The sequence below is a fragment of the Pinus tabuliformis genome, chromosome 1_2 (genome assembly GCF_031772625.1).
Source record: "Pinus tabuliformis cultivar Carrire ecotype Pingquan chromosome 1_2, CPIR1, whole genome shotgun sequence".
Lineage (NCBI taxonomy): Eukaryota > Viridiplantae > Streptophyta > Pinopsida > Pinales > Pinaceae > Pinus > Pinus tabuliformis.
This window is the reverse complement of record NC_142298.1, coordinates 707,969,738-708,113,916: the sequence shown is the minus strand read 5'-3', so window position 1 is coordinate 708,113,916 and position 144,179 is coordinate 707,969,738. Positions and strand designations below refer to the sequence as shown.

General features: G+C 38.2%; 1 protein-coding gene across 5 annotated transcripts; it reads left to right on the top strand.

Annotated features, from left to right (window-relative positions):
* Nucleotides 1–23,309: 23,309 nt before the first annotated feature.
* On the top strand, nt 23,310–120,442 carry LOC149207699 (chromatin remodeling protein EBS-like). Of its 5 annotated transcripts, none has more exons than XR_016252700.1 (6): nt 23,310–23,959; nt 28,852–29,194; nt 29,316–29,384; nt 63,498–63,636; nt 63,959–64,160; nt 120,015–120,442. XR_016252700.1 is itself a non-coding variant. In XM_089395839.1 (5 exons), the coding sequence occupies exons 1-5, from the start codon at nt 23,887–23,889 to the stop codon at nt 120,039–120,041; spliced, it is 651 nt and encodes a 216-aa protein (XP_089251965.1). In that variant the 5' UTR covers nt 23,312–23,886; the 3' UTR covers nt 120,042–120,442. The 5 variants fall into 5 exon arrangements, 2 of the variants coding, with proteins under 2 accessions (XP_089251966.1, XP_089251965.1); XR_016252701.1 differs by having other exon boundaries at nt 63,955–64,160; XR_016252702.1 differs by having other exon boundaries at nt 63,498–63,748; nt 63,955–64,160.
* The last annotated feature ends 23,737 nt before the right edge of the window (nt 120,443–144,179 follow it).

The following is a 144,179-nucleotide window of genomic DNA, read 5'->3' as shown; positions in this document are numbered from 1 at the left end:
ATTGTTCCACTAATGAGCAGATTGCAGACATCTTCACCAAAGTGCTTGGAAGAGAAAAGCTTGAAAGATTCAGAACGATGCTTGGACTCACCAACATCCCTTCAGATTAAGTGGGGGAATGTTGACACCTAATCATGGGGATTGGGTGAACACTTGTAAATAATGTAAATAATAAATAATGGAAAAGGAAGAGTCATCGAAAGGTGAAACCCAATAGTCATTCCCTCATGTATATAACCATGAATAATCTTAATGAACAAACACAATTCATTTGGGGAGTCACCTCCTAGCCTGACAGAATGAGGCCTCTACTTTCTTCATTTTCCATTCTTTTCCTTCAATTTCCTCCTCACATGCAACATGTGACCTTTCACCTCCCTTTTCTCCTAATTTCCATTATTTTTATAAATAAATGTGCCAAAAATGCCATTTTGCCTTTCCAAAGCCTTAGCCAATTTCCTTAGCCATATTAAACCGAATCAACACCCACTAGGATGTTTCCCCCATCATTCATCTTGGAATATGTGTCCCATCATCCGTGGTATTTATATATTTTACATGTGTTTTTAACCAAGGTTGTTATAGAACCCTCCCCCTTAGGGGAACACTGTCCTCAGTGTTCAATGACACCTATAACCAACAAAACTGTTGAAAACAAAACATACTTCCCATGGAGCTTTATAACACAGCTCGATGCAGTATTTACAATGAATTACCTGCTCAAAAGAAAAACATCATGACAATATGACCAAATAATAACCATACTGCATACTGGAGCTTTATAACACAACTCATTACGGTATTTACATCACATATACACATACACATTTTCTTAACCAATGAATAAAAGGATATGATGCCCGTATCAATCAATAAGGGAATCTAGAGGATCACACCTCCACACTCAGAAGTAGTACCAGGATTCACCTCCTTCCCAAGAAGTCCAGAATCCACTACCACAGTCAAATTGCATCCAATGTCTGACACTATAATCCTGCGCCACTTGTCCTCTCAGTGAACAGTTATCATCTCATTGTTCTTGGGCGCACTCCAAATGTGCATCTGATTCCATCTGGCAATGCTAATGGCCAAAACAAACATATCTGCAACCTTCCCTTCTCTGCTACACAGTCCCTCGAGAAATTTGATCACCTCCTTCCATGTAGTCATTCACCTTCCACGTTCCCCGACATTCCCTATCCCGGGAGATCCATCCTTTGGCAAGGCTTCCTCGCATTGGAAGATCAAACAACAAATGCATATACCTGCCTCAACCATTGTATTGGTCATAGCATGCCCATGGAAATAAATAGACATTATTGGGTACCAGTGTCCCACAATGGCCCTGCTCCTGAAGTGCTTTACCAGCATACTGTTGCTTGTTCCAATTTCTTTCACTGTTGCTACTAATTCTTGCAGTCGATTTCAACCACTCAACCAGGCATGTTCATACATTCTTGTTCCAAGCACGAATTTTCCATTAGATTTAAAATAACTTCAAATCATACCTTGTTGGTAGCTCGTCAATAAGGAACACTTGCAATCATGTTCACTTCTTGTCACAACAAGTCAAACTAATTGTTTGATCAAAACATCATGTATAAACATATCACATATGGTTAGCTCCAAACATAACCATCATAAATCACATGTAACCATCATAAACCAAAATCATAGATCACATATAGTCATCATATGCCATAGTCATAAATCACATGCATAAATAAAACTGAATTAAAATGTTGATACTTATCCTTTCATCAATCCTTAGCTTCTACCTTTGTCTTTATTCCATACGCACTCTGGATCGGTTGCCACACCAGATAAACACCCAGTGCCTTCTCCTCAACCATGTCCACGTACACATAGTGTGCATCATAGACATACAATCACACACTACATACAACACCATGCAATACATGCACCTACACCTGACATACAACACATACACCTACGTCTGGTGTACCACACAATACAAATATGTATATAGAGTGCAACACAATGAATGCATATGTCACAATACCATGACTACATAATGCACATACCTAGTACCGCATGCCTGCAACACAGTATGTACGACATGCACTCAATCCCACATGTACACCAATACCACATGTACAAAGCACCACCTGCACAATGTGTGCACAACATCACATGTACACGGCACCACCTGCACAATGTGTACACAGTGCCACATGTACACTGCACCACTTTACATTGTGTACACAATACCACATGTACACAGTACCACACGTACGACATGTACACGACACCATATGTACACATCGCCACATGCACGACATGTACACAACACCACCTACACACAACGCCACTTGTACAACATGTACACATCACCATATGCACACAACACCACTTGTATAATCATGAAAACAACACAATATGTACATAGTGCCACATGTACAACATGTATGCAACACCATCTGTACATAGCACTGCATATCCAACATGTACATAGCATCATTTGTACACAACACTGCATATCCAATCATGTGCATAACACCATATGCACATAACATCGCATATGCAACATGTGCATAACAATAGTACCACACGTCCAAAATCATGTTGTCTTTACCAAACAACCTTGCTTCCAGTGTCTTACCCATGCTTGTCCTAGCATGTCGCAGACCACACTGTTTTCATTATGTTGTTGTATCCCTCGGTATAACCTATCCATAATATAAGCATAGGCATAATACAAGCATACAATATAAATTCATATTCACATGATACTGACCTCATATATTTGTCATGACTACTCTTCCCACTTGATTCCTCATAGCCAGGAACCTCTTCCTGCCATTCACCTGCGTAAGCAATCATTCCTCCACAAGGACGATTCCTGATGACCCTGTCAAACAATGACATAGATACATGGATACATGCATATATATACATAAACATTAGCATAAAACAATCATGGTCCTGTCAGACAACGATATACATACATACATACATGTATACATATAAACATCAGCATAATCATGATCACAACAAAATTGCTAGATATTATAAGGTCTAGGTTAGAAAACTTCCTTATTTGTGCACAACATGCACAACATTGAGAACAATCGTATTGGTACCACATAGCTCTCCCCGAGCTCCATTAACTTTCATCTTTCCAAAACAATTCCCAAGGCTCAAAACATAAAAGGAAATACCAAGAAACAACCAAGAAGAAAACCATGAAAACCAATAACAACACAATGCTACAATAAAGTGGCATAACTATGCACCAGACACACGCAAAATCACAAATCAAGTGCAACAATCGAAAAAGACCAAAAGCACAAGACTAACCACAGACACCATGACTCAATCCCCATGGTTCCCAAGGAAAGCTCAACCAGAGCCTTCTTCAAAATTTCATGGCAATTTCTTTGCCATGCAATCCCCTGCATCATACTGCCATAAACACATAATTTTCAGTGCATAAATAAATATAACAATACACCAGATACCTTATCTTGTTGTGCCAAGCATGTTGCCTTGTAGTTGAACACGTCCATGCCATCTCTCAAGGGACTCCAATTCCCTTGACAAATCCACCTGTAACTAGAGACTAGCTAATACACCTGTCAAGTACATGTTCATGAATCTAGCACACATCCACACAATTTCAAACAAAACCAAGGTTAAGAAGACTTTCCGTATGCAAATCACTCATTCATTGGAATTAGGGTTTCAAACAATAGCCAAAATAATTATTGCATGCTTCCTTTCTTTTACCCTTTTACCTTGTTGCAATCGAGGCTTACTATGTATTGTCGCATCACCCAACTGTTAGTTATATAAACACATCAACTAACTTGTCACGCTAATACCGAGCATGTTTCCCCGCAACTGCTCGCACATGTCAACCACATGTTCCAAATATCATGACAATCATATCTATCAATTTGAAATCAACTCTTACAAACAACCATGTCATAATCATAGTCAACTCATAGTCATTAGACATAATGCTACAATTGTCACCTACTATACTCAAGTACATATCAATTATCTCAACACATATGTATTAGTACAATCATCTCAAAACAAGATCATTTGAAGACATACTCATATTATGAAATTCATCAAACATTCAACCAACTTGCAAACATACCTTGTTAAATAAATAAATTAAACACTAAACACTCAAACACCAAATAGATTTCATAATCAAATAGTCAAGCACAAGGTAGATGACATAAACAAGTTCATACCTTAATGTATCTTAGGGGAGGCAATCTTGTCTGCACAATCAATCTAGTTAGCATGATATAACTTCATGAGATATTAACTCAAACATAAATAAGATCATGATATCCATAATAGTCACTATCTAACATGTTCACATCATAAGCTCATAAACATTTTTCATTCATGCATAACAATCACATATGTATGATCAGTCTAGATTAGTACAACACAATGTCACAATAAGTTGACTCATACATGAATGTCGTAACCCTAACCATATGCATAGGCTAATCCAATTTAACATGATACATATAACATCAATATCTTAATGTAATAACCCTAATCATCAAGTTACTATCATATAACAACAACAAGATACCTATCATGCTCATCAACAACATATAACCTAATCAATAAGTGATCTAACATAAAACAACAATAGCAATGCATACAAACACATGTTACTATAATTCTTGACTATCTGACGCATGTGCATATGACTACACTAATCAACTATCATTTATCACATACGTAACCATAACATAAAAAGACATGTACATAAACCTAATGTATATAAACCTAATGCATATAACAATCCTTAACTTACTTACCTGCATTCCAAACATACATTCTTGTAAGATGATCTGCTCTTATCCCAAAATCTAATGCTGTAACCTCATTATGATCATCTGCATCTCCTACTCAATCTCGGCCAACACATTAGAATCATAACATACCAATATCACCATGATGACCTAAATTGCATACCATGACTTCACAAGGTATGTTTGACCTACTATTCATGCATAACTATAACCAAGACCATACATGCATAACAACTGCATATAGATATATAACATATGAGTACCAAACGATATTCACATCATTCTAGCTAGAGTCCAGTCATCAATGCATTACCATATCAACTTCACAAACCATGACCTCATGCATGACAACGACCATTACTCCATTGTACACATTTCACATGCAACCATCAACATGTATAAGCAATGCCTAACAAACTACACATACGCATGAACGTATGTAGTCGAGCATAAACGATCAATTCTTGTAATAAACCTACAAGACTGATACATGTAATCAAACCATTTAAGAATGCACTTGATATACAAGGATGTAATTAAGCAACACATAATCAACATGTAAGTGGCATATAACCATATGCAACCAGTCATATACTCATGACAATGCATTCCACAAAATCAATCATAAAGTTCTTCATGACAACCTTACTACCATCATGATCAACATCAAGAAAATGTAACAAGCACATGCAATGAAAGTGTAAGAGACAGACATGCAACTGACATGCATGCATGACCAACACACACTGCCCATCTAGTCCGAGGGTTGAACCATGCTCTGATACCACTCTGTAACACCATCCTCACACATCTACCTAAGTAACCAGCCAACCGGGGTAAACATGCGACAAGAGGCTACTATGATTGGATTCAACCTCCTATGTGACCTTAAGGAAGTGGAATCGATGGAACACATTAACCAACCTATCCACATCAGCAACAGAACCCTCAAGATACATGTCAGCCACTCAGACATCCTATCCCTAGGTCCCACTGATGTTTTGTACATCTTAAGCCTCATTCACTCTCATGCTATAGGCATCAGAGCGTCTAGAAACCCAAAGTCGCTCTCACAGGCTTGCCTTCTAGCATCCATAGACCCAATTTACCAGTGTTATGCCAGTGTCCCCGGATTTGAGCCACCTTTTCAGGTCCAAAGCCTAGGTCACTGCCCATAACGGAATGATAAGTTAGGAGACTTAGGAGAAGTAAAAGAATAGGGAAACAATGATGCAAAATTAATAAGTTAAATAAGACCTTAATCAGACCCCCACTAGCCATGACAGGCATTTCATCAAACATGTCGCAAGCATGTAATATACAGGTGTAACCAACAAAATTAAACATAGGGATCTTGTACTTATATGAGAATCGCTAAGAACAATTATTCTCTCATGTCATTTGTTGCATTACCATCTATTAGGCCATAGATACATTATCCATTCATTTACAAGTAAAAACATGTTGAGAGCCATACATAATTGTTGTCATAAAACACACATATAACCAGCATAATAACAACATAAATACTCATGAAAGTACAGCCATATAGACCACATATAATCCATCAAAATGCTCATAGAAATACAAGGAGAAATAACCTTTCATTAATGATGCAAAAACCAAACCCGGGATGGGACTTCCACGTTCCACCCGACCATAGAATGGCTGAGCCAAATCTCTCTTCAACCATTCACCCCCGTGCCATATTCCAAGCATGAATGTGGGACTCAAACCAAAAGAACCAACCAGGGCATATCGAGGCTAAACCACTTCACCCTCATTAATAAAACCAAGCTTTACTGTAATCCATCCTTGATCACTAGGCCAACACAATGAACACATCATAAAGGGATTTACCATGATCTCCACCCGATCAGTAGGCCAAACAAGCATAGATGCCATCAGATTTCTCCACCTACACCGTGAGGAGTTTTTCTACCTCCTAGACTCTCAGGCTTTATCGTAATCTAAACCCAGATCAATAGGCCCCAAACCGAGACCCAGTCTCCAGGCTTTATCGCATATCCCAAAATCGGGATTACTAGGCCCAACGAAGAGCGAACCATCTCTTGGCTTTATCGTATAACCTGCCATTCACCGACAAGGATTCCTAGGCCATTTGAGGCAACACAAAATTAAACTTTACGGCAACCCACAGTTAGGTTCAGGGGTTACTAGGCCATGTGTTCTATCATTTCGGAGATCGACCTCACTTAACTTTGAATCCATCCAGGCATCCATCTCAACTAAAACATGAGAACCCCATCACACCATGGCTATCCAAAAATGGCAAGGCAAGGTTGAAAACACGGTTACACCTAGCAAAACCCATGCTACAACAACAAAAGAACCACATGCAATACCATGCATGCCAAATCTAGCAAGGAAAATACACATGCAAATTGATACCTGCAAAGAATCATGATGTAGTTGCTTGATCCTTCTCTTCCTTGCTTGATCTTTTGCTTCCTCTTGCCTTCTTTTCCTTTCTTGATCCCATGCATAACCATAGCAAAAACTTGAGCCAAGAGCTTACACTGACTAAGAGCTTACTCTGACTAAGAGCTTAACACTGACTAAGAAACTTGCCAATTGATCCTCATAAGCCTTTTTATGAATGAGGCCTCTATTTTCTTCATTTTCCATTATTTTCCTTCAATTTCCTCCTCACATGCAACATCTGACCTTTCAACTCCCTTTTCTCCTAATTTCCATTATTTTCATAAATAAATGTGTCAAAATTGCCATTTTGCCTTTCCAAAGCCTTAGCCATTGTCTTTGCCAATTTCCTTGGCCATAATAAACTGAATCAATACCCACTAGGATGTTTTCCCCACCATTTAGCTTGGAATACGTGTCCCATCATCTGTGGTATTTACATATTTTACATGAGTTTTTAATCAGGGTTGTTACACATTATATCATTTTCGTTGGTTCTTATGTTTCCCTGAAGGTTTTTGTGTTTTACCATATGGCAACTTGGATCTATGGTACATTTTAGATTTGTGTTCATATCAAACAATCAATATCTTGGATCTTTTTTAAAATCTTATGGTGTTGCGAGCAATAGCACTAACATTGGCGAGTGCCTAAATAGTTACTCTAACATTGACAATATGCTCGATGAATTGTATGATGACCTAAGTGGTTACTCTGACTTTGATCATTTGCTCGAAGATTTGGGACACGAAAGGCCTATAGCTCCTGAATTGATTTCCCAACAGTTCGTGAACAAGGACGATGTCGACGACCTGTTGCACAACAACTTCATTGCCAACATGTTCGACACCTACACTCACCTTGGGGAGTAATTATTGCAGATTGGTTGGCACAAAGAAACACAACAAAATGCCTTCGAGTAATTAAATTATGATGGATTTGTAGATTGGATGAAGCATGCTCTCTTGAATGGCCCATATTAGGGGCCCTATCTATTTTATGCTAGATTTATAAAATGTTGAGGATCTATTTTGTTTTCAGTCTCCAATTTTTCTAAACTTTGTAGTTGTACTATTAATATAATTGATATTATAAAGGAATGAGCCAGTTCATTTGAGAAAAACTTTGTGTGGGCTAATTTACCTTTCATCTACCATTGTTTTGAAATTTAACACCTTAGTATTTATTTATTTTTTTCGTTCTCAACTTTCCTCTTTCATTTCTTTTGTCCTTACTTGGTAATTGTAGATTAAGCAAGTGGAACTAGTTTCATGGTTTAGCATCTTTGTTTTGTCACCTGTGATTTACTAGATCACTTTTCAATCTGATTGGAACACATATAATAACTCTTTCATGTTTTTACGAGTCAGATAGACGAGTAGGTTATATAAATTTTGGGGCCATTATTTTAAAACCAAGGTGAGGTGTGGTCTTTTGATGTAAAAAAGAAGTAATATTTTCATTATGGTGCTTATGGATCTCACTTGCTTGATTTTCACGATAAAATAGTTTAAATGTTGTTGAGTTATCTCTACATTATTTTCAACTACATGACATGGGTTAGATTTTCTTGAACATAATTTATTGGATTAAAACAAGAACATGGCAGACACCAAGGAGATTAGTGGTAAAGAGAAATGTGATCATTTGAATAGTTTTAAGGATCATGAAGGAAATAATACAGAGGTAAGTCAATAGTCAGAAGAGAAACACATGCAATTTTCTCAAGAAGAGGTGTAGTTGATGTTATTCTTGGGTTCAATTTCCAAATAGGAGATATGTGCAGTTTTATAAGGGTGGATCTTAATTCACATGGAAATTCATAATTTATTTACAAAATCGTTATAGTCCTTTGTAGACACATGTTTCAAACTATAAAAAAAATTGTTTTGTACTGTAACAACCCTAAGTGAAAAGTTCATGTAATAAAAGTTAATAAAGACAAAATAAGACCACGATTAAGGGACACTTATTCTAAGCTGAATGTTGGGAAAATATATCCTAGTGGGCATCATTGGATGTGTGTTTTGGCTAAGGAAAATTGGCAAAGGCTAAGGCAAAGGCATTTTTGGCACATTTATTTATGAAAATTAATGAAATTAGGAGAAAAGTAAGGTGAAAGGTCACAGGTTGCATGTGAGGAGGAAATTGAAGGAAAATAATCGAAAATGAAGAAATTAGAGGCCTCATGCATAAAACGGCTTCTGAGGATCAGTTCATGGCTTTTGTCAAGTTCAAGTTTTGAGCTCTCTCATTATTCTCTCTTTCACTCACTCTATTGGTCACTTAGAGTTTTCTTGGAGCACTCTAGTTTGGAGCAAAGGAAAAGGAAGGAAAAGAAAGCAAGGAACAAGGAAAGGAAAGCAGGCTCAAGTAACTTCAGCAGGAATACTTGCAGGTAACCTTTTACATGTGTGATTTCCTAGCTGGTTTGGATATGCATGGCTTTGCATGTTGGTGTATGGTTCTCTTGTTGTCAGTGGCATGGTCTTGTTGGGTTATGACAATGGTTTTCAGCCTAGCCTAGCCTTTTTCCGGATGCCATGGTATGTTGGGATGTTTATTTCAGTTTTGGAACTTTGGAATTGCCAGATGGATTTCGGAATCCAGGGCGGAGGTGGTCTCAAGGTTCATTCCCAAAGGCCTAGGAATCCCTTGACTAGTTTTGGCGGGATACACAATAAAACCTGAGGGAGCAATCTCAATTTAGGGCCTAGTGATCCGGGTTTGTATTGCGGTAAAGCCTGAGAGACAAGAGACAAAAAATTCCTCAAGGATAGTTATGGATTTCAGATGGCATTCCAAGTTCTATTCAGTTGTGATCAGAGCCCCGGTTTTGGTGTGATCACGATTGGATGAGGGTGGAGGTGGTTTAACCTCTGGATTCCCTTAATCGTTCTAAGATTGTTTGTTCTATGAGATCTCACATTCATGCTTGGAATATGGCACGGGGGTAACTGGCTGAAACAGAGATTTGGTTCAGCCATGTTTATGGTCGGGTGGTACGTGGAAGTCCTGAACCTAGTCGGATTTGCCTGTGATTAATAAAAGCTAAGTTCCCTTACTTTTGCAATGATTTATATGTGGATTTAATGATTGTCATATCTCTGATATTTATATGGTTTTATGTTGTTTATAAGCATGGTTGAATGATTGGTTCGTGTCATGGCTATTTAATATATTTACTTATAATTGTTAAATGGATGGATGCAAGACCTAATTGATGATGTAGTAGTTCAATGGAGAAGAAGGTGATCCTTCTAGTTATGTTTCATAAGTTGTTTTAGTCATTTATGCTATGTCTTGTATCCTAGACCTGTACGTTGCATTGATGCCAATTGTTTGACAAAATGTTAGTCCCGATTGGGGATGCTTAGGCCTAGTCCTGAGGGTGATTTTTGATTGATCAACATGGTTATCATGTTTTTAATGATTTCTGGAAGTTACAACAAGTTCTGGGCAGAGGCCAGGATTTTGGGCTAGAAAAGTGGCTTGAATCCCAAGGTCGATGGCACAAAATTGGCAATTCTGGACCACAGTCGCTGGCAGGCAGGCCAGTGAGAACGACTAAGGCCTAAGAGCTGCAAAATAACAGTGGGACCCAAGGACAGACTATCTGAGTGGTTGACTTGTCTCCTGAGGGGTTTGTTGATGATGTTGGATGAATGTATGTGATGTTCCATCGATTCCACTTCATTAAGGTGACATAGGAGGTCGAATTTGATTGTTGTAGCATCTCTCCTCTTGTTTACCCTGGTTGGCATGGTTACTTTGGGTAGACCTAGGAGGGGGTGTTACAGATTGGTATCAAAGTGTGGTTATGTTCTCTTTGGATCATATCTGGTGCTACAGATATGGGTGAATTTGTTGGTCATGCATGCATGTCAGTTGCGTGTGTGGTTCTTACACTTGCATTCCATGTGCTTGTTGCACTGCATCATATTGATCATGGTAGTAGTAAGGTTATCATGAGGAACTTGATGTCGATTTTATGGAATGCATCGTCATGAGTATATGACTGGTTATACAATTATATGCAACTTGATTACATTCTTGTACGTTGGGTTGCATTCTTGGTTATTTGATTGCATGCATCAGTCTTGTAGGTTGATTACAAGAATTGATCGCTTATGCTCGACTACATGCAGTTATGCATATGTGTAGTTGATTAGGCATTGCTTATGCAGGTGGATAGTTGCATGAGGCAATGTGTCTACTAGAGTATTGGTTGTTGTCATGCATGAGGTCATAGCATGCATTGTTGATATGGCCTTGCATTGACGACTAGACCCTAGTTAGTATGATGGTTATGTGTTGATGCACTTATTGATATATGTATATATGTTATTATGGTTATGTTGTACATGCATCACACTGATTTGATGATCTTGCAGACAAGGTATCCTCCCCGAGTATGCTAAGGTACGTTGATTTATGGTGATTTGGTTTAGCTGACATAGTATGCCTTGTAGGAAAGAGATCAGATGGCTAGTAAGGTGGTAGACTACATAGAATCTCCCTATGAATTAGATGGGTAGCATGGTGTGGGGCACTCTTCTGACTTAGAAGACACCTTGAGAATCCTGAAGGAAGAAATAAGGAGTTGCAAAGAAGACAATGACAAAATCATGCAGGCACAAGAGAAACAAGCCGAGTGAATGTGATATTACTCTAGAGTTTGTCAGATTTGTACAGACAGGGACCTCTTCGGATCGGCCATGGACATGAGGATAAAACTAATGGGGCATATGGCAATAGGTCTCATAGTAGACACAAGTCAGATAGATCTGACACTTTCAGAGATGGCAAGTTGTTGGACACTCCAAATAAGAGAGGTACTCGACACATGTATTACTCTAATTCTGGTTTTGATGGACACCATGATCGTCATCATTATCAACCGCACAGGAGGAATGATAGGGGATATTTATTGGATGAGTTCAAGAAGGCAAAGCCACCTACCTTTGATGGAGAGATAAATAAATCGTAGGATGTGGAGGCTTGGTTGCTTGGCATGTGGAAATTCTTTAGATTGCATGATTACTTAGAAAAACATGAAAGCAAGGATATCCCTTTTTAGTCTCAAAGGAAAAGCAAATATTTGGTGGGAAGACGTGAAGAATTTCAAGGAAATACATGAGGATGAGTTGACTTGGCATGCGTTTGAAAGGCTCCTCAAGAAGAAGTACTTGTCTGAGAGGTATTATGATCACAGAGCTAAGGATTTTTCTAAGTTGCGGATGGGTTCTATGATAGATGAGGAGTATACTAGCATATTTTTAGAGTGTTGAGATATGTGCTTTACCTTAGAGAGGAGAAGGCCAAGGTTCAGAGATTCATCAGTGGATTGACAATTGCATATAGGGACCGGATTGAGTTAGATGAGCCTAGATCATTAGAGGAGGCCATCTGAAAGTTGAAGCATTGTTATGAGCAGTCGAAGCGCAAAGTTGAGCCTAAACATGACTTGAAAAGAAAAGAAAAAGCTAAGGGAAAATGGACACCAAAGAGAGGAAGAGCTCAAGATGCAAGTGAGAAAGATAATGTGGTTCCTTACAAGAAATTCAATACAATTGAGAAGGGACATTGAGAGCAACAGGCTAAAGGCGGTGGTACGGAACCATTGGAATGTTGGATATGTGGTAAGGATCATCATAAGAGGGATTGTCCGCAATATCAGAGTGGTGGTAGAACCCAGATCTATAATGCTCAGGAGGTGCATACAGTTGGGGATGTTGGTCATAACATTCCTCATATTTATGCAGCTATGGACAATAGGTAGGTGGATAATCAGGCATCGATCATTGATATGGACGTAAGATTTGTGATCAAGTTTTTTCTATTTTGATTGATCATGGATCTAACTATAGTTATATTAATCCCGGCCTTGTGGATAAGTGTGGTTTGAGAAAAGAAGTGCATGCAAAATCTTGATTGGTACAGTTGGCTACTGGTACAAAGAAGCGAGTTCACCATTGGGTAAGAGCTTGTGCATTTGAGTTAAATAGTATGCCTACAACAACACATTTGAATGTATTTCCATTAGGATCGTATAGTATGCTTTTGTGTATGGATTGGCTATACCTTCACAAAACCAAAGTGGATTGCTTCGACAAGGCCATTGAGTGTGTGGATGATAGTGGGGAAAATATGACCTTGCAGGGAAAGAAGAAGCCTACATCAGTAAGGATGGTTACCGCTATGCAGGCTAAGTGTAGTTGCAGAAAAGGTTGTGTGATGTTTGCAATACACATTTCTAGTGACAAGAGTAAGGAGGTTGAAGATGCTCATGTGTTGAGCAGGTACCCAATATTGTAGAAATTTTGGGATGTATTTCCTGAGGAAATTTCAGAATTGCCACCTCACAGGGAGGTAGATTTTTCTATTGAGTTAGTGCCAGGGGCAGCTCTAGCATGGAAAGCACCTTATAGGATGAGAACACTCGAGTTGGTAGAGTTGAAGTTGCAGCTAAAGGAAATGTTGGACTAAGGATACATCAGACCCAGTGTATCGCCTTGAGGTGCACGAGTGTTGTTCGTAAAGAAGAAATATGGTATTCTCAGATTGTGCATTAACTAGAGGCATCTAAACAAGGTAACGACCAAGAACAGGTACCCTTTGTCGAGGATTGGTGATTTGTTTAATTAGCTAAAGGGAGCAGCAGTGTTCTCTAAGATCGACTTGAGATTAGGATACCATCAAGTTTGCATCAAGGAAGAGGATATCTTCAAGACTGCGTTCAGGACCAGGTATGGGCATCATGAGTTTGTTGTTGTTCCACTTGTCTTAACTAATCCTCCAGCTACATTCATGTGTTTGATGAATAGCGTGTTGCATCATTATTTGGACAAGTTGTTATTGTATTCATTGATGAAGTACTAGTATATTCTAAGAATGAGTAGGAACATGCTGAACATTTAGAAACAGTGTTGAGATTGCTAAGAGAGCATCAGTTGTATGCTAAATTTAGCAAGTGCAACTTCTTTCAGACTAAGGTACACTACTTGGGACATGTTGTCCCCAAGGAAGGCCTAGTAGTAGATACGGAAAAGAGAAGGGCCATCATGGAATGGGCAACTCCTAGGAATGTAGATGAGGTGAGATCATTTATGGGATTGGCAAGATACTATAGGGGGTTCATCAAGAACTTCTCACACATTGCATATCCTATCACATTATTGCAACGAAAAGGTAAGAAGTTTGAATGGACAGTGGAATGTCAAGATATTTTTGAGTAGATTAAGCAGTTGTTGACACATGCACCCATGCTAAAGATTGCAGATCTGGACCAGGAGTTTGTTGTGTGTATAGATGCTGGCAAAATGGTACTTGGTGGAGTTCTCATGCAAGAAGGACAGGTAGTGTGTTATGAGTCACGGAAACTGAATGAGCATGAGCAGAACTATTTGACGCGTGATCTTGAGCTAACAATGATTATACATGCATTGAAGATGTTGAGACATTATCTTATGGGCAGGAGGTTCACACCGATGAGCGATCATTGTGTGTTGAGGTATTTGTTTGACCAACCGAATCTAAATGCCATACAAGCTAGATGGTTGGCCACCCTTAGTGAGTTTGACTTCGAGATTAGATACATCAAAGGGAAGGAGAATCGGGTTGCAGATGCTCTTAGCAGGAAGGTACAAGTAAATCAAATAGCAACTATAAGATCGTATGGGGCAGAGTTACATGATAGGATTTTGCAGGCAGGTCAGTGGGATGACAAATACATGGAGATCATGCATAGGTGCAGGGGATCAAGATGCAGACTATCATCTCACGACAGATGGCTTGGTGAGGTTTCGAGACAGGATCTATGTGCTGAATTGCAGTGAGCTCAAGAAGCTTATCTTGAGGGAGTTTCATGTGAAACCATATTCGGGTCATCCAGGATATATGGAGACATTGGCGACTGTGAAGAAGTTTTACTGTTGCCCTAATATGAAGAAGGAAGTGGCTGAGTTTATGGCTAGATGTTTAGACTATCAGCAGGAAGCATCCAAGTGGCCTACTACAACCTATAGTGATTTCAGAATGGAAATGGGAGGTCATTTCCATGGATTTCATCACAAGTCTTCCGAGGACAGTGAAGCAGCATGATTCTATTATGGTCGTGGTTGACAGGTTGAGCAAGGTAGCTCACTTCATTCCAGTAAAGACTACATATTCAACTAGTGAGGTAGCACAGGTGTTCATCAGAGAGATAGTGAGGCTACATGGTGTTCCAAAGAAGATTGTGTCAGACAGGGATGCAAAGTTCACTTCCAAGTTTTGGAAGGAGCTATTTGCAGGCTTGGGTACAGAGTTGGCCTTCAGCACAACTTATCATTTGCAGACAGATGGTCAGATAGAGAGGGTCAACAGGATCTTGGAAGATATGTTGAGGATGTATGTGATGCACTAGCAGAGGAAATGGGAAGAGTATCTACCATTGGTTGAGTTTGCATACAACAATGGTTATCAGGAGTCATTGAGGATGAGTCCTTTCGAGGCATTGTATGGGCGGAGTTGTAACACTCCCATCAGTTGGAGTGATCCAGTGAACAAGGTACTTATTGGACCAAACATGTTGGCGAACATGGAGCAGGAAATGTAGGTTATAAAGAAGAATCTAAAGGCAACGCATGATAGACAGAAGAGTTATGCAAATCAACAAAGGGTGTTCAAAGAGTTTCAGGTTGGGGGGCATGTGTATTTGCGCATCAAGTCCAAGAAAAGCTCTTTAAGGATTGGTTCATGTTCCAAGCTGGAAGCACGATATTACGAGCCTTTCAAGATCCTTGAGAGGATTGGATCAGTGCCATATCGACTTGCACTGCCTCCAACAGTGAAATTCCATGATGTTTTCCATATTTCATTGCTTAAGAAGTATATACAAGATGTTGATCATGTTATTGATTGATCTGTATTGCAGGTGGAGCAAGAAGGACAGTTCCAGCCAGAGCCCCAGTGCATATAGCAATAGAAACATCTCATGATAAGGAATAGAGCCATAGAGCAATTTAAAGTGCAGTGGAAGCACTTTGGGCCTGAAGAAGCTACGTGGGAGATGACAGATCAAATGCGACCCTATACCCTTCATTGTTTGCCGATTGAGGCAAAGCATTTTTGGTTTCATGTTGGTTTATGTTTGGCATATGTTTTGATATCTTTATATGTATATGTATATGTATGTATATATATATATATATATATATATATATATATATATATATATATATATATATGGATGTAAATATCGCCATGAACTAAGTTATAAAGCTCCAATAAGCGGTATGGGTGTCATATTATTATGGCTATTGCATTGTCATGTTGTCATGATGTTTTACTTTTGAGCAGGTCATTCATTATAAATACTGTAACAAGTTGTGTTATAAAGCTCCATAGGTAGTATGTTTGCTTTTGACGCTTTTGTTGAGGGTCTTGGTGTGGTTTAACACCGAGGACGGTGTTCCCCAAGGGGAGGGTTCTGTAATAGCCCTGGTGAAAAGTTCATGTAATAAAAGTTGATAAGGCAAAATAAGACCACGATTAAGGGACACGTATTCCAAGCTGAATGTTGGAAAAATATATCCCAGTGGGCATCACTGGATGTGTGTTTTGACTAAGGAAAATTGGCAAAGGCTAAGGCAAAGGCATTAAAAGGCAAAAAGACATTTTTGGCACATTTATTGATGCAAATTAAGGAAATTAGGAGAAAAGTAAGGTGAAAGGTCACAAGTTGCATGTGAGGAGGAAATTGAAGGAAAATAATGGACAATGAAGAAATTAGAGGCCTCATGCATAAAACGGCTTCTGAGGATCAGTTCATGGCTTTTGTCAAGTTCAAGTTTCGAGCTCTCTCATTATTCTCTCTCTCTCTCTCACTCTCTTGGTCACTTAGAGTTTTCTTGGAGAACTCTAGTTTGGAGCAAAGGAAAAGGAAGGCAAGGCAAGGAAAGGAAAAGCAAGCAAGGAACAAGGAAAGGAAAGCAGACACAAGCAACTTCAGCAGGAATACTTGCATGTAACCTTTTGCATGTGTGATTTCCTAGCTGGTTTGGACATGCATGGCTTTGCATGTTGGTGTATGGTTCTCTTGCTGTCGGTGGCATGGTCTTGCCGGGTTATGACAATGGTTTTCAACCTAGCCTATCCTTTTTCTGGATGCCATGGTATGTTGGGATGTTTATTTCGGTTTTGGGAATTTGGAATTGCCAGATGGATTTTAGAATTCGAGGCGGAGGTGGTCTCAAGGTTCATTCCCAAAGGCCTAGGAATTCCTTGACCAGTTTTGGCAGGATACATGGTAAAGCCTGAGGGAGCAATATCGGTTTAGGGCTTAATGATATGGGTTTGGATTGTGGTAAAGCCGTACAGACAAGGAGACAAAAAATTCCTCAAGGATAGTGATGGATTCCAGATGGCATTCCAAGTTCTATTCGGTTGTGATCAGAGCACCAATTTTGGTGTGATCACGGTTGAATGAGGGTGGAGGTGGTTTAACCTCTAGATTCCCTTGATTGTTCTTGGATTGTTTTTTCCACAAGATCCCACATTCATGCTTGGAATATGGCACGGGGGTGACTGGTTGAAAGAGAGATTTGGTTCAACCATGTCTATGGTCGGGTGGTACGTGGAAGTCCCGAACCTGGTCAGATTTGCCTATTTTTAATAAAAGCTAAGTTCTTTTACTTTTGCACTGATTTTTATGTGGATTTAATGGCTGTCATATCTCTAATATTTATATGATTTTATGATGGTTATAAGCATGGTTGAATGACTGGTTCATGTCATGGTTTGTTTCATATATTTACCTATAACTGTTAAATGGATGGATGCAAGACCTAATTGATGATGTAGTAGTTCAACGGAGAAAGAGGTGATCCTTTTGGTTATGTTTCATAGGTTGTTTTAGTCATTTATGCTCTGTCTTGTATCCTAGACCTGTAGGTTCTATTGATGCCAAGTGTTTGACAGAATGTCAGTCCCGGTTGGGGATGCTCAGGCTTAGTCTTGAGGGGTGATTTTTGATTGATCAGCATGGTTATTACGTTTTTAATGATTTCTGAAAGTTACAACAAGTTATGGGAAAAGGCCAGGATTATGGGCTAAAAAAATAGCTTAAATCCCGGGGTTGCGGGCAAAAAACTAGCAATTCTGGACCACAGTTGCTGACAGGAAGGCTTGTGAGAGCGACTTTAGGTCGCTGGTCGCTCCCTTGCCCATAGCATGAGAGTGACTGAAGCCTAAGAGCTGCAGAAAAGTAGTGGGACCCAGGGACAGGCTATCTTAGTGGCTGGTTTGTCTCCTGAGGGGTCTGTTGATGATGTTGGATGACTGTATGTGATGTTACGTCGATTCCACTTCCTTAAGGTGACATAGGAGGTCGAATCTGATTGTAGTAGCATCTCTCCTCTTTTTTACCCCGGTTGGCATGGTTACTTTGCGTAAACCTGGGAGGGGGTGTTACATGTACTGATTAAGGTTCTCTATAGCAGAATGAAGTGATCAAGAAGAAATATAGAGAAATTGTATGAACAAATGATTTATTTCTTTATTTATGAGGCATTCATGTTGGCATAACCAAACAAGGTATTTAACTTGAACATAGGCCTCGTGATTTGTAAGGCTCAATGAAGTAGTATTGTAGTAATATTTCATTGTAGCGTGGTCCTTGTCTTTCGTTTTCAACAATTGTCAAAGAAGTATCAATTAGTGCTATATGTTATTGCCTTACGACGTTTCTTTTGCAACATTTGGTGCAATTGCTAATTTAAGAAAAAATGTTTTTCATTGTCAACTCTCTTAGTGTCACAAAACTGACAAACTCTTTCATCCTATGGTGTTTTGGGAATTGGTCGCCTTCACCATGAAGCTCATGAGAATTTATTCTCATTTTAACAATATTTATTTTCTTTTTTTACACCACTCAAAATCCATATATTTTTTATTTTTTTAAATTTGGATTTAACACTTCTTTTTAATATCTTTGTTCTTTTTTCCCTCCAATTCTTTGTGAGCGATCACTTTCTCTTTAAATTTTGATGAAATAATATTTTTAATTTTATCTTTATTTATCTCTCAATAAGTCAGTTAAAAATAGACATGATGATTTTATTATTATGTAATTGAAACAATTTTTTTTGTAACTTTGAAATATGTGGCATTCAAAAAAAATTGGGTAAGTTACAAAAAGTCTTTAGAGACTTGAACTCACGGTGAGAAAATGAATTGTTTACCCTTAAAATTAAGATCTTTTAACATAATTAATTTTATTATTTTAAAATAATTTTTGTTATAAATTAAAGTTTATTATTTTAAAATAATTTTTGTTATATATTAAATTTTAAATTTATAAAATGAAAGTTTTCCTTACATTTTGTATAGAATTATAAATTTCATGATAAAAAATATATTAATGGATTGAGATAGAGATATCTTTTAAAAGAAGTTATAATGGTTACCAAGTTAAATTTTTGATATACAAATAAGTGGATCAAAATTTACTAAGATATTCTCAATAAAATATAGTGTGTTATAGTTTATGACTTTCACTAGTTAATATAAGATTTAAGTATAGTTTTTTTTTAAATATTGTTATGCATATTTATATCTTAAACACTAATTTTTTTGGGTTGTTTTTATGATTATGTTGAGGTTTTTTCCAGTGAACTTTCGACTCATTTGTTTTTATGATTTTTTTGGGTTGTTTTTATGATTATGTTGAGGTCTTTTCAAGTGAACTTTCGACTCATTTGATGTCAAATAAAACCTAAGAGTGTTACACATGCTTCAAATGTTGAACTACTATGTTGGATGCTCCAAATGACATTTGTAAGATAAAATACTTTATTTGATAAATTTGGAAGAAAACAAAAAAGGTGTGAATGGGAACCGCCTTAAGATGTCAAATGAAGAATGAGTAATGTAATATATTCCACCATTACTTTTAGTATTTTTATAGCTATTTTATCATCAAAAAAATATCTTCTTCTTCTTCTTCTTTCTTCCTTTCTTTTTTTTTCTTCTTCTTCTTTTTTTTTTTTTTTTGTGTGCAAAGAATTTTCATTAATCGAAAGAGTTTACAATATTTGTTTAAATGCGGGGTTTCTAATGAGAGATCAAAGCCAAATTGTAACAAAAAAAAGTATTATCCAGTTTGGGGCAGGTTTTTGGGTCTACTTTTTTTTTTTGACTACTTTCACTCATCCATTTGGCGAAGGAGTAACCAAAGATTGCCGAAGAATTTCCTGACACGCTGATATTACGTCATTTTCAGACTCTGAGGAACTTGATTCGTGGGCTCGCTTTATCGCTCCCAAAGAAACAATTTTACTGTCTATTCATGTTTGAACTACTAAAATTTTATTCTCCTTACTCTCCTCGCGAGGAATTTGAAAATCTGAAGTCTCATCCTTGTCTGAGGAGAGCATGTCATCATTTGGTTCATTGTCCTCTTGGTCTGAATAAGAGGAATCCTCTTCCTCTAGAGGGGGCATGCTGCATGGCTTCCAAGCCTTAGATTTAGTCTTCAGTTTTATTAGCTTTTAAGTGCAGGAATTCTGTAGGTGTCTTATTTGATGGCAGAGGCGATAATGAAAAGCTATGTTCTCATAGTCCAAGAGTTGGGTCCATTGGAAATCACCTACTTTCAGGTTGATTTTGTTAGGCAAGCCTTTATTGATGTCGAGTTCTACACAAATCCTACTGTAGGTATAAACTCCACTTTGGTCCTGCGTAGGATCTGTGGCTAGGAAGCGACACAGGGTGTTTCTGATGCTCGTAAACACATAATCATGCCAAAGTTGATTACTGTCATAGATGGATTGAAATCTAGGAACCAAGGGGTCATGAACAACCTCGCTTTTCCCTAGAACCAGGGTCCCTTGGCCAGAGCACTCTGATAATCTTCCTGGTGGGTGAACACAACTATGAAGAAGCCCTTAGAACAAAAGAGAACCCTGCAATATTTGGTCCTATTAGAGTGGATCCATTGATAAAGATCCGTTGTGCGATACCATAGCCCATTGAACCAACATATTATGTTGTTATCCGCCATTAGCTCGTGAAGATTTTCCAGATATGGATGAGAAATTTCAACAGAGGGAATATCCTCAAATTTGTCCACTGTAAATTGACTAGGAACAACTTGGAAAGGGGTCCTTTTGTGTGAAGGCTAAGGGTGAGTCGAAGGAGGAACAACACCCTGGGGAGCCTGAGTACGAACTGTGTCTTTGTATGAGAAACCCTGGGAGGAGGAGGGTTTCCCAAAGGCACCCCCTCGTAGGTGAAGAGTCAAAAACACAGTGGCATCCTTGCAAATATTATAATTAGAAATTGGAAGAAGTTATTTTATTTGTTTACCTTAAAAAAGGAGGTGTTGAACCCCTTGGGGAAACCTTGATTTGAGTTCAAATGAGAGTTTGAGCTCCCTTACTAGATCTGTAGATCACACCCAAAAAGCAGAGAGTATCTAGACAACATGTTGACTGAGATCTAAAAAGGTTTTAGGTATATGGGTTGTTCCTCTATAAGAATATCCTCCATATCTCTTCCATTATCTTATGTTGTAGAAAACCCAAAGGCTTCCCCCGAGGAACCCCTTGAACCCTATGAGTCCATAACAAGGGGTTTCAACAACCAGTCTCCAACAAGGAATTTTTGTTTCTTAGTGAAATAATCCGAACCCCTAACGTGAAGCATGTTTAACTATTATCTTTAATAGCTTGCATAAAACATAAAATAGATATCTTATTTGACACAAGAAAACTCGAAAATAATATGTGTGCCTCATACATTTAGCCATTAACTCAAAGTACCTCTACAATCAGATGAAGCTATTCTAATAATTAATTATTGGCATGGACCCTAAGTTTTCTATGTGATTTCTCTAAAAATTCTTTACTTAAATCATGAATCACAAGAACATCCAATCTAAAATATTGGTTTCTTTATTATTACATCCAATCCTCTAAACTCAAAATTTTGATAGTAAAATAAGTTTTGGCCGTTTCATCATCTATCCAACTCTTTTAAATTCAAAGTTTTGATAATAAAAACTCCTAAGAAAATTAAGTCAAATTAATCAATGTAAAACTGTTCTTTCAACTTAAACAAATAAAGAGCAAATTTTTGAAGTGCGTTCTACTACCTAGGTTAGAAAAGATACGTTATTTACCTTCACAACACTCTGAAATCAAAACGAAAGAGCACTGTAAAGGGAAAATATAAAGGAGAAAAAATTGAAAATATAGAAGAAAAATAAAATAAAATTATTTGAAATAAATAAAAAATTTATTAAATATTTAATAAAGAAAAATTTAAAAATCAAAATTAATATGGAATATTTAATAAATAAAAATGAATACAGATAATAATATTGAAAAAAACAAGAGTTACATAGTAGTTAGTATTTATCACTTAGCTTAAATATTTTTTAGCAAAAATAAAACAATTAATTAAATATTTTATTTTTAAATGCCATCACCAAAAATTAAGAAATGCTACTAACTAATATTGTTTATATTAACTTATATACAAGTTAATGTGTGTTTATTTTTATATATATTTATTTATGTGTTTTATTAATGTATATAATTTTTTATAATTAAATTGATTGAAATATATTTTTAATTAAATTAAAATATGGAAAAAATATTAAAACTCACTAAAATAATATAATAGAAAAAGGAAAAAATCAAAATAAAAAAAATTAAAAAAAGAAATAAAATAAAAACAAAAAATAAAAAAAATGAGTAACTAATAAAAATGGAAAACACAAACGCCTAAAATTTAAAAATATACTAAAATGGAAAAAAATTAAAAATTACAATGTTAAAATTGAGAAAAAATTAACATTAAATTATTTTAAATAATTACTTTTATTAAATATTTAATAAATAAAAAAAAAAAAATCAAAATAAGATGGATAAGATTGGGAAACATAACTGCATTGGTGGCATGGAACATTGAAAAACGCAAACACGTGAAATTTAAAGCTAAATTAAAATTGAAGGAAAAAGTGCAAAGATGACATGGATAAAATTGGGAAAAAAAATGCAAAGATGACATGGAACGTTGAAATGAAAGATGCACATGAGTCGGGACCATGTGACATGGATGGTTCAAGAACAACGGCCCAGTGTGCTGCAGTCTAGGGTTGCCGAGCATGCTACAATTTAGGGTTTAAATAATTGCTAGGGTTTAAAGAAAATCCAAAGCACACATTTACAGCAACGAGTCAATACCAATATCAAGGCACCTGACGGCTGTGTTGCTGCCTTATCCATTTCGCTTTGGCATTTTAAAGCTTCCGCATCACTGTTGGTACAGAACAGTATCTTGTACTGAGGGTTTTGCAGACCACCATTGCGGGATTTGCATGGTTCTTAATAAATTTAAATACCAGTTGCAGCGAAAATGCTTCGACTCCCAAAACTAGTCGGCAAGTGTATTATCCCGAGGAATCACGTTCCGTCGTTGGTGTTTCTCTTGCATTTATCGAGGTGCATTTGAACGGAGTGGGGACTAGTACTGCTCGTCTTAACCGTGGTTAGCGAAGTCTAGTTATTGTTTTTGGAGGGAAGGACGCCATAATCTGTGCGCACAGGGAAACTGTGTAGTCTACCTCTGTTGTTAACGGAGGAGCATGGCGAAAACGAGACCAGGGAAGAAGGATTTGGAATCTTACACAATCAAAGGGACTAACAAGATCGTGAAAGGTATACCCATTTATGTCTGTTTCTTATTGCTTCTGTAATTTAGCTGAATTTTACGATTTAAGGGTGGATTTCTGTAGCTGGTTATGTTAATCAATCCTTTGTCTGCAAACCTTGGTCTAGTCCGTTTAATCTTTTTATAGTAAATTTGACGTTTAGGGTTTAGATTATGTTTCTATAGCTAGCTGTTCTGGTGTCAATATCTTGTAATAGAGAACACTAATGATCAATTTATATATTCTATGGTAAATTTCAACTGGTTTTTTTTGTTTTGGATTATCGTAGCTGCTCATTAAAATATGTACATCAATAATCAATCAGCAGGAAGCCATAGTAATTCATTGAGCTGTTTTCTTCTGCTTATGCTGAATCAGACTTCCGAAATGCTTAGCGGGTTGTATCAATTGAAGCTTCCTCATTAGCCAAATAAGTAGAGGAAGCAGATTGATTTGTTTGATCATGGTAGGCTAAGTAGATGACAATAATAAAATCTTTTTACACGATATAAGTTAATAATTCATCCGCTCAGCTAAGTTCATCTCTTATCTGCCTAAGCTCTGAGCGTGTAAGGCACCATGGGGATTCATCTTCTACCTCAGGGCATAAAAGATGACTCGGTAATTCTATTAAGTATTGGTGCACATGACCTTGATATACAGTGCTACTAGAATTCTGGTTTAGGCAATGAAGTGGCTTTGGTTGCTAGCAATGTGATATCTATGGCAATTAGTGGCAACGCATTGTAATCATTTTTATTGCTCTGAAATCAGACTTGAATGCTAATGTAACATTATTTTGGGGCCCTTGAATTGGTTAGAAAGACATCTCAGTAGTCTTACAGTTTATCGTTTTCCTGAGCATCAATCGTTTTTGGAGTTCTGAATACATTAGTTGTCTTTGAATATGCCACCGTTGCAGAATTATTCCAGGCTACTTGAGCTTGAATGTACTTCGGATCTCTTAAAATATCGTACCAGTTATAGGCAACTGGATAGTTTGGTTTCCAATCGTTTCCTTTTTAATTAGATGCCATACTGCATGATTACATCAACATGTAATGTGTACCGCACGCTGTGCCCAATTATCGATGATCATCAAATCGCTTTGTACCATACGTACATACTACATCTAATGTCGTCTTAAAATTCATCGTCAAGCTAAACCTATGTGGGAAAACTAGACCACTATCGGCTTCCAGTATTCTCTTTGCGCTGAGCGGTGCTTCTACAGCCCGGAATTAGTGTTAAGTTAAAAAAACTAAAAAAACACTATGGCTTTATAAAAAAAATATTCAAAACAACACCCCAAGCATCAAGCATATTATTGTATCATCATCCTACCTTGTTGGGCGAAGAAATGCAAATGGGATTTGTGCAACCAACAGGCTTGTAAGTACCGAGAGACCTAGTGGGTAATTGGGAGATTGAGATGATTTCATTATCAGGTTAATTTTAAGAAAAAGAAAAAAAGAACTCTATCTTTGCAGAAACCCTTTTGATCTCTGTCAGTTCTTAGCAATGTTGCGAACATCAGGATAAAATTGGCAAGGGTCCGGAAAACCAAAAAATCGTAAAAATTGGGAAAATATCGGTAAAAATTGGCAAACATAGGCAAAATTAAGATAACATAAAAATATCTTTAAAAATCGGCAAACATCGGCTAGGCCAAAAAATCGTCATTTACAAATAAAATCAAGATATTATTGAAATTTTCGCTAACACTAGTTCTTAGTACATCTGAGGTTGACATGGATCTACTCTAATTTGAACAAATAATGCAAATACATCCCCTTCAAAAAGGCAGAATACCAAGGAGATTGGAATCCAATCATAGACACAACGCTGGTAATCAAGGGTCTATATATGGTCAAATATTGAGGAAAGCCCTTTCACAAATCTCTTGTTTGTTGAAATTTTTCCTGTGTTGGAAACACTACGCTGCAGCTCGAGGGAGCTTTACCTCGTTTTTACGCACCTAGGTTCTAAAATAGATTAACTAAAACAACAATATTTAGAATCTAAACATACATATATATTATTACCCATTTGCCTAGAAGTAGATTTCTAATAATATGTATTTTTTCTAAAATTAGAACTTCAATTATAGGTTATAACTAATAAGTACACCTATTTTATGCTATCCACAACAATAAAAGATATATTCTTGCGTGAAATATACTTTGTTCAAGGTTTTTCAACTAATAAGTACACTTATTTTATGCTATCCACTACAATAAAAGATATATTCTGGTCTGAAATATACTTTGTTAAAGGTTTTGTATAACTTATTTAAAAGAAAAATGGTTGGATTTTTAGGTGTTTTTTTTGTTGGTTTGATTAATAGGGGATTTGAATTTTGAATTTCTTGCTTTACATAACACTTTATAACACAGCTATATCACCAATTGAGCTGCCTCTCGTGGGTTGATCTGCCTCTCGTGGGTTGATTAGACTTTTAGATAACACGAGTATTGCGAATTGAGCTGCCCCTCATAGGCTAATTAGACTTTTAGATTGAAGAGCTAAGCTTGTATGTTTTTCCTTTGGGTCCACAAGTTTTAATCGTTGGTTTTAACATAACAGGCTGTTCTCTTGAGATAGTAATGTTATCTCTATTGTTTCCAATGGGTTTAATCTGCAGCGTCTCCCGACCAACGAATGCTTCAGTAAACCCACAAATTTCAAATTTAAATCGAAACATGTCAAAGCTAATGAGTTTTGGTATCTGATCTATTTTTAATACAATAAAATCAATAAAACAGCATTAGCCACTATGCATTTTGACAGAATGGAAGTATTGGCTAAAACCCAACACTTTACTTCGAGATTGGTGAAAGAGCTTTAGGGATTGAAAGAGACCTAGCAACATTAATAGGAAGATGACTTTAGGGTAAGCTCGTTTTGGAAATCTGTTACTATTATACTTGAGATTGAAAGTCGCCTAATTGACAAAGACTTTAATAATTTTAACAATAACGAAAATGATAACGATTAACGTCTCTTGGTTAATTAGAATTATTAAATAATAAAACCTGACGTTAATTAGAATTATTAAATAATAAAACCTTATTTTAAACATTTGAAACATTTTTAATACAACAAATTTAAAAGAAACAAGATTTTTTTTTTAATTTTTTCTTCTCTAAAAAAAATCCGTATTTTTTTCAATAATAAACAAAAATTACATTTTATATATACACACTTAAAAAAATTACATTTTATATATACACACTAAAAAGTTTATAGTCTCCATAGATCAACCCATCCATGAGTGGTGAAACAGAGGTTAAAAGTAAATGCCAAAGGCATAACAGAAAAGACCAAATGCTCCAAAAGATACATACAAAATAGCAATACAACAACAAACAATAAATAAATATTGGGGAAAATCACGAAGCACTAATCTTCGCCTTCTTCGCTTCCTTTTTTGGACTTTCTTCCCTTCTTTTTTTGGACTTGCTGCCAGACCCCAAGAGGCAAGACAACTTTTACTATCATTTTCCATTTCTTTATTATTTTAAATCCTTTGTATTTTTTACATTAAACTTGACATCATTACTTCGACGGTTAACATTTGAATCTCTCTTAAAAGTTAATTAATTAATGCTGTTAAATCGATTTAATTGGATAACGTATGTAACCTTTTTATCAAAAACAAATAATTGAAACGCAGGCCTTTAAAATTAGTTTCCTCTATAAACCTGTTATTTCTTTATTCGGAGGAGTTAGTTGAAATGCTACTTGAATTTTTTCGTTCCACATAGTTATGCTTATACACGAAGACTTTAATGGCCTTTCTGAGATATTTGATGATGGGCGAAGCGGTTCACTCGAAACATAAGAAAAAAACCATATACCCAGCGCTTGGTGAAACTTTACTACTATACTTAATTATTGTCGTGTTTAGCACATGTCTCAGCCTTTGAATTTAAGAGGTCAACATTTCTGCTCCACTACTTTGTGAAAATTTCTCAATGTAGTGTTTGAGTAATTCTTGTTCATTTTCTTGAAGTTAATCCTGTGTTTATAATTAATATGATATCTAGGCACCTCTTTCGAAGCTTTAAGATCCCTCCAAAGACTCCCTAATATGTCCCTTGCCAAGTTTATACTAGTTGAAAAACCTCTGGTGATTAATCTGCTTGAACTACTATGATTTGGTAAAAGAGCTGCCATTATACCATGCAATCTACCAAAAGTACAGTGCATGGAATCAATCCTAGTCTACAAAGGCATTGACTTCTTGTGTAGAATTCTCGGTTTTTATTTATAACGTCCTGTTGTACTTCTTACAAATCCTGGAAAAACTCCGAATTCTTGCTCTCTTTAACTGTCTAAGAAATTCATAACATGCTAAACATGACATTGATAATCACAGCCAATGAACTCAATAACTGATAGAATGCTCTTCTACAAATAAGTTATTCATCATATGATTTTCACTAGAGTTGAAATTTTTCATTATGAATGAAAGTGTAGATTCAACCCCTTAAATAGGGAACTTTGCCTATCCTCGAAATATAGCTCAGCTAAACGTTTAACCTAAATATAATTGATTCCGGGTATCTATTAGTCAAAATGTATATTTCCGATAATATCTACTTATCAAAAAGCACATTTAAAATAAGATTTACTTTTCATGCATATGCTAATAGCTTGAAGTATACTAGTTTATTTCTCTCTTAAGAGTAAAAGATCTGCTCCTATATTACTTAATATCACAAATACAATATAAGTTGCAATTTGGATGGTTGGGTACACTAATGTGTTAGGTATTCGATGTATATCGTATCGAACGCTTGTTATATTAAGGTTCTATTGGATGTAAAATAGTTGTGATTATCTATTATTGATTATTGTATGGTTTCATCAACTTTGCTCGTATTGATGATGCAGTAGGAGATTGTGTGTTCATGCGAAACTCTGATGCTGATAGGCCTCCTTATGTTGCGAGAGTGGAAAAAATAGAGGCTGATAATCGAAACAATGTCAAAGTCCATGTTCGTTGGTATTATCGCCCAGAGGAATCAATTGGCGGAAGAAGACAATTTCATGGAGCAAAGGAGTTGTTCCTTTCTGACCACTATGATATTCAAAGTGCCCATACTATAGAAGGCAAATGTACAGTTCACACATTTAAAAGTTATACTAAGCTTGACAATGTTGGTTCCGAGGATTACTTCTGTCGCTTTGAATATAAGGCAGTTTCAGGTGGTTTCACTCCTGACAGGGTGGCAGTGTGAGTTTCCTCTTCTCATGAATGTCATCAAAACTTATATGCTATAGTTTTCTTTAAATTGTATTGAAACCTTACACATGTTTTTCATATACACCGACTTAAATATGCATTTTTCTTGTAGGTATTGCAAATGTGAGATGCCATATAATCCAGATGATCTTATGGTGCAATGCGAAGGGTGCAAAGATTGGTATGATTAATTTTTTGAACGGAAGAAAAGTAGTTTTATTCTCATTGTTTCAATTATATTAAATAAGGTTACATTTGACCATCCTTTCTCAAATAATTTGCATGCAATTATTATATGAAATATGTGTATCGTTGGTTGTGATATACTTCATATAGGTATGTTTTGTCTAATGTATGATGTAAATATGAGAATATTGTACTCATATCTGTCCTGCTTCATGTTTCATTTGCTTTGATCTTTCATATTTTATCTTCATATTATAAAAGCAACTCTGTAGTTTAGGTTTTAACAAAGCCAATAAGGAAAGTTATTAAGTATTAGTTTAAAATATAATTATATATTTCATTTTCTTGTGTGTTTTTGGCATGGCTGTCCAAGGTAGCTTTATGATTAAGGTCATGTTTTCTTTTCCATGTGTGAAATATTTGTATTTTCGCTTTATGTGTTAGGGTTGTAACTTTTTGTTTCAGCACGAGGTATACAAGTAAGTGATTGTGTGGAAACAATGTGCTTTATGTTTCGTATTCAACCATCTAAGGTACCTCTACATTTTATTACTCATAAGGCCAAGTTACTTTTTTTTTTATTGCCTTTTCATGAACGATAATAGAAACATGCAATATTTTTGTAAAAATACATTTATTTACCCATACAATATTATCTAACCAAGATTGTCTCTATATGAGTAGCATACGTAAAAGATTATTATTTTCTGCATTATGCATTTTGTTTGTTTGTATGTTTTATTTCGTTCCTTGTCAAATTATCCAAGGGAGCTTCATAGTTTATGGTCTACTTCACCAATTTGCAACTTCTTATTTGAGTGCATATTTCAAGCGTACCTTTTGATATTGTCTTGCCATGTTTTATATTGAGGCTCTAGTTGCTAGGGTTAGTTTTATATTTAATGAATTAAATTAACTAAAAACATTGAAAATCGCCATCCTATCAACAAACTTGAAATGTTCTTCTCAACGTTTAACAATGACATATTTTCAAAACAAAAATAAATTGTACCACTAAAAAAGGACACGAAATTTGAGTAGGATGAATTCAAAGTACAATCAAGGCTATGTTGAAGAACTTATGTTTCCCCATTCTCAATGATTTGTTTGTTTACAAGTTTTAAATTAAATTTTAAACATGCTTAAGATTATTATAGAGATTGGATTGGATATATTGGAAGAACTGTATGCACTTGGTGAAGTTCCATTTCCCCATGGATTTATATCATCGAGACAAATTCAACATAAGTCAACATCTCAAGATGTACCCAACCATACATTAAATTCTTTAAAAGACAGTCAAATAGAAAAAGAACAACGAAAAAAAACCCAAAAAGCATTCTAAATTTGTAAAGGATCTTTAAAGAAAGCCAATTTAATATAAACATTTTCACACCGTACTATTCATTTTGTTATTTACGTAAAGTGATTTGAGTTCTTGATGTAGGGTAGATTCTTTTAGGGGATTGTCAAATTTTCTTTTTCTATCCAGTTTTATCACCTGGTTCTTTTGAAGTGATCTAGGTGGCTCCAGACACAGGCAAAAGTCCAAGAGGACTCAGAAATGGTAAAAAATCAAAGTGATCAGAATGCTGTCGAAACAGGACAAGAGCGTATATTTCGTCGTCTTGATCGCGATGGTGCAAACGACACTCAAATCGGAGCTCGTATGAGGGAGAACGAGCCAATCAAAGTTTTGGTCAAAGTTGGGTTGTGTGGGTCAGGTTTAAGTGTTCTACAAATTCACTGTCGACTAGCGTGGGAACCTAGCTCCTGAAAACAGGCAAAATTGTGGCCTCTTTAAATTGCCCAATATCCCTTATTTTTGAAAAAATTGAAAATGGCTATTATTCTATAAAAAAATAAAAAATATATTTAATGGGGTGGCGGTTGCCACCCCACCTGTCCCCAATGAGCAAAATATATTACAAAAAAATAAAACAAATTTTATTTAAAAATCGCTGACGAGCCATGACCTTTGTCGGCCCTCCCCAATCACCATACATTACAAATAACAATAACTGGGCAGTGGGCGCACCACCTCCAGTGGACCCGGCCAACGCCCCACCCATTTGGCCATTTGTCACTTGAACCGGATGCGGCAGGGCTTGAACCTGCTTGGCCCACCTCCTAGGCGTCTCCACACATCATTTAATACAAAGTAACTGCCACCATAAACGTGCCATTATTTAATGCGCACAGTTACCAAAACAAACAAAACGCGCCCATTTTTATATTAATAAAAAACAACATGCGTAATTTTGGCAGAGGCGGGGTTGGAACCCCCGACGTCTCGCCTAGTCGCCTCTGCCTTTTTGCCTTCTCCGCTGCCAATGAGCCACGGGCTCCATTGTTGTTTTATCCACCCACAAACAAATAAATAAACCCGACTTTCATTTGCACGGGGACAGAGGAGCGGAACCGTGACAGTGTGAAACCCTGAGCCAGGAGCGGAACCATGACAGCGCACAGAGGTGGAACCATGATTTGCACGTATTTCGAGGTAGAATATTCTTTGATGCCCAAAGATTCTCTTAGGAGGTAAAAATTCATTTTATCAGCATGTAACCAAGTTTATAGTGAATTTTCTCAAATTTTCACAAGCAACGCTATGGCGAGGTCGGATTCGCTTTTTGAGCAACGGATTTGCAGATTCCCAGCGGAGGAGAATCTTCGAGAATCTTCAGGGAATCATCCAGATTCCTTGGAGGCCAAAATTTACTAGTGTCCAATTGGACAAACTTTATGTCGATCCTACACCTCTTAGTGACATGAACCTGATGGCGCAAACAGAATTTCGACCTGAGCAACAGATCTTCAGATGACCCAGAGGAGGGAATCTTTGAGGAATCTAGGGGGAATTTAAAAGATTCCTTAAGCCCCAGATTTTCACTTTGTCAGAATTTAGAAATTTGACAGGCGATTTTACACTATTCGACGCCATGAATCTAATGGTGTAATCAGATTTTCCATTTGATCATTCCATTTTGCAGCCACTATTCAAAGTGGAGTGCAGGTGTCAGCAATCAATGTGTGAGCAGTCATTTCCATGAGATTCGACGCCACGAGATTGATGGTGGAGCCATATCCAATAGTTTATCATCCTCTTCTTCAGATGACTCTTTGTGCGAGGTATATGCAGTGTGATCATCTACTTCTTTCTCTTTGCTTGAGATGCATTGTGCTGTATAGATCCTTGTTTGATGTTTGATGTGGGATCTTTTTTTGTTCTTGATGTGCGATGTACTTATTGTCATGTTTTTATTGAGATCCTTTTGTTGTCATGTTGACGGGATACTCATGTGTCGCCATGTATGTTTGAGTTGAGATTCCTTTGATGCCATGTTGGCGGGATGCTCATTATTACCATACGTGAAATTATGTCATGCTGATTGGAGTCCTTTTTGAATGAGAGTTCCTGCAGTGGAACATCTCTTGGAGCCACTCCTGCGTGAGGGCATATTCCTTGTATGATAGAGAAAACACTTGCATGTACATCATCACTCTTTCTAGCATTTAATGCAGCGGCCTACACCATCTTGACACCGGGGTCCGGAGACGTAGTCCCTCCTGAACAAACTATGTTATCAACGTCTTGTGTTTTATGTTGCTGATTCTTGTCACGTTCCTTCTTCTTTACAACATGCATATATGTTAATTTATACCCTTTTAAATGCAATTCTAATCACATCACGAAAGCAAAAGATCTTGGTTAAATTCGGGAGTTGAGTCAACTCGGATCATGAAGTGTTGTGTGTGGAGCATGATTGTTTAGAGGTCTTTGTTTCAGCCGGTTGTATACCCCAAGAAGTTTGTACACGCCTCCACGCGGGGGCGACTTGTCCCCCCCGCGAGGGTCCTGGAGGCCGATCCCCCTCGGCTGGGGATCCGGGGGCCAGCGGGGGCTTGGGGGCAGCGCCCCCGAAGCCAAAAATAAATGTAAAATTGCCTTGTAAAAGTTTAGTAATTTCTAGTCAATCTGGGCCGTTCATTAAGCAGATGATCTGACGGTAGAACTTATGTTTAGTTTAGGGTTTTTTGCCCTAGAAGGTAACCCCTCTCTTTGTATGAGGGCATTGTATTTGAGGCTGTGATATAGATGTGTATTCTCTGAGTGAGAAACAGAGAGGTGAGACTGTGAGAGAAAACAGAGGATATTACAGCAGATCTGCTGTAGGTTGTGTCTCTTCATTTTGCTGGATAATAGAAAGGAAGGACTGGCTGTTCGAGGTGGACGTAGCCCAAATTGGGTGAACCACGTATATCTGTGTCTCTCTTGTTTTATGCATTTTCTGTGTTTATATTTTTGCAATATTTTATGTGTTCCATTGCTCCGTAATATATAATTTACTAACAACTGGTATCAGAGTCGAAGGTCTATTTGGCTGACAAACTCGCATGAAATAAGGGTTCCTCGTTCGAGTGGGAGCAATGGCAGAAGATGGTAAGTTTAGGGTCGAGAAATTTAACGGCCAAAACTTCTCGTTGTGGAAGATGCAGATGGAAGATTATCTGTATCAGAAAGATCTGTACCTACCATTGAGCGGAAAAACAAAGAAGCCAACGACTATGACAAATGAAGAATGGAATCTTCTTGATAGAAAGGCACTCGGAACAATACGGTTGTGCCTCGCTGCGTCAGTCGCCTTCAACATTTCAAAGGAAACAACGACAAAGGGTTTGATTCAGGTGTTGTCGAAACTATATGAAAAACCCTTGGCCTCAAACAAGGTAATTCTTATGAAACGGTTATTTAACATGAAGATGTCGGAAGGTGGATCTGTTGCAGATCATTTAAATGATTTTAATACAGTTACAAGTCAGTTAAACTCTGTAGAGGTAAACTTTGATGATGAAGTTAGAGCTCTGTTATTCTTGTGCTCATTACCAGAAAGTTGGAATGGTTTAGTAATGGCCATTAGTAACTCTGTCTCTGGATCTAGTACTTTAAAGTTTGATAATGTTGTCGGTGCTATCCTTAGCGAGTAAATGCGACGGAAAAGCTTCGGTGAGACATCGGGTAATGCTTTGAGTGCAGAGTCTAGGGGAAGAAAAATGGAAAGAGGAAAGAGCTCAGGGTATCGCAGTAAATCAAGGAAAGGTAGATCCAAGTCCAGATTGGGGATAGTGTGCTGGAAATGCGGAAAGAAAGGACACCTAAAGAAACACTGTAGATCTCGGAAGGGAAAAGAAGGAGATGCACAGCAAGAAAACAATCATGAAGCAAATGTGACAGGTGAGGTGTTACAAGATGCTTTGATTCTTTCTTTCGAAAATATTATTGATTCCTGGGTGGTAGATTCAGGGGCCTCATTCCATGCCACACCTGATAAGAAATACTTTCATGACTATGTTCAAGGAGATTTTGGACAAGTTCTTTTGGGTGATGATAAACCCTGTAAAATTGTTGGAATGGGTAAGGTTCTTGTAAAACAGCAGAATGGAAACCAATGGCTACTAAAGGAGGTAAGGCATGTTCCAGATCTAAAGAAAAAATTGATTTCAACAGGGCAGTTAGGTGGTGAAGGTTGTGTGACAACTTTCACAGATAAAGCTTGGAAGGTCACCAAAGGAGCCCTGATAATAGCAAAAGGCGAAAAGGTTGGTACATTGTATTTATGCAATGGTATTTCTAACTCTGTTAATGCTTTAACTTCCAAAGGAGCAAATGCAGCATTATGGCATCATAGGCTCGGACACATGAGTGAAAAGGGGATGAAGATTCTTCACTCAAGGAATTTGTTGCGAGTTTGAAGAATGTTGATTTGGACTTCTATGAGAATTGCATTTATGGAAAGCAGAGGAGAGTCAGATTTCTGAGAGTTGGGAAAGAAAAGAAGAACGAAAAATTAGAGCTTGTGCATACAGATGTATGGGGACCTGTTCAGGTATCATCTCTCGGTGGCTCTCATTATTATGTTACTTTTATTGATGATGCAACTAGAAAAACTTGGATTTACTGTATTAAGAATAAATCTGATGTATTTGATACTTTCAAGAAATGGAAAGCTTTGGTTGAGATTGAAACAGGAAAGAAATTGAAGTGTCTCAGATTAGATAATGGAGGTGAATATTGCAACAAAGAGTTTGATAGGTACTGTTCAGAGCATGGAATTCGTAGAGAGAAGACAGTTCCAAGAACACCACAAGAAAATGGTGTGTCAGAAAGGATGAACAGAACAATCATGGAGCGTGCAAGGTGCATGAGATTGCATGCAGGATTGCCTTTACAGTTTTGGGCAGATGCTGTAGATACTGCTGTTTATCTAATAAACAGAGGGGCCTTCAAGTTCCTTGGATGATGGTGTTCCAGAGGAAGCATGGACAGGTAAAAAGGTAAACTACTCTTTTTTAAAGCCTTTTGGTTATGAGGCCTTTGTCCATATTGATAAAGAAAATAGAACAAAGCTTGAGGCAAAGTCAAAGAAATGTACCTTTATTGGATATGGTGCTAATGATTTTGGTTATCGCTTATATGATTATGAAAATCACAAAATCATTAGGAGCAGAGATGTAATATTCAATGAAAAGGTCTTGTATAAGAATCAGTTGCAGGAAAAGAAGCAAGAAAAAGAAAACAAGGAATATGTAGTTCTTGATGAAATCACTGAAAAAGTAAAGGTGCCTGAAAATAATAATAATCAACAACCACAACAAAAGCAACCACCACAACAGCAACAGGCACCCCAAACACCTGAAAGTGGTGTTAGAAGATCTACCAGGATAAGTAGACCCCCTGAACGATACTCTCCTTCATTATATTATTTATTGTTGACTGATTCTGGTGAACCCGAATGTTATGAAGAAGCAGTGCAAGTAGAAACCAGGAAGAAGTGGGAGCAAGCCATGAAAGAAGAGATGGACTCCTTAGCACATAACCAGACTTGGGACTTAGTTAGGTTGCCTGTAGGTAAAACAACATTGCATAATAAATGGGTTTATAGGCTGAAGGAAGAAGATGGAGGAAAACAGAGGTACAAAGCTAGACTTATGGTGAAGGGGTTTGCACAAAAGAATGATATTGATTTTGATGAAATATTTTCTTCTGTTGTTAAAATGACTTCAATCAGAACTATTTTAAGTCTAGTAGCAGCTGAAGATTTGCATCTTGAGCAGTTAGATGTAAAGACAACCTTTCTCCATGGGGATTTGGAGGAAGAGATATATATGTCGCAGCCACAAGGATATGAGTTGAAAGGGAAGGAGAAACTAGTGTGTAGGTTGAAGAAGAGCTTGTATGGCTTAAAACAGGCTCCAAGGCAGTGGTATCTAAATTTTGACAAGTTTATGTCTGAACAAGGTTATACTATATGTCACTCTGATCATTGTGTTTATCTGAAAAAGCAAAATGATGGCAGCTATATTATATTGTTATTGTATGTAGATGACATGCTTGTTGCAGGGTCTAACATGCATGAAATAAATGTGCTCAAAAGAAAATTGGCAAATTCATTTGCAATGAAGGATTTGGGAGCTGCAAAACAAATCCTTGGTATGAGAATCACTAGAGACAGGAAAAATCACAAATTAACATTGTCTCAGAATGAGTACATACAAAAGGTGTTGAAAAGATTTAACATGCACAATGCAAAACCAGTTAGTACACCTTTTGCTAGCCATTTCAAAATTAGTAAGGAAATGTGCCCAAAGACCCAAGAAGACATGGATTATATGTCTAAAGTTCCATATGCATCAGCAGTTGGAAGCTTAATGTATGCAATGGTCTGCACAAGGCCTGATATTGCACATGCAGTGGGAGTTGTAAGCAGGTACATGAACAATCCAGAAAGGAACCATTGGATGGCAGTGAAATGGATTCTCAGATTGTTGAAAGGTACCACAAATCAAGCATTATGCTTTGGTGGTTCAAACATTTCTCTATAAGGATATGTTGATGCAGATATGGCAGGTGACAGAGATAACAGGAGGAGCACTACAGGATATGTATTTACTGTTGGTGGAACAGCTGTCAGTTGGGTTTCAAAAATCCAAAGTGTTGTTGCACTTTCAACAACAGAAGCAGAGTATGTTGCTGCTACAAAGGCTAGTAAAGAAATGATTTGGTTACAAAGGTTTATGGGTGAATTGGGTAAGGAGCATGATATGGGCACGTTATACAGTGATAGCCAAAGTGCCATTCATCTTGCAAAGAACTCAACATTTCATTCCAGGACTAAACACATACAGCTCAAGTACCATTTCATATGATCAGTGTTGGAAGATGGAGAGTTGAAGCTGGAAAAGATACACACTAGCTAGAATCCTGCAGATATGCTAACAAAAGTTGTAACCAAGGAGAAACTGAGAACATGCTCAGTTTCAATTGGTCTTCAAGGATGACGATGAAGATGAGAAACAACCAGGTCCAAAGAGGAGTCATTGTCCAGCAAATGAAGCAGCGATGGAGTTGCTATAATCATTCTCCAAGTGGGAGATTGTTGTGTGTGGAGCATGATTGTTCAGAGGTCTTTGTTTTAGCTGGTTGTATACCCCAGGAAGTTTGTACACCCCTCCACGCGGGGGGGTGTGGGGGCCAGCGGTCCCCCGGCGGGGGCTGTCCCCGAAGCCAAAAATAAATGTAAAATTGCCTTGTAAAAGTATAGTAATTTCTAGTCAATCTGGGCCGTTCATTAGGCAGATGATCTGACGGTAGAACTTATGTTTAGTTTAGGGTTTTTTGCCCTAGAAGGCAACCCCTCTTTGTATGAGGGCATTGTATTTGAGGCTGTGATATAGATGTGTATTCTTTGAGTGAGAAACAGAGAGGTGAGACTGTGAGAGAAAACAGAGGATATTACAGCAGATCTGCTGTAGGTTGTGTCTCTTCATTTTGCTGGATAATAGAAAGGAAGGACTGGCTGTTCGAGGTGGACGTAGCCCAAACTGGGTGAACCACGTATATCTGTGTCTCTCTTGTTTTATGCATTTTCTGTGTTTATATTTTTGCAATATTTTATGTGTTCCATTGCTCCATAATATATAATTTACTAACATGAAGAATGCACTATGTTGTAATAATGTGAACACAAAAAAAGTATTAGGGCAAATCTAGTATTGGACTTCTGATGGTATATGCAAGGGATAAAAAATAAGAATAATTTTATTATTGAATAAACCATTGCATACAATGAGGGAGATCCCTTTTTACATTTATTCAAGAGGTGGTTTGTAAAACCTACATTATCAACTATTCTTAACTAATGTCACTTTATGATTGGTACTTTTATATGAAAGTCACTATTCTTAATTAATGACACTTTTTAAAATTCTTTATCTATTTCTTATTTTTTTTTAATTTGCACTCTTTCTTATTTTTTATTTCTTTAGACACGCACACACACATTCTCTCTTATTATAATACCTTATATTTTTCTTTTTCCTAATTTTTTTAATCTCTAGATCTATATTTTTCATATATATGTAAACATGCACACACACATTCTCTCTTATTATAATACCTTATATTTTTCTTTTTCCTGATTTTTTAATCTCTAGATTTATATTTTTCATATATATGTAAAATGAACAAGGTTCGTATGCTCAGAGGAATGCTCTGATACCAATGTAATGAACAAAGTTCGTATACGCAACAAACTAGTTTAGAATGAGGGAGATCCCTTTTTACATTTATTCAAAAGGTGGTTTGTAATACCTACATAATCTAACTATTCTTAACTAATGTCACTTTATGATTGATACTTTTATATGAAAGTCACTATTCTTAATTAACGACACTTCTTCAATTTTTTTATATTATTTATTTCTTATTTTTTTTAATTTGCACTCTTTCATATATATATATATACACACACACACATTCTTTCTTATTATAATACCTTATATTTTTCTCTTTCCTGATTTTCCTTAATCCCTATATCTATATTTTTCATATATATGTAATGAACAAGGTTTGTATGCTTAGAGGAATGCTCTGATACCAATGTAACGAACAAAATTTGTATACACAATAGAGTTGTAGCTTGAAGCTTCTAGCTTCTCCCATTTGAAGTGGCAAATTCTTTGATGACAAGATATGTCCTCTTTTGGTGACTCCTATATCTTTTGACCATGGATGTACCTACCAAACCTTATTGACACATCATCGAAGAAATGAAGGGTCTCATATTACTCCTTTCTTAGACTGGGTGAGCTTGAGGAGTATTCCTCCATAGATGCAATATGTCCTTTACCCACTAAACTTTGAAAACATCCTGGGAGCCCCTCACCCTCTTCCCCCCGAATATGACGAGATACCTTGCTTCTATGGTAGAAAGGATGAAGATCCTAAAGGGCATATTTGTCTATTTGAACTTGCTTGCTCTTGTAGACATATTGAAGAGGATGTTGTCATGACCTTGTTTGCCCTTTTGCTAAGAGATCGATTGGTTCATGACCCTCCTTGAGGAATCCACAAGCTCTTGGAATGATTTTGTCATTGCTTTCTCATCTAGATGGGTTGAGGAAAGAAGCATCGTTATATATAAATACTTCCTCCTGATAAAAAGGAATAAGAATGAGCCCGTTAGGGAGTTTAACCAGAGGTTTAACACCCTTGTGAATATGATCCCTGAGAAGTTGAAACCACCTAATGAATTGACCCTTGCAACTTACTTGCAAGCCTTTGTTGGGGATATATCATACTTAACTATAGACAAACACCTTGCAACCATCCTTTATGCGCAAGATGTGGCCCTCAAAGTTAGCAAAACCCTGAAATGTGAATCAACAAAATAAATAATGGATGATCATATTGACTTTATTCAGGAATGCCAAGGACAAATTGAGCAGGTATTTCTTGTTGTAGCACACAACTACAACACCCTCATCTCCCAAGCAGATAGGAATCAAAGAAGGGCAAAGTCACACCTCCTAAATGAACCAAAGAATGGTTGACCTTGATCCCCCCAATTGTCCTATACACTAGGCAATTTGATTCAGGGCATCCTTTGTTTTATATTAACCTTAGATTTGATAAATACCTCCTTTGTGATTACACATTGGACTCATGATCGACATCAAATGTTGGAAATAATACTGAGGGGGGGGGGTGAATCATTGTTTACAAATCAATAACTTTTTCATTTCCATAATCAGATTTATATACGCTACTTCAGTGAAGGGAACTCACGTGTGCACGCTACTGTTCTTAAGGCAACCAACATATATCCAGTGAACTTATGATTCAGTTAATTCATCATATGTTGATGTTTAATCAATGTATCAGTACTTTATTAAACATTAAACAGTAACCATGTGCAGTAATAATAGAATAAACCATCACACATAAGCAACATACATGAACACCAAGATTTAAGTTGGAAACCCAATGTGGGTGAAAAGCACTTGCTGCTGTCGTCTCTGTCTTCTTTTAATAATAAGAAAATTTGTTTACAATCTTGTATTGGTGCAGACTCATACCAGTACGCAGGCACCCACCTGCAGAAGGCTACAACCTTCTCTCGTTCTCCAGCTTCTATTGGAAGGGAGCTACAACCCCCTAGTTCTTGTACTAGCCGATATGTTTACTAGTACGTAGGCTTTGACTTACAGAAGGCTACAACCTTCACTCGTTCTCTAGCTGCTACTGGAAGGGAGCTCCAACCCCCTGATCAAATCAGCAGTCACTATTGGCAGGAAGCTTCGACTTCCTCACTGAAAGCTCCAACCCTCATTATCCTCCAGGGACCATGTTTCATAAATTTTCATACTGGATACTCTTGGTACACAATACTACAAAATATGAAGGCCACGTTTCATCAAATTTTCACCTTGGACCCATTAGTAACATTGAAGCTCAAAATCAATAACCACCGCAATACAACTATTAAATACATCTGCATCAACCAATCACTAAAACCCAATCAATCTCTGATATAATTGAAGCCCAATCATCAGTCTTTGATATAACTGAAACAATCAATCACTGAAACCCTATGAAACCGGATTCGTTGGAAATTGCCTGCATGTTTGAATCCCATGAATCAGACATGATTCGTTGGGGATTCGAATCCCAGAATGGGACACGTATGAATCCTGTACATGTCTCGTTAGGACACAACGTGTCCCGATTTATCTTACTATCTTGTAAATTGTCTTTCATTTATGAATCATGATTTATCATTTTATGTGACATATATTTGAATTTTGTATTTTTTATGCATGCTAATTGCTATAATGTTACTATTACTAACTTACTTTGTAAACAATAAAACTAACATCTAGATGATCTATGTTTGAAATCAATGAATTTGTATCATTAATGAGAATTTGTGTAAGAAATATCTAATTTATAATATATATATATATATATATTTTTAAATATATATATATATATATATATATATTTTTAATAAAATAATATATAACGAATCCTACGTGTCCTATTCCGGGGGCTCAACATGTCCGAATCCGACTCTTGAATGTATCCTACGAATTCCAAATCCTCGTGTCAGGTGACTTAGCTGAAACCTATGAACCATAGTTTTAAAAACCAGTCTTGCTAACCATTTATCGGTCTAACCGGCCAGTTAGCAAGCCCACCAGTCGAAATCGGCCAAAAAACCCGGTCAGGTAGCCCATTTCTCCTTTTTTTGCCCTAAACCGGTACTAACTGGCCAGTTTAGGACGGAACTGACCGGTTTGTATCAAACCGGCCGGTTCCGTCCTAAACCGGCCGGTTAGGAGGCAAGCCCTCTGTGAGCCCAAAATGTCACTAAATTTTTTGAGTTTACTATGTTTTTTGTGCGTTATTTCGTCAAGCACTTCAATGGAATGCCGCTGTAGGTGTAAATTTTTGCTTGTTCAATTTATACATCAGCATATTGGGATAAGAAGGTATAATCAGATTGTAACCAGCAACTAGAATGACACCTTATGCTAAGAAATAACACAAATTGCTGATATAAATCCCACCTTGGAAATCTCCTTGATATACCCTGTAAATTTCTGATTTTTTGTAGTTTACTTCTGTGAATACTTTCGTTAAACCATTGGTCTACTAACTGCTCTAGATGCCTTCCTAGGTTATTATTAAATAAAGCCACTGGAAACCGAAATAGATGCTAATGAAGTCACTTCAGAATATCAGATTCACATTTATATTGAACTCAACTAATATCAATGACACTAATGTTCACACTGACAATCAGTAACTACTCTCTCTGATCTCATTGAAATATAACTTCAGGAATTACACAAAAATCTTTATACACCCATATTCATTTTAGGTACTTAGTAATTTGTGCAAACTAAAACACAGTGGAGAGGAGAATTTGAGTAGCATTGTTTTTGGACTTTATAGGCCATTTAGAGCCTCATTGCTTATGTATTTTGCTATTTTGTCGATGATATGTATTGCACTCAGTGCCATTTTGATATATTCACCTTTACATGGTATATAAATGAGCAATCTTTGCATATTTTGTCTCTATTGGCTTGGAATCATGGTTTTAAATCTTAAAAATAGTTTTGTTTCATTAAAAAATAATTATTTAATGTATTTTTTTTAAAACCGGTTCGTTTAGACCAAACCTGTTTTGGTTAGACCGGTTCCGGTCGGTAAACCGGTTCATTATGTGGACCAGTTTGGTCACCGGTTTCGGTTTTAAAAACACTGTTATGACCCTCTAACACAACTGAATCAAACAATCATTGAACCTCTGACACAATTGAATCAACCATTTATTCAAACTTAATCAAATTCAACCAATCATTTGGAACGGAGAAATCACTGTAACCAGTACATAGATCTGAACCCAAAACACTGCATCAACATCCAGAACTAACTGTAACCTCAAAAGGCATGTGTCAGAATGTATACGCTCCTTTAATGAAGCAAACCTGCTTGTATAGCTACTTCCTTTTGCCCAACTTGCGTATACCTTTGAAGATACTGAATCATAAAACCTCTGAACCACAAACTGTACCAATTAGTGACATTTTGAAGATCTATTGTCATATTACAGAGTTCTAAAAAGATAGCAACAAGGATCACCCTTCTTTCTCAAACAATTAATCAATGACACACAAACTTCTTTATGCATTCAGTTTTACTTTCATATCTAAGAAGACTTCATTGACAGACAACGGTAAAACAACAACACTGATATGATAGATCAATCATCTTTGAACATCAAGCTTTTCTTTTGCATACGCTACTTGTAAGAGCCAAACTAGCGTGTATACGCACCTTCACCAAAGCGAACCAACGTATAGATCTGCAAATACTTACTTATAACTTCGCTGCAATTCCTGACTTTGGACATACCCAAATCATCACATATAAAGGATAAAACATGTGTCAGTAATCGGATCTAGCCCATCCATTATCAGATCACATAATGATAAGTCATTATGATCCTGACCCATCATCAAATGCTCAGGTGCATGTTTAGTCTAGATCAAGCAAAGCATCAGAAACCCATAACATGCATATTTGTTATTTTGATTTAGCACTTTATAGGATATTCATTACTTGTGCTCTTATCCCTTTGATCTTCTCCTCCTCATATAGTTTTAGGCCTTTCTCAATACCTTGGACCAAATACCTCGGACCAATACCTTGGACCAAATACCTTGGACTTAATACCTTGGACCAATACCTTGGCCCAAAACCTCGGACCAAAACCTTGATTTTCCATCCCATGTGCGCTTTTCCTTCTGTGAAAGTGTGTGCATACGTATACGCTTTTTCTGTTCCATGAGCCCGCGTGTATACGCTACTTGAACAAGGTGAACCAACGTATACTTCTTAAACCATTCTCTTTCTTCAATTTCTTGATTTTGATCTGTAGTCCTTTGTTCCTTCATCCTATTCTTTTGTACCATTACTTTGTTCCCTCTAAATAGACTTGCTATAATGTGATTTGCCATATTACTTTTGAAATGATTCCTTTGAACTATCCTGCATTTAGGAACATCTATGGAATTGATTCCAAGGAAGTTGATGTGTGTGGCATTGTTGAAAGAAAAAAGGCTGCTGTGAAAGGATATCCAAAAAAGGAGATCACCATGGACATTGTAGTGATTGATATCCTTGACAATTGGGGGATGCTCCTCTCTAGGAAATTTTCATTTGAATTTGTGAGGCACTATCCAAATGGATATGTTCTACATAAAGGTGCCTATGGGGGAAATTCTTATGCCATCATATATAGACAACCATCCACTTGACCTTTGATCGTGCTCTCTTACCTCTTTGAGGAAGATATATTGGAATAAGAATATGAATTTGGGGAATGGAAGATACATCAAAGATATCCTGATCGTGAGACTGAGCCCAAGGGAATGTGGACTATGTGTTTCGATGGAGCATGCTCAAAGTCTGGATCAGGGGTAGGCATAGTGTTGATATCTCCTTCAAAGTCTTAGTCACTATTTTCATATATTTTCTTGGGAATTTGTCCCCTCCCCCTTGTCTAGTGGATCATTAAAGAAGAGCCCTTAGGTTGGATCATTAAAGAAGATCCCTTAGGTTGAAAGCCGCTAAGTATTGTTTGACCCAGGATGGTCTAGCTTGGATGAGCTAAGATGGAGTTATTATCCGTTGTGCGGAGAAGGACAAGGTTGAGAAATTGATCAGAGGGTTTCGCACAGTCTTTTGCAGAGGACATTATGTTGCTAGAACTACTGCGCACATGATTGTCACTGCAGGTTATTATTGGCCTACTATCTTTGTTGATACATTGAATTTTGTAAAGACATGTCAACCTTGCCAATTGTTCACTGAAAAGTAGCAACCCCCAACTTTTCCACTTAAGAGTGTTGATATTGAGGTACCTTTCCCGCAATGGGAAATTGAATTTGTTGGGGAATTCAAAGACAACTTGAGTAATGGTCATAAGTGGATTCTCATCGCCACTGATTACCTTACTAAATGGGTGGAAGCCTCCCCACTAAGAAGGAAAATGACCAGGTGGTAATGGATTTCCTTGAAGAACGTATCATCACGCGATTTGTGGTCCCCTACAAAACAATCACTAATATTGCCAAAGCAGTGGATTCCATGGCTCTCGTCTCGATGTGTTGCAATTATGGGATAGTCCCTACCTACTTTTAAAATTACTATCCTCAGGGAAATGGCCAAGCCGAGTCAAGCAACAAGAATGTAATGAAGATTATCAAGAAAATCGTAGGTGAGAATAAGTGAAGTTGGGATAGTAAGATTAAATATGCCTCATGGGTGGGCTGCACAACTGTGAAGGCATCAACTGGTTATAGTCCCTTCGAATTGGTATATGGGTTTGAGGCTAAATTACCTATATTGTTGAAACTACTTGTGCTTGATTGCCTCAAAGCATTCCTAGACCAACAAGATGTCATACAGTCAAGAATCAGCCAAGTCATTGAGATGGGTGAATCCCGACAAACTGCCCTTGACCAAATTGGTAGGAACCATGGCAAGGTTAAGAACACATTTTGACAAATAGGAAAGACCCTGGGAATTTTAGCCTCTAGAACTATGGTTCTCCTATGAAATAAAAGGAGAGAAAAGCCCAACAGAGATAAGAAGTTTGACAATTTATGGATATGCCCTTATAAGATACTTGATATCATCAACATCAATGCATATTGCCTTGAGACTCTAGAAGGAGAACCACTCCCACTACTGGTGAATTGCCAACTCCTGAAAGAGTATTATCCCCGTGTGACTTGACATTCACATGCTATGCATGGTAGTGTAGGTGCATTGCATATTCTTTTCACATGCTAATAACATTCATCTCATGTTCTCATGTAGAATAGAATGCATCTAGATTAGTCTTTACTTTGTGTATGGATTTATTATTTTCATATAAAACATGGGAGATATCCTACACCTAGTGCACATGCTCCCAAATAAGTTGCAATGTGCAGGTTATAGATTTGTGGTCCCAGGAGATTGCTAGAGTTCTCATGAACTCTCTGTTTGAGTACATGGATCATGCGCTCTACAGTGAGCTCATGTCCTAATTGGAGCCAAATGTATCCCACCAAAAGTGGGTGACCCCACAGGAGAAATTTTTCTCCCACCATCACATCCAGGGGGTCAACAAGCAACCCCTTGATAGCCACTACTAGTTGATGACAATGCACCATTCATATCTTCGCTATGTGCATCAATTATATGATTCCTCGCCCATTTGGCAAGAGCACATGTTGGAAGGTTGGCTTTTGATCAAAAGGTACTTCATTCATTTTGCAATCGGGTGCTTATGCTTGTTAGTATTTTGGCATTTGGCATGGATTATGGGGTAACTTGGAAGGAAAAGGGGTTTTGATTGTGATCTTATTCCCTCACCTCAAATGGGGGGTTAATCTTTGTTTCTAGTCCAGTGGGACCTCCCCTAAAGGTCTGATGGGTAGAGGAGTGGTACTACTTGGGAGACCCCGACTGGCATAGCATAGTCCCATCTCTCCCTATTCCATACTTATCACTTTCTATCATACATTACAAGCCCTTATCTCACCTCCATTCTTTAGGTTCAACTGACCATTGGTTCTCTAGGATTTGGCAACATACATCCTTTTACCTGGGTAGGGCCCAAAACTTGGCCCTGAGAGGTTGATGCAACTAAAAGAGCACAGAAAAGCATATGATGGCCATAAGCAAAAACCAAAGAAGATCAAAATGCAAAAGACGATTGAGACATACACATTAACAAGTGGGCTAAAGCCTAGCATGAGCTCAACCTCACTCATTATAGACATCACTCGGTTCCTGAGCACATGTTGTTCTCTCACATTATGAGAAGGAACCCTTGCATTTCCCAATCCCTGATGGGCAATAAGTAGCCTCATCATTAAGGGGGTAATGATTGCTATACAACAAGCTCTAACCCTTTGAGCTATGGGTAGTAACACAAATAAAACATCAAGAAAAAGTAAAAGGCGCACAAGAGGGGTGGAAAAACAAAGGCCGACTTGGTAACTCATGCATCCACGATTGCTTCCTCACATCCATACATGCAGGTTGAGGATTCCTCATTATGTTGGTCCCTTTGACACCTATCAATTGAATGGTGGACTAAGGACATGTCACTTCCCCTTGGGGTCTGGGAACACCTAATTGGGTGGTCTATTAACTACTCCTACCTAGGGAGGTAACACCGTTGTGAGTTCAAAGCCTTAATTTTGGAAGAGAAGCCTTATTTGAAATGTTAAATTGCCCATTACTTCCAAGCTTGGTCCACTTAGATGCAAAAATGATTAAATGTTCCTAATGACATAGTTGCTTGAACTAGATATTATGTGTAATTTTCAAGTGGTTCCACAACCATGGCTTGGGCAACTTAATTGGGGCCCAGGTTTTTCAGAAGAGCATATTGACACCCATAGGTGAGGTGTTGAGAGCCATGGGACTCCAAGCAACAACAAAGCATCATACATACCCGTGGGCACCTCCAACACCCACAATGTTCCAGCACTTTGCCCTACATTGATGACTTTTATGGGATGATGCACTTGGACCCAGTGTGCCTCCCTGTCGGCTTACTATTAGAGGGATGGTGGTTGATCCAGGGCCCAGAGGAGGATGGTCTGACACTTTGAGACATGGGAGGGCTAGCACCACCTTGAAAGCCCACAACTTTGGAGAAAAGATAGAGATTTTGACCCCCAAGATGCAATTGGGGCCCATAGAGAGATTGACGGAAATATTAGGGCCAACCTTCACATCTCGATTTTAGAGGGCTTCTACACTTCACTTGGCACCATTAGCCCTCAACGCATCCCCGAAAGTAGCTTACACATGGATGACGTTGGCTAGATCAACGCTACGGCTCATACATGTGGGTGGATTTATGAGTTTTCTCTTGGCTAGTAGGTCGGCTTGTGACCTAACTTCACCATTGTAACATAATTTAATTTTTAGGGGGATTTTAGGCTAAAATATGAAGTCAAATTCCTCATATAAATAGAGGAAGGTTCATTTGTAGCAAATCATCATGACAACTTGTGAAATTCAACCTCTTTAGCAATTCGACCTTCTTATCTTGTGGAGAATTTAGATCTATGAATGCATTTTGACATTTGGAGCTGATTTGTTTTCTTTGGAGATATTCTTTGGATTAAAGGATGGATTCTCTTTTGCATGTTATCTTGTAAGTGTACCTATTGTTGAATATTTATTTTCTATATGTCTAATGTATGGAATATGTTGAATCTAGGGTTTGATATTGTGCCCTAATTTGTTGAAATTTTATTGAATGTTATCTAGATGTCACTATTGCATGCATTACTCATGAATAACATGTGAATGAATATCCTAGTGGTGAACTTTTATTAGATCTCCCATAAAAACTCCTTGATCCTTTGTATAGATAATTTCTAGGGTTTTTGGTGCTAGGGCATAAAGAATTTGGCCTCCTTACCAACTTCTTGGATATCCCCTATGAAATCATAAACTTCATATTCCCAAGGAAGAAGGGACTGGCCTCCTTTGTTGGTTATCAAACTCACTTTTTATTCATATCCCCTTCTCTCCTTAATTCCACCCCTTTAAGGCCATGCTCACAAACTAGGGCTTGCTATGAATTCCTAAGAAAGGAGTATTTTTGGCATTGAAGAGCCTAAACAACAAGAGTATTGTATTTGTCACAACATCTCTTCTTTTGGTGGGCATCCACTTCAATCTTCTCCATAAATTTCTCTTCCCTAGTTGTTTGCCCTTGGGAAAACCGTAGTTTAGTGTTGCTTCAACTTAGGGGCTTACATGATGGTTTCATGTGCTTAGATCTTATTTCTGTCTAGTGTAGGAAACCCCTTCTTGGCATCTTTACCTTTGGGCCATCCCCACACTCAACCTATTTATCAAATCCTAGGTCATATCTTACCCTTCCTAGGTCTCTACAAGGAAAGCGAATTAGCTCCATAGGAGGCAGGTGCTTGAAATTTTGTCTTTAACTTGGAGATCTTATTATGTCACCTTATACCTCAAGTTGAGAAGACCTATTAGGTGACCTTCTCATATACCAAGGCCCCTCCCATCAGTGAAAATATTAAAGAGACGAGGGTTTTGGCTATGGTGATAGTGGGCCACTACCCCATTGTTGTCACTTGGCCTAGTTTTAGCCTTGTAGGATACCCCTCTCTAAGGTCTAATAGTTTTTTTGCGAATTTTTTTGGCAATGTTGCTGGGGAGAGAGCGGGTCTACCTTCATGTACCTTGAAGCATCTAGCTTCTCCCATTTGAAGAGGTGAATTCTTTGATGACAATATAGATCCTCTTTTGGTGACTCCTATATATTTTTGACCACGGAGGTAGCTACCCAAACCTTATTGACATATCATCGAAGAAATGAAGGGTCTCCTTGTACTCCTTTCTTAGACAAGGGTAGCCTGAGGAGGAGGATTACTCCTTGGATGCAATATGTCCTTTACCCACTAAACTTTGAAAACATCTTGGGAGCCCCTCATCCTCTTTCCCTTGAATATGACGAGATGCATTGCTTCTATGGTAGAAATGATGAAGGTCCTAAAGGGCATATTCGTTTATTTGAACTTGTTGGTTTTGGTAAACATATTGAAGAGGGGGTTGTCATGACCTTGTTTGCCCTTTCGCTAAGAGATTATGCTGAAGACTAGTTCATGACCCTCCTTGAGGAATTCGTAAGCTATTGTAATGATTTCGTCATTGCTTTCTCATCTAGGTGGGTTGAGGAAAGAAGTGTCCTTGACATATATAAAGACTTCCTCCTCATCAAAAGGAATAAGAGTGGACCTGTTAGAGAGTTTAACCAGAGGTTTAACACCCTTGTGAACATGATCCCTGAGAAGTTGAAACCAATCGATGAATTGACCCTTGCAACTTACCTGCAAGCATTTGTTGGGGAGATATCATATTTAATTAGAGACAAACACCTTGCAACCATCCTTCATGCACAAGATGTGGCTATCAAAGTTAGCAAAACCCTGGAATGTCAATTAGCAAAAGAAATAATGGATCATATTGACTCTCTTCAGGAACTCCAAGGACAAATTGAGTAGGCAGTGTTGTTGTAGCACACAACTACAACATTCTCATCTCCCGAGCTGATAGGATTGAAGAAACGCAGAGTCACAGCTCCCAAATGATCCAAAGAGAGGTTGACCTTGATCCCCCCAATCGTCTTATACACTAGGCAGTTAGAATCTGACGTCCTTCTTTTTATATTACCCTTAGATTTGATAATTGCCTCCTCCATGATTGCATATTGGCCTAGATCGACAACAAATCTAATGCCTTTTAAGATAATGGGAAGGCTAGGGTTACACACCTCTAGGAAATATAGGAACATTTGTGGAATTGATTCTAAGGAAGTTGAGGTGTGTGGCATTCTTGAAAGACATAAGGTTACCTTGGAAGAATATAATGAAACAAAAATCACCATGGACATTGTAGTGTGATTGATATCCGTGGCAAGTGGGGGATGCTCCTCTCTAGGAAATTTGCATTCGAACTTGGAGGCATTATAGATATGGATATGTCCTATAAAGGTGCCTATTGGGGAAAATTCTCATGCCATCATATATAGACAACCATTGACTTGACCTTTGATTGTGCTCTCCTACCTCACCAGGGAAGATATATTGGAACAAGATTATGAATTTGGGGAATGGAAGATACATCAAAGAGATCATGATCATGAGCCTGAGCCCAAGGGAATGTGGACTATGTATTTCAATGGAGCATGCTCAAAGTATGCCTCAAGGGTAGGGATAGTGTTGATATCTCCTTCAAAGTCTTACTCTTTGTTTTTTCTTAGGTTTGAGTTCGATTGTACTAATAACATCACTAAATACAAGTTTTTAATATTGGGATTAAGTTCGACACTGTGCAAACAAGTCTGACATCTAAGAGCGATAGGGGATATTGACTTGATTGTTTCTCAAATCAATGGGTCTTTCAACCATAAAAATGAAAGGATTAAACAATTCAAAGAGCGTGGATGACTTCAAGCTTGTTGTGCATTCATATTCAAACTTTGATGGGGATAAGAAGAATTAAGTGTCTACTTCAAGATATTTCATGAGTCTTGTATCAACAACTATCTCTTGGAGATCACAAAATCAATATGTTTCGACATATTCCAATTGGAGGCAGAGTATGTGGCTAATGTACAGGTTACAAAGGAGATTGTGTGGCTCAAGAAGATATTAGAGGATTTGTAGGAGAGACATGTGAATGGTACTTTACTTCTAATTGATAACACTTTTGCATTCAAGTTGTCCAAGAATCCTAGATTCCATGATCGAACCAACCACATCAACATTGAGTACAATTTGATTCAACATCATGTAGAGGCCAAGACCATTTAGTTGAGAGCTTGATACATTGTTCCACAAGTGAGTAAATTGCAGATATCTTCACCAAAGCATTTGGAAGAGAAAAGTTTGAAAGGTTCAGAAAGATTCTTGGACTTACATACACCCCTTCAGATTATGTGGGGGGGAGGGGGTGGAGGGGTGGCTGTTTGGTTGGGCGGGGGTTATGGTAAATTTTAAATATTATTGTAAATATGAATCTAGGAGGAATATGAAGAGTCATGGGTGGATAGGAAGAGTCATTTGTACCTCGTGGAAGATCAAATGAAAGGTCACTTCTACTTGTATTCGTGAATGGTTCACTTAAATGAAAATTCACTCAAGCATGGAGTGCCATTCAATGCTCAACTTGACATGAGTACTTTATTGCAGATCCGCAAGTTATATTGCGGATTTGAGGTGCTATTTTCCCCCAAGCATTCAAACTTGAAAGCTCAAATCATCTAGGGAGAGCCACTTGGAATTGGCATGCACCAATTTGGATTTGAGAGGAAGTTTGAATAGTGATAGGGACTTATTTTGTAACAATTATCTGGACACCTTTAGGTTCTTTGGTTTAGAGCTAAGTCACTTGACATGAGGACATGGGACACGCAGGACACGCAAATTTGAGTGTCCGACATGGGGCATGTAGACCCCCCAGAACAGGACACATAGGACACGTTATATATATATATGAAAAAATAATACTAAATAGATATTTCAATGATTTCATATTACACAAATTCTCATTCATGATGCGAATTTAGACATAGATATAGATTCTACGTTGTAAATTTAAAATTTGTAAGTAGTACAATGTAACATTATGCATAGAAATACGATTATGAGTTGTGACATATTCATCAATGATCTAATAGGAGAAAGATAATAAATTGTTGTTTTCTCATTAAGTCATCAAAATCAAAATGTTTTACATAGGCAGTAGCAATGCCAATGGCAAATAGAAAAACCAATACAAAACAACTACAAGGAAGTAGCTAGCTCGTCAATCATCATCATCAAAATCAACATCATTTTCATGGTCACCAGTGCTCTCCTCTGCTGCATCCTCCTCTGAATCCAATGTAATCTCTGCATCTGCTGGTGTGGAGGATGACCCATCAAGAGTATCACCATCATCAAAAGTGACAAGCTCTAGCACTGGCTCATTAATATCCAAGTTGGCCTCTGCTAACTCAAGATTGTTGTCCAAACTCATATCATTAGGAAAGACATCCCACATCTTTCTCTTTCCCTTCAACCACTCATCCCTCTGTCTGTAAATAAGACGAAGGTTGGTGTGCACATAAATCATTGTCTCTGCCCTGGACTACTCAAGCCTGCTCTTCTTGTCACTATACGAATTCCCTTATGTGCTCCAATTCCTCTCGTAACAAGAGGATGAAGTCACCTGAAAGAGGAGCCTCATGGATAATTGTCGTAGAGGAGGGCTTATTGCCTCATGAGTTGCCCACCAAGAATAGGGCTTCTTAGCCCCCCGTCTATAATCACATCATAGCTTGCAAATCGCCCAGTGCTAGTGGAAACCTCTGCAAAGGCATCCTCCACCTCATCCAGGGATGCTTTATCTTGAAATATCCGCCTCAATGCATCCTTCCTCCCCTGTGAAATTTCACCATCCATGTGAGGAGGGAATCTGTGAGAAGGTCCACAATTCAGCCAATCATGGTTGTAGTATTTTGGGTTCAGTGAGTGAGCCAAACAATGCAAAGGTGTGCAATTCTTGTCCCATTTGCTGACAAGAATATCCTGTATGGTGGTGAAGAAGGCCTCTGATGATGTCTCATACTCAGAGCACTCTCTCTGTAAAACAATGATCCTCACATACTCAATCATGGAATCCCATCCCCCTCAAACCTCTCCTAGGATGGGTTGGTCTGTATTTGCAAATCGTAGCGAAGCATAGGGTCCATGATCTTAATAGTGAGATCTACCCTCTCCCACTAAGCATCATCTAACACTATGTCCTTGACTCTTTCTTTCTCCAAAAAGACCAAAACTCTGAAATAACCATGCTCTGCCATAGCAACACCAACGTTAGCTAAGTCCCGAATCACCAAGAGGGGAACTGAAGGAATGCTACTAGCAAACCGTTATTAGAATAGTAGGGTTGTGCTAGCACCGGAGAACCAATGACTGGCACAGGATGGATTCTCTTTGGTACTAAAGAGCTGAGTCCGCTTCTCCTCAACCCCAGCATTCCCATATATCTTGCCGAAGAATATTACCAATCAGTGAACGCATGTTGGAGAAGGGCAGAAATGCCAGGCTGGGGTAAACTTAAATGGGTCATGGGTCAACGGATGAAACTACTACCTCTTCCTCCGCTCTTGCTTCTTGCTCTCCCCATACAGCTGGGCGGGTACATCGATCAGCAGCGAGGAGGAAGGTTGTTTCACCCGTTGCACACCTACTAGATTTCTTTCTTGCCGCCTTCCCAGCAGCGGATGTGATTCGGCTTGACCTCCCTCAACCTCTTCAACATGATGAATGAAGAGGCAAACCGTGTATCTGCAACCTTCAATAATGATAGATGGGTGTACTACTTGTAGATTGTGGAGGCATTTGTATGATTTTTGTACAAAGTTGCGGATATGCCATGCATCCTCAATAACTCTTCGAATCCAAGGCACATCATAAGCAATACTTTTAAGTGCTAAATTCAAGGAATGGACAATGCAAAGTGTCCAAAATACTTGTGGATATTTAGCTTCCACAATCATGCCAATAACCTTGCAAACTAGTGCATTGTCTGTAATGATTTGCACACAAGAATCAACACCTATATCTTCAATAACTTTAATGAGCAACTCACCCATATATTATGAATCCTTGTATTGTCCAAGTGCATCCATTGATTTCAAGAAAAGTGGTCCATTCAAGGAAGACACCATGAAGTTGACGAGTGGGTGGTGTGCTGGATTTGTCCATCCATCAGAAACAATACTAACCACAGACGTTGGCCATGCTGATTTAATAGGCTCAAGCATTTTGTCCACCTCTTTCTTTGCCTTAGTCAACAATGTGGTTCTAAGCTTCTCTGACCCAGGAGACACAGACCCTGATGGAGCTCCTTGAGTTAGAGCTCGAAACATCTCAAGAAATAAAGGTGAGTGTGCAACTTAAATGATATGAAGTTCAGATAGAGAAAAAAGGCAATGGTGATATCAAGCTCTTCTCGTCTCTCTTTCTGAAAAATCTTGTCCATTGGACCAAGTGCCATTGCCTTTCTTTTTGCTACTTGACCAACGACCTCATCAAAACTCTCAAATAGAAATTTGCTGCTGCTTTTCCTCAAGAATGGAAGGGGATCCTCATTCTTGTTCTTTTTAGATGATGATGATCCTCATTGGCCTCTTTTTCCATTTCTTTCCTCTTAGCTACATACACATTTGCACATGCTCCAATTCCATCTGGTAAGCCCAACAAATGAGATTTCACATGGAAATAAGTGATCTTGAAATGATTGTTGCAATAGTTGCATGTCCATGAAACATTGCCTCCTCCCTTCAACTTGCTGCCTGGCCCTTGATCTCTCGTGACAATACTTCCACAAGGGATATTTGCTTTCTTGAGCTTGCTGTCTTTCTAAATTTATTTTGCCCTCAACATTTAAAGCTGATGTTGCAGCCCCACTTCCAACAGATGGAACACTTGCAGACCCTGATGAAATTGGAACAAGAGGGGTATCACCAATGGGGACATTCTTCCCCTTCCTTTTCCCCTTCCCTGCTGCCTTTGATTGAGCCATGAATGCTGGAAAAAAAAAAGAAAAAATGCACAAACAATTTAAAAAAAAAGGACAGGTAAACTGCTGTAGCAAAAACGGAAAAAAATTAGAAGCAAAATGCACTTACCTGTTGCTTGAATCACCTCCAAAAACTCTTTGTTGGACACCTAATCCTCAATGGGTTAGTGTGGAAGCCGAATAGACAAAAGCAGTCCAAGAGACCTTGGGATGTGAAACCCAACGGTCACAACATGTACTATAAATGTAAATCATTTGTTAATAAAAATGTACTCTCATGTTTTATCCTTCAGATTCTCTCACTGCCCATGTGTGTTTAACATGGTATCAGAGCAAGTACGTTCATAATCTGCTCAATCTTTTGTGAGCCACTTGTTTTTGTGTGGCCTGTGTAAACCTACGCATCGATTATATGCTGGTTGTATATGTGAGATGGTGATGGCACATATATTTTGAAGACCGATTATATGCTGGTGTATATGTGCGTTGGACTGATAACCTATGGTGCAGTGACAACATGTGCGTTGATCCTCTCCGACGAGTTCCATGCTGTATGCATTTTTTGTGTTGAATGAGTTTTAAAGACCGTAAACTATGCTTTGTTAGTGTTGTGTTGAAGACTTTGTATGGTGAGATTGAACTGTTTAAATATGTAAGGTTTGGTATGGTGCGTTGAATTATTTTGAAGGCCGTAAATGCATTGTGAATTCCATAAAAAAAATGCGCATCCCTGTGTCTCCAGCTATTTGTATTCATTCGAATTAGGATTGGACGGTGGATACCTGTTTTCCGATTTTGAGATGGACAGTTTGGAAGGGTATTTTAATTGTAACGTTGTAGAATCTGGTTGCTTTCTGCATTTGGGCAGCGACTAAGGCATTGTGGTTAATGTTTTGTCCAACGTTCAATAAACACTCTTTCTTTAGTGTCAGTCTTTCAATCTTCTGTTGGCCTTTGGCCTAGTGTTTTCCTTAAAAAAAGGCTAAAAAATTACTCAAACTCTTCTGGCATGTCTCGCATCTACCATTATGTGACCTGAAGTAACGCCAGATTCTCTGACATGTTGTCATTCCCTGCCAAGCTTGTCTGAGATTCCTTAAATAACGCGTTGTTGTCAGGCTTCATTTGTATAATTTGAACGGCTCTGCGACATAGTGGGTTCGTATCTTGCAGGACCAACGGAGGCAGATTCCAGGTGGGATCTTTCTATAGAAAAGGGACAAAAGGAACCGCAAATCCACATACAAGAATGAGTTGGAGACTGGAAATCTAGAAAGAAAAGAAGAGCGATTTCTTGCACCGTTGCACCGCCACGCTCTTCGCTGACAGAAGCATAGAAAAGGACAGTTAAGATAGACGACTTTGCAGACACCATGGAAGGACGGTGTCAAAGTAATAATGTTTAAAAAATGACAAGCAATAATGCCACAAACGGCTTGGTAATCTACAGTTTCACATCCGGTAAATCAGATTTGGTGTCGATTGAGGAAACATTGTTTGTAATCACCACCAACTCGCGCATTGGATTTGTCAGGGTTCGCTGCAACATCAATTAACCTCAAGAGAAGAAATTCAGCGGTGTGGCCATAAGTCTCATTAGCAAGATAATGTTGTAACGGATGGCGCCAGAGGGACAAAGAAACGTTTGGGCCGATGTCAGGTTGCACAAGGATGGCAGATTGTAATGAAAAGTTGCTCTACTCCTACGGATTCCAAAACTGTCATTTCCAGCTGGTGTGGCTGACGGATGAGATCTCATGTTCAAATTGTTGGAAACCTGGGTTCAGCCTCCCCAAGAACATGCACCTATGTTAATTCTACCAATTATTGTGCTCTCTTGTAATGTCTCAACGGAAAGCATCTGAGAGACACTGAGGACGACGCCATAGACGGCTTGCTGGGAAAAGCCGGTCTCAAGCCTTCGTAGGACTTCATAATAAGGCCCCTACTCATCAAAAGAGGTCGCCATTTCGAAACCCAGGAAAGATTGACTAAAAGAAATGGGAAAACCTTACTGAGCTGTTGAATGATTGGAAGAATGTGTGTTGATTGTTCTTTGAATGTTCATTGAAGACTCTGACGACATTAGAAGTCCCTAAACCACGTGCTGTGGCCAAGAAAGAGACTACCGAGGAGGGAGAAGCTACAGCCGAGGAGGAGAAGAAAAAAAGCAAACATCTTTTGAGGAAGATTGAGAAGCGACAAGAAGGTCACAAACTTGACACACATCTGGAAGAGCAATTTGCTAGTGGTCGGCTTTTGGCTGCAATTGCTTCATGTCCAGGCCAGTGTGGACGTGCTGATGGGTATATTCTTGAGGGTCGTGAGCTTGACTTTTACATGAAAAAGATATAGAGAAAGAAGGGAAAGGGAGCTGGTGCTGCTTAAAAGCAAGCAAATTTTGGTTCTTGAGACACTTAGCAAGATTAATTAATAATCTTGCTATGTTCACAATGTTCAGTGCTAAAACAGTGCTCAGTTTCTTCGCAGAAAGAGCAACCGAATTAGATGGTTGCACCAAATTCTCTTGAAGCCCGTCTGCATCTTTAACTACATCCTTTGACACACAATTACCTCTTCCATGTTTCCCACGTTCATTCTTTTGTGCTGTGTCTACCTGTGTTTCAGGTGAAGGATATCTAAGCCTAAAACTGACTGTTGTTGATCCAAAAATGTCATTTTCTGATACATAATTGAAAGCTGATTCTGCCGCAGAAGACCTTTTGAATGCAACCTGAGCACAACCTGAACGTCTAAAAACCTTTGTTTCAGATATATCTAGAGGACCAAAGCGAGCAAACTTTGCGTTCAATTCAATTTCTGAAGGCAAAGCAAATCCCCTAGGAAATCTCATGAAAAGAGATGCAGGCTTCTGGTTCACAGTTTTATCAGCAGCAGAACCTGCCAAATAATTAACAGGCATTGTAAAGTAGAGGTGAGGAGGCCGTGTTTATCAGTCTTTCCCAAGTGTATGCGCTGCGTATGATGCATTCAAGGAGGTTGCTTATGGTAAGACAATGTATGGTGTGAAAACGGTGATTCGATCCATTTCTTTGGCGTTAACTATATTTCGTGATTGCAAATAATGTGACAACAACTTTTCATTCCATGTGGGCCACGAAAAATGGTTTCAAATGCATCCCTTCCCGATGAAGAAATGGAAGCGTGAGAGGTTTTAAATCCAGAGTTCAAAGCATTGTCCCTTCTCTATTCTTGTCAGGTTTTATATATTAAGAAATTTGCCTCTTAAAATCCCGTGGTTGCTCTTCAATCTGGCATATGCGTTGGTCATTTTTCTTGTCGATTCATGCTCCTTATGTGGTGCAGTTTTCCCACTATTGCACTTATTGGCAACTACTACATTTGATATATGAGAAGAGGTGGCATTTGGTTTGGGCAATCTTTGCGATACTACAATAGGAAAAATAGGTGAAACAAGGTTTGTTTTGGAACACTTGACATTGTTTGTTGATAGAGGATGCCTTCCACGATTCATTAAGATCCTTTTGCTTTTAGAGGTGATATCCACCATGTATGCATGAAATCAATTCCATTTGGGATTAGTTTGATTACGAAACCAAAGTTTGCAGAGATATTTGGTCAAGTTGGTGTCTATCATTTTATCATTCTTTTTTCGCTGACTTGAGTTGTTGAGAAGATGACCAGACTTGATAATATATTAGAATTATTGAATACTTTAATACATGTCAATGTTGGAGGGATGATAAACATTAGCAAGAACTCTCTTTGTGATATTAAAACTTGTTTGCAGTATGCACAAGAGAAGATAGAATTTTTGCAACTCGAAACTCAGCTACAACAAGAAGAACTAAAACAGAGGAGTCATTCTGAACATGTTTCTGTTCAGAACATTGAGACTGCAACCCATCAGAAGCAAGTCAATAATGTTACAGTTGGTTCAAATTTAGTATCCAATAAAGCAGCAGTTGTACATGCAGATGCAGAAACTCGGTCTGCACTTCCCAAGCCCATCATCAGACCTTGGGAACAACTTGTCCACAACAAGCACAGAACCGGTCTTGGATATGAGAAGGACTTGTCCTTTCATATTCCATACTACTCAAAGCCCATTCAGTTTCAGAGTGCTGGATTCATTCATGACAGTTCACCTGCTCCTCATGATAGTTCATCTCCAGCTGTTCCAGACTATGCCCCTCTTCCACAGCAACAACAACAACAACAACAACAGATCGTGAAATGCCAACACTGTGACCGAGTTGGCCATTTGAAAGATCACTGTTTTGATCTTCATCCATGTAAGCACTGTCATAAAACTAGTCATTCTTCACACAGATGCTTCAGAAATAAACGTCCTGCAAGAACAAAGATTCATCTTGGATGGATCACTTCTTGGCAATGGGCATCAACAGCCAAGAAGATATTCCAAACACATGTCAGAACTTGTTCCAGAGTATTGAACAGTCTTGCAGTTGAGTTTTCTCCATCATCTCACCTTGTATCTGATAGGGGGGGAAATGATGGTCATCTACAAGCTTCAAAGTCACATCAAGCGAGCCTGAGCCACAACTTGCCATACCAGTTTCAGAGTTGTAGCCAGAGACAAAGATGCCCCTGAGCATGCCTTCAATTGGTAATATGGGACACTTCCTCTAGCAGAAGACTTCAACTTCTTGCTAGTTTCGGAAGAATTCCAGGAACGAAATTGAGAACACTTCCTCTAGCAGAAGACTTCAGTTTCTTGCCAGTTTTGGAAGAGTTCTAGGAATTGCATTAAGCATTCCAGAATTGTTGGTCATCCTTAAACCATCACAGGTTGAGACTTCCCTTTTTAGGTTGAAGTTCTCCCTTTTATTCGGGGTGAGACCTCCCTTTATTGGTTGAAGGTTTCCCTTTTCAAAACAATAGGAGCACTTCCTCTAGCAAAAGACTTTAGCCTCTTGCCAGTTTTGGAAGAGTTCCGGGAACTGCACTAAGCGTTCCAGTGTTGGTGGTCATCCTTAAACCACCGCCCTTTATACCAACATTTCAGAGAGCACATTCAGCCTAGTGCTGCCATGCATTTTTGCACATTTTGTATTACAGCTCTCTTCTTGGACTCATACATAACCCTTCGGATTAAGGGGGGGAATGTTGGACACCTAATCCTCAATGGGTTAGTGTGGAAGCCGAATAGACAAAAGCAGTCCAAGAGACCTTGGGATGTCAAACCCAACGGTCACAACATGTACTATAAATGTAAATCATTTGTTAATAAAAATGTACTCTCATGTTTTATCCTTCAGATTCTCTCGCTGCCCATGTGTGTTTAACACTCTCTCAAACCCTTTGCTAGTCACTTCCACACACCCACAACAAGAGAGACACTCAAGAATGAGTGAGAAATGGTCCCAAATTGGGCTTTTAAGGCTGCACGACATGCTTTTCAGAGGGACATGTGTCCCGAAATCGGGACATGCTGGCTGGACGAGTCTGATTCACGTGCCCAGCGAATCCCATGTGCCAGGACACACTTGAGCCACGAATCGGACACGTGTCGCTCGAGAACCATGTCCGACACGTGGGATTCAGGACATGAGGGGGGAGTATGAATCTGGTTTCTTAGGTTCAGAGTTATTCCTTGGTCACTTGGACTCAAAGTGTACAGTCTTGGGATTGTCAAATGACTAATTGAGTCTAAATACAAAGAGTATGATTCAAACACAGAAAAAACCTTAACATATACAAAATGTAAAAAAAAATCAATAAGTGTCTTCAAAAATTTAAAATATTTTATAGAGATTTTGCTGAGCGAAACTTTCTGGGGTTTAAAATTGCTGAATTCGCTCATGAGACTGATTTGGCAGAGACATTTGACTTGCTGTTGGAAAATTTGGCAAGGCATGTTGGCTCAGCAATGTTTTAGCAACAATTCAGGTATGACTAGCATGTTAAGTCATTCTCAGTGCGACTTACTATGCATGGGTTAGCTCAAAACGAGTCTATAGACATGCATCACACTTCTTGGTGCTCCATTATAGACATTGGTAGCTTATTCTTCTTGTTCCATCTTTTGGGTCAAATGGGATTTTTTTGTACACAGATTAGTGAGGGAAGGTTCCATCACATAATTTGGTTAAACATGTATCAGGAAGTGGTATCTTAGATTCTTATACCATGTAGTGACTTTACTTGGTGCCTGGCAAAATTACTTTTGGATTCCATGGATTGTCTATATAATCTTCTTTTGACCATTAAAATGCTGCTCTAACTAAAATATTTCTGTGGAAATATGCTTTAATTTTGATATTTCTAGTGAAAATGTCATTGTGTGCTTTGTAAGCCATATGTTTAGGTTGTGCTTGATTGTTTTATAAACTGGTCCATCCACTTTGAATTCATAGAGCTATGAAAACTAACACGTTCTTGAGGGCTTGGCATAGATAGATAAAACTGCCTTGTTATCAGTGATATCAGTGTGATGATAGTATCATACTATGATTGATTGAATAACCTTTCAAGGTTTGTTTTGGTGTTCATATTCTGTATTCTCATAATGTGAGGTGGTCATGCATCTGGTCTTGTTTGTGACAATGGTCACGATGCTAGTTATGTGTGCAATAGTGTAGCATTTAGTAGTAGTAATGGCATGCTTAGGGCACAGAGTACGTTGATTTTGTGTATATCCTTTTGGAGCAATTTATTTGCGATTTGCATCCCTTATTTTAGAATATCGTTTGTTGATTTATTTGAATAGTGGCCAACATATTATTTATATCTTTTCATTCTTTCATTGCATACTTTTGCAAAATGGGTATATTAATGTTTACATTAAAAAATGCTGTTACTCTATAATCACTACAGATTCTGATGGTTTTATTTGTTAATATTTATGTTTTCTGACCATATTTGTAAATATTAACTGAATATTATGATGCTATTCTGATCTTGGTCTATATGGGTAAAGAGTTGAGGCTGTGGTGGAGTCGCACAACATCTCTAGTTCTGATTGAAGATTGCATGTATTTTCTCAGACTCAAAAGGACCTCGATCTCCATGAACTAGGCTAAATGCAAATGGGATCTTTATAATCTGGGACGAAAGAGTGGTATTTTAAGGAAGAACTTCCATAGGTGCATTTTGGTAGTTGCAATTTAGCTCTGAATTTTTTATGCCAACCATCAAGTCAAAGATATCCATATGCCATTAGCCTTGCTGGTATCCACCCACCCACAATATTGGCAAATGGCTCTCCAGAATTTGTCTTTGTTGCATATTCATCTTTCTGAGGTTTGGTGACATGTTTTAAACGATTATAGATGCATAAGAAGGGGATGGATAAAGACACCGATGATGATGAAAGTAAGTGGTTTCAAATTTATTTTAAACGAGATTCAAACTTGGTCAATCATATTAATCTTCCTAATTCTGAATTCGGACAGACACAGTTTATTACCGTAATAATGTTCTCTACAGTAATGTTCATAAACCTTTTTTTAGTTTTAATTCTCAATTCCGGCTGATACCTAAGAATCCTTGCTATAACATGCAAGTGTTATGAACTGTGAACTTGGCCTCTCTCTAAGTCGTTTCTGAAGTAGTGGGTGACTTTTTTGAAGTTATCTTAGCTTTCCTTGTGCTTATATATTGGTCGCTGTGCATATGCATATGTTTGTGTCATTTGTACTGGTATGAAGGGCATAAAACATGCATAAGAAAGGCATATATCTATACATAGCACCGGTAAAAATGCATTCCTGACACAGAGTTTGAGATTATGTACATGCTTATATAAAATGTGTAGATACTACTATCTCACAACAAATCATATCCACATCTGCATGTGAGAGGAGACCTTTAATACTGCTTATGTTTGCTACTTTTAGTTGAAGATATTTGTTTTTTAACAAGGGAATGCTTCATGTTTGAAGATTTGTGTCATCATTTGGGTTCAGTCTTTATGCAGGTTGTGCCTTGTGATATCATGTTACTTTCCTTTCTCACATGTTTTGACCATTTGTGTGTGTTTGAGAGAGAAGGTAAGGGAGTCTGTGGACTCAAGGAATGTATTGGGACTAATTTGTGAGTTTTTGTTTGCTTTTTTTCATGCACATACAGGTTTCACCCTTCTTGTGTGGACATGACCGTAGAACAAGCAAAAAAAGTAGAACGTTTTTTTTGTTCAGATTGTTCATCTGAAGATGATGATAAAAAGTCACGCAACTTCCATCCAGTTACACTACCTGTTGAGAACAAGGTGCGATGAATTTTATTTTCGCAGAAATAATAGTGGAAATGTTTTGCTTTCAGGGATTTTATTAGTCAAAGTTTGGATCAGTTAGAAGCTAAAGTTCACAAAAAGGTTTAAGGTATTATGGTTGGTGATTTTCTATATTATTGGCTTGTATGCTATCCTTGGTCCATGTGGTTATATGGATGAGTTCAAAATTTAAAACATCTTGTATTGAATGGGCTTTCAAAGTGGATATTGTATATGTAAGAAGAATTTCAAATTATGCTCACACATTGGCAATTAGGATTTTGATACTAATACTTTGTCCTTTTGTACTTTTAGCTAGGTTGATAAGATCTAGTGTTTACAGCCTTATATCATCAAATATGGTCTACAAATCTTGAAATTATTGTGGCCTTGGAGGTATAGCACAAATAAACAGTGGGATAGTTCAAGAACTTGTCTAAGAAACAATATCAAAGAGCTAACAATGGTGGTTGGAAAGATATTTGCAAGACTGTAACAAGTCATGCCACATATATAAAGAGGTATCTTCTAGTGATCTGTGATGTACTTGTAAGGAAAATAATTTTTCTTTCGCCAAAAATAGAATGAAAGAACAGAATTGGGTGAAAAATGATGGTTTGGGAGTATGTTATAATAACAAAAACTAAGATCATGAAAGTAACAATTGAATTATCTTGATTAGGGTTGACTCAAATATAATACTTGAGGTTAGGGTCATGAATGAAATAACTTATTTATGGTTATTAAAAGGAAGAAGGCCAAAAGGAATAGGAACTAAAGAAGTTGGATTCATGTTCAAGATGACATGTTTAATTGCCCACTCCATCATAATACAAAGCATACTTTCACGTGCGACCTAGTGAGAGTTATGATGTTGATCTCAAGCATTAGGTTGACTACTTTGATAAAGGGAAAGGAGTTCAATGAGTATTCTCATTAACCAAGAATGGTACTCTTGAAGTGACTTCTTAGAAACAAATTCTTTGAAATATACCTTTTTATGCAAAAAGTCACCTTTTGTGCTTTTACAATTAACTTTGAAAAAGATAAAGGATTGGAGTAAGGTGAAAAGAGTTAAGACAAAAGCACAAGGAAATATGTTAGGGACATTATGAGAAAGCATTATATCAAATCCCTTATAGGTTGTTTGTTGTTGATAGAGATTATGTTTTATAATGGTTACATGATAGTGGAATATACTTAGCATTGGTAATTTTATGTTTCCTTTTTTTTGGTCACAATGATAGTGGTTTTGAATTATTTAGTCTCAAAATGTTGGCTATAACTTAACCCATTTAATGGCTTGTCAATCCAAATCCTCTTATCAAAATCATCTCCCCTCCCAAGACAAGATGGGGTAGATTCAAAGGTTATGGTTATGCTTTCCTTTCCTTTCTTCAGTGATATTGGTAGATCCTAATGGACTGATTACATTATATGTTTCAAAAAAAAAACATTCTAAGACTCTTAGTATTCTCTTGATCTACATGTCTTTTCTTATTGAACACTTTATCCATTGGGCACATTACTTTTTGACATTGGGTGATTTGTTTAATTGCTTTGGCCTTTCTTTTTTTGGGGGTCAATTTCCATATGAATTTCCAGACATGTTAGGTTCTCAACCAGTAGATTAGAGACTTCAATATTCAACGTGTGAGTTGCGTGAGCTTAGTCTTTTCCCAGGGTGGTTGTCCTCCCCATCTTGGCCTTCTTTGTTTTCATCCAAATACTTAGAAACCATTAAGACGTGCTTGGAATACCTTCTATTTGGGTTTGCATCATTTTGCTTGTTGGGGAATAATCGAACCTCCTTTTATCCTTAGGCAAGTTGCAATTAAATAGTTAGCTTCTTGACATATTCGACAAGTTGATAAAAATGTCAAGGGAATTTTTGATTTGAATAAAAGGATCTGTTCTTCCCAAATGTGCATAGGAAGGTTTGGGAGCCTCACACAAATAGGAGCCGAGGATAATCATAATTTTTGATTTCAATACAAGGATATCCTTTTCTCAAAAGTGCATAGGTAGGTTTGGGAACCTCACTTAAAGATGAGTCAAGGATAATTTTTTTGTTCTTAGATTAAAATTTGGGGTTGAGAGGACAAATTCCCCCCTTTTAAGATCATGTGTTGCTCATTGATATTCATAAACATGAGAATAAACAATCTTCTTCATAAAACCTAGCCAGAAAATCACGTCCCCATTCAACACTCAAGCAATCCGTAAAGACATTGATGGATGACCATAGGTTGCTAAATCTAGATAATAATGTCAATGTCAACTAGCATTCAATACTCTCTCTTATCTCATTTGCTTTAAGGAGCACAATAGATTTAAAGGTCCTTCTTAACAATGAATTCGTCACTAGTTGGAGCTCCTCTTGGCCTTGTTGATTTGGTGTTGACTCTTGAGTGCTTCTTTGTAAGATATTCGTGAATCCATTGCTCAGTTGTTGTGTTCTATCCAACAAAATTGTAACTTGTAGTCACGAAGGTTTTGTATGTTGGCCCTGTTACCCACCATTTTGTGGGTGATATCCCTAGCATATATTTTTTTTCCCAAAATGGTCTTCAGCTGGCAACCAGCAGCCCCTTGCAGCCACCAACTAGCTCGTTGTGCCATTTCTTCGCCACTTGAGCCAGCCATGTGGTCCCTCACCCATTAGCCATGATCGTATGTTCGAAGGTGGGCCTCTTGAAGCTAAAGGTATGCCTTGTTATTTGGTAATTGAGTATTGTAGTTTGCTTATCATGGACACTTATGGGCATGGATTAATGGGGGGATTCAACGGAAAGAATGAGTTAGGTCCGTGCTCTTATTCCATAGACCCTTTTTGGATATTAACCTTGGATTCTAGTCCTGTGGGATCTCTTTTATTGACCATTTGGCTTTAGGGATGATATTTCATGGGAAACTCTGATTTTGGTTGCGTGGTCTTGCTCCCTCATCCGCATATATTATCCCCTTCCACTCATTATTACCTCATTCATCATTTCTCCCACCTAGGTCCACATTCCTCCACTGGGTCCATGTAGGGCTAGTTCTCCCCTTGCCCTTGCCCACACCTTAGGTCGGTCCTGGAATGATGCCCCGGAGGTTGATGCAGCGAAAAAGACAAACAAAAGCATATTTGGCCATATTCAACAGGAAAATGTACCACAAAATGCAAAGGATGGTCAGGACAAACACATTTAGCACGTGGGCAAAAACCAATACATGAGCTCCTCCCCATCATTATGGCCATCACCTTGGTTCCTATAGGTTCTATGAGTCTCCATCATCATATAGGAACCCATGATTGTCCCAACCCCTGGTGGGCAATGAATCGCCTTACCTTTAAATGGGGGTATTCACTGCTATATCTTATGCATCATGCTCTTACACCTTGAGCCCCGAGCAGTTAATCAAAGAAAATCATAAAAAGGCAAAAGGCATATAAAGAAGGGTGGAAAAATCAAGGTTGGGGCACCTCATGTACCACGATTGCTCCCTCCTATACATTACGAATCCAAGTGTGGGCTTCCCTCTTATTAGCTACCCTTGTACCCCAGCATATGACCTAGGGTTGCCCCTTCTCATCCCCTACTTCATTTACCTATCTGCAACAAGCCATCACCTTTTGAAGGATGTACCTTGAACATATTATCCCTTTTAGAAGTAGAAACCACCTAACAAGATACTTGGTTAACCCCATTTGGATTTTAGGAGACATTGGCACATCTTGAAGCCCATTATGGAAGGGCAAACCATTATGAAGTTCCCACCTGTGGTCCATGGTTGGTAAGCTCATTTACTCAATTTCCCTAATGACTTGTTGTACTAGAAGGCTAGGGGACGCATTGGATTTTATGCAGGATTGCAGATGGTCTCCATTTGGGTTTGGTCTCTCTATATAGGGTCCTAATCCTCCAGAGGGCTACATTGGCACATGTAGGGGTGTGCGTTGAGAGCCATGGGCCTCCACAGCAACAAACATCACTCCATGGATCTCTGCAACCATTTAGAGATTGCTTGTGGTTCACTTATTGGACGAGGAAGATGCACCTAACCCATCATGCCTCGTTGATCCCAAATTTGCACCATACACATGGCAGATGATCTAGGACTTGCATGATGATGTGGCATCACCTACACCATCATCCTCGCCCATGTAGGCGATCTCCAAGTATCTTCAATTTGTTTGGAGATCCATGAGGACACTTGTGTGCCCCCACATGTCATTTGGAGCACCACGGTTATTACAAGGGGCCAACCCCTTGTCCACTGCTTTTGAGGATCCTATTCTTCATTGTGGCACCCATGGACCTCATTAGGCCTCTTAGAGTGCCCTACGACATGCATAGATTATTATTTGACCTCTTGAGAGGCTTACTTTTTCATTTATGAGCTAGTTTGGTGGGCTTGTCACCAAAAGTTGAATTATTAGAACATTATTTTATTTTTGGGGCTTATGTAGGCCAAGGAGGCTAATTCGAACTCTTAATTTGTGTATAAATACAAGTGAGATGAGCTCATTTACTCATCATCACTTTGGATTGGATCTCTCTTTTTTAGAGAATTTCGCACTTTTTCCAGAGGATGAATTGGAGCTTTATGGATGAATTTTGATGTGTGGATATTGGTCTATCTTCTCTTGGAGCTTCTCTCTTGTCAATTATGAATGGTTGGATATATTCTATTACATGTAAGTACATAATTTTAATGTTATTCTTGTTTTACTTTGTCATATACATTGCACTGAGATTTTCGTTGTTTTAGGGCTAATTGTTGCATGCATTTACTGCTTAAAATTGTGTAGTTTTGTCTCTATTATAACATCTCTTAATGTATGGGCCATGTAATATGAACGAAATCTCCCAAGGGTAATTCTATCAAAGAATTGACCTTCATAAGTCATTTCCTTTGCACTTTGATGTATAAAAGCTGCAAGATTGCTTCTTCTTGACCTAGAAGGCTAGCGAAGTGGTCATGATGCCTCCTTGACTGGGAATAAAGAAATCCTACTCCCATTCATCATAGACTCCATTCTCCCAAAGACTAAGGCACTGATCTACCAAAAGGTGGTCACCAAAAATCACATTCTTTCACCTTCTTCCAGGTCTAGCCAAGTTGGGTCACCTAGAGCGCATCAATTTCTCGACAAGCTAGCCGTCCAAAAAGTTCGATCTCCTGTTGGTGTTTCCTTAAGCTCTCCTCCAATTTTGAATCCCTTTCGACGGTGGGGTTGGGAGAAAAGCCAAGCTGTAACTCCAGGATCAAACTTTGCCTTAGCATCCCCAAGGCTAGTGCTTCATAGGATCAAATCAACACCTTCAAGGGAAAATTATTTCTTTGACCTTTTCCCCACCTTGTCTAGGGTATAAACATCATTGGTTGCTATACTCATTACTCCTATCCTAGACCGGGTCCACTTGGCCCTGTGTGGTGCCATTTTTGTGAAAAGACAATTCCTCAAGAACTATTCGGGATACCAATTACAATAAGGATTTTAGGGATTGGGATGTTCCTTCATAAGTGATACCCCATAAAACCCAACCCTTAAATCCTCCCTCTCCCTAGAAGACATTGCACTTTGCTTAGAAGGCAAGCAACCTCTATCTTTCTAACTCTTCTACGAAAGGGATTGTTTGGGTCACTCCACATCATTTCATTGACTTATCTTTCATCGATGACTCCATAATATACTGAGTCTCCTCCCGATCAGTGAAAGTCCGTAAATAGAAGAGAGCCTTAGCTGAGATGACAGTGGGCTAAGTCTCCATTTGTTGTCCTTGGCCTAGCATCTGCGCTTTAGGTCCCTTGCTAGTTTGAGCAGTAACATTTTGGCGCCATTGCAGGGGACATGAAACGTGTGCTTTGCTCTACATATGACATTATTGATATATCATTTGGTGACTCCATTGGAGGAACGGAGTCCTAGTTCCTCATTGAACTTCAAAGTCAATGCTTGTAGGGTGAAGCAAGCATTTTGAAGGCATGCTAATTCACCATGGCGACTCCATTTTGGCATTATATGCAAGATCATGAAAAATTGCTAAAGAAAGTATCATTGACATTAGCCTCGAGGAAGAACTAGACCTATGGGAAGGATTGGATTCGTGCTCTAAGCTTTGTGATCATCTAATAGAGTATGAGAACGAGGACTTCATACTCAATTTTTATAACAAGAGCAGGTCAAACCTCGATAGCGTAACGCTGGAGTATGAAGAAGGACCCATAGATTATCTCTTCTTGTAGCTTGCCTATTATACTGGTGCATTTAATTCCTTGTCTCACAACATCAAAGAAAAATATGGCTCTTTACTAGATGAGGATTTAGATGACCAAGAAAATGAGGATGATGAGCAAACATCAGTTATGGAATTGGGGGTCAATAACAATGAAGTGAAAGAGATCCCCTTTGAGGATGATGAAGAGTTGGATCCTGAAAGCCTCCAAATCACGCAAGAAAGAATGGATGAATATAGTAGGTCATGTAGGGGGTTTGTAAGGGAATGTAATTCTAATGAAGTATTCCCCTGCTTATATGATGAAGAGGTGAAGCTTCATAAGATGAAATGTGAATATAAAGAGAACTCTACTAATGCTCTCGTCCTATAAGCATATTACCAAAATCATGTAACAAATACCTGAGCAGTTATTCTTCAAGAGAAGAGAGAAGAAGAGAGGTCCCGCTTGGCAACCAACCAAGATGAAGATGACCTTGAGGATCTCAACGATGAGCAGGAAGATGAGTCCTCGATGGGGTTGCAAGATGGCCAGGATGATTTTGAGAGCACGTGTTGAGAATGAGGCTATGGAAAGTAAGGCCAAGACTGACCTTACCTCTCTCAAGGGTATCACTCATGATGACTCTTCTTTTGAGAACCTTGAGGAAGGTGATCCCATGAGCTCCTTGGAGGATGACATTGGAGATTATTTTCGCATTGAAAAGGAGAAACAGGAGATTATTGGGCCTCAATTTGATTATGCTCCCATTTATGATATCGACAAAGAAGAGGAGGTTGAGATTGGTTTTCTCTTTATCCCGGGCATTACCTGCGATGTCATATCCATCGATACCCTTGGAAAGGAGAATTATTATTTTCCCTTACATGAAGAAGGACAGTTGGAAATGGTTGATTCCCTTTTTGATGAAAACCCAATATTTGATGCTTATAATGAGGAAAGCAATGAGGCTCCTATCTACCCACCTCATGATTGTATATTCAAATCACTTGCATTTAGATTATGGGGAAGGAAAACCTGTCGAATATGACACTTCACCTTCCCCTTTGCCTTTCCCTCTTGTTCATCAACTTGGGTCTTCCTCAAGCAAGTATCTCGTCCCTTTTGGTATGACCTCGAGTGACCATGCCCCTTTCCCCCTTTCTGAATATGGTGTCAAGGAGGAACCCTTCATTGAATACACTTTATCCCCTTTGACTCACCCAAAGGGTTTTGTTGACTCCATGACCTCCCCTCTCTGATGTGACCATCACATTGAGCAACCTATTTGTTGTACTCCTCTCTCTCACCCTTCGTCCCCCTCTCATCACAACCATGTGACATCTTCAAAGCATGATATTACAAGCAGGGATTGTGATGATGAGTTCTTGAGAGTGATCTTTCATTCCACCATTGTGTACTTAGAAGGAAAGCTCGGGACCTCTAGATTAACCTATTTTCTTTCTCCTAGGACTTCCCTTCACCTCGAATGGAGATCAGGTTTTCCCATCTCCCACCCGCTTCTTCCACCATGTGATTATGTCCACATTCGATTTGGGAGTTGTTACATGAGTAATCATATTGAAAGGCATATGTATATTAATGCAATGATATGTTGGTTGCACTGGCTTTATGGTTAAAATTAATATTTGCCTTACTACATGCATGTTAGGATAGGATGCATTGCATGCTCATTTTCTCATCAGAACTAACATCATATGATATTTCTCATGGTAGATTATATGTATCTAGATTAAAATTTGCATATTTTATTTTACTGTTGATTTTATGACCTGACATTAAGCATCTGTGATCATGAGACGTCGCGAGAACATGATGCCTCGTGTTCTTCATCTATTATATGTGTAGGTAATAGGTCTACGATAACCAAAAGATTGCTGGAGTTCTCGTGACCTCCTGTTCGAGTAGCTTCGTCCACTTCTTCGAGAGATCACGTCCCAATTGGAGCTGTTAGCTTTGCTATGCAAAAGGATAAAAAATGGATTCAAACACTCTCAAAGGTTGCAAAGACACTTATAATCATGCCAAAGGATCCATTGTTGCTGTTGAAATCTTCAAATTTTGTCTAAAAGCCTTCCACCGATTGAAAAAGTTGCAAGAGAAAAGCCCTTAGGAGGGCGGAAATACACTATCGGGAGGCAAAAACACTCCAAAAACCATGCAAAAATCAAAAGCGCAGGCATAAAAGTCCGAATTCATATCAGCCGTTGGATCTGGCCGATCAACGGTCCAAATCGCGTCGGCATATCGCAATCGGAGGAGGCAGGCAGCGGCAACGATGTGGAATATCGCCGATGAGCGATCGCCGATATCGCATCGGTGTATCGCAATGGAGGACTTACAAAAGAGGTTGGAGCTTTTATATTTTGCGATGAGCGATCGTTGATATCGCATCGGCGTATCGCTATCGGCAGTATTGCATCGACGCTTTCAAAGGGGGCAGGCCTTTCGCACATATATATTTGCGATCGCCGATATCGCATCGGCGTATCGCTATCGGCGATGTCAAAGGGGCGGGGCTTTTAACATAAGTCATGTTGCGATGCGATGGGCCGGACTCGATAGTTATATAGCACTATATTTCATAAAATTTCAAGTCCGCGCCCGTCGCATTTTCAATGTTTTTTGTGTATTTTCAATGTATAAAGAAAATACAAAGGATGCCTGGGCAAGTGCCGATTGCGATGGGTCTCGGATCCGATAGGGTTCGAAAGTAAAATATATATATTATTCAAGACCGCCAAAGCCATTTTTCATGATTTTGCAGCAGTTTTATGAGTATTTTTGAATATAAAAGAAACAGAGGATTGGCCTGTTAAGACATGCATTGCGACCTGAAAGGCGGACCCAATAAATGATTGAACCATGCCTGAACCTTTTAAAAGTCCAAATTGAAGCAGTGATGGGCGGGAATGGGCAGTTTGGCAGCGTTTCACTGTTTATAAGCAAAACAGTCATGATGGAGCCGTTTTAATGTTCAGCGGCTGCAATTAATTCACAGTATGGCCGAGAAGGAAACAGGACACCGCTGATCAGTTCAGAGCATTCAATGGTTATGGGTTTCACTCGTATTTAACTCCACTTGCTCAAAGGAGGACCGCAGATGCACCAAAGAGGGTCAAATCCATTTAAACACAGCCAGATTTGTATCAGAGGCCCATTTCTAAATGTAAATGCGGTTGGTGACCATTTATGGGCTCCTCCACGCATGGGTAGCAGAGATATCTTGTAATGTAACACCATATATACCCAGAACAGAGATATAATAGATTGATGAGTGTTCGATGAAAGTTACCTTGCTGTAAGGTTCAACTTCTGGAGACTGTAACTACCTTGTAACCTGCAGCGTCTGGTCTTCATTTCCAGCTAATACAAGCTTCTTTTGCTATTAATTGCTCACTTTCCACTTCTCTTTCTTGTTCCAGGTTGTGCCTGTTTGCATTGATTCATGTTCTGTTAATGTTTAGCATTAGAGGGGCTGTCATCCCACCTCTGTGTTAGGATTTAGCTGTATCATTGAATGTGCATGCAGGTTTCTGTTGTTTCAATACCAGAGAGCTGTCATCCTGTCTGGGTATTAGATAATAGATTTACAGACCTCCTAACTGGTTGCAGCCGGCCATCACAGGGTCCTGTGCATCTGCTGGTGTGGTCAGTTTTCTCCATTATCACCTTATCCTCAAACTGTGAGTAGTTGGTGGTTAAAAGCCTTGTAGTCTGGGGGTGTTCACCCATGTCTAGGGTCAATCATAGTAGAAGTGGTTATCTGGCTTGAATATGCAGCATTTGTTTCATTCATCCACCATTTATCCAACATATTTGTTGAGTTTGTAATGTTCCCGAGCATCACTGACATACAACCTAGGTGAGTTTCTTGGGGTGATAACATTAAATGGCGCCGTTGCCGGGGAGAGGAGAATTGAAGCTCAGCTTCCCTGGGAGACGACACAGCTTCAAGCTTTGATGACAGACAAGGTTTGAACACAGATTTTGGTTGTAATCATCTGTCTGGCGACTCCACTAGAGGAAGGCCATCCTTTGGCGACTCCACATTGAAGTTCTGGCGCAATTCGTGAAGCATGCTCAGAGAAATCTTCAGAAATCACTAGCTAGCCAGTGCCTAATCTTGAGAAGATTGTTAATTGAAGAAAACTTTGCAGACGGGAGCATCAGGATCAGGTAAGCCTTAAAGAATTTTATGTGTCTCTGTTAGTGAAGTTCACCTTCGGAGATTCATACAGCTCCCGTTTATTCATTTCCCTTTCGGATCTCTATCCATAAAAGCATTCTATGTTGTCCATCATTCTCCTCGGTCTCTGCTATCCTTTTCATTGATTCATATCACTTAGTTTACCAGTATCCCTTTAGAATACCTCAGTCATGGCAGGCCAGCAAGCCCTTTCAAAGATAGAATGAATAATTGTTGCTAGGTATGGACCCTTAGTCTTGCCTACACCTTTAAATGCCATGCCTGCAGGAGATTATCAAGAATTTATGCCAAAGTTTACTGGTGCAGAAGGAGTATTAGCTGAAGAGCACCTTGAGTCATTTTATTTTTATGCTGATAACTTGGATATCAATGAAGAGGATGTTTGGATGAGGGTTTTTGTTCAAAGCCTAGATGGGGAGGCTAGAAAATGGTTTAGAGATTTACCCCCTAGGTCCATTGCAGACATTGATGCTTTAGATGATGTATTTTTAAAGCACTGGGGAAATAATAGAGATCTGCTCTTCTATCATGATGAATTTGGGAACTTGCAGAGAGAAGATGGTGAGCTGCTGTCTGATTTCAATATCAGATTCAATCATTTGTACAGTAGAATGCCAGCAGAAATAAAACCCACCCCTACTTCTGCCATGATTACTTATTCTAATGCCTTCGATTCTAGGTTCTGCCTACTATTAAGAGAACAAAGATGTACTTCTTTGGCTGATATGCAAGCTGCAGCCTTTGAAGTAGAAGCAAATATTATGGCTGCAGAGAGACTTGAAGATGATGCCGAGTGCAGAAGTTAGGGAGGTGAATCCTCATCATCCTCAGAGCCTGAGATTGATAAATTAGCTAGGATGATCGAGCTTTTGACCTCTAAAGTTTCCAAATTAAAGGCTGAGCAGTATTCTAAGGAAGCAGGAGCTCCTTGTTCCATTTCTCTTCCAGCTCCAAATCTATATAAAGGAGCACAGGAGCAATTGCAAATTTTGTAGAGAAACAAGGATGCAAACGAGGATCAAAGGGTGAAGACCCTTTGTCAGAATATAGTCATGAAAGAAGATCTGTTTGAAGAAGAGGAGGAGGTCCATGGTTTGGGAGGTGCTCCTTTCGTAACCAGAGCTGCATATGAAGAAGCAATAGCTAGAGGAACTGCTCGTGAGCTTGTTGTAGCTGCAGAACAACAAGCTGATCAGCAGCAGCAGATGGCAGCAGATCCCTTCATCCTCAAAGAATCTGAGCCCGAAGCCAGCTTAACTTCCCATGACTATGCAGATCTGCCAATTTTACAGCCTGCTTTGGTCTTTAGCCCAGTAATCAAGAAGGGAGAAGAATGTCCCCCATCATCTTTTGTTTCCTTGTCTGCTCAAAAGGAAAGCCCTCATTGCTGCCCCTTAAACACTGAGGCAGAACATAATTCAGTGCTCAAGGCTGAGACTGATCACCTCAGTTCTGATGTTTTAATACCTGCTCAGTGGGTCCTCACACAAATTGAAAGGGCAGCTTGCCAGATGACAAAGGAAGAGGATGCACAGTTTTGGGATTCCTCCTTGGATGAGGATTGTTCTATGAAAGATGCTGGAGCAGATGATGTCTTTGTGTCCCCTGCACAAGAACACTATGGTTCACCATTCATATTAGTTGTGCAGACCACAGATAACAAAGACAAGTATACACCAGAAACGAGTATTCAGTTGGTATACAAAGGCTCCCATGAAGAACATCCAAGGAGGAAAATACACAGAAAGGGAGTGAAATTTGATCCCTACCTACCTTTTAAGCTCAAATGTCCTAAACTCTTTGAGGTAGAGGATCAAATCAATCCAATCCTGCTGATCTATGATGAACCGGGCTGAGAGCAGGAGAAACAGTTTGGTTGCCCTGCAAATGGGCAAATTTTGAAGTTTAAGTTTTCAGGCTTTTATGTTTGTAATTAAGTTCTTTTACAATTTTATGTTGTATGCTTAGTTGAATCCATGCCCAATGGACACTAGGCAAGTGTTTTTATAGCTGTTTTTGTATGAAGGCATTGGTCTGTAGGTTCTTGAGACCTCATAGGGAGGATCTCATCCCCAGAAGGAGCCAGTGTTAGCTTTGCTATGCAAAAGGATAAAAAATGGATTCAAACACTCTCAAAGGCTGCAAATACACTTATAATCATGCCAAAGGATCCATTGTTGCTGTTGAAATCTTCAAATTTTGTCTAAAAGCCTTCCACCGATTGAAAAAGTTGCAAGAGAAAAGCCCTTAGGAGGGCGGAAATACACTATCGGGAGGCAAAAACACTCCAAAAACCATGCAAAAATCAAAAGCGCAGGCATAAAAGTCCGAATTCATATCAGCCGTTGGATCTGGCCGATCAACGGTCCAAATCGCGTCGGCATATCGCAATCGGAGGAGGCAGGCAGCGGCAGCGATGTGGAATATCGCCGATGAGCAATTGCCGATATTGCATCGGCGTATTGCAATGGAGGACTTACAAAAGAGGTTGGAGCTTTTATATTTTGCGATGAGCGATCGCCGATATCGCATCGGCGTATCGCTATCGGCAGTATTGCATCGACGCTTTCAAAGGGGGCATGCCTTTCGCACATATATATTTGCGATCGTCGATATCGCATCGGCGTATCGCTATCGGCGATGTCAAAGGGGCGGGGCTTTTAACATAAGTCATGTTGCGATGCGATGGGCCGGACCCGACAGTTATACAACACTATATTTCATAAAATTTCAAGTCCGCGCCCGTCGCATTTTCAATGTTTTTTGTGTATTTTCAATGTATAAAGAAAATACAAAGGATGCCTGGCCAGGTGCCGATTGCGATGGGTCTCGGATCCGATAGGGTTCGAAAGTAAAATATATATATTATTCAAGTCCGCCAAAGCCATTTTTCATGATTTTGCAGCAGTTTTATGAGTATTTTTTGAATATAAAAGAAATAGAGGATTGGCCTGTTAAGACATGCATTGCGACCTGAAAGGCGGACCCAATAAATGATTGAACCATGCCTGAACCTTTATAAAGTCCAAATTGAAGCAGTGATGGGCGGGAATGGGCAGTTTGGCAGCGTTTCACTGTTTATAAGCAAAACAGTCATGATGGAGCCGTTTTAATGTTCAGTGGCTGCGATTAATTCACAGTATGGCCGAGAAGGAAACAAGACACCACTGATCAGTTCAGAGCATTCAATGGTTATGCGTTTCACCCGTATTTCACTCCACCTGCTCAAAGGAGGATCGCAGATGCACCAGAGAGGGTCAAATCCATTTAAACACAGCCAGATTTGTATCAGAGGCCCATTTCTAAATGTAAATGCGGTTGGTGACCATTTATGGGCTCCTCCACGCATGGGTAGCAGAGATATTTTGTAATGTAACACCATATATACCCAGAACAGAGATGTAATCGATTGATGAGTGTTAGATGAAAGTTACCTTGCTGTAAGGTTCAACTTCTGGAGACTGTAACTACCTTGTAACCTGCAGCGTCTGGTCTTCATTTCCAGCTAATACAAGCTTCTTTTGCTGTTAATTGCTCACTTTCCACTTCTCTTTCTTGTTCCAGGCTGTGCCTGTTTGCATTGATTCATGTTCTGTTAATGTTTAGCATTAGAGGGGCTGTCATCCCACCTCTGTGTTAGGATTTAGCTGTATCATTGAATGTGCATGCAGGTTTCTATTGTTTCAATACCAGAGAGCTGTCATCCTGTCTGGGTATTAGATAATAGATTTACAAACCTCCTAACTGGTTGCAGTCGGCCATCACAGGGTCCTGTGCATCTGCTGGTGTGGTCAGTTTTCTCCATTATCACCTTATCCTCAAACTGTGAGTAGTTGGTAGTTAAAAGCCTTGTAGTCTGGGGGTGTTCACCCATGTCTGGGGTCAATCATAGTAGAAGTGGTTATCTGGCTTGAATATGCAGCATTTGTTTCATTCATCCACCATTTATCCAAAAATATTTGTTGAGTTTGTAATGTTTCCGAGCATCACTGACATATAACCTAGGTGAGTTTCTTGGGGTGATAACAGGAGCCAAATGTTACCCACCATTTTGTGGGTGATATCCTTAGGAGAATTTTGTTTTCTCCAAAATGGTTCTCAACTGGCAACCAACAGCGCCTTGCAGCCACCAACTAGCTCATTGTACCATTTCTTCGCCACTTGAGCCAGCCATGTGGTCCCTCACCTATCTGCCATGATCAGATGTTTGAAGGTGGGCCTCCCAAACCTAAAGGTATTCCTTGTTATTTGGTAATTGAGTATTGTAGTTTGCTTATCATGGACACTTTTGGGCATGGATTAATAGGGGGATTTCGCGAAAAGAATGGGTTAGGTCTGTGCTCTTATCCTCTAGACCCCTTTTGCATATTAATCTTGGATTCTAGTCCCGTGGGATCTCTTTTATTGATCATTTGGCTTTAGTGATGGTATTTCACTGGAAACCCCGATTTTGGTTGCGTGGTCTCACTCCGTCATCCTCATATATTACCCCCTTTCTGCTCATTATTACCCCATTCATCATTTCTCCCACTTGGGTCTACATTCCTCCACTGGGTCCACATAGGGCTAGTTCTCCCCTTCCCCTTGCCCACACCTTGGGTCAGGCTTGGAATGATGCCCTAGATGCAACTAAAAAGACAAACAAAAGTATATTTGGCCACATTCAATAGGAAAATGTACCACAAAATGCAAAAGATAGCTGGAACAAACACATTTAGCACGTGGGAAAAAGCTAATACATGAGAGCTACCCCATCATTATGGCCATCACACTGGTTCCTACAGGTTCTATGAGCTTCTATCATCACATAGGAACCCATGATTCTCCCAACACCTGTGGGCAATGAACCGCCCTACCTTTAAAGGGGGGTATTCACTGTTATATCTTATGCATCATGCTCTTACCCCTTGAGCCCTGAGCAATTAATCAAAGGAAATCATACAAAGGCAAAAGGCATATAAAGAAGGGCGGAAACATCAAGGTCGGGGCACCTCATGTATCACGATTGTTCCCTCCTATACATTACAAACCACTGCTCCCTCCTATACATTACAACCCAAAGTGTGGGCTTCCCTCTTATTAGCTACCCTTGTACCCCATCGTGTGACCCAGGGCTGCCCCTTCTCATCCCCTACTTCATTTACCTATCTGCCACAAGGCATCACCTTTTGAAGGATGTACCTTGAACATATTATCTCCTTTAGAAGTAGAAACCACCTAATAGGATACTTGGTTAACCCCATTTGGAGTTTAGGAGTCATTGGCACATCGCAAAGCCCATTATGGAAGGGCAGGCCATTTTGAAGTCCCCACCTGTGGTCCATGGTTGGTAAGCTCATTTACTCGATTTTCCTAATGATTCTTTGTACTGAAAGGCTAGGGGACGCATTGGATCTTATGCAGGATTGCAGATGGTCTCCATTTGGGTTTGGTCTCCCTATATGGGGTCCTAATCCTCTAGAGGGCTACATTGGCACATGTAGGGTGTGCGTTGAGAGCCATGGGCCTCCAAAGCAATAGACATCACTCCATGGATCCCCACAACCATTTATAGATTGCTCGTGGTTCACTTATTGGACAAGGAAGATGCAATTGACTCATCATGCCCAGCTGGCCCTAGATTTGCACCATACACTTGGCAGATGATCGAGGACTTGCACGATGATGTGGCATCACTTACACAATCATCCTAGCCCATGCAAGCGATCGACAATAATCTTCGATTTGTTTGGAGACCCATGAGGACACTTGTGTGCCCCCACATGTCATTTGGAGTACCACAGGTTATTACAAGGGGCCAACCCCTTGTCCACTGCTTTTGAGGGTCCTATTTTTCATTGTGGCAACCATGGACCTCATTAGGCCTCTTAGAGGTCCCTACAACATGCATAGATTATTATTTGATCCCTTGAGAGGGTTACTTTTTCATTTATGAGCTAGTTTGGTGGGTTTGTCACTAAAAGTTGAATTATTAGAACATTATTTTATTTTTGGGGCTTATGTAGTCCAAGGAGGCTAATTCGAACTCCTAATTTGTGTATAAATGCAATTGAGATGATCTCATTTTCTCATCATCACTTTGGATTGGATCTCCCTCTTCTTTAGAGAATTTCACACTTTTTTTGGAGGATGAATTGGAGTTTTATGGATGAATTTTGATGTGTGGATATTGGTCTATCTTCTCTTGGAGCTTCTCTCTTGTCAATTGTGAATGGTTGGGTATATTCTGTTACATGTACAGTGCCTGCTTTTAATGTTATTCTTGTTTTACTTTTCCATAAACATTGGACTAGGATTTTCGTTGTTCTAGGGCTAATTGCTGCATGCATTTACTGCTTAAAATTGTGGAATTTTGTCTCTATTATAACATCTCTCAATGTATGGGCCATGTAATATGAACAAAATCTCCTAAGGATAATTCTGTCAAAGATTTTGACCTTGATAAGCCATTTCCTTTGCACATCGAAAGTTTTTGAAGGCATTCAAGGAGTACTTGCTCCATTATTCGACCTCAATGTCTTGATATTCCTCCCTGTCTAATTCTCAACTAGAGCCTTGAACTCCTTGAATATAATGAGGACCTAATCCTTATTTTTCATGTAATAGATCTAGGTTTTCCTAGAGAAGTTGTCAATGAAGGTCACATAATACCAATACCCACTCAAGGATATTGTTGACATGGGCCCACACACGTCTAAGTTTACTAGATCCTAAATCCATTTGGACCTAGTGTTGCTACTCGAAAAACTGGTCTTGGCATATTTACCAAGTGTGCAACCCTTGCACACTTCAAGCTGGTTGACCTTTAGTTCTAGCAACCCTGTCACTATCTTGATGAAGATGCGCCATCCTCTCGTGCCATAATTCTCCCAGCCCTTTGCTACAACTCACCAATGCATGTGCTGGCTCAAACTGCAATCGAAGCAAGTTGCCCTTCCTGAACCCTATTACTTTCGATGTCTTGGAGTTCTTCAGCTGAATACACACTTTAACCTCCTCAAAGGTCACAATGTAACCCTTGTCCTCCAAAGTAGCAACTAAGATCAAGTTCTTTGTCATACCCGAAACATACAACATGTCCTCCACCAACAAGGGTTTGCTAGAACTCCCTCTGAAACTTGACTGTGCCAATACTAGTGGGATGGTACTTGGCATTGACTTCAAGCTCTATGTAGAAATCCAACCCCTCCTCCTTCAAACTGGTGAAATACTCTTTGAATCCGATCATGTGGCAAGAAGCTCCATTATCAATCTACCTCATGCTAGTGGCAACTAAATTCGAGAGACATGTAATGAGCGAATACTCCTTCTCGAACCATGCTGCAAACTCGTCCACCTCTGCGGTGGAAACAACCTGCTTCTTCTTATTCAGGCATTGGTTGGCATAGTGACCCTGTTGATGGCATGCAATGCATTTAACCTTGCTTGGATCCCTTTTCTTCTCACCCTTGGAAGAGGACCACTCGCTTGGTCCTTTCTTGGCCTTTTGCTTACCCTTTCTTGCAAGAGCAAGTTTCTTCTCTTCAAACCTTTTCCTTTGATCCCCCCACTGACCACTTTCTCAAATCTCCTCTTGGACGAAATCGTCCCAAAGCCTCGCCCAATCAGGGGGGTGATCTCGACCCATAACACACTTGACAAAGACCTCCCAGTGCTTTGAAAAGCCATTCTAGGCTATACTCACTAGCTCCTCCTTAGGAATTGTCTCTCTAACAACAACCAATTTGTAAAAAATCAGTTACCCGATTCCTACTGCAACAAACTGATGATATTTCTCGTATTTGTTAATTACTCGAACAAATTACTTGTAGTTTTCTACAACAAATATCAAAATGCGTACACTACAACCTACACAAAATAAATACTGTGGAAACTAAATGCAACAGATGAGAGAAATAAACATCATACACATCTACACAGTTGTTTTTGGACAAATGTTCCCGGAAAAACCCGATGTGGGAAAACCAGTGCAATAACTGGGGGTTTTAATTATTATGCAGTAGTAAATCTGAGTACAAATCGTTGGATGCCCAAACTGGCAGTATGCTTAGTAGCATAGTCAATAGTAGTGCAGATTCCCCAGTGGACAATGCAGAGACTAGCAACAGTTAGATGTTGAGGAGGCAGATGCAACACAAAGACACAATTGATTTAGTATTTCAGATGCTTCTCAGTTTTAGTAGTTGCAGTAGCAGCAACTACAGTTGAGAGGGAGTTGCAGTGCAGATGCAAAGTTGGCAACAGTATACCAGTTCCAACAACACCAGAGATGCAACATCAAAGTTGCGCAGTGGTTGGTGGGCAATGGTAGGCAGTCACGGTGCCCAAACATCCACAGTGTGTATAAACGGTGATGTAGAGACATGGTGTTGTAGTAGTACGACATTAGAACACCTTGCTCGCTAAGAGGGAGTGTTAGCTTTTGTAGCATCGAGTGGTGTTCTAGTCTCAATCGTTGTTAAAGAGGCTAAGAAACACTAGGACTCCAAAACCTAGAAAAGGTTCTAGGAAAATCCACCTAGAAATGCCTTAATTAAGTTAATTAATTAGTAATTATATTTTTCCCAAGTCTAACTTAGGGAAAATGATTAATTGGCAACAATCAATTGAGGAAGGTGAGATTTCTCTGGAAACTCACATAGATCGACTAGGAAATAATCTCAGCCATTGATTAAGTTTTAATCTTGACCATTGGAGTCCCAATTGGAGGTTTAAAGAAGAAGTCGAGGGTAGATGGAGGGGCTTGAAGTCGAGTTTCCTTGGGTAGTTCAATTTTCCCAGAGGGCACCAACATTCTGTTGGAAGAGTTCGAGCTAGAAGGGGGACGTAGAGACAAAGGGCCAGAGATAGTGAGTTCGAAGGAAGTCTACCAGTTCTTGAGAGTCAACTATAGGAGGGCCGAGTTTCCTTAGTGAGGCTGCACAAAAGCTTCAAAGGTAGAGTTCGATTTGACCAGTTAGAGGGTTGATTTAGTTGTTGGAGACGGGGAGAATTTCCAAAGAGGGTCGACGAGTCATTCTCAGAGGTCTAGTTGGGAGACGACTTGATTAGTTGCAGTTTCCAGGCAGAGCATACCAGTGCTTGCGCGAGAGTGACGTAGAGGTTGATGCAAGGATTTTGTGGAGCCCAATATTTACAAGTTTTAGCGCTGGATCAGTGCCGGGTGAGACAAAATTGGTCTCACTAATTTTTGTGGCTAGTTTCCTCTATAGAGGATTGCCAGTTTGGGCATCCAGTTGTACTCATAATTTTCTCACTGTAGCTTAATAATAAAAGACCTCAGGTGTTGCACCGGTTTTCCCACATTGGGTTTTTTCGGGGACTTTTGTCGAAAAACAATGGTGTTATATTTTTGTGTGTGAGCTAGTATTTTCTTAGTTTCCAGTTTATCTTCCGCAGTTTTTATTTTGGTGAAAATTGCGGTTGTGGATTATTCGTTGTTTGCTGTAGCAAATAAATTGCTAATTAATTTACAATTAGAAGAATAATTTCCAGTTGCTGCAATAGTTGAAAATTTCATAAAGGATCTGTGAGATGCAACAAGAATACAAAAGAAATCTTAACAATGCCCTACTTGAGCTTTGCTACTAAGATTTTTTAGTGGATATTTTGGGTGTTATTCTTCATAAAAAGGAGGAGGAGGAGCTCACCCTCCTTAATAATGAAGAGTGGGATCATTCTAAAGAAGATCATGATAATCAAGCTAATGAAGAATCTATGGATGAATTTTGCACTGCTGATTGGGGAATTGGGAATGACTATAGTATAAATGAAAGCCCCATAGAAGCCTAGATCCACTATGATGCCCCTAATAAAGTTGGGCCCCTGATTCAAGAATGCATGCTAAATGTTATACTTAATGAAGACCTAGAGGGTGTAGACGTCATTGCTACCCTTGGGTTTGACATTTGTAGCTTCTTCCACATAAATGAGGGGAAGTGGGATAACAACAATCATCATTTCGACAATGACCCTATTTATGATACCAAGAAGGAGGATGAGGTTAAGGTTGATCTTACCTTTTTGCAAGATGTTACTTATAGTGATATATCTATCAATAACCTTGAAAAGAAGGATCATTGTTTGGGAAGGAAGACAGTGGGAAACGATTGATTGTTATATTGAACAAAGTCCCATCTATGATATAGATGATGACATAAATAGGGGCCTTGTTTCAACTTGCTTTCTTCACTATCCTAAGGAGTCTTCAATGAACCATTGCCTCACCCCTTTTCATATGATCACTGATGAGGAGCCTTTTCCCCCTCCTGAGTATGATCATTGGAAAAAAAACTCTTGCTGACCATCCCCCTTTGTGCCAGCCTCCTTTTCCTTCCCACACTAACTTTGAAGAGAACATGAGGCTTGGCATCGCTAAGAAGGACCGTGATAGAGAGAGAGTTCATGAGTTCAATTGTCTGACCATATATTCTCTGTTTGCAGGACAAGAACCGACTCTCTAAGTTGGCGCCCTTCTCTTCATCCATAACCCCCTTCCATAATATATGGATATCATATTTTCCCACCTCCAACCCTTGTGATCCTACATATAATTCTTCATATCTTTGCTTTTGGATTTGCTGCATGAGTAATTGTAGGGGCAAGTGTGCTCATATTGATTGGATGATATGTTGGTTGCATTGGCTCTATGATTACACTTGGTACTTGCATAATGTAACATGCATGTTAGAGTAGGATGCATTTCACATGGATTTTTGCATTAGATTTTTGCACATGGATTTTTGCATTCAAGTTACCTCGACCTTTGTTTTTCCACCCTTCTTCGTTTGTCTTTTGCTTTTTATTGATTTTTCTTTTATTTTGCTGCTCGGGGTTCTAATGGATGAGAGCATGATGTGTATGATATAACAATTATTATCCTCTTAAGGTGGGGTAGTTCATCAGCCACCAGGGGTTGGGACATACATGGGTTCCTTAATGATGCAAGGGGCACTCATAGGGGCCCCACGAACTAGGGTAATGGCCATAATGATAGGGGTAGAGCTCACGTTTGGCTTTTGCCCATGTGTTAAATTTTATTGTCTTGGCCATCTTTTGCATTGTGTGGTACATTTCCTTTTGTATGTGGCCATACTATGTTTTTATATTTTTTTTTAGTTGCATAAACCTCCAGGGCATCATTTTAGGCTTGATCCAGACATGTGGACAAGGGGAGGGGAGTACCAGAGCCTAGTGGACCTAGTGGTCATGTGGACCTAGAGAGTGAAGATGATGAAATAGGGCATGTAACATGCGAAGGGGAGTGAAAAAAAAAAGTGGAATGAGAAAATGGGGCCACACTACAAAAATCGAGGTTTCCCAAATAGTGCCCATCCCAAAGTTGTAAGTCAGTAGGGGAGATCCCACAGGACTAGGGTTGAGGATTAACCCCCCACTTAAGTTAAGGGAACAAGACTACAGTCTAAGCTCGCCCTTCTTCCAAGCCACCCAATAATCCATACATAAGTGCGCCCTAGAAAAACAAGCATAAGCACCTAATTGCATAATGAAAAATGATACCTTTAGGATTGGATGACCCACCTTCAAATATACAATCTCTACAGATGGTCGAGGGGACATATGATTGGCTCAGGGAGCGGAGACATTTGGCACATCGGCTACATTGGTGGTTGTCAGGGGCTATTGGTTGTCGGCTGAAGACAAAACTAGGAGAACAATTCTCATATGGGGTCACCCTCTGGTAGTGGGTAACCATTCCAAAATGACATCTCCAAACCAAGAGAAAGTCTCCATAAGAAAATACTCCAAAAACGATTACATATCCACAAGAAACGAGTCTATTTCGGCTAGTAGGCTGAAATCCCTTAGAGAGGCCAAATTGATCCACAAGTGATGTTGAAAATGAAAATGAGGTGACCTCTATTTACATGAGGTCTACCTCTACCAATTTGTGGCTAATTAAACCCCTAAATCAAGTTTGTCATTAAAAAACCTTGGTCTACAAGCCGGTCCACTAGCTAAGTGACAAAATAACCACTAAATGTCCACATGTGCAAGCCTTAGCCTCAAATTATGTTAACGTCATGCCCTTTTAGGGCTACAAATGCCATGCCAAGGTGCGCTGAGGTGTGAAGAAGTGTCAAAGTGTTTGGGTCATCCGAATTTTGAGGAAATGACCTCAAATCCTCCTCTAGGGTCCCAATGCTAACTAGGGTGCCATCATGTTAGCTTCATGGGTCTCCAACTGTGAAAACCATGACTCCTCAATCCAATGTTAAGGCTCTCCAGGTGCAAGAATCCCTCTCGAGTCTCTCATTAGGAGACCATCCTCATTTGGGCTCTGAATCAAGTTCCACCCATCAGGTAGTTATAAGGCCAGCTTCAGGGCATGCTGGGTCTAGTGGTGTCATCATGAAGAATCCTCTCTGTTAGGTCAATGTAGACCAACATCCTGGGTAGTGAGGGTGCTCTAGGACATTTAACATTTGCTCAAGCTATCATGAGACTCAAATCTCTCAACAATGCATTTGCTAAGCCATATATCTCTCTGAAAGGCCTGGGTTCCTATGGAGTGGGTGCCATCAAGGGCTGGGCTGCAATGGACCACCTGACAAAACAATATGAACTCAAGTGAAAGCAACCATACATGAGAGTAAGATCATATATGCATCTAAGTGGACCAAACTTGAATATTAAGAGCATGTTAATACTTCAAACAAGGATCATCTTCTAATATCTAATTGGACCAAGTTCCATAAAAGGATTCCCTACCCTGATGGAGGCTAATGGTCAACCCCATTAGGTGCTTGCAGCCCTCAAGGGGAAGTGACTTCCAAGTTCAACCCCTCAATAAATAGTTGCTAGTGTAAATATGTGATAATGAAGGGTAAAGGCTTCATGGCCAGGAGTCGTGGTCAAAGGGACCAGCTGATGGGGTGTCCACATCCTAAGTGTAGGAATGTAAAGGAGGGAGCAATCGGGGAGGAATGTGTTGCACTACTGTGTTTGCTTTTTCCACCCATCTTATGCTCGTTTTACTTCTTGATAATGTTTTATATTACCGACGATCGCATATAGCTCAAGGGTTAGAGCTTGCTTTGTATGGTGTGGCATTTTTAATTACCCCTTAAGATGAGACAATTCATCACTCATCAGGGTGGGGACATGCAAGGGTTCCTTTTGATGTAAAGGAGCATCATATGCCCAAGAACTAGGTGATGCCTAATGAGTGTGGAGCTAATGTTAAGCTTTCGTCCATGTGCTAATTTATGTCTTAGCCATCTTTTGCGTTTTGATTTTCTTCTTTTTCTTTCATTGTGGCCATGAGATGCCTTTTTATTCTTTTAGTTGCATCAACCTCTAGGGCAATAGTTTTCCAACCCTACTCAACGAGTGTGGACACATGGGTGTCAAATCTAGAAGAACCATTGACAAGTTAGACCTGAAGAATGGATGTGGTATATGGGGCTTGTAATGTGGAATGGAAAGTGCCAAGTATGGTATAGGGGATAATGAACATGCTATATCAATTAGGGTTTTCCAAGTAGTGCCTCTCCTATAACCCTAAGGCCTCAAGGGAGGTCCCACTAGACTAGGGCTAAAGATTAACCCCCTTGGTAAGGTGAGAGAATAGATTTATAGTCAAGATTGATCAATCTTCTAGATCATTCCTTAATCCATAGTAAATGCCCAAAACAAACAAGTATAAGCACATGATTGCAAAATGCCCACCTTCATCCAAGTGTAAATGCCGGATGGGCATAGTTGATGTAGATGGTATAGGCACATGGCATGTCATCATTAAATAGTAGCTATTAGGTGTTGTTCGACTGGATGGCTATCAAATGTAGGAGAAACAATTTCTCCTATGGTGTTACCCATTTTGGTGGGTAATAGGACTGATGTTGAAAAAATCGGCATCAGCTAAAAATCAATGAGGATCCAGAAAACATATTTTCAAAAATATTGGCAAAAAAATCAGCAAAAAAAAATACGACAAACATTAAAAAATACAAAATATATTCATTTTTTTAGAATTTTAAATATATAAAGGGACAACAACAGAAGACATGCCCATGGGACGTAGAGCAGACAATGACAGGGGGTTTTGTTAAGGCATTCTGCGGTGTAAAGGTCATTTTTTCAAGACTCCGTGGGCAAAAATCCAGCCATACTAAGGGCTGGTGTGGCCTAGGTCGGGTGCGATCCCTAGGTGATTTTGATAGCTTAGATTCCCCTTGGTCACGACGACTCAAACCATAGGTTAGTCATGTAATCATCTCACAACTCACATAAAGTAGCAAACAATTTTTTTTTAGAAAAGCACATTGGCAAATAAATATGGAGAAAACATCGATATATATGATATAGTGGATGCCAAACAAAAATAATACATTAAATTCAATACTAAATCCTGTTGAACCTTGATCGTTGTCCAATCAAGGATTCAAAAGTGGAGAACCTGTTAGTGTCGGTCTTGAGCCCTCCATCGGTGATCAAAAGCTCTTTGCATGTGCATAGGTAGGTGTCTCATCAGTATCAGTTTTGCATCCCGTTAGGCATGCCATAAAACTGATGGAGGAGCTGGTCCTTGTTCCCTTCTTGGCTTTGCTGGATCAGGTCATATCATAATGAGGTTGGGTCATACTTGTTTTTATTTTTGTCTTGAGGTCCCAAGTCTTAGGTCTAGGGTTTTGGTCAAAAATCACTGCAAGGTCACGAGTCAAAGGTCCATGAGTGCCCAGCAAGCCAGAAGGAGGTATGTACATATGTTCCATTGATATTTTTCATCAGGTACAGATCATTTATACCTTGGATTTAAAAACCCTGTTTTTAAACCCAAGGTCATGTAATATTTGTAAAAAATAAGGAAAATTTCAAAAGTCTTCAAAATGCCGGCAATAACCCTGGTCTCCTCGCCAGAGTCCATCAGATGGTCAACCTGCAAAAAGAATGAAGTTAAAGCGCCTCAAAAGCTAAATTCAGGGCAAAGCAACTCCAAAAGCAGTGTTAAAAGTGAATGTCAAAATAGAACATTAGAGAGTGGGTTTTGTAAATTTTTTTTTTTTTTTTTTTTCAAATTGAACCTACAAGAGGTAAATTTCCCTCTAAACATCTTCATTATGCCTCTATGAGCTAGCAAAGAAGAGCAAGAGGGCGGAAAGAGAGAAAGAGGGCGAATTGCAGAAAAATTAAGGAGATTTCTGGTGCGCGACCACTCGGGCAGTGTGCGCGACCACCTGGGCGGTGCGCGACCACTCGGCGCCTCCTCCACAGTTCAAATTTCTAACGCACGCGACCACTCGGGGTGTGCGCGACCACTCGGAGCTTGCGCGTGACCACTCGGGCTCCCACTCACAGAACCTTCCTAAATCCACTCAAAATTGCGTTTTGGTTTGCTAATTGCTCGAGGTAGGCCTCTCAAATGTATTGAATGTTTGAAACATGGATGATGAGCTTGTGTTCATGCATTTTTACCATCAAAAATATGAAGAGAAATAGGTTTAGTGATTGTTTGTTCATGTAGGCAATTTTGCTAAGGTTGGTGTTTGCTTTCAAGGTTTTTAATTCCTCTTTATTCCCTCCATTACTCCTATTAGATTTACAATTGTCATAATGTGTCTCTATCTCATCACATTTGCAATGAATATCAATTCCCCATTCCCTATACCTAAAACCCTAATTCCTTCCCCACAACAATATTATAAAAAAGAATATATAAAAACACAGCAAGAATCAAAATAGTGATGTGTAAAAGGAAAGAGCAATTGCAATGGTAAAAATAATAAAACAAAAAGACAAAAAACAGAGAAAAAGATTACTATGTATAGCCAAGCCATTGCAAGAACAAAAGAAACTTATCGCTGTGCATAGTCCTCACAAATACAGTGAAAAGAACGCTGTGTTATTCAAAGCAAAAACAAAGCAAATACAGCTGTACATATTTATTAAAGGACATGCTGCTCTGAAATACTGTTTGCAAAAGAATGTTGCTGTGTCTCCAAAACCTAACCCTAGGCATCCTTTTCCCTTCTATCCCCCTAATACCCTTGATGCAATGCATCTCCTTTCTCTTTGAATTTGTTAAGTAAAGCCCTCCTCCCCTTATGACAAATGTAAATTAATTCCTTATTTCCCCTTAGCATCAAAAGTACATCAATCCCTTGGAAAAACAGAGTATGCCTAATAATGTACAGTCAAAGGACAAAATCTAAGAGCTATCTGTTGATGCTAGTAATCAGTGCTGCCCCATCTCCTGTATTACATGCTATCCCTTACCCCCTGTTGTAAAATGTATTGTCCTTTCCCTTGGTGACCCTATTACATGCCGTCCCTAATAAAGATATTTCTTTGCAAATGATTTCCCGATGATGAGAGATGAGATAACATGTTTGACATTTTGTGAATTTTTCCTTAAAAGTTCCCTGTTTTTATATATTTTCCCATTCCCTATTAAAGAGTCCCTCCCCTAACGTTTCCTTCATGATTTTTTCCCCTTGAAAACAGCATACTTCTCAGCATTTTTGCAGGCAAGGGCAGCAGTTTACTTTATCTATTTTCTCCACTTTGCTCAAAAGCACCATGTCAACCACTGAAACCTATGAGCAAGGTGATGACCGGTCTTCTTCCACAGAGGTTGAGGTACAGCGGAGGCCTCGTAGGGGAGGCAAAGGTGATCATCACAAAAGAGAGCAGCAAACTCAAGAAATTTTGAGAGTTTTGAGGCATTTTGGGCATTTTTGAGAATTTTACAGGTTTTGGCCGTTGGAGTGGTCTCACCCCGCGCGCGACCACTCGTGGGGACAGCTCAGAACGGGGAAAACTCTACATTTTTGGAATTTTCATGCAAAAATACACTTGCCTATGGATGGACTTCAAATTTTATGGAGATTTGGGTTTCCAAAAGCTCAAAATACATGCAAATTTTGACTTTCTGCCCCTATTTTGAGTTGCAGAAAGCTGCCTTGGGAGAAATGACTTTTGAGTGGTCAAATCAACTCCAAATTCAGAAATTCCAGTGGGGTTGGAAAGTAGACTCATAGACCTTTCCAACAAGCTATTTTGCACCTGATTTGGATACCAGGAAGGCCCTCAAACACAGCTGCCAATGTGCGCGACCACTCCAAGGGAGGGGCGCGACCACTCAGGGAAATTTCACTGTTTTGACCAGTTCGGCCAGCAAAACACTGTTTTTACTTTGGTTGACTTTTGAGGCATGTAAATGATGGATTGTTGGGTAATTTTCATGGCACATGGATACATTTACTCTCCTTTAACACTTCTAGAAGTTTCCTTGATGTAAATAGTGAATATTAAATGCATGAATGGGTTACCTAAGTTTTAGAGGCAAGTTGTTTTGACTGCCTATTATCTAGTGCTCAGTTTAGAATTAGTTCAAACTGCTCCTAGGAAGCTGAGCTCGACCCCTAAAGGTGGGGAAAGGAGTTAGATGATCTATATTATGCCTTCTCTTGCTCATTTTCATGGTTGGACTCTTGAGGGAGAAGCTCCTATTGTATATTTTACTTGTATCTCTGCAATTTGAGGAAAAGGAAGGCCAGGGTTTTGCAGACATCATTGGGATTCTTGTGGACTCTTGTGTTGATGGTGTATTCTCTTATTGTAATTGTAAGTGTGTTTATGTGTTCCATCTCTTTCTTTACTGCAGCTTATTAAACAAATGAAGTGATAAAGTTTGAATTCATGCATGCCATGCTCAGCTTTCAAATTTGTTTAATGTTTATGTTTTCCACTGTCTAGAGAGGATTCAAAGTCATTGTTTGCCCTCTTTAGCTTTTCTCCTTTCTTCCTTGATCATCCATTTCAGCTAAAGGCATCATCACAAGCTCCTACCTTGCCCCAAAGACCCACCTGCAAAAACTGAGCTCAATCCCCGCACCCTGAATTGCACTCCCTCCAATTGCCACCAAAAACCCCAAAAACTTTAAATCAAACTTCCTTATCAGTTTACTAGCCTAATATCAGTGTTCCTAATTGGGTCAGCTCATCCTATTGAAAGATCTACCGAGTTTGACCGGAGAGAGCCTTCTCATACCCCGTAGGGCTAGCTACGAGGTGAAATGGTTTGATGTTGCCTTGAAGGTTTACCTTCCTCAGCCTAGGGTGAAATCTCAAGCGCTAACATAGTGGCGACCATACTGGGGAGAACAAACTAATCATTTTCTCATTGACGTGTTATTTCATAAGTCTTAGACGGAGCCTGAAGATACGCCAGGTAGCCTTCGAAAACGCTCTTGTTGTACATCAGCGTAAGTAGATAAACGCTGCTTCAGTCAATCTCCGTGAGCTTGTGAACGTAGCGCTTCATTGACACTTTACCCCAGTGCATGTATCAAGTTCAGATCTGATTGTTGATGGTGAACAACGATCAGACACTTGAAAGGTTGAAATCATTCACTTGGCGACTCCAAATCAGTTTTGAAGATCAGATCCAAAGACTCCACTGGAGGATGATCCCGACCAGCAGAAACATGAAAGGAGAATATGGCAAGATCAGGTACTCAAGTTGGAATTTCATCCAGGACATTTTGTTCTTTGTTGTAAATTATTTCTTCTCTTTTCCCGAGAATGTCAAGACTATTTTGCAAAGCATATTGTATTTGAGAAGAGATCCTCGACCTGCAGTTGATTCTTTCCCTTCGAAGATTGTGAATACCAAAGATTTGCATACCTTTGAGCTTGATCAAGATCCTTTTTCCGACTTTTGTGATGAACCTATACCTGCTGTACATACCCCTACACCTTGTGAAATTCCAGATCGGTATAAACCTCTTGTTTTACCTTCGGTTCTTCATGCTTTCCCCAAAAGCTATGATCTATACTTGCCGAGTTTTGATAGTGAAAGTAAGGATGTCAACGCTGAGCAACATGTGCAGAATTTTGAGTTATTTCTTGACCTTTTTGAAGTCGATGATGAAGATGTTAGTATGAGGCTTTTTGCTCTTTCTTTGCAAGCTGAAGTTAAGAGTTGGTTCAAAACCCTGCCTGATGCAAGCATCTCAGATTTCCAGCAGTTCGTCAAAGTTTTTCTCGATAGGTGGATGATCGGGCAGAACCTTTTCTTGATTGTAGAAGAGTATAACCATCTAAAAAGACTGCCAGGTGAGACAGTACAACAGTTTTCAGCCAGATTTAACCAAGTTTATTATTCGATGCCGGCTGATATAAGGCCTACTCCTAGATCTGCTCTCTTGCACTATCCGGGTGCCTTTGATCCGGAGATGGAGTTTCAGCTGAGAGAAAGGGATATTGCAACACTTCACGAGATGCAAAACAGTGCAGTAAGTGTAGAGGCTCATCTGTTGATCCGAAGGGCAAGGATGAAGGAAGAAGAGATGAAAAACATAGATCCGGCCGAATCTCTAGAGGTAAAGCTTGACGTTTTGGTAAGTGCAGTAGAAGAGATGATGGACAAGATCAACACAAGAAATACTTATGATGTTCAAGCTCATGGCTCGCTGATTGAAGAAGAACAAGTTGCTGATCCAAAACATTTTGTTTCCCATCCTAGTTGTCATAGCACTCATAGTGATTGTTTTGTAGATCATCTAGGAGAAGAAAGAACTGTTGATATGACCTGCATGCTTGATGATATGTTTTATACCGTTGATTTGCCTCAGTTTGATGAGTATGATGATGATTATGTTCTCCAAACAGAAGCTAATCTTGCAGACAAATCAGCAGCTCGTTTGTGGGAGGAAGAAGTTCATTTTCAGCAGTTCACATACAATGATCAGCCATCATATATCAGCTATGACAGTGACGAGGAAAGTGCAGCAAATTTTGAAGTAAGTGAAGGATCTTTGCCTTTTTGTTTTGATTCATGTCAGTTCATCAGAGACAACTTCCATGCAATCACAAATCCGTTGTTGACTAGTCTTGATTTGGATCCTCTTGAGCGCGATGAAAACTTTGTTCAAGACTTCTCATATTCAGATTTGCAACCCCCGAAAGCCATTGATTGTCAAATTGCAGCTGATTTAATGATTCAAGGTGACTCCGTACCATTCTGTTTTGAATCATTTCAGTTTTTGAAGGGTCGATTGCATAGTACATCTTCAAATGAAAAGCCTATAACAAATCAACAATCACTCAGTTTTAATGTTGAGGATGAAGGTCAGATTATAGATGAAGTTGTGGAAGACGAAATACATGATGTGATGATGACGGAAGATTCTATACCCTTTTGTTTCGAAGCATTTCAGTTTATAAGGCAGAATCTTCGTAAAATCTCTCAAGAAAAAGATGAACAACTAGAAGGATGTCATACATCTTCAATGGATACATTGCAGCAGTCTTTTCAAGTTTTTCATGATCCAATAGCTGGTGTTTTGGATGAGGTTTGCAGTCAAAGTCTTTCTTCATTTACTATGTGTGAGCTTGAAAAATGTGCTGATATGAACTTGATCCGGCAGTCGGTTTCTTTGTCATTTTCAGCAGACGTCTCGTCACAAGGCTCAGATCAAAGTTTGCATTCATGGTATGAGGAAAAGAGAAGTAATCCATTGGATGAGCTAGGTTCCAGTGTGCTTGAATTTCAAGATCCTTATGCAGTGTTTTTGGAGGTGGATAGAGAATTTATATCATTCAGTGGATCTGTTTCTAAGTCGTCATGGGAGTTGCATTTTATTAGTTCTCTCTTGTTGGTCATAAGTGAGCACTTGTGGAGAATTCGAACAGCAGATCAGATACTTGCTTGGTTGCATTGGTTGTTTCATTTCACTTGATGAGGTGATGAATGAAACTGTTAGAGTAGGTTGTGATGAATAAGCTCCACTTTGAGCATCATTTTCAGTTTGTCGGTTGTGTTCAAATATTGAGTCAGTTTTTAGTTGAGTCATGCGTCCTTTATGAGTCAATTTTTAGTCTTGTTGTTAAGTTAGTTTGTGTCAGTTTTCAGTCATGCATTTCCGCTTGAGTTTATGACTCCATTGCCCAATGAATAAGGCACTGGTCTGCTCTCCCAGAGGTCTAAGGTTCTTGGCACCTCCAAGGAGCTACCATCCCCATTGGAGCCAATGTTAGTGTCGGTCTTGAGCCCTCCATCGGTGATCAAAAGCTCTTTGCATGTGCATAGGTAGGTGTCTCATCAGTATCAGTTTTGCATCCCGTTAGGCATGCCATAAAACTGATGGAGGAGCTGGTCCTTGTTCCCTTCTTGGCTTTGCTGGATCAGGTCATATCATAATGAGGTTGGGTCATACTTGTTTTTATTTTTGTCTTGAGGTCCCAAGTCTTAGGTCTAGGGTTTTGGTCAAAAATCACTGCAAGGTCACGAGTCAAAGGTCCATGAGTGCCCAGCAAGCCAGAAGGAGGTATGTACATATGTTCCATTGATATTTTTCATCAGGTACAGATCATTTATACCTTGGATTTAAAAACCCTGTTTTTAAACCCAAGGTCATGTAATATTTGTAAAAAATAAGGAAAATTTCAAAAGTCTTCAAAATGCCGGCAATAACCCTGGTCTCCTCGCCAGAGTCCATCAGATGGTCAACCTGCAAAAAGAATGAAGTTAAAGCGCCTCAAAAGCTAAATTCAGGACAAAGCAACTCCAAAAGCAGTGTTAAAAGTGAATGTCAAAATAGAACATTAGAGAGTGGGTTTTGTAAATTAATTTTTTTTTTTTTCAAATTGAACCTACAAGAGGTAAATTTCCCTCTAAACATCTTCATTATGCCTCTATGAGCTAGCAAAGAAGAGCAAGAGGGCGGAAAGAGAGAAAGAGGGCGAATTGCAGAAAAATTAAGGAGATTTCTGGTGCGCGACCACTCGGGCAGTGTGCGCGACCACTTGGGCGGTGCGCGACCACTCGGCGCCTCCTCCACAGTTCAAATTTCTAACGCACGCGACCACTCAGGGTGTGCGCGACCACTCGGAGCTTGCGCGCGACCACTCGGGCTCCCACTCACAGAACCTTCCTAAATCCACTCAAAATTGCGTTTTGGTTTGCTAATTGCTCGAGGTAGGCCTCTCAAATGTATTGAATGTTTGAAACATGGATGATGAGCTTGTGTTCATGCATTTTTACCATCAAAAATATGAAGAGAAATAGGTTTAGTGATTGTTTGTTCATGTAGGCAATTTTGCTAAGGTTGGTGTTTGCTTTCAAGGTTTTTAATTCCTCTTTATTCCCTCCATTACTCCTATTAGATTTACAATTGTCATAATGTGTCTCTATCTCATCACATTTGCAATGAATATCAATTCCCCATTCCCTATACCTAAAACCCTAATTCCTTCCCCACAGCAATATTATAAAAAAGAATATATAAAAACACAGCAAGAATCAAAATAGTGATGTGTAAAAGGAAAGAGCAATTGCAATGGTAAAAATAATAAAACAAAAAGACAAAAAACAGAGAAAAAGATTACTATGTATAGCCAAGCCATTGCAAGAACAAAAGAAACTTATTGCTGTGCATAGTCCTCACAAATACAGTGAAAAGAAGGTTGTGTTATTCAAAGCAAAAACAAAGCAAATACAGCTGTACATATTTATTAAAGGACATGCTGCTCTGAAATACTGTTTGCAAAAGAATGTTGCTGTGTCTCCAAAACCTAACCCTAGGCATCCTTTTCCCTTCTATCCCCCTAATACCCTTGATGCAATGCATCTCCTTTCTCTTTGAATTTGTTAAGTAAAGCCCTCCTCCCCTTATGACAAATGTAAATTAATTCCTTATTTCCCCTTAGCATCAAAAGTACATCAATCCCTTGGAAAAACAGAGTATGCCTAATAATGTACAGTCAAAGGACAAAATCTAAGAGCTATCTGTTGATGCTAGTAATCAGTGCTGCCCCATCTCCTGTATTACATGCTATCCCTTACCCCCTGTTGTAAAATGTATTGTCCTTTCCCTTGGTGACCCTATTACATGCCTTCCCTAATAAAGATATTTCTTTGCAAATGATTTCCCGATGATGAGAGATGAGATAACATGTTTGACATTTTGTGAATTTTTCCTTAAAAGTTCCCTGTTTTTATATATTTTCCATTCCCTATTAAAGAGTCCCTCCCCTAACGTTTCCTTCATGATTTTTTCCCCTTGAAAACAGCATACTTCTCAGCATTTTTGCAGGCAAGGGCAGCAATTTACTTTATCTATTTTCTCCACTTTGCTCAAAAGCACCATGTCAACCACTGAAACCTATGAGCAAGGTGATGACCGGTCTTCTTCCACAGAGGTTGAGGTACAACGGAGGCCTCGTAGGGGAGGCAAAGGTGATCATCACAAAAGAGAGCAGCAAACTCAAGAAATTTTGAGAGTTTTGAGGCATTTTGGGCATTTCTGAGAATTTGACAGGTTTTGGCCGTTGGAGTGGTCTCACCCCGCGCGCGACCACTCGTGGGGACAGCTCAGAACGGGGAAAACTCTACATTTTTGGAATTTTTATGCAAAAATACACTTGCCTATGGATGGACTTCAAATTTTATGGAGATTTGGGTTTCCAAAAGCTCAAAATACATGCAAATTTTGACTTTCTGCCCCTATTTTGAGTTGCAGAAAGCTGCCTTGGGAGAAATGACTTTTGAGGGGTCAAATCAACTCCAAATTCAGAAATTCCAGTGGGGTTGGAAAGTAGACTCATAGACCTTTCCAACAAGCTATTTTGCACTTGATTTGGATACCAGGAAGGCCCTCAAACACAGCTGCCAATGTGCGCGACCACTCCAAGGGAGGGGCGCGACCACTCAGGGAAATTTCACTGTTTTGACCAGTTCGGCCAGCAAAACACTGTTTTTACTTTGGTTGACTTTTGAGGCATGTAAATGATGGATTGTTGGGTAATTTTCATGGCACATGGATACATTTACTCTCCTTTAACACTTCTAGAAGTTTCCTTGATGTAAATAGTGAATATTAAATGCATGAATGGGTTACCTAAGTTTTAGAGGCAAGTTGTTTTGACTGCCTATTATTTAGTGCTCAGTTTAGAATTAGTTCAAACTGCTCCTAGGAAGCTGAGCTCGACCCCTAGAGGTGGGGAAAGGAGTTAGATGATCTATATTATGCCTTATCTTGCTCATTTTCATGGTTGGACTCTTGAGGGAGAAGCTCCTATTGTATATTTTACTTGTATCTCTGCAATTTGAGGAAAAGGAAGGCCAGGGTTTTGCAGAGATCATTGGGATTCTTGTGGACTCTTGTGTTGATGGTGTATTCTCTTATTGTAATTGTAAGTGTGTTTATGTGTTCCATCTCTTTCTTTACTGCAGCTTATTAAACAAATGAAGTGATAAAGTTTGAATTCATGCATGCCATGCTCAGCTTTCAAATTTGTTTAATGTTTATGTTTTCCACTGTCTAGAGAGGATTCAAAGTCATTGTTTGCCCTCTTTAGCTTTTCTCCTTTCTTCCTTGATCATCCATTTCAGCTAAAGGCATCATCACAAGCTCCTACCTTGCCCCAAAGACCCACCTGCAAAAACTGAGCTCAATCCCCGCACCCTGAATTGCACTCCCTCCAATTGCCACCAAAAACCCCAAAAACTTTAAATCAAACTTCCTTATCAGTTTACTAGCCTAATATCAGTGTTCCTAATTGGGTCAGCTCATCCTATTGAAAGATCTACCGAGTTTGACCGGAGAGAGCCTTCTCATACCCCATAGGGCTAGCTACGAGGTGAAATGGTTTGATGTTGCCTTGAAGGTTTACCTTCCTCAGCCTAGGGTGAAATCTCAAGCGCTAACAGAACCAATACAAAATAATAACACATATATAAATGTGTCTTATCATCATTAGTTATATGTAAAATGTGAAAAGAAACAAAACTAGCAGCTAGCTATTTGAGATCAATGCATGCTCCCCCTTTTATAGGAAAGGATGATGGGTTGTTTTCCAGGTCTGCCCCTAACAATGGAAGGCCCTGGCCCTACACCACATGTTAGACGATGACTGAGGGGTATAGAACTATGACCATCAATATCTATAGAAGGTGGTGCTGATGGTGACACATTCTCCTCCTCCTCCTCTTGTTGTTGTTCTTGTTCCTCCTCTAATTGTGTAGGATTCCTCCATGATATGAACCTTTGACTCCACCCTCCACTTATACAATACATCAATATTTTCGAAAGAAATGACATTGACATCTGGTGTTCTCTCCAACATTCGCTAAGTTAATGAGACATGAGAACTCCAACCTATAAGAGATAAAAAATTTAATGAGTCTTGACTCTTGAGGATAATTAATTACATAAATGTAGTTGCTTAGTTGAAGTTCAAAGTTCTAACTTGTTGTGCTTCTTTGACTCAAATCCCGAAGTGCTATGGGTGTGGCTGAGGATTATGAAGTTGGTGCCCTTGCACCATGCACCATAATTTTGCCACCAAAGATCTACAATAAAATAAATAAAATGTAACTAAACTTTCAAATAAAGCATATTTGAACTTTAAAAAATATAAAATTATAAATTATGATGACTTGTCACTTACATGGCATCAAGGTGGTCTTTTCACAAATAGCATTATCAAAGCCAAATATTCCAGTACAATTCTGATACCCCTTTCTGTCTTGGGATTTTGTGTTGCACATCTCGGAATCATGTACCATCCTATGTAGACAAGTATGGAGCCCTTCCATCACCTCCACATCAAAATCAAAGTTGCTTTTATAGGAAAATGTGCGGTTGAGGAAAAGTGTTGCTGCATGAATGGGACGATGGAGCATCCCTATCCACTGATTATCAATCAAATCCCATAACATCATTTGTTTATTAATCCTAAGGGCACCCTTGTCCACATAATAAGCTCAGATAGTCTCTTTAGCCCTATCCATGACTTCATACAAATAAGCCATTGTACACTGATCACTATTAACGAATTATAGAACCTTTACTAAAGGTTCACTAACTAATCTCACTTCATCTACTCCTTGCCAAAAGGAGTCAGTGTACACAAATTTAATAGTGACTCTCCTATCCTCTCTCCTATTGTATGTACAATCATGTCACTCATCACAAACAAACATTTGCTTCAACTCAAAGTGACATTGAAGTAAAGACTAAAGAGTAATGGAGTTGGTAGCAAAAGGTGTGTTTGCAGGATGTTGCAACTCATTGTTTCTGGTGCATCTCTTCACGAGGGTAAGAAAAAAATCTTTGTTATATATGAACTTTGCGATGCTCTTAGCCATATCTGTCACTTCCTTGATGAAGGAGGGTTTACCCTGTATCCTTAAGCATCAAATCAATACAATGTGCAGTGAATGGAGTCTAGAACAATGTGTGGCACCTGTCCATACGCATCCTATGAGTAACCACATAATTTGTTGCATTATTTGTTATGATTTGTGTCACATTCTGCAAACAAATCTCTTGGAGGAACCCATCCACCAACTCACATATCAATGTTGCATCTTTTACATGTGTTGATGCATCCATTGATTTAATAAGCATGGTACCTATAGGACAACATACCGATAAAATTAAAAGGGTCCTACCCTTCTTATCTGTCTAGCCATCAAACATTAGTGTGCATCCAGAGACCTCCCATCACTGCTTCAACTGTGTTAATCCAGAGTTGATGTCCTTCTTTTCTGCTTGAAGAATTGGCCCCGCAACTCATATGTAGCACTTCTATACCCAAGGCCAACAACAACAATGGCATTACAGATTGGTTGCCAAAATAGATTGCTTTTGGTGATGTTGAGAGGTAAGTTACTCCAAAAATGACACCTCCCCATAACATTGTCTGCTTCTTTCTTCTCAATTTTTTCACTAACTTGGTCAAAGGTTGTGCTCCAACACCGGTTAATGAAAAAAATGATGGCCTCTTGGTAGGTGAAGTCATGGAGCCCCTCTCACTAACTTCAACCTTAGAGGTGGATAGCCTTGAAGATTTTCCTACATAGTCGATGCTCTTTGCAACTTCCTCTTCTTTCTTTCTTTCCTCTACATGAATTGCATCATGTGAAACTCTCATAACCTTTGGACTAGAAGACTTACAAATCTCAACATCATGCCCGAGGATTTTAGCCAAATGGCATTTCAACCTGCTAAACCCTCTTGTTATATGTTGGCCACACAATGTGCAATTCAATCATTTCCAATTTGTCCCATATTTAGGTTTTCCCCATACAACCAAAATGGTTCCAAGGCCTTTGGCATATTTGCAGTGGAAATGGATAACATCAAAATTCAATCCTAGGGCATCGTAAACACAAAAGAATGGAATAAAACCCCCATTAGACAAAAGATAACAATCTATTCATTTAAAAAATCGAACCTTTATAAATTTAGATAAGAATGTTTGCAATGAAAAATAGCAATAATACGGTGCATAAAAAACTAAAAAACTAAAATCAAGCTTGATGGTCCATTATAGGAAAAACCCGTAAATTGATTTATGGGCATGAAAATCATGGCAAAATGACAAAGAAGAAGCAAAGAAAATGTAGGTAGCCAAAGAGGCAAGCAAACATGCCTAAATGTATGCAAAAAAATCATTAACATGATGGGATTTAAGAACATACTTGTGCCCCCGATCAGGGTGAGAGCTAGGCGAGGGGTGTTGATCACTACGTGTCAACGACCCATAGCAGTGCACACCCTTTTTTCACAAAAATGATAGCACTTGATCAATGTGTCCGTGTCGTCCAGCTATCATCATTAGCTTGACTTCCAAGATGTTATGCAAACCCTTTTCGCATGTGTATAATGTAAATAATTCCAATAGATCCGTGTCATGTATGTAATGACCTAGGTAAACCTACTTTTCTAGTGACGATCTCCATTCTGGGAGGTTTTTTGTCTCAACGATTCATTCTCGGATGGTCGACAGAGTTTTCCTCCAGTCTTACCCCAAAACTAGAATGGATTTTGTCGCTAGGATTTTAGGCGAGTCCTAGTGTTCTAGATCGAGTCTATGTAAAAGTAATTTCGGAATAATCTTAACTATTTGGTTAGGTTATTTTATTATAAATTGCTTGGTCTGCTGGATTATATTTGTGTCACAAAAGTGGGTGGTCTGTGAGGGTCTATTACAAATGGGTTTTCCCTCTTATAATGTAAAAAAATATGAAAATTATGATGTAAGGTGTCTTGAGGGTTGGAAAAATAATTTATCCCCTCAGAGGTTAATTAATTAAATTTTCTGGCAAAAAATTAATTAAAATCCCAAACCAAAAATTTAATTAATTTTAGGTCCTAGGTATAGGTAAATTTAAATTCTCCAAAGGCAAAATTCGTCAATCCTTAAAAATTAAATTTTAAAAGGTCCTAGGACTAAGGTAAATTAATTATTTCGCTAAATTTTAAACCTTTGATCCTTGGGGGTTAAGTCAAAGTCAAATTTTTGGGGAAATTAACTCAATTTTTTTTTTTTGGTTAATTTTTTAATTTTTGAGTTAATTAAAATGCATTTAATTATAAAATTCGAATTTCCTCAAGAATTAAATATTTCGACGGATGAGATTAAAAGAAATTTTAATCTTCATCAACGGTCGAGACTGCTTTGACGAGGATCACTCGAACTAGCCATTGGAGGATTTATCTTTAAGTAGAAAGTCATTTGTCAGTCGCTGGATCCGACCTTTAAGTCATGTGCTTAGCAATAAGCTCTTGTGTAATCTTTTCTTGGATAATAAAGAAATACTTTGGGGTTAAGTTCTGTTGGTGTAACTCTTCATCCGGATACTGTAAGATGTGTTGTTTTCATGCATAATTTTTTCTAAAGCCATTGATGATAGCTTTTGAAGAGTGATTTGAGTACAAGTATCTTGCTCAGTCGCTAGGGTTTAAATAATAATTTAAATTTTGAACGTAATACCGGGTATCTCTATTTGTCTGAGTTTTATTATTATTTTCTCGTTTCGTTTTGATGGGTGGATTGAGTTTTGCAGGGAAATCTTGATTTTTTAGATCCTCAGGCGTTAGGGGAAGTTTTCAATTGGATCAACCAATTCCCGATTCATGTTTTTTGAAGAGCCCAACTAAATTAGCTCTGAGCTTATCATAAGATTTTATTGGTGATACACGAAGGGTATTGAGTTAGCAACTCTTTTAAAATTTTAAAATTTATTTTTTGTGTGGAAAATTGATAGATCTGGTAGTTGAGAGCCTTAGATTATCAGATATGGGAGTGGTGTTGGATTCATACTTTTCAGATCTGATAGATCTACCATTTTTGTGCTTAGATCTGTAAATTTATTTTTTTTTGGTTTTCTGACTCGGGTTTCTGGTGTTTTTTGTTTATTTTTGTATATCTGGGTTTTGGGTGTTTTTGTTTTCGTTTTCGCAGGAGTAGTGTGTAGATCTAAAGGAGAGTTTTTTATTTGAATCCAGATCTAGGCCTTAGAGGGGAAGATTTGGCCTCAAAATCATTTGCAGAGGCATTATCCCAAAATTTTTCCAAATTGAGGGTTTTCAAATTTACATCTGGGAGTTTCATGAATCTTTTTTAAAGCAGATTTTAAAACCTGGAATATATTGCCTTAACAAATAAATTTTTGGATTTTTTTTAAGGGTTTATTAGGCTACCATTTTCCTTTCTCTACTGCATTTTTTCCTCTAAAAAAATTTGAAATCGTTTTTCTGTTGCTGCTCAAATTTTTGATTTTGCTTCTCTTGTTGTGTTTTTCCCTGCTGCCATTTTTGCTGTCTTTGCGAGCTTACACAACTAAACGTTGCCTTATCTCCATTTACTCGCGTTTATCTGCAGTTTTGCTGCCCAAGCTCTTTCGAAACCCTCATTTGCTGATCTCCCCCTCCCCATTCCTTGCGACTCCTTTGAACTCGCAGCCCCAGCTCTTTCTGCCTGCGTTTTCCCTTCCTTTACATCACTTGCATGCCTGCAAGTCGCTATCCCTCGCCTTTGCTCCTCCCTATCTTAACCTGTGTTTCTCCATTCCTCTCCTCAGCTCCCTCGCAGTTTCTCCCATCGTGTCTGTCCCTGCCCGAGTTCTCTGTGGCTACCTTTCTCCATATGCTGCTCTTCAACCTGTGCATCTCCATCTCTCCCTATGTTGTCCATTCTCTGTCGTCGGCCCAAACCTGCACAACACAAACATAAAACATTCGATATTTTTTTTTTTTAAATTCATTTGTGTTATGTTTATGTGGTTAGGGTTTTAATTTCTTTCCTTCTGATTTTTTTATTTATTTATTTTTTGTTTGTTTTATAATTTTGGTTAGACTTAGATTTATTTTAAATTCGTTTTGTTTCTGGTTTCTCCTTTTCCTTTTTATTTTTGTTTTTTTTTTAAGACTTTGGTTTTTTATGTTTTTATTTTTTGATTATTTATTTTGATTCTGTTTTAAAAAATAAAACATCTATTTTTTTTTGGTTAAAAACACTAAAAAAATCTAAAAAAATTAATTTTTGGTGATTTTGATTGCTAATGAAATAAATCAAAAGCATAACTTAAGCTTTCATTTTTAAATTTTTTTAATTTTTTTTTTATGTGGCCTACGACCCATAATTTTTTAGAAATTTGATTAAGATCTTTTGATTTGATTTTTTAGTCACATTAAAAAATTCATTTACCACATTAAATTAATTGCCTAAGGAATAATTAAATTGTTAATCTAAAGTTCCTTGGTGTCCTTTCGTGGTAGTGATTTCTCTATTGTCAGGTGCGATTAATGTTTTAAAATCATTGACTATTGGAGAATGATAAATTATTCTAGATCTAGGTTATTAATGAAAATCATTTTAAATCTGGAATCATTGCTTAGCATTTAAATTTCATAATTCTTCACAGGATTTAATTGCTAGAAACTCTTGCATGATAAAGTTTTGAGCATTCACATTTAATCATTCATGATCGTCACTATTCGTCACATTTATAAATTGCTTTGGATAACTTGTTTTTATTTAATCTATGGTTAATTGAATATAAAGGCACTGGTCTATAATCATTTATATCTTGTGGTTGTTTTTTGGTCGTATTAGTGTTTGATCTATTCATCTCAGTTAACCAGGACTCATTTACATTTGTCCAATTGTTCATTTTTAAGTCTCCTAGAGCCTTCGTTTCACAAGCTATCCTTATTCATTCACCCCAGGGATTACCCCCCTTTGACTTTTCTAGGAGAGAGTCTACACTGAGTGAGTAAGGATTAGAGTGACAACCCTTACTCTCAGCATCGTCGCGATGCGTACACACTTTGTGCGACAAGGGACGTTGGTGGGATCCGTGCCATGGTTAGGATAATAATGAGATGAAACGGCAGGTGGTTGGATGACTGCCTCCACACATTACGCTCCATGCAAAAGGTGGCGAGGTTGTTTAATGCTATCAAGTATCGACGTTTGAAAAGATACACATGCAAGATCTCTGGTTTTAACGTGGGTGGCCTAGATCAGCTTTGTCGAACTGACATAGGCTCAATAGGATCTTTCAGACTGGGCCTCATCACCTGGGTGGTAGTGCAGGATACATTCCAGGCCCAAAACCTAGCTGCAGTTGGCATAATCCACCCTCACGGTCGTTGTAGTTGTGGGTATGTTCAAACTGTAATTTTTATGAATACCTTGCTCCCTGGGTTTTGTTGGTGTCTCAGAAATCTGTTGATGGATGTTCTTGGTGTGTTCTTTTGGTTTAGAATAGAACCCTTCTGTGAAGTATGGGGCGCAGGGGCTGGCTCTTTCGCTAGCTTGTCAAGGATTTTGTGCCCTTAATTAGAAAGCTTTTTGTCTATTTTAGTAACTTGTGTCACCCTTGGTGCGCATGCAACCTTGGAATTTGTTCTTAATCATAGTGTTAATATATTGGATGGGGGTAATTGTTCCTTCCCCTATTTCTTAGAAGAACCCTCTGACTAGTTTGATTTGGGGTGGGTTTGCGAGGGTATTCTTGGGGTTTAATATTGTTTACCATTTATGGATTTATAGTTTCTGTTGGGCCACTGCAGGTGGATTATATGATCGAAACCATGTCTTTAGGGTGGGGAAAGCTTAGTTTCACTGATATAATGTTTAGTTCTACTGCATGTGTCTTTCTAACACCTGTAGGACCATGTCTTGACCTAGTCAGTTGGCATCTTGGACGAGGTCTTTAATGTTTTGGTGTCTAAGAACATTTGTCAACCCCATCCTTGTAGCCCACATAATCAACAAATGGCTCGGCCTGCCTCAAACTAGGGGAGAAATGCAAGGGGTGGCTGTGGCTGTAGCCAGGGCTAGGGTCGTGGTCGTGGAAGAAGTCAATCTCAACCTCGACCCACCAGAAATTGGGGTCGCAGAAATAACAATGATTTAATCTTGGAAGTAACTCTGTCCTATTGGATTAATACACATCCTCAAGCTCGCCATATTATTTCGGAGGTGGGAGAATGAACTGAAGCAGCAGACATAGGCCAATGAATTAGAGTTCGATGAATGGCAGGATCTCATCCCAGACCTGGGCCATACTAGAGGCCGATACACCCAGTTCCAACAAACCCTAAATCTGTTCTGGATGATGAAAAATCTCTTGGCAAAAGCTTTGACAAACACCGTTGCAGGAATTTCGGAGTCAGCGACCGAAATACAAAAAATCCACAGGGAATTACAGCTCATTCAGCACCAGATTCAACATCAAAATGCTCGTCTAAGTCGCATTGAGAAACATATTCACTGCCTTCCACAAACTGAACTGTCGGGCTCAAGTGCCAAAGATCCAACGCCAATAAAATCTTCTGATGATTATCAGTTTGCTTAGCATAGTTTGGATACTTAATTTTGCTATGTATAATTGAATAGTATGCAACTTCTGTTTTTATGTTATAGAGGTATAGTAAATAGGAGACTCAAAAGACACTCAGATTTATATAGGCTTGCTAAACATTCTCAAGCTTTTCAGATTTTGGATGGCCTATAATGCTGTCAGATGGCCAACAGACCTGGTTTTCCAATGGGCAGGTTGAGGCCATCTGATCATGGATGATGTTTATGTAATACCTGCCTGTTTTTGAAAATGGAATAGAAAGGATCTGCCAAGCTTACAAAAAAAAAAAAAGAACATACCTGTGAATGGAAGGTGACAACACTGTTTAGATGCTTCTGCAAATGAACTTGAACTTTTGCTCCACTAAAAAATATTTGTTGGTGATGATCATGGTTGTTTGGCTCTCAATCCCTCCTTGAAGATGACCACAAGCTCTTGTCCTTCCCTCTCCAACAACAAATAAACATAAATGAGGAAAAAAAGCACAAATTGCCCTTAAAACTTTGTGGATCCGCTAGCCAAGTGATTTTTTATGTGCAGTAGTAAGACATGTAGTGTGTCTGGAGCCAAGTCTCCCTATTTTGCTTGCTGCAAGTTATAATTGAATTGTTTGACATAATCTTCCAAGCTTTCATTTTCTTTGTTCTGCCTGATGACCTTTTCCCGTGATCATTGTCCTTGCAGTAGTTTTGATATTTTTCTAGGGACTTTTTATTCATATCTGCCCAAATGTGGATGCTATCTCTACTAAGATCCATGAACCATTGTAATGCAACACTTTTGAGTGTGGTAGGAAAAAGTTTCAACTTTTGGGCACCAGAAACATGGTCATAACTTCTGCAAAGAACGTCGAACTCAAAGAGGAAGGTGTTCGGATCTTTTTAGATAACCCATGGAAGTTGGACAGGGTTGAATGCAAGATATTCTTCATCTTAGTTTCTTCTTCTGATTCTCTAATAGGGAATTCAAAAGTAGATGCCTCCTTAACAGGGTTTTCATGTGCCATTTTTTTGTGAAAATTATTGTCTTTTGCCGAAAGTATTTTAGAAGAGTCAGAGAAGATCAACTCTTTAAAACACAACTGCTCTTCTATTTTGTCTTTAGGGAACAAGTTCCCTGCTTGTACAGAGGATGAGGCTTGCATAGACTTGAGCCCATGAGCAGAAGATTCAGGCTTTTGTTTTGCGAGATTGCCCCCTGTCCTCTTGTTATTGTTTTGCACTGTTAGTTCCTAGACCCGAGCCAGACCAGAGGCCGATACACCCAGTGCCAGCAAACCCTCTATCTTTTCTGGATGATGAAAAATCTCTTGGGAAAAGCTTTGAAAGACACCTTTGCAGGAATTTCGGAGTCGGCAACCGAAATACAGGAAATCCACAGGGAATTCCAGCTCATTCAGCGCCAGATTCAACAGCAAAATGCTCGTCTAAGTTGCATTGAGAAGCATATTCTCTGCCTTCCCACAAACTGAACTGTCGGGCTCCAGTGTGAAAGATCGGCGCCAATAGAATCTTTTGATGATTATCAGTTTGCTTAGCATAGTTTGGATACTTAATTTTGCTATGTATAAATGAATAGTATGCAACTTTTGTTTTTATGTTATAGACATATAGTAAATAGGAGACTCAAAGACACTCAGGTTTATATAGCCTTGCTAAACATTCCAAGACTTTTAAGATTTTGGATGGCCTATAATTCTGTCAGATGGCCAACAGACCTGGTTTTCTAATGGGCAGGTTGAGGCCATCTGATCATCCATCTGATCATGGATGATGTTTATGTAATACCTCCCTGTTTTTGAAAATGGAATAGAAAGGATCTGCCAAGCTTACAAAAAAAGAAGAACATACCTGTGAATGGAAGACGACAACACTGTTTGGCTGCTTTGGCAAATGAACTTGAACTTTTGCTCCACTAAAAAATATTTGCTGGTGATGATCATGGTTGTTTGGCCCTCAATCCCTCGAAGATGACCACAAGCTCTCCTCCTTCCCTCTCCAACAATAAACAAACATAAATGAGGAAGAACAAGCACAAATTCCCCTTGAAACCTTGTGGATCCGCTAGCCAAGTGATTTTTTATGTTGTGGCACAAAATTTTGGCTGAATTCACGTTTTTTGGTTGTTGAAAAAATCACGATTTTTCACTAGAAACTCTTCGAGAAGGGTTAAAACTCGCAATTTTTTGTAACATCAGCTAAAAATTGTCAATTTTATGAACACTGGTTGGGACACATCGCATCCACCTGTCAAGTTCAAGAGGTCGATATGATCATCACAAATCTCGTGCAGTAGTAAGACATGTAGTTGTGTCCGGAGCCAAGTCTCCCTATCTTGCTTGCTGCAGGTTATCATTGAATTGTTTGACATAATCTTCCAAGCTTTCATTTTCTTTGTTCTGGGTCATCCTGATGACTTTTTCCTGTGATCATTGTCCTTCAGTAGTCTTGATATTTTTCTAGGGACCTTTTCTTCATATCTGCCCAAGTGTGGATACTATCTCTAGTAAGATCCATGAACCATCGTAATGCAACGCTTTTGAGTGTGGTAGAAAAAATTTCGACTTTCACGCATCAGAAACACGGTCATAACTTCTGCAAAGAACGTTGAACTCAAAGAGGAAGGTATTTGGATCTTCTTAGATAACCCATGGAAGTTGGGCAGGGCTGAGTGCAAGATATTCTTCATCTTAGTTTCTTCTTCTGATTTTCTAATAGGGAATTCAAAATTTGATGCCTCCTTAACAGGGTTTTTGTGTGCCATTTCTTCGTGAAAATTACCGTCTTTTGCTGAAAGTATTTTAGAAGAGCCAAAGAAGATCGTCTCTTCAAAATGCAACTGCTCTTCTATTTTGTCTTCAGGGAACAAGATCCCTACTTGTACAGAGGATGAGGCTTGCATAGACTCAAGCCCATGAACAGAAGATTCAGGCTTTTGTTTTGCAAGATTGCTAGCTATAGGAGTCAAGTAATTAGGTTGAGTATGCCCCTTTTCCTGTTGTGATTGTTTTGCACTGTAGTTTTGTGTGGATTTTTGACAGAGTGAAGAAATCTACCTTGCTGATCTCTAATTCTATTCATGGAAATTTTAAAGAAACATTCTTTTTAAAACAAACCAATTTGAAGACAAATTCAAGCATATCATACCAAATTAAAAGAAACACACTGGCTGAAACAAACTAAGCAACATAATGACAGTTTCCTGACAATAATGCCAAAAATGATGGCTGTTTATTTACCTTACAATTTCTTAGTAGATAAAAGGAAAACTATACATTCAATTATCAATCTGATGTTCTTTTGGAACTTGGGAACTATTGTGCACCATGTATGATAGTACAATGATCAATCTGTTGAGTGGCGATGAAGTTGCAGAGTATTAATTAATTGGTTAATTATAGAGTTTAAGTGTTAATGATCTTTATCAAGCCACCAGATAACATAAACCACACACACATTGGAAAGAATTGAAAGATTCACAAAATTGCTAGAATTGAAATGCTAACTATTGTTACAAAATTAAAACATGCTTTCAAGAAGAAGTGGGTGGATTGTGTTGGCTCCCTACTAAACCACCTCGGGGATCATAATGGATGCACACTGTAGAAAAGGAGACACACAAGGAGAGAAGTAGTGGTGGATTGTACCAGTTCCCTTCTCTCAACCACCTGCGTGGATCATAATGGAAGCACACATTGCATAAAAGGGGAGGAGATCTAATCTAGATTGCAGGAAAACAGAGCATTGCAAGAAAGTCGACACATTTCAGAAAATTAAACACACTCGCAGGAAGGTAAGCAACTGATGACTTGATCAAACTATTTGTTCAATCCTCAATTCTATAGTGGAAACAGACACACTGCAAATAATTGATTAAATGATGAGGCACTAGTCGACTGGAAATTTTACAAGAAGGCTTCAAACCAACGAGTTATCAAGTTGCAGAAATAAAACTAGCAAGCAAACATATGAAACAAAATGAATTATCAGTCTAACTTTGAATGAACTATAATGAAGGTAAACTAATCTATGCTAAAGTACAGGCAGTACCTAACTAAGGAGGGGGCCCTACGTCCTTAGACGAAGCACTGGTTAAATGTCCAGCAGAAAGTTTATGCTATCAACACATCACACACATATAAATTGAACACGAATCAGTGATCTTGTATTAACAGAAATTTAACAGAATGCAATTACAGTTCTCCAATTCTTTCCCACACCCCACTCCCTGGCTCGAGTGGAATGGGGGTATTCATTCATGATCTGAGTTTTAATTTTAGCATGGAGGTTAATGACAGCCAGGAGAATCTTTGATTCTCAGGTTTTTCTCTCTTTATTAAAACAGTGTAGGCACAAGATAGGTTGTAGAATGGTTGCTGAGTCACCTACCACCTTGACAGATAGGAGATGTATCAAAACGGTTGCAGTCAAGTCTCCCATGCTGAACAGTGCTAACCACTCCTTTGTTGCTTCCCCTGTTGGGCAGTGGTGTGCACCATGTATGATAGTACAATGATCAATCTGTTGAGTGGTGATGAAGTTGTAGAGTATTAATTAATTGGTTAATTATAGAGTTTAAGTGTTAATGATATTTATCAATCCACCAGGTAAAATAAACCAACACACTCACACACACACATTGGAATTGAATTGAAAGATTCACAAAATTGCTGGAATTGAAATGCTAACTATTGTTGCAAAAACATACTTGCAAGAAGAAGTGTGTGGATTGTACTGGTTCCCTACTAAACCTACCCGAGGATTGTAATGGAAGCCCACTGTAGAAAAGGAGACATACAAGGAGAGAAGTAGTGGTGGATTGTACTGGTTCCCTTCTCTCAACCACCTGCGTGGATCGTAATGGAAGCACATTGCAGAAAAGGAGAGGATATCTAATCTAAATTGCAGGAAAACAGAGCATTGCAAGAAGTAGACACACTTAAGAAAATTAAACACACTTTCAGGAAGGTAAGCAACTGATGACTTGATGAAACTATTTGTTCAATCCTCAATTCCATAATGGAAAGAGACACACTGCAAATAATTGATTAAATGATGAGACACTAGTCAACTGAATATTTTACCAAAAGGCTTCAAACCAATGAGTTATCGAGTTGCAGAAATAAAACTAGCAAGCAAAACTATGAAACAAGATGAATTATCAATCAAACTTTGAACGAACTATAGTGAGGGTAAACTAACCTACGCTAAAGTACAGGCAGTACCTGACTAAGGAGGGGGCCGTACCTCCTTAGATGAAGCCCTGGTTAAATGTCCAGCAGAAAGTTAATGCTATCAACACATCGCACACATATAAATTGAACACGAATCAATGACCTTGTATTAACAGAAATTTAGCAGAATGCAGTTACAGTTCTCCAATACTTCCCCCGTACCCCAATTCCCCCTGGCTCTAGTGGACTGGGGTATTCATAGATGATCCAGGTCTTAATTTTAGCATGGAGGTCGATGACAGCCAGGAGAATCTTTGATTCTCAGGTTGTCTCTCTTTGTTACAACAGTGTAGGCAAAAGATAGGTTGTAAATTGGTTGCAGAGTCACCTACCACGTCGACAGATAGGAGATGGGTCAAAATGGTTGCAGTAAAGTCTCCCATGCTGAACAGTACAAACTAGTCCTTTGTTGCTTACCTTTTTGGGAAGTGGTGAGTTGTTGGCTTCCCTTGTTCCACTGTAGGGCGGTGGCAAGTTGTTGGCTTCCCTTCTCATCAACTAATGGTGACAACGATGTAGTGATTCAGATTGTTGATCAGTGTTGCTTCTCATATGCTATTGCAAATATCGCTAGTAAATGGCACATTGGTGTTGCAGCCATGGTGCTACAACAACTATACCATCAAAGGTGTTGCATGTTAGTTTTTGGTAGCATTGGATGTGCTCTAGCCATGAAAATTGGTGGAGAGGCTAAGGCACATGAGTTCTAAAGAACTCAAAAACCATTTGGTGAAATTCCATTCTGATTGTATTTTATTAAAATAATTAATATTTTAATGGGGTTCCCAAGTCTAAACTTAGGAAAATTAAAATATTAATGGGTATTAATCAAAATATAGGTGAAAATGATCTAGAAGACAGATCAAGTCATGTTTTAATTTTAGTTGTTGATTAGAGATTTAATCCTGGTCGTTGTAGTCTCAACGAGAAAAGTATAAAAAAGAGGCTTGGGGTTCATTTAGAAAGACACACAGAAAGAACAAATTCATCTGGAGTTCGATTTTTGGGGGCTAGGAAGTTGAGAAATTCGAACTAGGTGATCATTCTACCGCAGAGGGGTAGGGATAATTCAGGAGTACTGATAGAGAGGCGGAGAGAAGCTAGTGGAGGCAACACAGTAGTTAGAAGGACTAACGTTGGGCCAATCCGGGCCCACACAAGCTTGATGCAGAGCCAGAAGGGCCAACGTAGAAGTGAAGCTGCCCTCCGCACAGAAAGCTGGAACTGCCGGCAAGGTTGACTCAGTAGGCAGAAGAGACAACGCAGAGTTGACGCAGAGCCTGTAGGGCTGACACAGGGCCAACGTAGAAGTAGCCGGGGTTAGCTAGATTTGCTACCGGATCAATTGGAATCTGCTGGGTGAAGTGAGGTAAAAATTCACTCAGATTTTCCGCCATTGTATTTTCTCTGTCATTGGTTTGCCGGGAGGACAACCAACATTTGTATTCAGAATTACTGCTTAATAATAGAAAACCCTCAGAGCTCCTACATTGGTTTTCCCTTATTGGGTATTTCGGAGGACTATTTTGTCCAAAAATAACTGTGTCCTATGTATCTTGTTCTTTGCTCAGTTTTCTGTTCATGTAATCAAATTTCAAGTAGTGTAGGCTGCATAAGTAATTTGCTTTAGTATTCAGAGAATAACTTTATAATGTATATTAAGATCAAGTAGGTGAAGTAGATTCAGATTTGCTACAGTAGGGGTTCCTTGAGGATTAGGAATTTTCACATGGTGTATCAAAGCATTAATTTTGAAACAGGAAGAGCAGATCTGGCGCTAAGCAGAGAGGCCGAAAGCTGCACTTGGCAGCAATTCGAATCCCCTTGAAGGGATTGTGCAGTTCTTGTTGGGAAGTAGAGATTTCGAGGAAATCTCTCTCTGAGAGAGTCGACAGAGAGGTACGATTTCTGGTTCGTGAGTTTGCAGAGGCATAGGGAGTGACACAGAGCCTTAGCGCAGTCCTTGAAGGGCGCAGTTTCTGTCGGGGCATAAATCTGTCAGAAAAGAGCGAAGACACATAGAAGGGGAATTTTCTCCTTCGAGAACATTTTGCCAAAAAGTTCAAATTTCTCACTTGCTGGGCAGCAGTGCTGAGCAGTGACTAGAGGAGTCAGTTTGACAGTTTGGGTGAGATGGCGTCGCATGGGATCAGAGATCAGGACAGGTTGGAAGGAGCTTACAACTATGTCATATGGAAGACCAAAATCTTAGCTGTTATGGAAGAATACGATTTCGAAGCCTACGTCAAGAGTGTTGTGGTTGGTCCCATTGACAATGATCAAAAGAAGAAGTACAAGGTCGAGCAAGGAAAGGCAAAGAGGCTCATGCTCGATGGAGTTCGAGATCATGTGGTCTCACACTTGCAGGGCAAAGATACAACCCAAGAAATGTGGGAAGCTTTGTCTTCACTGTATGAAGGTTCTTCCGAACAACAGAAGATGTACTTAGAACAAAAGTTGCAGCGGACATTGATGCAGAAGGGAGAAGGGGTTAACTCCTATCTTCAATGTCTTCAAGACACCAAAGACCAGCTTGCTGCAATGGGGTCTACTCCTCAGTCTACCGCGATGGTAAGGACGACCCTGAATGGAGTCTCAGATGAATGGCAAGTCTTCGTCCAAAGCATATTGGGCAGGGAAAGACTACCTTCATGGGAGGAGATGTGGGCAACTCTTCAACAGGAGGAATTAAGGAGAGACCTTGTAAAGGTCAACCTCAATGGCAGCAGTGGGAGTGGCATGAAGACCAAGGAAGAGGAGGAGAACGTAGCTCTAGCATCAAAGGGACAACAGAAGTAGAAGCAGAAGGACATTTCGAAGGTGAAATGTTTCAAAGGTGGCGAGATGGGCCACTTTGCATCCTAGTGTCCTTTAAAGCAAAGGGATAGGGATGAGAAACATGATCCTCAAGCTGCTCTAGCAAAAATTGACGAAGATGAGTTTGCCATGAGTGCCCATGCATCTCCAGGAGGGAAATGGGGCGATATTGAGCTATAGTCGGGAGGACTACACGTGGGCAGGATCCTTGAGGAGTCCACCTCTTGGATTAATTCCTTGTTATGGGAGCCCGAGATTCAGCAGTAGCGAGACAGACTTAGTGTCAGATGATGCAGTGGATTGTTTGGAGAGATAGATGCAGTAGCCTGAGACCAGGGATTGATCAACGCAGAGCAAGGTTGGCAACAATGTAGATGGCACAGTGCAAAAGTCAGCAACAACGCAGAAGATTCAGAGGGTCAGAGACTATTAGTAGTCAGATTCCAACATTCGTGGTATTATGCTGAACACAGTTAAGTTCAGTAATTTTGGATGTTTTTCAATTGCTTCTCTTAACAATAGAGTCGCAGTACGAATGCAGTGTTAGCAATGGCAGTGTTAGCAACATAAGAGATGCAACATTTGAGAGGGAGCTGTAGTACAGATGCAACAGTGGCAGCGGCAGTGGCAGTATCATGGGTAGCAGTACAGTTGCAACAACAACACAGTGTTGGTGGCAGCAACAATGCGGAAAAGAGATGCTTCAAAGACAGAGCAGCATGTAGTTGGACATTGTTGCTAGAGCACTTTCCTCGCTAAGAGGGAGTGTTAGTTTTTGGTAACATCGGATGTGCTCTAGCCATGAAAATTGGTGGAGAGGCCAAGGCACATAAGTTCTAAAGAACCCATAAACCGTTTGATGAAATTCCACTCGGATTGTATTTTATTAAAATAATTAATATTTTTAATTGGGTTCGTAAGTTTAAACTTAGGAAAATTAAAATATTAATGGGTATTAATCAAAATATGGGTGAGAATGATCTAGAAGGCGGATCAAGTCATGTTTTAATCTTAGTCGTTGATTAGAGACTTAATCTCGACTGTTGAAGTCTCAACGAGAAAAGTATAAGAAGGAGGCTTGCGGTTCATTTAGAAAGACACACGGAGAGAACTAATTGATTTGGAGTTCGATTTCTAGAGCTAGGAAGTTGAGAAATTCGAACTAGGTGATCATTCTGCAGTAGAGGGGCAGGGATAATTCGGGATTACTGACAGAGAGGCGGAGAGAAGCTAGTGGAGGCAGTACAACTAGAAGGACTGACGTTGGGCCAATCTAGGCCCACGCAAGCTTGACGCAGAGCCAGAAGGGCCAGCGCAGAAGTGAAGTTGCCCTCCATGCAGAAAGTCGGAACTGCTGGAACAGTTGGGAAGGTTGACTTAGTAGGCAGAAGAGACAGTGCAGAGTTGACGCAGAGCCTACACAGGTCCAACGCAGAAGTAGCTGGGGTTAGCCAGTTTTGTTGCCGGATCGCCAGAATCTTCCGGGTGAAGTGAGGTAAAACTCACTCAGATTTTTCGCCATTGTATTTTCTTTGTCATTGGTTTTCCAGGAGGGCAACCGACATTTGTATTCAGAATTACTGCTTAATAACAGAAAACCCTCAGAGCTGCTGCATTGGTTTTCTTGCATTTGGTTTTTCCGGGGACTATTTTGTCCAAAAATAACTTTCCTATGTATCTTGTTCTTTGCTCAGTTTTTTGTTTCATGTAATCAAATTTTTAGTGTAGGCTGCAGAAATAATTTGCTTCAGTATTTGGAGCATAACTTGATAATATATATTAAAATCAAGTAGGTGAAGTAGATTCAGATTTGCTGCAGTAGGGGTTCCTTGAGGATTACAAATTTTCACATTGCAGCTGTGCAATGGAGGTGTTTCAGCCACATGGAGGATGTGTTGTAGCCATGGTGCTACAAAAGATACGATCAATGGTGCTGCAGCCACATGGAGGGGGTGTTGCAGCAACTAAACCGCTTTGGTAGCCTTTGCCAACACCTCCAGAGATAATTGCACAAGTTTATCTGGAGCATTCCTTAGGATTTCCCATTAGTTAGCAAAAAAGGTTGATTCCTTCTTTAACACACTATTATGAGCATTAAAAATAACATAATCAAAGGAACATTGTACCTTGGCTAAATTGCATCATTGTGCAAAATGGGTTGTAGGATGATATGAAGATAAGGAAAAGAGTAATCGAAAGGTAGCGAATAGGTGTAGAAAATATGTCATTTTTGACACCCATCACTCAACTCTCTTGGGTTGCTTGTTTAATGACATCTTTGGATCACTTTCAGCTACCATGTACTTTTGTCATTGTGTGTGCCATTTCTTGAAGACTGTTATTTGCTGATAGTGTGTGAATTAGCTCCCCATCTCTGATTGATGATATCTTGTGCATCAACTTGTTTGTGGAAACCTTGCCTGCTTTCCTGATGCTGAATCTGCTGGTGTGAAGTTTTTTGGGTTCATTGGAGAGTATAGTTTCGAAAGAGGTCTCTATGTTGAGAACACGTATGTTCTTTCTCATGGTCAGGATATTATCATCATTGTATTCATTAGTTGATCCAAGGTTTAATGACATTTATTTGGATCGTTGTTGCATTGATGAGTAGTTGCTTTGCATTTTCTCAGTTCTTTAACAAAGGCCAAATTATCAATTTTAGTAATTCTGGGGAAGATGGAAGTTGCCTTTTGGGGGCGGGGGATGGAAGGGAATATTAATGCCCCTTCCTTGCTCCCACGTCAAGTATAAGGGAGCTGTTAGTGTATAATCTCAACTTTGGGTCATTATTATCACTAGTGTGTAGGTGTGTGTATTTCAATGGGTGTGACTTAAAGGTCTCATCTTGTTTTTTACTATTGTGTATCAAATAGGTCAGACTACTTGAGATCTGATCACCTTTGCTATTTGAGATTGAATGATAATGATAGTTGTTTGAACAGTCAACTAAGCTCAGTTGAAATGAGCCAAGATTACTTGCTGAGGCAAAACTATTCAAAATTTTGATTGTTAGGCGGGCTTTTTCAGGCTCAGTGAGTACTCTGCCGTTGCTGTGAAATTTGATTTTCCATAAGCCAGCAGGGAATGACTAGTACTCATGCCATGTATTTCTACCATTTCTCATCAGTGATGCCTTGGGTAAGCAATTATGAAGTTTGGAGTTTGTATATATAACAAGGGCTACATAGTAGCTAGTACTTGCTGTTTAGGTTAACTATAGTTTAATTAAATTAAAAAATAATAAAGATAAATATCTTATCATAAAAATAAAACAACTAATAAAATGTTGTATTGTTTAGTGCCATTACCAAAAATTACCTGCTGTTTAGGTTAACTATAGTTTAATTAAACTAAAAAATAATAAAGATAAATATCTCATCATAAAAATAAAACAACTAATAAAATGTTGTATTGTTTAGTGCCATTACCAGAAATTAAGAAATATGATTAACTAATATTGTTTATATTAATATATACACACTCTAATATATATGTTTATATTTATATATATATTTATGTGTTTTATTTTTTAGTAATATATATAATTTATTAAAACATGTTTTTAATATAATAATAGGTTATTTTAAATTGTAAATATGGAGAAAAATCTATAATTTATGAAAATGGAAATAATAGGAAAATGAAAAAATTCAAAATCAAAAAGTTAAGTGAAAAAGAAATAAATCTAAAAACAAAAAATTGATGGAAGTTACTAAAGAGCCCACAATAAGACCTCAACCAATCACTTTACAAATAAATAAATTTAAATAATAATAAAAAATAGAAAAATGAATTCATAATGTTCTATGGATAAACAACAATTTTTTTTGGTCAAAGACAAACTAATAGGCAATTTAAAACAAAATTGAATGTAAATAGCATGCCTGGCGCAGGTATAATAAGTGAAACTTTTGTTAAAAAAACTATGTGAAATATATGTAAAATTGCAAATATTCCTATTTGATACTAAAACATTTGCATGCTTCATTCGGATATCTAGGAGGTGGATTTGCCATGAAATGGGAAACCTTAAATTCTTTTTGTGAAAATTCGAGTATTATTTGAATTTTCTTATATACCAACATTCTCTTGAGTTTTCCCGGTTTCAAGTTGTAGTCTTGCTCATTGGCTTCACATTGTCATTCCTCCATGTTGCAACTTTGGTTTGGAGCATCGATATTTTATTGGCCAATATTTTTTTCTTTGATTTAAATACGAATTATTTTGTGGACAAATAAAGACTTGTATTTTTCTTTGGTTTGGAGTCTGGACCATCAATATTATGTCCGCCATTGGATGTTCGAAGGTAGCACTTTTGGAAAATCCTTTTGTTTTTTTAAATTTGAATATGAATTAATTTTTGGACAAATATATACTTGAATCTTTCTTTCTTTGTCGTTGCCAATGACCTTAGACGTCTTTATTTTATGAAATATAAAACTTCTTCCTTCGGGTAGTCGGACATGTAGTCTGTTATGCATGAATTTCTATAGTTTTTGTAAACAAGTGCATGGTCATTTGAAGGTCTTTTCAGTGAATGGAAACGATTTGTATTTGGTATTTACTATTGAATGATTTTTGTTTGGACAAGTGTTAGAAGGCTTGGTGAGTAGTTGAAATACTAACCAAGTCAACGTAGTTCATGGTTGAAATGAGCTGAGTTTACCTGCTGAGGCAAAATATTTTGAAACTCTTTGAGATGTGATATTTTTTTAAGACTCCATGAATGCTCTGCAAGTATAGGATAACATGAGGAGCCCATTCTAAGAGCTTGGCCTGCAGGGAATGATTAGGAATAATGCCAAAGAAAAAACAATTATGCCATGGTAAGCATCCATGGAGTTCGGAGTTTGTATTAATTAGTGGAGCTTTTATACAATAAACTCTTTGAACATGTAAAATTACGTATAATATATATTCCTATTTATTACCAACTAGGTGAATTTACCATGGAATGGAAAATCTCAAAATTCCTTCTGGTGAGAATTTAAGTTTTGCCTGAGTTATCTATAAAGCAACATTTTCCCATGATTTTCCAGTGTCCAAGTCAGTACTTTTGATCCTGGCTTCAGACTTAATTTCTTCCTTTTCAGAAATATGAAACTGCCAGGTTTTTCTGTCTATTATGTACGAATTTCTTTAGTGACTGTAGATAACTGCATAATCATAATTTGAGGCTTCTACTATGTATGGAAACTATTTGTATCAAGCTTCTCCAATAATTTTAAATTTTGTTGCTGCTTTTGTAATTTCAGGTAGAATCAAAGCGCCGAAAGAAGTGATCCTCAGTGGAATTAGAAACAATTATTTGGATGATAGATGTGGTTGGAACTTTTTCTTGCAGCGTACTTATGTAAGTGTTTTAGACATAGATACAAACAATCAAACTACTTATTCAATAGACGATTTGGTCTTCAACTTTGGCTCTATTGTATAGTTTATGTTTGCACCGTCATGGGTGCATTATAAATAGTAACAAAATCTTATGTAAGTGACAAGGCACTATAAAACCTTGAGGGTTTGATTGGTGTATATTTGACAGCTGCTATTAATAGTTGACATAGAGGCGCATCCGTGGATGGCTATGCAGAAAACATTAATTTAATGTATAAACTGCCTGGTGTGTATGGAACAAGGAAGTTTTATATTTGCTGGAATCAGAAAACTAAAAAGGTTCTGTTAACTGGCTAATCTAATTGTTTGCATGAAGATATTTTACATTCTGGTGTGTATGGAGCAAGGAAGTTGTTTTATATTTGTTGGAATCAGAAAACTAAAAAGGTTCTGTTAACTGGCTAATCTAATTGTTTGCATGAAGATTGTTTACCTTCTAAACAAGCAACGCTCTTTCTATACATGATGAATATGCACGATAGGTGCTCTGTGTGAAATTTCAATAGAGATGAAATTGCTAGAAATATGAGGGCAATTCGAGACTTGTTAACTGTTTTTGTGAACTTTATGTTTTCCAAGACTATAAGATGTTTGAGCTTTTATTGCTTACCCCGTCTACCTTTTCTGTTAGTAAGCCTGGTATTGATGGTAAAATCTGCAGAGAGACTACCTCTTTGGTTTCTGACTTTATGATGTTGAACACCTGGAAAAAGCGATATTAGCATCTTGTAAGAAGGATTTCCGTAAGAATAAAATGTGGCATGGATATATTGCATAACCCCCCTTTAATGAGATTACGTAGGATTTGTGTTCATTAAGAAGATAGTTGCAAAATGAATAAAATGAAATGGTGTCAAAAGGCAATCGCAAACGATAAAGGCGGCTTAAATCTGTGTTATAATCTCAACAATCACTTGATAAATAATCGTTTTGATCCTAATTAGTTCGATTAACATTTTTTCAAGCAGTGTGCGCTGATATAGAGTGAAGCAGTGTGCGCTGATATAGAGTGATGCCAAATGTCTGTATTGTGGAATTTCCAATTTAAATATTTTTAAATATGATTAAATAATATTTAGTTGTCTGTAATGACTTTACTGTAATAACAGATGTAATATTCTTTTTATAAATATAGATTAATTAAATTTTATAAATATAGATTATTTAAATTCAATTGTTAATAAATCATAATTTTTATAAATATATAAATATAATTAAAGTCGGTTTGTATTAAATCACTTTATTGAAATAATAGTTATACTTTGTTCTGTAATGATTTACTTTGTGCGGTTTATTACTTTCGTATGCCTTGGAAACCTCATGCCTCGTTTAACACGGTTTTATATAAAATCATAAAATGAGAATGTCTTCATTTTTATTTATGTGTTATTTCTTTTTGATGTTCTTCATAATTGTTATGAATATCTCTGTATATTTTCTTGATTCTATTTAGTTAAACAAATCACATTTTAGTGATTGATTGGAAATATTATGGATAAGGATGGTTGATTTAGGATTATCGTTATCGTATGTATGTTTGTTTTAAGGAGACTTGTACTTTTTAGGTTCTCATCTTTATACTTAACTTCACAGTGAGATAAGCAGGAATTTTTTCTTAAAATAACTGGGAATTTTAAGTTTCCAAATATGATAAAAGTCTTGCAGTGGTGGTTGCAAATATATAAGTAAGAAGGTAAAATATATAATTATAAAGCTAAAAGACAGGGAATTTGATGAATCTGATGATGAATATGGTGGTGGGTCATATTCTATTTACTTTTATTAATTTCAGTTTTATATAACTTAATTTTGTTTTTGTTTGCTAAGTGGTGAGAGTTTTAAGATGACTGCAATTTTAGCTTATGATTTGAGAAAACATGACCCAAGGGCATTTAAGCCATTAAAGTCACTTGGGGATTGTACCTAGCTTGGGCCACACCAACTCTTAATATAGCTGGATTTTTATCAAGACCTTCACACCCCATAACTACTTATTTTATGCCCCATGAGCTATATAAACTATTTTTTCCCCTAGGAAAAAATCGTAATTTTATTCATATTGATAAAATTACATTTTGTAGATGCATGATGCATATTCATATGGCTGTTCCTGTAAAACCAGGCAGCAAACAGAGTATATGAAAAAACACAAAAATTGCAGTTACTGTTCCTGTTGTGACAGGAAGCTACATGATATAGAAAAAATAAAAAGTAACAGTAAAACTAGATTTTTCTGCCCTTCTTCTTCTCCACCCGTCGCCAACCACCAGTGTCAGATGTAATGATGGCCAACTGATTTCCCATAGTGATTAGTTGTTGTTCTTTGTCAGAATCCGAGCCCTCTGATCCATGGGTTCTTTTGATGCCGCTTATTTCTGTTTGTGGCTCTTGTTGCAGATCCCGAGTGTGAGTCCCTGAATATGTAGCTAGTGCGTTTTCCTCCTGAGTAGATGTCTGTCCCATTTGAGTATCGGGTTCTGTCTGATTCTCTGCAGGTTCCTCATATGTGTCTTCTTCTGTGACTGGTTCGGTGTGCTGCCAGCCTTTGGGCTTTTTATGCTGATTCTTGGCTCTCCTGATGTCCTTTCGAGCATAAGGGCAGTCATAGTGTAGGTGCCCTGTTTGCATACATCCCCTGCACCGGAACGCTGTGTTCTCATAGTCGAGCTGTTGTATCCATTGAGAGTTATTGTAGTTCAACGTGATGTGGTCAGGTAGCCCCTGACTCAGGTCCACTTCTACACATATTCGGGCAAATGTAAATATACCCTTGATGGCTCTGTCTTCATCCATTTTTAGGAATTTTCCCAGGGAATCCCCAATGGCAGCTAATACTTTGTGATGCCAAAAGTGTAAGGGGAGACCATGTAGTCTCACCCATACAGGCATCGTTGATACTTTCATGGTATTAGCGTTGAAATCAGGAAACCAGGGGGTAAGGAAGAGGCCAGCACTGCCCCAGAACCAAGGCCCCTGATTTATTACGCTGTCTCGTTCTTGTTCTGAATTAAATCTGACTATGAAGAACCTTTTGGGACAAAGGTATATTTCGCAGCTTGATGTCCATGTTGTATAGATCCATTGGTGCAAGGCGTCTGATTTTGGCCAGAAGCCATTAAATCTGCAAATAACTGCACATTTACATAAATCAGTATGCAGATTAGTTACCTCTGGTATAGTGACTTGTAGCGTTGGTGATTCTGATTTTTGTTCTACAATGTAGGGTCCTGGTGCCTCTGATGGTGGTGCTTCTTTATTTTTTGTTTTTTCCTTTCCTTTCACTGCATCCCGAAAGGATCCTGAATTCTTAGAGCTGTTTCCAGTGCTCCCGCCGCGCAGTCGGAGGTTTAAGAAAATGGTTGAATCTTTAGTAATGCCGTATTGCTGGAGAGTTTGATTGTCCTGCATACTGTATCCTGCATATATAAGGTTTTGGTGTTGTGCTGGGATTCCCAAATGCCCCTGGATTTTCTTTTTTAACTCCTGGATGCTCATTCTCTGACTGATCCGCATGCAGTGGTGTTTGCCCTCAGTTGTTTTTATGAAGATCTGGACCAGATCGGCCTCTATACTGAGTGAATCAGTCCTGCAGTGCTTTCGTGTTGCTGGATCTAGCCAAGCGGGAAGTATTGGCGGCTCAAAACTTATCTCTGCGGCCATATCCATCCGATTCGTATCGCCCTTGTCTTTTTGCCCCAGAATAACAGGATATGTTTGCAGATCTGGGTGTGGACGAATAATTTCTTCCTCTGCATGTTCGGTTGAACCCTGTGACCGATGTCCCCATTCTTGGACTTCAGTTGATCTGTTTGGGGGCTGCCGGGAAGTGATAGATCGTGCCGACAATCTTCCGAGAGGAGGTCGGGGAGTAGACTGCCAGATCGATTTTCCTTCCGCGCGGGCAATACGGATCCATGCTGGGTTGATCGCAGCTACACAATACAGATTAGGATCCTTGTCGGCAAAGCATCGAAGGCAGAGTAAGAAATATTCCAAATCCGTCCTGAGCGTAACGTCCAGGGCCAAGGAAGGAGGGGTTATCTCCAGGCTCTTCTGTTCCGTTTCATTATGTTCCTTCCCGGTAGGAGATCCGGGCCAAAACGAATGGGGGTTATCAAAAACAGCGAAACAATACCTGAAAGTGGATCGATTTACCGCATGAAGTTTCCTGTTCGGTTCGATACGGTACCAAAATCTTGGCCATGTGTCTGATTCGCTGCGCCCAGCTACCGATCTCCTATGCGGACTGCGCAGTGTTCCACTGAAACCCCCTTCTCTGTTCTGTAGTGCGGCGGCGACGCAGATCTGTTCGGAAACCCTAGCCATTGTTCAGATCCGAGCCGCAGAGCCTCCGAGCTATATAAACTATTATTTAGATAGTCATATAAATATTTATATGTTTATTATATCTATTTATTTATAATAAAATATTAATATCTAATTATTTATTATTATATAAGTATTCTCTCATTATAACTATTTATATATATATTTATTTTATTATTGAATTATGAGCTTTTATTAAATTTATTATTTTTCTAACGGTTAGAATTTTTTTAGACTCCTTTCTCTTTTTAAATTTTGTTAGATTAGACTCTCTTCATCTAATTGTCTTGATGATGAACTATATTAGTTGATTTGAAACACGTTGGCAGTGAACTTATTTATGTTTATGTAATGGATCTGAAAGACAAATGTTTAAAGGTAGAGATGTTAATAAATTGATATTATATAAATGGGATATATTGTGATTTGTCATTTCTTTTTTAAATGTATTGTGGTCATTTTCATTAAACCTAAAAAATTATATACTTAATCCTATAATTTGACATGTATTAACTTTTCAAAATAGTGGAGAATTTCGAATTTAAGATGTTCAGAACATGACAAAGTCTAACTTAGTTGTCAAATCAATAGTGAGGGCAACCATCATTGGTTGCTATCGGTGAATGCAGTCTAACTCATCATTGTTATGCAAGGAAAATCATATCACTTGGAAATACTTGGTGATCCATAAGGGGGTATGATTTCATTCCTGCCAGATGCCACAGGGTCTTGGGCCATTTACCTGTTTCTTTACATTAAAGGAAGATGAGCTCTTAGCTAAGTAGAAGCAGTCTTAGGGCATACTCCTGTTAGAAACAATGGAAACTAGGACACTACTGAAGGATGGAGGGCGGGCGGAGGGGGGGGTGACTCAGTGGTGTGACCAAATTATACAACTTTTCACAAATTGCACTTTCCAATCACTTGATGACTCAAGAATCAACAACATAACTCAATCATGTAAAACATAACATTATAACTATTGCCATACGCATGTACACCATATATATAAGACATCAATATTTTTTTATTTTTTTTTTATTTCTTTGACAAATACAAGCGTCAACTTGCAATTACACCATTGCTCCAAAAGCTACTACTTGTAGGTTTATCAATTGCTACTGAAAGGAATTTCTATCCCTGCTCGTTTACAACTTTCACTAAAAGGGAATATTGTCCCTACTTTATCAGCCACTGCTAAAAGTGACTTGTTCTTGTTCGTTTGTCAACTATTGCTGAAAGAGACTCTTGCCCCTAGAATGCAAGCTACCACTTGTTGGCCTTGTTGATACATCTTTCATCCATTTTTCAAACTATAACTAATAAGCCACTTTCTTTCATAAAGAAATCATTTTTTGATTTCGATCACTTACCACAAACACCATAAACACATTCAACGATTTCCTGATTACCGGACATTCTCAAACATGCCAACAACATCAACCCTTTGCAATTTGCCAATATCACCATAAATGCCTCTTTATTAAAGCACCATTCAAACCATATCACCATTTGCACCTCTTTAGATATCAAATATTGACCTTTGATTCACCCTTGATGCATATTGACATTATGCATCAGGTTGCAACAACAACCTCTCACTCGGTTGCTTGAATTTTGCTTTAAAGAATTCTGGATTGATATTTTTGGAATTGGACTTTAGTCATCTTAAGCTCTTCCTCGTGCATAAATATTTTTTTTTGCCCTTGTCTTGCTTTAATTAAGTATTTTCTCCATGTCTTCTAATACTCTTCCCCTGTTTCTGCTTGAAAAATTGAGTTTAATTGCTTAGATTTGTTTTTCTAGATTTTTTATCAGAATTTAATTAGGCTTCTCTATTTTTGCAGAATCTCCAGATTTAACATTTTTTCCAAATTTGCCTTTAAACTCATCCATGCCGCTATAATGTTGTCAACTCTTTCATCCATGTGTTTTTAAACTTTGGCGTTCCTTTGTTATATTTGGCATAATTGCAAAATTCCAACACTACTGACATATTTATGCTTTTAGCATTAAGCCTGGCTCGTAATCGCTTTATTTTGGCCCAAATGCCTTTGTCTTTAGCACTATGATAAATGACAAAATCAAGATTATAGATTTGGTCATGCTAACTATTAAACATAGCCGACAATCTTTGTTTTAGCCCAAATGAATTTAGACTTGCCATATAACAATCTCAACTCCAACAGTTTTGATATGTAAAAACATGCATATAAACATTTGCAGGCCCCTTTTAAGATATAGCTTCGAGGGCTCAATAAACACTACAAACTGCCTCTGCGCCCTCAGTCTTTATGTTGCAACAAAACCATGTCTTGGTGCTAAAGGCTTGGTCCCTGACTTCTTTTCCCCGGTGCTATTTTATAAACACCTCCAGGGTCTATCGTCCGGGGTTACGTGTCAAATGGGTCCACCTTTCTTCATGTGCACTCCAATCAAATGCACGTGGGGTTGAGTTGTCTCTGCCAACTGTTAGATGCGCTCGATGCTTACTCAACCCTCAGATTCCTCCTCTGTGCACTTTATAAACCTTTCGGGCTAAAGCCTACGGGATGACGTCATGCTTACGTCAACATTGCCACGTGGTGCCTTTGGAGCGGTGACATGTGTCATCCATATTTGGTCCACTAGGTTACCAAAAAAGGCCAAATCTGTATGCCATGTGTCCCCTTGTATGTCATGCTAATGTCATCGCCAACCAAATAGACGCTACCAAGTTTGCTCCCTGAGAGGAGAGAGAAAGGGGTTTGGGCCATTGTGTTTTCCATTAATTTCCTTTTAAAAATATCATAAGGGTCCCTACCATTTGTGCATCGCTGCCATGTTGCTTGACCATTTACCATCTCGAGCCTTCACCTTTTGCATGCACCTTTAACCTTTCGGGCTAGCTTTCGCAGGAAGAGTTGTATAGTGGGCCTCCCACTTTAAAAACTCTGCCAATAAAAAACACTGCCACTGTTGCTGACTCTGCCTAGAGCTACGTCATCGCACACTTCCCTTATGTGCACTGATTAAGGTTCCTCTGAGCTTCCATTGTCGGGTTTATGTGTTGCACTAGCTCATCCTTAGACCAATAAAAAATGCTTGCTGCTTGCTGTTGTCAGATCCACATCCTCCTGGACTTCCTTTAGTTGCTTTGTTAACCATCTTCACTATGTTTGGTTGTGCGTCAAACTTAAACATACCCCAAAGGTCCTCCACCACTAATAGCTCTGTTATTTTGATTTTGAGGGCCCTCACCTTTGACTGGCCATAACTTACAATCTAGGAGGCTAGTTTGAAACTTCCATATACCACTAGCAAACTCTTTTAGAACTCTTTCCATTTAAGTGGGTCCCAACTGCTGTTGAAGTGATCTTCATAATTGAAAATGGCTTCAAAGATTTTGCACCTTCACCAACTCTACCTTATGTATACTTCGCACTCATCTTAACTTTTTCTTTCATCTTCATCATCTTTTCCATCAATGACAACACATTTCTAACAACTTCAGGCCCATTGAGAAGGTGGTTGGAAGTATGAAGGAATAAAAGTAGATGCTAATAAATTAGTAGACACATTGCAACTAATCTTTTTTTCTCCTGCTGTAAAGTAGTGAGGTTATGTGAATTTAACTAAAAAGGATGACTTAAGATTGGAACACTGCTTTTGAAGTAAATTTTTTAGGAAGGTCAAGGTTATTGGAAAGTACTCTTCTTTTTGATTTTCTTATTATTTCTTGATATTTTCTAGTTTAAAATAGAAATCCTATGCCATGTTTTGGACGTGGTTGCATTCAAATTAAGGATTATGGTAATCATCCATTTTTTTAAAAATACATTCAAGTCATTTTAATGGAACCTAAAATATGATATACTTAACCCTATAATTTGACATGCAAGAACTTCTCAAAATAGTAGGGAGCTTCAAATCTAAAATATTCAGATAATGATATAAAGTCTTGGAGAGGTGGTTGAAAGTGTTGAGGAATAAAGGTAGATGTTAATAAATTAGTAGTTGCATTGTGATCAATAATTTTTTGTTTTTGTTGTAAAGGAGTGAGGTTATGTGAATTAAACTTAAAGATGACTTGAGATTGGAATAATGTTTTTTAGCAATAAATTTGTTAGGAAAGTCAAGGTTAGTGGGAAGTACTCTTCTTCTTTTGAATTTGCTTATTATTTCTTGATACTTTCTAGTTTAAAAGAGAGAACCTATGCCATGCTTTGGACGTGGTTGCATTCAAATTAAGAATTATTGTGGATGTCATGCCTTTGTATTTTCCATAACAAGAATTTTCTTTTTGGTTGGAAGCTTTAGTTCCTTTTCTTGCATGGAGTTTTCTTGTGCTTGAGAATGATTAATATCCCATTCTTAATATTGAGTATTCTACAACCTAGAAAGGACCAAGGTTCATTTCATTTGCATTTTCGGAAGCCGTTGTTCCTTGAGGAACCCAAAGTCTTTCTTTTGAATAGTCTATAATTTGAAGTTTGCATAGGTTGACTTGGAGGAGGTGCAGGTTGAGGCATTGTACATTAACATTTTGAAGGTGAATTCCTCTAGTGAACATTCATTGGATTGGATGAGAGCAATCTAGACGAGCATTTTTGAATTAAACTTTGCATTTGAAAGGTATGATCTTGTTTAGAAGCTAATTCAAAATATCATCTATAGGTTGAAGCTTCAATCGGGCTAATTGAGGTTTGTTCAAAGTGTAGATCACACAAACTTGCACCAAGCAGGTTTGTGTGGTTTGCAACCATCTTTTATGACAAAAACATTCTTTACTGCACTTTTTAATTGTTTGAAGAATGATGTTGGAATTCCATTGGAAGGGTAAATGGTCTTACACAAGTTGAAGAAGGCACATCTTTGAAAGTGCCTAAATCTAGTTTACAATGTTTAACAAGAGGCTTACTATCATTTAGAGTCAAAGGCATTAGGTTCATAGGGTCAAAGACATCGATGTGGTTAGGATTTAAGGAAACCCACCAAGAAGCAACCTCGCAATAAAGGCCTATTTAGATTAATTTTAAATATTTAGCTACTTTTCATCCACTTTGGTATTGTGTATTATAAGGGCCAAAAAATTAAATGATATATTAGGGTTGAATAGTTTCTTTTCAATTTTAGCTTGACAAACATGAATGTAGAACCTTTCAAATCACATTCATGCTAGTTTTTTACTCTAGTGGTTCTATTACTTGCAAAAAAGATATTGTTGGTTCAATTGACTTTTGGCATTTTTTTAATGTTTATATACATTGCATTATTAGTAGCGCTTACTCATTGTATTTGTAATTGTGTTTATGATCTTACACCTTTAACATAGTATTAGAACATGTCAAATTTTGTGTATATTTGAACATTTGCAACATCATCACATGTAGTTTGTGAATGTGAATGTTTAACCTTATCATGCTCGATGGAATTTGTGAGGAAGAGAGGATGAGTGAGTACACACACAAGCAATCCATACCTATTGGATTCAAATGAATGATACACTAGGGCTCCATGCTAAAAGATTACATGATTTAAAATGATGGTTGGTGTAAGGTTTTGATATTAAATTCAATAAGATGAGGGGGATTTCACTATAAATTAACTTAGATGTCAAACTAAAATTCAATCTAAGTAACTAGGATTTTTTGGGTCTAATAAGAAACAATGTCTCATATCTTTGTCTTGACAATGTCTATGACTCCATTGTTTGGCTAAAGTGAAAATTCTTAAAGTGTTTTGATCATGTGATGATGTTTATTCAATACCTTATATACTTTATTCTATTATAGGCATTAAAGCATTGACATTCACACATGCTCCTATGGGGGAAGCTTTGTGCTATAGTGTTGGGTTTGATTGTCCATTAAGAAAGCATGGTGCACTAACTATGGTCATTGATTGTATTATGAGTTGTGGATGTGGGAGATCGGTCTCCTTCTTTTGACCCAACTTTGTATTGTGGGAAATAATAGATTCTATGAGCTCACTTAGCCACCATCATTTATGTTCCAGCGTTTTCAACATGGAATGTGAAAATGTGTGCATAACAAAGTGATAAGGATCTAAGAAGTAGATTTCACAGATGTTTCACTTATAATCGTATTGGTGCATACTATGTTTAAGAGCATATTGGTTATTATGCCTCGATATGCCATGCTCATTGTAATAGTCACTGCAGAATTTATATAAATATCAATATATCAAATGGAGGGCCTTTTGCCTCATATGAATTTGTTGGAAAATAATTTATGATGGTATGGAAAATAGTTGCTTTATCTTTAAGAGAGCTATTGTTAAGTATTTTTTACATATTTCCACATTGATTTAACTTTATTCCAATTTGGAGGCTCATTGATTCCTTTTTTTAATTGGAGCATTTTAAGAAGGGCTATCTCTAGAGTCATGGAATCTGCAAGAGATTTCTTTATGGTTTTAATCCATTGTGTAGGAAAATCAAACCTATTAAACCACATTTGACATATTAGTAATCGACTTTGAGCTAGTACCTTTTTTTCCAAGGAAAACCTCATGAGAGTCCTTATTCTTTAGAGTATTTGAGGACAACTCAATCACAAACAAAATTTCCCATTGGGTTCGAACTTTTGTGGCATTGAACTAGACACCTCATGGCTCATGGTGTATTGTATCTTGAAGCAATGTATTTGAACTGATTAAACTAACCCATCGAACTAAGCATTTAGCCATTAATTGTAATGCTTCGATTTTTGTTTTAAAAAATCCTACAAAATTATCTCTATTGATCCATATAATAAAAATCTAAGGTATTAAATATAGAAAAAATGTTGCTCATTCTAAAGATATCCTTTTCACCAACATGACGTCCTTTTTAGATTTAGTAATTCCATGGATTTTGCACCAAATAGTTCTTATGATCATCTCTTTTTTCAATGAAGCACTGGCCAGAAGTTGTTAGTAGTGTTTTGAAATATAGGATGTCCATTACCCATTGCCCATTGAGGATATGGAAGTAACTCAAATTCAATTTTATGTTTTCTAACCATTGTAGATGTTGGTTTAGACCAAAATCATCCTCAAATATGTTTTCTAATTGGAGTGCTTTGAAAGAGGCTTTGATGCTATACTGATGTAATTTATACAACCCAAAATTCTTCGAATAAAAGTTTTATTTTCTAGCAAATTTGGAACTCAAAAATATTTGTGACAATATGAGGCCACATTGGCACTTTTCCATCTTCATTAGTTAATCTCAAATAGTCAAATGTTTTATTTACACAACTCTGTTTTACTTATTGATAGAACCAAACCAAATTTATTAACCCTTTCTTGAAAACACTATGAATGATTCTCATGTTGTTCCATTTCTTTTTGGGGAAAAAATACCATTTGAAGTATTCATAGACTTGTAATGTTCTAAATGAAAATGCATTACATTCTATTTGAAATGTCTAATAGCAATAATGATTGTTGCTTTGTGGTGGTATTCTTCTACAACCTTTATTTGGTAGTACCTTGTTTTACAATCAAACTTGTCAAAACACCTAAAATCTTATGACCATTTGAATAACATCTATTTATTTGGTATTGGATATGGTAGTAATGTTGTACTTTGATTTAATGTTTTGTAATTCATAACCAACCAGGCTTTCCTCTATCTTGCTTGAATATTTACAAGAAATAATAATACGCATTATGACTCATTGGTCAAGTAATTTTGTTATATGCTTTCTTGTTTCATTGTGATTATTGAGAATGATAAGAGTTTCTTTTCCTTGAACTAAAATTCAATTTCTATAACATTGGTTTCTATTGAGCATAATTAAAGTTGATTTTGTTTTTTATGATGGTACATTAGCAATGATTGCTAATGGTATCATTCACATTGTGGATCATTATGGTTGTCTTCTTTCTATTCTAACCTTGTTTTCAACTATGGGGAAGAATCTATTCCATGTGATCCTCTAAACCTACTTGGCCACCATCATTTATTTTCATACATGCTTTTCTAAGACTAAAGGGGGAAATGCATTTCTAACATGTTCGTCAGGTTTTTAAGTTAGATGGGATAGATATTTCAGTTATAAATGTATTGTTACATCTTGCAATGAGCATATTGGTGTTATTCTATAAATACATCTTCATTTTCCATGGCTATATATATATATATATATATATATATATAACTAGGGGCCCTTTGCTTCATACCATTTTTTTGGAAAAAATATTCATGATGGTATGAAAATTGTTTTATTTTCAAAGGATTATTATTAAATATTTTCACCCTTGTTTAGCTTTATCCTAATTTGGAGGCTCTTTGGTTGCTTTTGCTAATCAAGACATTTTAACAAGGACTAGCTCTAGTTTGCAAGATAATTATTTGTTTTTTGTTCATGGTATAGAAATTCAAACATATTAAACCACCACGTATGTTGATAATTGTATTTGAGCTATTAATTACAAATCTTTGACCTTTTTAAAGAAATTCCATAAAAACAATGATTCTAGTTCATTTAATAAAACCCAAAGGTAGCAAATATTACAAAAAGATATATAAAAATCATTTTATTGTTATGATCTATTTTCATATACGGGATATCTTATTCTTCTTCTTTAATTTATTTATTTCATATTTTAGAAAATTCACCAAATTTTGATTCACATAGCTAATCATGATCATATTTCATTTAAATCAAAAGCACTCACTAGCAGAAGCATCAATTTGTTATTATAGTCGTCCTTTACATTTTAGTACTTGAAGTGCTCAAAGTAACTCAATATCAATTTTAAGTTGTTTTTCACTTTAATGGTTGGTTGGGATCAATGTCCTCCTAAAATATGTTTTCCATTGGGAGTAGTGTTTTGAGAGACTAGACTTTGAAGATGTACTTATTGATGTAATTTATACAACTCAAATCTTTGAATTTGAGCCTATCTTCAAGCTCAGGTGGAAATTGAAAATTCATTACGTCCATGACATTGCATTAACACTTCTCCATATTCAAGAGTTAATTCCAGATAGTCAATCTTTGATTTATAGAGCTCAATTTTATTTTTGGATAGAGAAAAACCAAATTCATCAATCCTTTCCTAAAACACTTTAGATGGTCTCATGTTTTCCAATTGTTTTGAAAAATTGAAGCATATCATCTAAGTAAGAATAACCTCACCATAATATTAAAAAATTTAATCCATTTGTCTTTGAAAGAAAGTTGTATATTATTTAAGCCAAAAGGCATTACATTGCATTTTAAATGCCCATTGGGAATAGATAATGTTGTTTCACATAGGTTTTATTCTACAACATTGATTTGGTAAAACCTAATTTACAATGAAACTTGGAATACACCTTAGCTTTGGTGATCTTGGTAACAACCATTTATGTTTCACTGTCGAATATGGTAGTTGCATTGTATTTTGATTTAAGAGTTTGTAGTTTATAAACCAAAATGGATTTCCTTTGAATAATCATTTCTTTATTTGGTATCAAATATGGTAGTGGTACTACAATTTGATTTAAGAGTTTGTAATTACGCCATAAGGCGTTCCCTCTGAAAACAACTCTCCTTCCCTACCACTTGGGCAGTTTTGAGCCATTGATTTTGATGTTAGACGATTGAAATACCCGCATCCATCGGATTGAAGACGAGTGTTACAGTTACCATTCTAATGGAATAATGAAATAACAAAACCCAATGCAACCCCTCCGAATTTATCCTGTGTTCCTGTGTTGTGAAAGTTATCTACGGCTCATGCATCGTCCAAGAAGTGGGCATAGCTGGGAAGTTCGCTGTGAATTACCTACTCCGCTCATGAATTTGTTTAGACATAAGCCATGGATTTAGCAAGGATGCAGAGCAAGGAGGTCCTGCAAGCATTCTGAGGGATGCTGCAAACAAAGTTGCATTTGAAGCAATAATGGAAATTGACCCTCAATGGTTATTAGGTTTGTCATCTGCCCCAGGGTTTTCCTCTGCTCTACTGTGGCTATGGTAGATTTCTCTATTTCTAATGATATTTATTTGGCTTTCTGTAAAATGAAAATGAGTCATAGGCATTGTTATTAGAAGGTCAACCTTTCGAGTTGCTAAAGACCTAGATGTAGTTTGTTTTACATTATATGTATGATTATTTGGAGTGCGAGCTCACAACCCCGTGATTTGCATTTTGTAATCAATCTCATAAGGCAAGACAAGTTTTGGGAAAATCTATGGTATCGATGGGACCAGGGTAACCCTTCCCCAAAAGGATCATGTTTAGTATGTTTTCCAAGCTAAGGGTTCTCGATGAGACTAGGGTAACTTTGCTTACTTTTGCTGCATTCAAGATCTGCTGAAGCAAACCAGACTACTGAATTCCAACAACCCCAAAATGATCATGTTTACCAAGATAAGGGTAATTTGTTTTTAACTTTTAGTTCGATCTAGGGAAATGTGATAGAAAGACATCATTACGTTTCTGATTTTGTGCTGGGTACTTTTGAGCACAGGGACAATTAGTGGGTATCATGATAACGTTGTTAGATTGCAAATATGAAGAAATATGGGCTCCAGAGGCAGGTGACTTACTGAATATGAGACCAAGGTAAAACAATCATGTTTGCCAAGCTAATGGTAATTTTTTTTAAACTTTTTAGTTTGATCCCAGGAAATGTGATAGAAATACATTATTATGTTTCTGATTTTATGTTGGGTACTTTTGAGCGCATGTACAATTAGTGGGTATCATGACAATGTTGTTAGCTTGCAAATATGAAGAAATGTGGGCTCCAGAGATAGGTGAGTTACTGAATACTGACATACACAAGGATGGGTATAATGAGACCTCTACAAGGTTACACACATGCACACACACACACACACTATTAATATGGGAACAACAATCTTTTCTCCTGGAGAAGAATTTCCTTTTTGTTTGAATGTTTAAGAACCGATTCATACTTGATGGCTATAATGAGACCTCTACACGATTCATACTTGATGGCTATAATGAGAACTCTACACGGTTACGCGCACACACAAACTATTAATATGGGAACTGTTGGAAATTGGCAACAAGAAATTGCTAAAAATAGAAGTGCTAAAAATAGCACTGCTAAAAATAGCAGTTTGGGCATCAGCGTTGGATTGGGTAACAGGGAATGAAAAATGGAAGTGCTAAAAATAGAAGTTCTATTTTTAGCAGTTCAAGTTGGATTCCTATTTTTAGACAGTCCTTGGTCTAAAATAGGAAGTAAAATTCGAATTTGGTCTTACCAGCAATTTGAATATTAATTAATTAATTCTCCATGAGTTAATTAGTTAAGGAAAATCAAACTTGAAGTCTTTGTGAGAACATGCAATAATTTCTCCACTGATTGGGGAATGTGTCCTTGATTTGCTCCACTGATTGAGGAATTAAGGATGAGCTCTATATTGAGAGGATCAGTTGACTTAGTTTAACTTGGTCAAGTTCAGTTAGATTAATTTAACAAGTTGTTAAATTAATGAGATACGGTTTGTTAATGCTTGCATGCATATGACAACTGTTATTTTTAGATAATTGGGTATTCTCTCATAGATAACTGATGCATGGCAGTTCAGACAGAGACCCAGTTGAGATCAGAGAAGGGACAGTGTACTATTAGTTGGATGAATAATTTTCCTATAAAGGAAGCTCATCCATGATGAGAATTTATCTCCTTTAGGTTTGTGCAGTTATTTCAGAGGTCAGTGTTGTGTGTGAGGTGAGAATCACACAGGTTACAGCTGGAGGACCTAGGAAAAACTATGCATAAAAATAGGAGGCTTGGAGGGTAGAGGAGAAGGTTTGTGAGAAGCCTTTGACTGTCTATGAGCAACAGAGGGATTATACTGAGAGCTGGATAGCTTCCGAGCTAAGGCTTTGTGTAATCCGGACTATATTTCCACTTGTATGATAATACAGAGATGGGGTTTTAGGCAGGTGATTTCCCCGGGTAAATTCTTCTGTGTTATGTGTGATTGATTCATTCTTATCAGTTATATGTGTTCTTATTGATGTTGCTCATGGTTGATTAAGCTTCCACTAAATTGTTTGTAGAAGTAGATCAAGTGTTTTGCTTTAGTACATTGCATTACTAGGTTGATCTACAGGTGGAAAATTTCTACATGGTATCAAAGTTGACTGATTTGTAGAAAAATTCTACAAAATTCTACATGGTATCAGAGCACAAGTAATCAAGGAGAGAACAATATACTGAGAGGAGATTTCTAAGTTTTGAGTTTTGGGTCGAGAGTTTGTAGAGCAGATCTGAAATTTCTGTACAAATTTTTCAGAAACAAATAGAAGATTTGGATTCCTTGCGGAAAAATACCCAAAAAAAAAAAAAAAAATCGGCTGAATCGGAGTTCGGATGAGGGAGATATCGCTGATTTAAAATCAACATTTTTCTAGAAAATTTCGTGACGACGAGAAAGTGGAAATAGATTGGTGTGCTAGCTAAGAACCTGTATGCACTTGAGGTACAAGATGCATGCAGAGCCTTGAGGAGCAAGGCAAAGGTTAGATACTTGGTGGTTGAGAGGGAGAGTAAATTACCTCTCAACATGCAGCGCCAGAAGAAGTCTCAAAAAATTGTGGAGGAGCCACAATTGGTGAAGCAGCTTCAGGAGGTTATGCAACAGCCACAACTGGAGAAGTTGAGAGGAGATAGAGTGGAGACATCCACTCATGCAGAGACCTCCAGTAGGGGGAAACTTCGAGCCAGGTGGGCAGAGGGATCACATGCAGCCATACCTCCAGTTAGGAGGTGGGGCGATGTGGAGTGATCGTCCCATGGAGGAGGGGCAGGATCCTTGAGGTACCCAACCTCTTGGATGAGACCTTGCTACGGGAGCCTCGATGTGGAGTAGCAGGAACTGACTGATTGGGTAGAGACAGATGCGAATGGAGCGGAAGAGAGAGCTACAGTGCAGGGAATCCGAGGACAACGCAAAGCATGTAGGTTGCAGCAATGCGAGAGGCACAAGTGTGTTGCACTGTGCAGGGTAGCACAGAGAAGGGTGCAACGGTGCAAGATGCATGGAGATGTTGCAGTAGCGCAGAGGTCAGAGAGGGAGCACTTGTCAGCAACAGGTAGAGCTTCAACATCAGAGTATGTTTCTAGCCCAACAGAGTGGTCAGTTGGGAGTTTTTTTTGTTCCAAGAGTTGCTGGAGCAACCACACTTGGTAGATGTGTTGCATGCAGAATATTCTAGAGGTACAGGATCGGGTTCGAGAGGAATCCTTTTTTGTTGAGAGGGAGTGTTGAAAATTGGCAACAAGAAATTGCTAAAAATAGAAGTGCTAAAAATAGCACTGCTAAAAATAGTAGTTTGGGCATCAGTGCTGGATTGGGCAACAGGGAATGAAAAATGGAAGTGCTAAAAATAGAAGTTCTATTTTTAGCAGTTCAAGTTGGATTACTATTTTTAGACAGTCCCTGGTCTAAAATAGGAAGTAAAATTCGAATTTGGTCTTACCAGCAATTTGAATATTAATTAATTAATTCTCCATGACTTAATTAGTTAAGGAAAATCAAACTTGAAGTCTTTATGAGAACATGCAATAATTTCTCTACTGATTGGGGAATGTGTCCTTGATTTGCTCCACTGGTTGAGGAATTAAGGATGAGTTATATATTGAGAGGATCAGTTGACTTAGTTTAACTTAGTCAAGTTCAGTTAGATTAATTTAACAAGTTGTTAAATTAATGAGATATAGTTTGTTAATGCTTGCATGCATGTGACCTCTGTTATTTTCAGATAATTGAGTATTCTCTCATGGATAATTGATGCATGGTAGTTCAGACAGAGACCCAGTTGAGATCAAAGAAGGGACAATGTACTATCAATTGGATGAATATTTTTCCTATAAAGGAAGCTCATCCATGATGAGGATTTATCTCCTTCAGGTTTGTGCAGTTATTTCAGAGGTCAGTGTTGTGTGTGAGGTGAGAATCACACAGGTTGCAGCTGGAGGACCCAGGAAAAATTGTGCATAGAAATAGGAGGCTTGGAGGGCAGAGGAGAAGGTTTGTGAGAAGCCTTTGACTGTCTATGAGCAGCAGAGGGATTGTACTGAGAGCTGGATAGCTTCCGAGCTAAGGCTTTGTGTAATCCGGACTATATTTCCACTTGTATGATAATATAGAGATGGGGTTTTGGGCAGGTGCTTTCCTCGGGTAAATTATTCTGTGTTATGTGTGATTGATTCATTCTTATCAGTTATATGTGTTCTTATTAATGTTGCTCATGGTTGATTAAACTTCCACTAAATTGTTTGTAGAAGTAGATCAAGTGTTTTGCTTAGTACATTGCATTACCAGGTTGATCTACAGGTGGGAAATTTCTACATGGTATCAGAGTTGAATGATTTGTAGAAAAATTCTACAAAATTCTACAGGAACAACAATCTTTTCTCCTAGAGAAGAATATCCCTTTCGTTTGAATGTTTAAGAACCGATTCATACTTGCTACAGATCAATGACTTTGTATGCATCTCTGCAAAAGAATACACACCAGAACAATTAGTGGCCATGGTAATTAACTCCAACCAATATCTTTATTTTTTCATTGGATTACGACATAGTCTCCAGTGGTAAGTTTGACTGATAAATTGATAATAATGCTTGGCAGGAACATACAATATTAAATCAATTGAAATTCAATCTTTTTTTTTGTAAGCTTCGGTGGGACCCATCTCATTACACTTTACAATCATTTACAACCTCCGCAGGATTCGAACTTGGGTGGGGGGTGTGAAAGCCATCCGCCCCAGCCATTACATCATGCACATCATGTGCTATTGAAATTCAATCTTACTCTTACCACTCCATATGTATTCCTCGTCAGGTTTTTGAAGGCAACTGGAAGTTACCAATCCCATTATGTTATTCACCCTTTTTGTATTCGCCCCACCCTTTTAGTTCATACATTACGATTTCTATTTATTTACCATTACATTATTTAGGATAATTTCAGTTCATCCATTACGCTCTTAGTAACCTTTCATACCCACACATCACCGCTTTAATTTGGTTGCAATCACACTTATCGCTGCTAATGCTTGCCTACATTTTCACCAATTAATTGCTAACACTCATGGTTGAAATATCGATATGACTTTCCCCCTTGTTACCTATTGTTGGATGGTCATATGTTGCACTGATCAAACCTGGCTTGATCATAGTCTGCTATACTGATTAGTCAAAATGCCTTAAATGGAAAATCCAGCATTCTTTTTGGTTGACCTGTATTTGCTTCATTACATAACCATCAAATACATTCCATCAATGCTTGTTGCTGCTCCTGTCTACACTACTCAATGCACTCTTAAGAACAATTCAACTTGGAGTAAAACTCTTATCCTTCACATTGGCTACTCTGAAGTAGATCTCAAGTAAGTCTCCTAGTTTTTAAGTCAAGTGTTCATATAAACTCCTACACAACCAATGAACCAAACATACGTTAGCACACCACAACTTCTTAATTCCACTAGTGTTGAGGATGGAGCTGTAATGAGAAGTGAGAAGAACGAAGTCGTTTTGTTTAGTGGGGGCCCCCGTTACTTACTGAGTGGGGAGATAATTGGAAACGACGCACCTATTGATTAAGTAAGGGAGCCTACCCAAAAAAATCAAGAAGTGAAATACGATTTAGAGGGAGAATACCAGTGATTTACTTAATCCCTTCCTTGGCTACTTAATTGATGCTCTCTCGATATCCTTGCAATACGATAGACACATTCCCGTGATATCCCTGCAAGTTTTGTTGATAAGTCATTCTCTCGTGGTCTGGCGGTAAGAGACTTCCCTATAATGTTTTATGTTATTGGTCATGCCACTGATACAGTGGAATCTGATTTCAGGACTTTATCCCCTTTGGAATGATTTTCAATTTAGTGAACGAGTATAAATTCACCATATCTATTTAACGTTTTGAGTTTGCAAACACATTGATAGACTTCCATATTCCATATTCCATTGACTTTGGGTTGGATAGCTATATTAACATAAATGTTAATTTAAACTAATCAACAATTATTTGTGATTTAGATTTATCAACGTTTGTTGGTGCTGACAATTGTAATTTTGGGGTTGGGGAGATAGACTATTGTTGGCTTGTGCCAATGTACTCTCCCATGTTTTATCGATTTACTAACCATGTTTTCTAGATCAAGTTTTCCCTTTTACTAGCTATGCTTGCTAGATGGAGTTATTCTTTTGATTCCATATCAAAACTAGCTTTTGCTAATTCAAAAGTGTTTTATGGAAAGATTGAGGTAGCACACCCAATAAGATCGTGTCAACATGGTCTTTCTTGGTCGTTCTCTACATAAATCATCTTCAAAATTATCTACTTCATCTTAACTTGCTAGTTGGGGAAATGGTTGATAAGAAGTAGAGGCTTTATCATTTTCGAAATTTGTTGAACCTCTTATACAATCTTGATTATTGTCTTCATAAATTAATGCTTCAATTATTTCTTTAGTTCCCTTTTCTCTCTCCACTGGAAATTTTCCATTTCTTCATCTTAACATGCTAGTTGGGCAAATGGTCGATAAGAAGTGGAGGCTTTATCATTTTCAAAATTTGTTGAACCTCTTCTACAATCTTGATAATTTTGTTCATAAAGTAATGCTTCAATTATTGATTTTATTCCCTTTTCTCTCTTCACGAGCAATTTTCCTTTTTTGTTAAAATTTCATGAATTTTAACATTAGGTGTAAATATTTGAAATTATTGTTTCTTCAAATTCATAGTTTTGTTTGTTTGTTTGTTTTATTTTTATGAAATATTTTTGACAATTTTAGCAATTTTTTTTGTGTATTTACTATTATTAATGGGTGAAAGCATGAAGATGAGTTACACTTTTGGACCAAATGTGGTGATGAAATTTCAAGTTTTTTTTTTTTTTAATCGAATTGAAGTCCTCAAAATTCACATAAGCACTCTGAATTTTGATTTGGAGTAAAAAGGCAAATTGTGGATAACTATGTTGTTGTCTTAATGATATTTTTTGCAAAATTTTTGTTGTCGTATAATATGTCAATTTTCCATTAAATGAAAGCTCGTCTTTGCAAATTTTCACACATCTTAAGATGTATGTGTGCATTCACATAGCATAACTTAGTCTAAAACGTGTATATATATATATATATATATATATATATATATATATATAAGCATGATCTACATGGATTGAAATAAGTTTTTCATAATTTTTTTTTTATGCAAAAATATATATTTTATTATTTTTCGAAGTTGGTTAAGTAATATTTCAATTGCATTTTGCAGACACGTGTTCACACACGGTTTTTTTCAACTATTTAAATAAATTGAAAAACCAAAAGTACCCTTTTGAAGAGGACTTTTAAACGAATATTGTGGTATTCTTTGAAATTTTTTCCTTGTGTATATTTATGATATCGATTTTTTATTCAACCTCTTTAAAACAGTTAAAAAAAAATTCAAGCATTATGTTTAAAAGAAATTTGATGAAAAACATCATATGAATTCGAAAATGTCAAACTCATATGCCATTGGATAGAGGATTCCTTTATGAATCCAACATGATCAACTCTGCCACCTAAGGAAAAATTTAGCCCTAAGTCCGCTAGGGTACAAAATGGAGTTACAAGAAATTTTGCAGAAGGGATGTCAAAATCACTGATTTTAGGACTTAAAAGGCTTGATCGAGTGCTTAAAGTGCTTGATGGAGCACCTAAATTTCAAATTCAAATAGCTTGATTGAGGGTTTCGTAAACCCTCGATCGAGCCATATAGGTGGTTAACAGGGGCTCAATTGAGCGCTATGGTTTGACAAAGCTATCTAGCTCGATCGAGCCTCTACAAAAAAAAATGAATGTTCTAAAATTAAACTTTTACCTCATTTTAAAATTCAAGTCTTATTAGAATTTTTTTATAATGTCATGTAAAAACCTTATTAAATTTAATATGAGTATTAAAAGATTATTATTATTATTATTAAATTAAATGATGAAATGATATTATTATAAAAAATTAATATTAATATATTTTAATGTTAATATTAAATTTATTAATCTTTTATTAATATAATATTATTATATTTAATATACTATAAATTTCTTATTTTATAATATATACTAGCACAACCACACTAATAAATGTGGTTTATATATGTCATAAGCGCCAACAAAAGAGTCATTAACACAAAAATAGTCATACAAGCTGACTCAATATGTTAATTTTATTTAACCTATTTTTTATTATAAATCTAACATAATAAAATATATAATATTTTTAAAATCCTGAAGTAATCATAACCTAAAGCTACCTTTAAAGAAATAAAACCTAAACAATTTCAATTGGAAGACATGAAACACTCTATGTATCTTTAATGGAGGTAGTTGGAACATTAATATTTTGGAAAATTTTAGATAATATTTCCATGGAAAATTATCATTTTCCCTCCAGGTGAATGTACACCACACATTTGAAATCTTGCATTTTAAATATGTATATAAAAAATTTAAATTGTTGTACGACATAGAAAATATTTAAACATAATATTTTAATTGTAAAAGTATTTAAATTTTTTTGAAATATAGAGTGAGTGAGAGTGGGAGAGAAGGGTAAGAGAGAGAGAGAGAGGGACACAAAGATGGAGAGAGGAAGAGGAGAGAGTCTCCAAGAAAGAGAGGGAGCTCGAGAGATGGAGTTGGAGGAAAAGATAGGGAAGGAAGAAGTTCAAGACATATAGAGAGAGAAATGTGGAGAGAGAGAAATGTGGAGAGAGAGAGAGAGAGAGAGAGAGAAAAGGGAGATGGAGAGAGAGGGAGAGAGGAGAGTAGGAGGGAAGAGAGATAGAAGGGGAGACATAGGGAGAGAAGGGGAAGAGAGAGAAAGAGGAAGAGGGAGAGGGAGGGAGATATATATAGATATGGAGAAACAATGTGTATGCTTGCGGGGTGATATAGAGAGATGAAGAAGGAGAGCCAAAGATAGATAGAAATATAGATAGAAGGGGGAGAGAGGGAAGAAGAGAGTGATAGAGGGAGGGATGGAGAAATAGATAGATACGAAGAGAGAGAGAGAGAGCATGTGTTTCTAGGGGGTGAGATAGAGAGACAAAGAAGGAGAGATGGAAGGAGATATCAATATAGATGGAGGGGGAGGGGGGGGAGGAAGGGAAGAAAACTACTTGCGCTAGATGCATTGATTTCAATGTACATATGTTTATTTCTAATCCTATTTGATTTCTTGCAAATAAACATTGATTTTTGTGTAGATGTTGATTTCTAATTCTATTTCATTGCTTGCATTAGATGCATTCATTTTATTAAAGATGTTCATTTATAATCTTGTTTGATTGAACTTGCCTTAGATGCATTGATTTCGGTGTAGACGTTGATTCCTAATCCTATTCGATTGCTAGCACTAGATGCATTGATTTCAGACTGTAGTTGTTGATTTCTAAGCCTATTTGATTGCTTGCATTAAATGCATTGATTTCAACAAATATGTTGATTTCTAATAAATGATGTAACTAGATATATAGTGTACATTAATTTTAAGGTAATTAGTTCAACATTGTGCATTGATTTCAGTGCAAGAACAAAAAAATTATTGATGACGTGTATTATTACTAAGCTTTTGTATACAACCTCAAACAAAATAAAATCGAATAAAACTTATATTTGTAACTTTTACATCTCCACATCTTTTAAAATTGAATATATAACTTCTTTAAATCAT

Coding starts and splice junctions, on each gene's coding strand:
- LOC149207699 (XM_089395839.1), top strand. CDS start 23,887: ATGGCGAAAACGAGACCAGGGAAGAAGGATTTGGAATCTTACACAATC. Junction 29,195..29,315: donor ACTCCTGACAGGGTGGCAGT/GTGAGTTTCCTC, acceptor TTTTTCTTGTAG/GTATTGCAAATGTGAGATGC. Junction 63,637..120,014: donor CACTACCTGTTGAGAACAAG/GTGCGATGAATT, acceptor TTGTAATTTCAG/GTAGAATCAAAGCGCCGAAA.